This window comes from Ascidiella aspersa, chromosome 2, assembly GCF_963924565.1.
Source record: "Ascidiella aspersa chromosome 2, kaAscAspe10.2, whole genome shotgun sequence".
Taxonomy (NCBI): Eukaryota; Metazoa; Chordata; class Ascidiacea; order Phlebobranchia; family Ascidiidae; genus Ascidiella; species Ascidiella aspersa.
Window position 1 is genome coordinate 9,074,632 of NC_139448.1, and position 121,777 is coordinate 9,196,408.

The window sequence follows — 121,777 nt, forward strand, 5'->3', positions numbered from 1 at the left end:
AAATTTAATTTAAACACAGTTCATTTAAAGAGAAGGCGCCAACGTTTTTTTATAATTATACTCCTTTGTTTGATAACATTTATTCCATGTTTTTAAGTATGCCATTACACTAAGATTTCACATGGCTTTCATAGAGCCCCTAAAACTAGTTTGTGTACCTCCGAGGAATCAACATATTATAGTTTACCCTGTTTTTTGAGAATTGTGAAAATATGTCCCGTTTTAGGAAGTAAGTGCATGAGATAAAAACACGAAATATTTCACGCCATTTTATATACCAAATATGTGTTTAGTTTGTTTAAAAGGTAGCCTTTAACGTTGGGTAAAATATCTACACATTTGAAAAAAGATAAAATTCATAAAAGCGGTAATACAAACAGTCGGACATTTATGTGGATTTGCTGTTGTTAACTATGTGTTGCGATAACAAGAAATACATTTTAACAATTAAACACTTGACAAAAAAAACAGTTTAAAACAAATTTAAAAATATATTGTAAAATAAACGCTCTTTTTGTCGGCTATATGACAAAATAAATGCTGTTAAAAACTTGATGGCCGTGTTTAGTTTATTTTGCAATAGCTAAAGCACACCTGTCTGCTAAGATCGGTAGCTTTCGGTAAATGCCCTTCAGCGAAACGTCCACTTGTGTTTATAACCGCGAGCAATTTGTTCTTGATATTGATGCAGGCTATATAACGAATTAAGTTGTAAAGCAGTTTTTTTCACCACATATAGATTATAAGAAAATAAAATCGTTACTAAACAAAAACCAGGGAGTCGAACCGTTTAACCATTCCAGTTCAGGTTCGGTTCGGGTTCAAGGATATTTTTTAAATCCGGTTTAGTTTCGGTTTCGGCTGAGGCAATTTAAAATTTCCGTTTTGACTTCAGTTCGATTAAACTTGTTTTCAAAACCGGGTTATAAAGTTCCGGTTCGGATACAATAAGAATGGAGAATAATAAATTTGTAGCTCAAATTCAATCTAAGTTTTATGACGTAGGTCTATTAAAACAAGTAGATCCAAACATAACTGAAAAATAAAAAGGAACGTTTAATATATACAAATTCGAACATGACATAACTTGACTCTGTAAAATTGGTAATACCCTTATTTGAAAAGTTAGCATATTTTAAAATAATTAATAAAGGAAAAAAACTTATTTCTATGATTCAAAATCATTTAGGCCTAAACCCATTCCTTTTTGCTTTAAAGCCTTTTGCTTTAAAACGGTATTAAAATTTAAACACTTAGTGGCGGAAAAGATCCATGCTTTGCCAATTAATTTCATGCGAAGGTACCTTTTTCTACATTTTAATTGTTTATTTGTCTGTTTTTTTTCAATTATGACAGCGTATGGATGAATTATGACAGCGTATGGATTGCTGCATATGTTATTTATTTGTAAAAGTACGGTAGCCTACATATTCTCAACGAGTTTGCGCGATGGACAGAAATGCAGGCATAAAGTTTTCGTATTACCTGTAAAATCTTAAGATTCCAATGCAGAAACCCACATAAACAAATATTTAGTGTTAAGAGGACTTTAATATTATTGCATTAGGCGACTTAAGAATGGCAACACAAAAAATATCACACATAAACGACAGCTTATAAATGTTGTCATGGCGGTGGTTATAAACATTTGTTCTTTAAACAAACTCTTGCCCATTTGCAATGCTTGTAGAATATGATTTCGATTTCACTATCAAATTTTTCAAGCCTTGTGAGGTGCTATTGTAGTTGTCACCAAATATGGACTCGATATGCAATGAACCGACCGTAAGTTATTACCGGATCAATCTGTTTAAAATTTACGTTTGTTTAGTTTCATTAGTAAGCAAACTAAAAAGTGTTGACCCATTCGATATAGACCATCTCACTTTCTGTGTTAATTTTATTTGAAAGCAATGCCTGCAGGGCAGGATTATGGCTAAGTTGACATCCATTGTAAAATGTCTTTTTCAGGCAGTGTTATAATTGCCCATATGACTTTTACTTAACTCATTTGTCACGTATCTCAGTATCACATTAGGCTAATTAAGTGTTTTTCATTAAAAAATATTTTAAATTTGGATAGTTTAACGATTTGTTTTTTTCATTATTTTACTTTTATGCCTATTTTAAGACTTGACATTTAAAAAAGACTTGCTCTCATAATGACTTGAGCAACCAATGATTTGACCTGTAGCTTTTCGCATTGAAATCATCGAGGCGTGATAAGAGTAAGTCAAGCGTAACCAGTTTTTCTTATATAAAGACACCGCTTTCACAGCTGTCCTGTGATGTCAGTCTCTCGTTCTCGATAGGTGAGCGCCGAGTGGTTCTACTTTTCTAACTTGGTTCACGATCCTTCAGTCTTTATTGGTATGTTGAAATGTTATGCACTCTGAGGACAGTATAATATTGCATTTTTTAGTTTGTGTGTAGTGCTTTAGGTAATGTTTCTGTTTCTCGACCTATCGCCTTCGACTACAGTAGTTCACATCGCTAAATTTATTAAGACAGGTGCATGCAGTCTGCAGAGCAAAATTTCTATTAAATTTGACAAACTGTTGGAAAAATGCAAAGACTTGGCTGGGCCGCCACCTATGCGCTGTTTGACCGATATATTTTTTGCTTAGCATTGGGTTTGCTGCTAAAAAATATTGAGAATCACTGTTTTAAGTGTACTGTGTATGAGACATCAAATAAATATGGTTTGTGTATAACAGGTAGTTGCCAGATTGGAAACTGTTGATATTGCATGGGGAAGATATTTATGTAGCCTATAATTACGCTGCTGTAATAAAGTTAGAATTAAAATTTTCATCACTTTATGCACAGATGTTGAGTGTGCAGTGTCAAGTTTTGAGGTGTGCAATCAAGTATTTAACACCTGTTGAAGTTTAACATCATATCACAATTCAACATTTTCTAAATTTTAAATGTGCAATGTGCTAATTTAAGTGTGCACACTAATTGCTTTTTAAAAAATATTGGATGTGCACCTGTCACAAAATTCTGACTGGCCTTGTGTTAGGATTATTTTTTCATGATCAACATTAAAACAAAATTAAAGCCATAACAGACGAAATGATGCCATGCTAATTGCAAACACAGTTTGTTTAATATCAAAAACTAGTTAAACAATTGAGTTATCGCACCTTATCACCTATGAAGAATAACCAGGAGAACCTTTTTTTACACTAAAATTAAGAACAGAATACAATTTAAAGTAATCTAAAAAATCTACAAAAACTTTTTTATTGATTTATGCTGTTTAAATTGATTTATATGCCATAAAGTTGCCACTCTAGGTAGTTTGTTGCCCTTGTGCCACATAACTTTGTAACCACATTTAAAAAAAAATCAACTGATACATAACAAATAATTTGTATGTTTATTAAATATTTTTTTGTGTTTTAACTTATGTTAGGTGTTTCAGTAATTGTACCACCTGTAAATATGCTCAGAATGTTTGCTCGACAAGCTTTTGCGACTTTTGTTTTGTTGTCATTACTGCAAGCTTCGTTTGCTATTGACGATACTGGATGTGGAACAACAAAAAACTGTGTGCGATACCCGGAAAACTGTGTGCTTACGGATAGCACATGCATGTTCTTCTCCTTCATACTGGTATGTATAGAAAATAGACACTGTGTTTACCTTTATGATTGATTGTTGTGGGAGTTATATTATACTTGGATTACTAATATAGACAAAATATGAATAGCAAAGCGAAATAGGTAAAAAATAGCTTGCATATGAATGACAAAGCCAAAAAGTTAAAAAAATAGCGTAAATATTAATAGCAAAGCCAAATAGAATAAATCTTAAGGAAGATATCAGTTAAGTGTTTTTTTCTTCCTAATGAATAATAACTTTTTTTGTGCAGAATCTATGTTAACAACCTAGTTTACACATTCAAACTGTACTGCTCTCACCTGGTTTAGTGATTTTGTTAGGACAGGGTTTTAACTAAACCTTACATGTAACAGAAATTAATCCAAATGTTGTAAGTGTGTGTTAGATAAAAAAGATTTATTTGTACATATTTTAATTATATATTTGATCAGTATAACCCTACATTACATTATTCATCTGTTTTTGCGTTAATTGAGTACTATAATATATATATATAGTACTTTTTACAACATCTTTTGTGTTGTTGTATGTTTAATGCCATGTTTGTTAAAATATTTGTACAGAAACTGATTTATAAAAAATTCGCAAGGTCTCCTTCATCGCTTGAAAGCTATAAAAAGGCACTTGAGGGTCAGACAAAGTTTGCTGACTTACATAACGTTCGCAACATTAAATGCGACCTTAGCAAGACACTAAGCTATTTGTGGTACCTTTTCCTATCAACAAATTGTTCCCTGACCATAGAGTTAAAACATTTCTCCGTTCAGCACTTTGCGCAATCACATATCATTCATCACGTCAGGTTTTGCCTATAGTAGTAGTGCGAAATGTAGTTCGATTTCCCTCTAATAATATACCAGCCAGTCCGTGCTCCCAAGCTTGACTCACGGCAGACCAACGCCCAGATTACAGCAAAGTCTGGCCACATTCGTGCGCCAGGCAGACTTTTTTTAGGCACAACTGACCGACGCTCTGCGCTGAGCCCTGTAACTGTGACTTGGCAGAAATGGATTGGTCGTCAGGCGTACTACCCCCGCGCCCATTCACCCTTCGTTCAAAGAACAATGCTAGGTTGACGTCGCCCTTCGCTGCTTCGCGTTACCATTGTTCGCAGGGGTTCGTTCTGTGTTATTTGTCCGCTTCATGAAACGTACGCGCAAACATACCAACCGTTGGTGATAATTCATCACCGACATTTGCGTTTCCGTTGAAAAAAATTGCCAGTCGAAAGCGGTTTGTTCGCGTTTGTATTGTTTCGTTTTGCGTGTGCGCGTCTTCCTGTGTTGAATGCCCACGGCAAACTTAACGACTAGCTGTTTTTAATGTAGCGCAGCATTTCTACTTGACTGGTTCTCTCCCTCGTTTCAGGTCCATTAATATTCATGTCCTTTTAGTTTTCCCGCTGACGCGAAATTGTTCAGTCACTGCATAAACAATGTGTGCGTTAGCAACCGAAAAATATTAATACTTAGTAATTAACAGGACAACCATTTTAAGTGGAATAATGCTTTTCTAAAACATCTTCTATATGCCGTTGTTTTTTACCTGATATGAATGTTCGTATCTTTTGATGTTGAATTACATAAACAACCCTAACGTTAGATAACTTTCTAAATTATTGTCGGATTTTAGATACGATTATAGCGTTCCGTGTACAATGCTCCATGCGAAACTGAAGGCTGCAGTACAACTTATGTCATGACGATGCAGATTTATTTCATTTTAACTTAGAAAAGTAAAAAAAGTAGAGTAATTACACAACAGGACGGGCGAAAACCTTTTCAATCGAGATATCCCTTGAAACAAAAAGGTTTAGAGAAATATTCGAGAAATGCTGACAAGAAAGGGCGTATAAGTTAAAACTTTAAACATGTGCTTTACGATTCTTAATTAACGGTAGAAAATGTCAACGAAAGAGGTGAAAAGCTGAAAAAAGCAAATAATAGGAAGACGCGATTTAAACGATAAACTATAATTTTTTCCGAACAAAACACCTAAAGCAGAGCTGTGGAGTCGGTTAAAAAAAAGTATGGCATTGCACCTTCCCGATTTACGGATTGCGGCATTACCGGGGTTTGGCACGTCGAAATTGCACGTATAGGACTCGGGAGTTTAGACTCGAATATTCCCATGTAGTCTAGTCTTAGGTCCTAAATCAGACTCAAACAAAATAAACCCGTCTAGTCCTGAGTCGTACTCTGACTCAGCAGCCCCGTAAAATTCAGACAAACCCGTCTATGTACATCAGGGCCCACCACGAACGAAGTCAAATCAATACCTTTATTTTAGAACCCGAGCACCAGCATGTTCACGATGGAGTTGAGAGGGAGTACCGGCGGTGGAACCAACTACGTGGCCGTGGCCTTCGCCCCTGCCAGCCAGATGGCCAACGCCGAGCTCTATTACTGCACCGGTTCCACTCTGGGCTCGGGCTCTATAAACGGACGATTCGGCCAGCCCAGTCAAGACGGCAGCCTTGTGGTGAGTAATCTTGACATTTTCGAATATTTTTTCAATCTTTTAAGGCGGATAGGGACGGTTGCTTGTTTCCTATACGTTGCGGCGTTGCTATAAAGCAGTGGTTCTTGACAGGCATGCCGCGGCGCCCTGGTGAAGTGCCGATAAGTATTTACGAATTTTTAAGAATCTGATTCTTACTTAATAGGTAAGCTTCTTTTTACAACTGTTTGTGTACCATTAAAGATTATTAATTATTATAAAAAAAGCAAAAAAATCGAAAAATTTGACATAAAATTGCTGTTAATCCCAAAGATTTCGCTTTGTTGCGGAATTTAGTTTAGGCTGTGCATAGCTCCATTTAGGTTGCACATAAAAGTTAAAACACCATACAAAGATCAATTTTAAAAACAAAATAAAACGAACCAAATTCGAAATGCAAAGTAGCTTCTTCATTGTTTTTAAGCTGTCACAGTTTGGGCATAATTATAATTGTTATTGTCGTAATGAACCATAAATAACGTAAAAACAAGTATTTTTAAAACCTTGTCGCATCCTGGTGGTATCCATGTTTGTTTTGCTTGGCAATCTCCCCATAGCTACCTGCTGCCGATTCGAATACATGGGCTACGACTACATCATTCTCGAACAAAAGTCACAATATGCCATCATTTCTCTTCGTTTAAAATAGACTGTATTCTTTGTTTGCCTCGCTCCGTGGTTCCCAACCTGTATTGCACGTTCCATTCGTGTGCGATAGCTTTTCAGGTTAATCCAGCTTTAATACGAAGTTTCAAAAAATAAAGAATAAGCAACTATTAATAAAATTAAACGCAATGATGATAATATATTTTGCGACTGCAGGAAATTATATTATCTGTTTACCGCATAACGTCGACGTTATTATCTAAAATTGCCGGATATTGCAGGGCAAATAATTTTTTTTCAATTTGTTGGTTTGGATGGGCATACTTAAATTTGGGTTAATAGTTGTATATTTTTTTAAGCAAGGGGGCCGCAGCAACAGTTAAAGCCACTACTGTGGTACGCGGCAAAAAAGCGAACGACTCGTTTGGCTGAGCCATAGAATCGCGTGGATTTTTTTTCGTTTTCGCATCGGTCCTGCTTAACTGCAACACATGTTTTGTTTTCACTGAACAGAAATGCCCCTACTTTTGTGACAACTACTTCTAATACAGGGGTTGCCACCAAGTCTTGGATGGATTTGCGCACTAAAAAGCCTTAAACTATATGTTTTTCCGAAAGTCCAAAAATAAGCTTTGAATTAATTTTGTGTGCAGCTTGAGTTATGAGTTTAGAAAAAGTGCCATTGCAAAACTATTTAAATATATTTGTTATTAATTGGGCCATGGCGTTGATATTGGACTATAAAAAAATGTATTTAAAACATGTCCAGTGATACAATTTCAGGTACAGGCTTCGAATGTCCTAAACCTATTTTATAAAAAATGTGGCAACCCTGCAATACAGTCGGCAGTAGTTAGCAGTAGTTAGCAGTTTAACTGGCGAAGTGTATTTTGTTGCGGCTGATACGCAGTGACAATTAAAAAAAACTAGGTGTAACGCGGCAAGAAAAAAGCAAAACAGGTGAATGAATTGTATACCCAATCAGCTAGTATTTTTCGGCGTTTACACGTGAATCCAGAAAAACGGCAACAACGCATCAGCGTATTTCTGACTACTCCACTAAATTACAATATACGTACAATTATTCACCATTACAGACGGGCGTTGCGAGCACTTTAACTGAAACAAACGGAGGCGTGGCCGAATGCACCTTCACCAGAACACTGATCATCACGAGGGACGTGAACAGCGCATCTACCACTTTTAACATGGACACCACGGAGTACTTTATCCTGCTAGCCCACGGGGCCTTTACAGGTAAAAGACCAGCGGTTTGGCTGCGAGATTTTTGTGGGTTAAATTTTTGCGTCGTGATTTCTGATGTGCGGTATGTTGTGGTGTGAATTTTCTTCATTTTGTTAATAACTCGCTTTGACTCTGGGTTAACGTTTTTGAAACTGAGGCTTGCGCAGTTTTAGGGTTCGCTAATTGACCCACGTCAAATGTAAACATCTGTTCCATTCATATCTATAAATTGTATTTTTCTTATGTAAATTTTAAATTTAACATGAACACAATAAATTTAACGTAAAAAACGAATTTCACATTACTTAAAAAGTATAGGTCGAAGCAGAAAACGAAAAATGCCCTGTGTGTGATGGCAAACGTAAAAAGTGACCCGAGCATTTTAATCAATTTAAAGAGGTTGCAGACTTAGGTTTGCGATGATCTGTTCGAGTCCAAGTGATGTTTATTTTTCGGTTATAGCTCGCAAAAAGTACCCCGACATAGTCTACTACATTCGTTAACATCTCCTAAAGCAGTGTTTCTTAACCTGTTTAGCGCTCGTACCATTTGAGATTTCTTGAAATTTTCTCGTACCCCTGCCTACAATGGCCGACGGAAGAAAAAATTGTAATAATAGAAATCAAAATTAAAATCAATGTATTTACAACTTATGTGTTGAATGCATGCGTTAAATACAGTATTTTGAAGAATATTTACAAAACACAAACAATCGGTCATTTTACTAGTGGCTTTTTGTTGTTGCTTTTGGTAAATTACTTTTGTTAGAAGGTAATTTATAACACTGCCTATAACACTGGTCAACAGCAAATTTATTGCTGTACTATTATTATTAATATAGGCAAATTGCCCATTGTGACATAATCCAACTATAATGTGACTCACACACAATTCTAACTGTTTATTTACTGATATCTCTTAAAAAGCAATATATATAGGAAACATCGTTTATCAACGATTGTTGCAATTCATGAGTTAGTTTTCAGATGTCCGAGCTGAGTAAACATGCTGCTTAACAAAGTTCTCGCAGCACTACAGAAGAAAAAAAAATGAATAAATGTTTTGTAATCCTAGATTTTAATCAGTAATGTTGTTACATATCTTTTTTCAAATTTGAGTGACCAACGACAAGCAATGAATCACTTCAGATATCCTTAAGTTGGATAATTTTACTAAGCAAAACAAAAAGTTCAAAACCACTTCTGTTTTTTCAGACAGATTTAAACAGCCCTACTAGAGATGCGTCTCTTTAAAAAAAAGTCAAAACTGCTTGTATTAGGATTAAAATAAAACAACTTGGATGAGATTTATGTGGTAATAAGACATAATGGAAATAAAACTGAGACAACCTACAGTAGATGGTCCTTTTTGCTACAACTGCCGTGCTACCAACTGCATTACTAAGCGAAAAGAAGCCTATAATAGAGCCATAAGTCGCTTATATCACAAATGTTACAGCCTACGCCTTTGGAATTTTTTTTTGCTCGAGGAATGGAGTTCTATGTTTAGCATTTCTCTACAAAAAATTTCACTACTAAGCTAAGCAAAACAAATGGAATCTTACTGGAACAAAATATTAGTAAAATTCTAAAGGATACCCATTGTAAAATGGTGGAATTACGCGCTTGGCTGGCATTTAGCGACTGCGTGCTAATTTTAAAAAAATGCAAATTGCATTATTTTCCGTTCGGTGTTCATTATCTGCTTAGCTTAGCATATATAGATAAGTTATGTATGTTACTCAAAAGTCCATTTTCTGCACACCTATTTCCAAAAAATCTTGGTTCAGTTAGTGACAGAAAAAAAAGACATTTTAAGCAATAAGACCCGTCACCAAGGATTTTAGAAGGGGGTAATAGTTTAAGGTTTTATTATAAAAGTTCTATCGTGATGACTTGAGTTATGTGTATAAAAGAGTTTTATGTCAGACGTTTTTACGGGCAATGTATTACAGTTGTGTGTTGTTTTTAATGCGTTTTTTTTTAATTTAAATTTGTCAATATTTTAAAAATGTGATGTGCTAGAGAAAAACTAAAGGTATATTCAAAATCAGCGCGAAAAATACATCTAAGATGAAATACTCATATTCTCGTTTAGAAAAAAAAGTGAAAATTTGTTGACCAGTGTAATGGTCGACCTCAGTAAATAAAATGTAATAATTATAGTGATTAAACTAAGTGTATTTATAAATTTCGTTATGAATGCATGCATTAAAAATAGCTTTGTAAGTTTAACAATATTTACAACACACAAACAATCAGTTAATTTACTACTGGCTTTTTGTTGTTGTTTTTCGTGAACTACGCATTCTTCACAAATATGCCTAAATAGCGCCTAATCTCACAGTGCATGTCGTACCCCCTGCTTTGGTGCTTTGTACCATCGAGGGGTACATGTACCCCTGGTAAAGAACCCCTGTCCTAAAAGGTTTAGTTGGCCCTTTAGATTTTATCGTGTGAGCCTTATGTTGTGATACGTGTGTCACATTTGCCACTCTGATTCACTGGAGGTGCAAAACCAAATGTTGTCTTATTTCGACGCCGGTCCGCTAACTGCTTAGTGACCTCACATAATGCGCCGAGCTATGTTTTGTTACAGATGTTGTTGTTGCTGTTGTTTTCAATAGTCACGCCGCCTTCCGCATACAGTTTGTAACGCTTTTGACGCGTCAGATTGTTTCTTAGCAATACAAAAGTGGTGCACGGTAATAGGGGCGCTTTTAAACGGAGTCTTTTGAAATAGATTTTGTACAAAAGGTGTTTGAGTGAATAGTTGCGTGTCCCTTGCTACAACATGAAACATTTTCGCTTTTTCACAAACTGTCGGAAAACTAGCACAACTAGACAAAAATGGCGTTGTCCAGGAGGTTAAATTGGATACTAACAGTTTTATTAGTATTTTGGCTTGAAACATACTTTAAAAAATTGACCTTCTATAGAGTTGCCCCGGCGATAAAAAGTAATATAAAAAAAACCTTGCAACAACGCCATATTTTGCCCATTGTACACAACTTTCCATGAACGTTAATGTTGAAATTAGGATTGACTGTAAGAAGTGTTCTACCTAAAAAGTTAAAAAGATAAATAGTTTAAAATTGCCGAAAGGATTTCCTCGTAAAAGTCGTAGATAACTAAGAGTGATTAAAGCTGCGACGCCCCGTAAAAGTAGCTAACACTACAAACATAATTTTACAAAAACACCACCTGTGTGAAAAAATGGACTGGCCAATCTACTTTAAGTGAACATCTTTAGTTCTACCACCATTAGGCCACAAGTGAAAAAGGCTTGTTGCCCGATTTTCGGTGCGTTTTTGCAGACCATAATATGACTTTTACTTTTCACTTACAGCCGGCAACCTTGTACAACATGGCGGGCTTCCAGCCCGATTCAACTTCCCCACACAGACCAACTTCAAATTCCAGCCATCCTCCACTGCTACAACGACCACCGTCGCGTGAGTTCGCCGTTTTGTCTTATTTTCTGCTAATTTATTTTCCTGCGTAAACACATTTCAACTCTCATATATACTATATGTTTTTTTTTCGTTTCGACCACAAAACGTCGAATGACGATTATCCAAAGGTAAATAAAATATTTTTATTTAAAATTGATCAAAAAATAACTTTTGTCCCCTTGCTGCTTTGTTTCCATGTAATCTTGCTGTGCCAAGCGATTGGGTTCATTGTATGGGCAGAAAAGCAGTAAACGCGATTTCGTAATGCAATTTAAAGTCTCCCGGCACCTAGCATAGCATTGGCGACTTTAAATGGTACGTTACGCAGATAGCGATCCCTCTAATGACAGGGGCCAACCAAGTCGGTGATCGGCGCTAATGCCGAGTTTCTTTTGTGCACAAAGATAGCACCCAAAACCGATTCTTTCACTTTCATCGGTGATTACTGTATCGTAAGAGTGAAAGTGGTTGATCTGTAGGCCAGAAACATACCTAAAACTGACTGATTCTGCCTGGTGCGGTTTCAAATATAGCGCGCTTTGCTGACATACTTTCTTTTTATTGCATTTTTGTGTTTTCGGCGAATACAAAAATTTCTTTTTTTTTGCCCAACCGATGACAGTCAAAGGCAATTAGTGCTAGTGCTTTTGGTTTTCGAATGTAGACTGATGATAAAATTTAGTAAAAACGATCATAAAAAAGCATATAAGCGTTTACTTCTTTTGTTCTATGGCTTTATCTCCCACATGATTCTAGCGATCGACTTTGCATGGTGAAGGAACTTTAACCCTTGAAGGGTTTTAGGGATTCGCGCAACTCTTTTAATTTATTAACTTATATGTAGAAAATATTATTGCCATTAGGTTTTAATGATAATAAATATACTTCGAAAACTCACAGTCAGGAATACTTTTGCATGGTCATTTGTTTATACATGATTTTTACATTTTTTTAAACTATTGTTTTAAAGATCGATTGGGCCTCGCCGCCCTCCATTATGTGTAAAAGGCAAAAGGGGGCCCAAGTAAAATAATGAGTACCCCTGAAAAAAAAATATAGGCTATTTATAATTATACACAATTTTTGCATTTTTTTGTGCTTTAAGAAACGATGGGGGTCTCTATTACGCGTAAAAAGACAAAGAGTTCTAGGTAAAAAATACGAAGTACCCCCGAAACCCACTGTTTTAAAAACCAGCAAAACAATTGTTTTTCAATATTTTTTCTTCTGTTAATCAGAACAACCACCACGCCAGCCACGACAACTGTAGCGGGCAGCGGGAACGACTTCTTGTCGGGCTGCGCGACCACAAAGACGTGCTTTCGTCACCCGTCCACCTGCACCCCTGGAAATAGCGACTGCATGTTCGCCTCGTGGACTTACGTGAGTCGCATTAGCTCTGTTGTATTTTGGCATTTGATGAAACAATTTTCGAGGCGACGCATGTTGCGGGGCTTTTTTATATGGGACTGCCCTTTGTTGTTGTCTCGTATTTTTGCGACTTGTTTTTGAAGTCGTTGTTGAACTTGTGTTTGATGTGGCTAGTTTTCTGTAAAATTCACATTTTTGCCGTGTTTTAACGTATCTCGGTTTAGTCGTTCAATTTTATTCTCAGCGCTCGTAAGAATCCCTATTTTTTATAGTCCATATGTGTTAAATAAAATACGTTATACTGAATAGTGGATAAAATCATGTTTATATGTGAAATTTACGCCCTTCATAAGAACAAAAAAGTTTTGTTAAGACAATAAAGCAGCAACTTTAAAAAACACAGAAAATTACGCTTAGTTTATTCGCGTGTTGAGTGATTCGCATGGCAAAAAGCGTTTTTTTGTGTAGACAGGCGTGAAATGTTTATGACCCGCGATTATGTGGACGGGCGTCATGCCATTTTTAAAATCGTGCGAATGGGCAAGTTTTTTTTACCGTAAATGGTCTTTGCCCGCCTTTCAACGTTAACAGTAGCCAACAATCACCATTAATCATTCAATGGGAAAACTTATTCTAGTGTTTCGGGGCTTTCCGTTTTAGCCGAAAGACGCATCAGAAATACAATTCTCGTCACTCGTCCAATAAATTTAACACTAAATATTATGTAACACGTTGACGCACGAGCTTTTAAATTGCGGATTTTAATCGCTTACCAAACAGCGTTTATAATATATACACTATTTGGTGGATTATCTGTACCGAATTTGCCGGATATTTTTATCTACAAAATTTAGGCTATTTACTGAAATAATCTTTGTTTTAAACACTGAATAGGTTATAGCCGTACACCATCAGGTAGGTTAACATACGTTTTTGCCGGAAGATTATAAAGGTATTAAACTAAGGCATTTTTGAACAAACATCTTTTCCCTAAAGAAAAATTGTGAAAAAAAATTACTGCAGAAGTTGGCCGACAAACGTGTCCTTTTCGACCAAAAAAAGCACCCTGTCCCTAGTTTAACCCGCTTCTACAGCGTTTCTCAAAGAACGTCTTTGATGAAAAACACTCGCTTAAAACGCTGCATCACTGTGACTGTGAGCCAAAAGCTAGCGTTGAGGAATTCCGAACGAATTGTGGCAAAAACAGGTTTCCCACTTACGCCCACAAAACTTGCGCACAGTAGAGGGGGAAAAACACCAATATGTTTTTTTCCCGAACTTTCGTCACCGCGAAGCCATTTTGCGGTCTTTGTGACGTTGAGTGTATTTAGTCGAGTCAGTGGTCCCGAACAGTCATCAGTCACGCGCTAATTTACGCTGTTTTCTCAAAGTTGGCTCGCTTTTTTCGGTCTGAACCTTTCCGCAGAAGCTGTGCGGTAAACAAACTAAACGCTACGCCTAAGCTTTGCCGTCCATCGAGTTCGTTTCACCAGAACGGTGGCGTGTTACACCAATTTAGCGAAGCCATACTTAACCACCTGTCGGAAATTCTTTAAACATGTATTTAATATGTACAAGACGTCAATAGAAGACGTAAAACAATAAGAAGCGGTGAATGTCAACTAGATAGTAAGTGCCTACAGAAAACGTGATAATATAAGAAATAAAACGTGATAGGGGCGGTAAAGAATTAAAAAGCAATACTTGTTGTAAACGTGAGTAAGAAAGAAAGATTGAAAAGAACAACAGACGTACAAACGATAAAATACTGAAACAATTCAGCAACGCACACACAAATGACAAAATATATAATCCGTGCAACATTATGACCATAGATGTTTTTACTTCCCCTTTTTTTGTGTTTTTTTAGGTTTTAAAACTATGTCATCGACGTGTTTTGGATTGTCGCTGTAATTATCTCGACTTCTTCGCATTCGTTATAATTTCAAAAAGTTAATGCCTTCGCGAAATACCATTTTGTGGCTAGAAGTACACGATTCTTGGAATAGTCTGACATAGAATGTAAGGTTTCTTGCGTGATGTCATTAATCCTCGAATTTAACTAATAGTTCGCAAGTTGGGCACGATTTATTCTCTAACAATGCATTTAAGAAACTTTTTTCTCTTATTGCCGACGTTTGTCGCAAGCTAAACGGCAAACACTAAGTCGTACCCTCAGTTTTGAACACAGGTGACCAACGAAAGCCTCTATTCAGCAAAGTCCATTTAGATGGCAGCCCTGGTACAAGACAAAATTGAACATTTCACGTCGTTTCCCGGCAAATCAATTGCTGTAGAATCTCTATGCTCGCCCATACGGTTTTAAAACCGGAAAAAAGCCTAAACTGACGCCGAATACCGGGAATGTTAGATTTAAAGTTAAACAGACTTTTTCATTTTCGTTTTCCTACTTCTCACGTCTTAGGTGCATAATATGGTCGCCTATGTCAATGCTCGGCAAACATTTTCACTTGCGGCACACCTTAAAAAAAACTCAGCGGAAGTTCTGCACAAAGCCACCGAAATCGACAAAAGACACGTGGAAAGTATTCGAGGCCCTTGAGACAAAAGTTAACTGACCGTTGAATGCGCAAAAGGCGTACAATATTTGACGTTTTCTACCCCTATTCTTCCAAATTTCTTTTTTAACTTCAAGTCATGTCATTGACAAAAAAAGTCAACTTCAAGTCATGGCATTGACATCAAAATAAAACTTTAAAGTATTAAAATTGAAAAAATCGTTCGATTATAAGCAAGAACTCAACGAAAAATAACCAAAACACTATATTTGCAGCCAATTGTTTTACGTACAAAAATTGAGACCAACAACTCATTGTTCAAAAATATTGAATGAAAACACTTAACTTCAACCCAACGTATTGGACAAAACGACTTAAGTCAAGTCAAGTCATTTTGGTCACAGGACTTATATTGAGTCAAGTCATTTTGGTTACAGGACATCAGTTCAGTCAAGCCATTTGACAACAGTGACTTAAATGGACCTTAATCATGTCATTGATTTAAGAAAGTCATTACAGCTCTGCCATATACCATACGTCCCTTAAAGAACTCTAGTTAATGTCGTGCGTAGATACTTTGTTTTCCGTCCTCTGGTCTCTCTTCGCCGCAGGTGATAGTGAGCGTTCAACCGCGCAATTGTACTCGAGTAAACAGCAAAGGCTCTGTGGTCGCGTGACTACGACGCAATGCTCTTATGCTTCTCGCGGTCGGTCGTCTTTCAACGCCTCTGTTTGGAGTGACTTTTGCGTGCGAGCAAAATGATTTTTGCGAGTAAATTGACGCTTTTGCCGCCGAATTGCCTGTTGTTCCGTTAATTCGGGGTCGACCCTTGGATCGCAATTCGCCTGAAACGGTAAACCCTTTTGTGGCCGGAGTTATTTTAAGTCTCGCAACCTCGCTGAACTATTTACCAATTTGTTTTCCTATTTTGTTGGGAGTTGCACCGTTTTTTATCGCACGTACGGACGTCCAGTAGGTTTTGATACGTTGTTATGGCAGAATAATAGCATTTGAAAACGCGTGAATTTCAGATCCCACTGTGTTTTGTTATTATACCTAAACCAGAAAAACGAAAGTAGTTATAAAAACTGTTTCACACACAATTTCAAGGATATGAGAATACTATTTAAAACGTTTTTAAGTTTAAACGTTTTAAATTTAAAACGTTTAGTATCCAATTTTCTAAACAATTTTTTTAACGTTGAGGACTTTGGCCTTTCTCTTCGACTTTGTGTATGTGGTCCGGCAACAAATTTAGAGAGTCATCGTAATGCAACTGAAGCAGTGTAACCATTGTTGTACCATTAATGCAACATTTTCCCATAATTCGATTGGTCATTAAATCTAGAACTTTTCAATAAGCTTTGCCCCCTGTAGGTTATTACCAACATGTCTATCTTAATTCAGTATGCTACGCAGGGAAAATATTTGTACAAACCAATCGATAGTTTTGCTGATGCTGTATTTACTTGACTAGCAAAGTTTGCGTTCCAAGTCAGCGCTGGAAAAGAATGTCGGAACTTTAAGCTTGAGGTCAGCCTTTATGCGCAAACGCACACCCGGCTATCGGCTGAGAAAAATTTGCCTCAGCCAATGGGGCAAAAACGCTAAATAAAGGTATACAGTTAGTACGCTGTTGCTACCAGGTATAGTATTCTAAAAAGAAGGTCTTTCCAGTACCCTTTCCATTAAAACTAACGGCATGCTCACCCTGACAAAGGCAATTTATACAGTTGCTGAAACGTTGGTTAAAAATTATACATACCAGATGAGCTGGTTTGCATTAATATTTCTATGCCTGGTAGCAACAGTTTATATATTTATTAAACACGTCTTAGTAAGAATGTACAGCCTAATCAACAACACATGCCGCTCTTTCGTTCAGGTTCCGGCCAGCAACACGTACAGGTTCGAACTGGTTGGAGGCGGAGCTGGCAAGTACATGGCGATCGCTTTCTCAGTGGACCAGGTCATGCAAGACGACGACCTGTACTACTGCACCGACAGCACATTCGCCTCTGGCACCATCGTGACTTTCCACGCCCTACCCAACACTCTTTCCAGCTTGGTAGGTTGCTTTTAGGATTATCTTATAATATCGGTTTGAAGCCGATACCTGTTGCCAAGTGGGAGCATCGGTACTCGTTCGATACTAGGGCGGTATCGGTGCCGGCAAATTATTATTATTGGAGTTTCACCCATAATTTGCGATCACCCGCATACATTTTAATGCAACTTGAGTTTTGCTAATTTTAACACTGAACCTAATTTTGGCGTAATATCCTGGTAAAATTACCTTAAACCTTTTAATTTTATCTTTTTTTTTAACAGCGTTCTAACCAAAGCATAATTCCCTTCATAAGTTATTTTACGGAATCTTGGCATTTGACGAGCAGGCGTTTAAGTTTGTATTGTATCATAGTGAATGGTTAATTTAATTACAAAAAGATACTGTTTTTTCTACCAAAAAAGAGTTTGGTGTTGTAAATTAGTGTGGTACAAAAAATTACGTAAAATACTTTTTAACAAAAGTTTACCAACCATATACATCTCTAATCCAAATCTATTTTTAGATTAGCATATACTTTCCATAGAAAATCTGGCCAAATGAGTTGTACGCCAAAACATTGTATAGGGAAAATATGTTTTGCCAATACACGATCGTGATTGTTACGCCTGCGTAACTTGGTAACACGGCCATATTTCTAACCTAGTGGTTTCCAACCTTTTATCTTGCGGCACCACCAAAAAACTGATGTATTGCGGCACGCATACTAGAACTTGCGTTAAGTGGTTTACTGTAATAATTTCCCAATAAACGAAACTGTAACGATACAAATCAACTTCAAACTATGAAGTAAAATATATTTTGATTTGTTGTACTCTAATTTTACACAAAGAGTTGTATCAAAAGGCTCTCCAATATTATCAAAAATGATTCCTCAAGATCCCCAAAATCCCGCGGCACCCTTTTTAGCATTAGAAATGACACCCCGTTTTGGAACCACTGCTTTAACCCCTTCCCCCATATCAGGAGGGTGCTTCGGATACCAGTCAGACGCTTGACGGTGGCGTGTTGAGTTGTACCTTCACCCGACAAGCAAGTGTCACCAAAACGATTGGAAGCGGTTCCTTTAACTTCAACTTCACTTCACACCAGTACTTCGTCTTTGTGGCCACCGGAGATTTTTCAGGTGAGCATCGTGTTAGGATTTTTTTTATTTGTATCGATATAGCGGTATCGGTAAATGTGGACCGATACTTTTAAAGATATCTTAGTACGAAAATATAATATATTTTTTTTTAAATAATATATAAATATATTTTTTTTTTAGATTTTTTTTTCATTAAAGTCAAATTTTGACCCTATCTCCGTTAATAAAAAAAATCGGTATCGGGTATCGGTGGACAAAAATGTAAAAAAAAACGGGTATTGTTACTGTGTATTGGTCCCAAAAAATGATATCCAGCGAATTTTCGCTTCGTTTTTGCGCCTTTATTTTCTAAAAAAAGTGAATTTGACAAATGAGAAAAAACAGTCAAACTATTTTAACTTGGATAGTATTAAACTTAATTAGTATTTAAAAGAAAGCATAAAAATATAGTCTCATGAGCTTCACATATTGTTCTTCAAATTTCACCAAAACTTGGTTTTGATGTGCACACGACAATCCTGGCAAATTTATTTTCTTCATCTTGGCAATATTCTGCGGGGCGGAAGAATTAAGCCCTAAGGTTATTGTTTGTGAACCCCGTCTCGAAAAACGAACCTTATGCAAACGTACGCAGGTGGCATGAGCTACCACGGGGTAAACCGCGCCTTCTCGCAACTGGCCAACAACTTCAGCGAGCTAAGTGACGTCACAGGAAGCGGCAGCTCTCCCGCCAAACGCAACATGGTCAAGGCTCACGCGTAAGTATTCGACGAATATTTGCCTATAAAAAAAAATAAATAAATGTTAAATAGCACTGAAAACTGGAGAATCGCGCTTCAATTTAGATTTCTGTCTTACAAACTGAATTTTTGGTCCGTGGTAAAGAAAGTGCAGAACTTAATTTAATCTTTATCGTTGATTTGCAACCGGAGTTGTTTTTCCCCATTCGGATTCAGGTAGATTCTGAGATTCTGTTATTTGAAAGGTAATTCTGATTTTTAATCCGTCAAAATAAAAAAGCTCTTGAGGTTTCAACTTTAGCTTGTTCGTTTTTTTAGTATAAAGATTGGCTATATAAAGTGAGAAAACATGCCTGCACTCAGCTTTGCTGCTAGCGACAATTTGATTTTACGTGTTTTTTTTTTGGTTTTTTTTTCGTGTTTTTTTTTGGTTTTTTCTCCGTTATATAACGAAATAATAGAACAATATATTGTGCTTTAACTAAAAAGTAATGTGTACAGTCTATGCGTGCTGATCTTCTGCTAACATTTTTTATATTTTTAATAAAATATTGATTTACATACTATAATTTTGGAATACGCTATTACTGAAACGTTGATAAACAGCCAAATGAGTATTTCACAAATTTTATGCTTTCCCTAATAACTCTCCTATAGTTTGTCGTATTTTAAAAAAAATGGGCCAAACCGCGTTATGTCAACATGTTAGCAATGCGCCTAAACATACATATGTACACACATGTCTTGTGTTTTTACCGCTACGTAAGTGTGACTTTTGGGTCACTTGTCTTTGTCTGTCGTTCGTTTTGCAAGTCGGGTTTTGTATGACGCAGGTATTTAACGAAGTGCTTTGTCATTGTGACGCATTCCACAAAGGCAATACGGCGAAACGACAAATATTGTCACCGGTTGACTTTGTAGCCTTTTCTGTTAACTTAACGGCGATAATTAAAGCACCGTGGCCGTGATTCAGCATTGCCAAGGTGAAAAGCATTTTTGGGGGGATAACCACGCTTAGGCTTTGGATACAACGTAAAACTTTTTTCGACTTAGTTGACAAACAGAACAGAGCGTACGTTTTTTGCTTAACATTCAGATGTCGTCGATTCATATTTTTCTTACAACAGGGGTTTCTTGGCTGTAAGAGGCATTCAGCTACATATTTTATGGCCCATATGACAATTGCTTTTTATGGATACATTCTTACGCATTAAATTAATGTTTTATTGTACACAAGAAAAGACAATGCCGTTTTCTTCCAAAAACTTGGTTCTTCTTTTGCGTCAGCCTCAGCCTGAAAATGTTATAATGTAGTGTTTTTTGATCTTTTGACACTGCCGGACCGGTGGTTAAGAACCACTGTTATAAGGTACCAGTAGTCACATGACACTGTTTAACTGTGCGGTTTGGCCTTGACGAGATTTAACTGCACCATTAAGTCGTTATTCCAACGTATAGAGTCGCGTGATCCAATCCTAAATCATTTCCGCTATCATGAAGCTCCTTGCCATCCCCAAACGTAAACGTATACAAACAAACCTATGCGTATTATCGACTTGTTGTCATACCCTAACGCTGTATGTATGGTTACCCTGGCGGGTTGCTCTACTTCTAACTGGGCATATGATTACATAGCGTGCTCGTATGTGCTTTTTCGGGTTGGGCGCCTTTGTGGAACTTTACGCACAACAGGTCACTTTAACCGCGCCTATTTGCAGTTGCATTGCTGGTAAACCAGCGATGCCCATATCTCACGGTTAACCGTCGGTTTGTTTACCCCTGACGCGTGGTTACCCGCAAAAAGGGAGCAATTTTTTCTGAAAATCGTGTTATGTAACGATAAATAGCGCGTTTTCCCGTTAAAAAACGTATAGGGCACGAATTTCGGCGTCATTTTTGGCACCACAATTGTATAGTAAAGGCACGACCTAAAGTAAAACGCTCGACTGGCTCTCGTGTTGTTTCCTGACGTTTCACTTGTTCCCAGAAATTAGTAAGCATTAGAGTTATTGTCCTCGTCCTCAACCCGTTTGGTGAGAAACATCACTGGTTCGTTGTTCAACAGCAATTTTTTATATATTTTTTTTTTCGTTCATTACACGGGCATATAATTTCACGACAAAACACGTTTTAAAGAAGTTTTACGCTTTTCCGGTGTGATACGTTTTAGTGATAAAACGACTGTCGAGAAAACGTTTTTAAACTTGTGTTTATTTTTTTTTCTTGGTTTATCTTATTGTGTTTTTCTTTTTCTCCTCTTGCCTCTTTTTATTGTTATAGCATTCAAATTTCTGTGGACGTCCGTTGTGATTAGCCTAATATAAAAACAATTGAAAATTGTCTCTTTTCAAAAACATTTAAACGTATTACCTTGAACAATGAATAAGTAAAACTCAAATTGCCAAAAAAACTAAATTGCACTATTATACGCTTAGTTAAAAGAAACACATATTTCACAACATGAAGAATTTGTTCAGTTTCTAGAAAAGTGCCTGGTATATAATCTATGCCCGAGGTTTTTGAATCTCTCTGCAATTCAAAGCAGTTACCTGATCATTTGGAAAAAACGTTTTCTTGATCTGAAAGAACCTTTTCCTCGTGTCAACCTTGCCGCCCAGCAGATACAACAACAACCCATCAAACCGCTATTTTCCACAGGTCCCTTATGCTGCTTGTCTTACTGACTTGCACCAGCATCGGTGTAATGTTGGCATGATCATAGTTTAAAAAAAAAACAGGTAAAAACCCTAAAATCGATAAAATCGACATTTTGCTGTTTACAAACGTTTTGGCAAATACACCCCATTGTTCTATTGAGATTACTTAAAATCTTAAAATACCCGTATATTGCTATCATCGGTTCTTCAAGACTTATTTATTCAACAAAGTGCACGCTTAAACGTATGTAACTGGATCATTTCTTGTGGTCAACGAACCTTTCCCCCGTGTTAACCTTACCGCCAAGCAAATACAACATCAACCCATCTAACCGCCCTTTTCGCTATTCCACAGGTCCCTTATGCTGCTCGCCTGGTTGACCTGCGCCAGCATCGGTGTTATGATCGCTCGTCACTTCAAGCCCCTCTGGCACAACGACACTTGTTTCGGCGGAAAGATATGGTTCCAGGTAAGCCTATAACTGCGACGCTTCCGCCGATTCAAACGCGATATCTTGTTTCTTGTCGGCCGTGAGACAATCGTTCGCAGCCAACAGACATATGCTGGGATTTTTTAGATTCCCATTTTTTTTTAGATTCCACAAAAAAAAATTGAGTTAAATTGGACACATTGAAACATTCATCTGAATCGGTATTTACACTTATATGTTGGACTTTTTAGATTCCACAAAAAAAAAATATGTTGAACTGTCCGATTTAAAGATTCAAATAAATCGGTTTTATACAGTCTCATTTAAAAGTTGTCCGTTACAAAAGTGTGTCGGGTATTTTCACCAGACTTCACATCGAGTAGTATCAACCATGGTTATTACACCAGTTTCAGCTGTTTGTTAAAATTAATAACAGCGAGAAAAAAAGTCAGTGCGCATAATCTCAATATACCTGGCCAATAAGTTGATTGTATAAAAGTGATAAATTTGCACACATTACCGTAACAGTTAACGAAGGTAAAACGCTAATTTACCACGTAAGCTAAATGGACACCTTTCTAAATCAATTATTCATCCAGTTTGCGTAAGCCTCGATTTGTTGTGAAACAAACTGACTGCTGTGGTCGCAACTTGCAAATAAACCAACAAATCAATTGATTTTCACGCCATTAGTGCCACATTCGTTTTTTATACGGTATTGCATATTCTTGGGTCAAACTTGCATAAACATGAATCTTTTTCATATCGAGTTTATTGATAGTAAAGTTTTATATTTCAGAGTTGAAATAAGATAAATTGTAAGGTGTTTCTGTGCTGTATTCGAGTTTGACATCACATATTTAGTTTAGTTTTTGGAGTATTACAGCTCTGTTTTATTCCTTGTTTTAGTATACATTCTTAAATTCCCAAAGTTGCTGTTTAGCTTAATAAAGATTCTCATTCTGCAAATTATTAACATAGGGTATATATTTTCGGTGCCGGATTTCAATACATAAAGCAGTATATAGTTTATCATTGGGGAAATAATATTCTATTATTTAATGTTTGCTTGAATCTGTTTTTACCCCCTTGGTAACTAAAGCAATAAAACGGTAGAAAACAAACGCACCGTTTCCAGTTCCGACTGTTTTTTCTAAGTTGAACTGAACGGGAATCCGAATTGCCGGTGATCGCATTAACAACACAGGACATGCCAGGCCACGCTCGGCTGACGTTGAAAAACTAGCCTCGATTGATTGGGATACTCTCTGTCACGGGATAGAAAAATGGGCGCAAGTTGTTTTCTGAGCTGACGCGTTTTTGCGACTATTCAGTTGAAATAGAACTTGCAGTAATGGAACTTAAAAGAAAAAGTTTTATTACTGCAAGAAATAATGTCACCCGTCCCTAGTTTCACTAACAATGTAATAACGTTGGTTAGGTACAATAATCGTGCAATATGTAAAGCTACCCCCAAGTGCATCTTTAATGATTTCGAACACCATTTCCACCATTTCCTGTATTACAAAGCACCGAAAGCACGTGTTGACTTCGCACACGAAACTATGTCTGTAGAAGTGCAATGCATATATAGATTGGTTGTTGGACAAGCAGCAGTCTGACATATTGCTTTTTATTTCAATAGGTATACCATCAGTTAACCCGGATAAAATTGTCAATTTTGTTACAAATTAAAATTTGTCGAAAAGGGGAATTTAATTCAGTCTCTGTAGTTAAATTGTACTTCTTATAAGAAACTAAGGATAATATCAACGTTGTATACCGGTTAGCATCTTTACCTCAACGCGTTCAGAATTTTGAACATACGATATATTTCCACACATCGTATTCGTATTCATTGATTTAACTACAGCTTAATGTTACCCACAGCTTCATCGTTCATTGATGATCTCTGCAGTGGTGGCAACTATTCTCGCATTCATTCTCATCTTTTCAAGCGTCGAAGGATACAGCGCCGTGAGTACATTATTTGTCTGTTTGGGGTTTATGTTCACACTTTTTTTTAATGTGTTTGCCGACTTGCTGAGTTGTCATATGAAACAATAAAACCTTATAAAGCGAAATCTGTTCCGTTTGACTCCACCTTTTTTGCAAGTTGGGCAAGAGGCCGTTCCGTATATTTTTCGTCGTTTTAACTACTCAAATATGAAAAAAAAATCTTAATTACACTTACACATCTTGTATGTTTGCGTTTTAATGGTATCTTTTCAGCCTAAAGGCGCAAAAACCTGAAAACTATACCAGCAAACGAAGTTTAACCAGTTGATATATCTGAATGCATTTTATTGTGGTGCGCACTATAGTTGTTTAAAAATGTGTATCGAGTGTTTAACGGTCCTATTCAAATTACATCATAAACTAGAAGATTAACGATTAAATTTGTCTCGTTTTTCTAAAGTATTTTTATTACACCTTTTTATTGTGATCATGGATGACGCTGTGCTGACTCCAATTTTTACCCAAACAAAGCATGTAATTCCTTTAATGTAGGCCGACCAGACAAATTTTTAAATGCAATAAACCCTAGGTCCACTTCTTATTAACAGTTGTTATAAATTATAAAATGCATAAAACTCCATGTTTTAACAAAACAATAACACTTGCAATTCATCACATCTCTCAAAGACCTTTCTAAATTTGCGGGTTATAGGCTCGCGACTAGGAAAAGGTTGCTGACCCCAGGTTTAAATGCTGATTTTTGCCGTATTTAACCCTCTTACCTACAAACGTGTTTTTATTATGTTTGGGTTTTAATCGCCAACTATTTTAAATTTTATGCTAAAAGCGTAGAAAACCCGACTTGTTAGAATTGCCTAACAATTGTCCATTTAGGTAAATTTCGATTTAATTGATGCCCCATCGGTTATTTATTTCGCAAAAAAGCTTACTCCTTCATTTAAAAAATGCATATTTTTTTCACTTGATGTAAGGTTGTTTCTTAATATTAAGCATCAAGTATTGCGCGTAAGGCAGGTCAGATCTCACTCACCAAAGTGTCAATAATTTTATAAACAAGTTATTTATATATATATATCATATCCTGTTGTTTAAATGCTCACAAATTGCCAAAACAAACTTAGCAAACTGTTTCAACGTGCTTTTATTTATTCAAGGACGCCGGAGCCCATCCGATCATCGGGATCATCGTGACCTGTCTGGCCATCCTGAACCCCATCATGGCCATCTTCAGGCCCCACCCCGGAACCCCCAACCGCTACCTATTCAACTGGGGCCATTGGTTTGTCGGATCGGCTGCCAGAATTCTCGGCATTGCAGCCATTTTTCTTGGTAATTTTTGTTGTTTTTGGTGCCTTGAGAGTTTGGCTTGTTTGTTTCCATAAACTAATCAATTACCAATAATGCTGTGTTAAAAAATCAGTTTCCAATGCTAGAAAGGTGGGTTCTTTGGGATTATCATTTTTTGCTCTATTGGTAGCAATTTTTTGTTCTATTTGTTTTCCTCGATTGTTTTCCAGGTCTCTCTATATATTTTTCACCTAAAGTTGCATTAATCTTGCTCTAAATAAGACTGCCCAAGTAGGTGGTCGAATCGTTTGAACTTAATGACAATTTTACCGAAATGAATCAAAAATATATATGATAACATTAATGGTGTTTCAATAAACAAAATGCAATTCGCAATTTATGTGAAGGGTCTCACAATTTGTGTATCTTATTTTAGATTCGGGATACTGTAATTTAAAATTGTTGGAAACCACTGATTTAAAATATAATTATAATAATAGCTCTGAAGGTTTCTCAGGACCCTCAAAGTTCGACGTATTAGTGACCGATTAGACCTCAAACATGTACCGTGAAAGTCAACAATGATTAGTTTCGAGTCTCGATTTTTAACACAACCTCTTCTCTTCCATAACAGGTGTGGACCTGGCTGCTCTCGACCTACCTGAATGGGACACCTGGGCTCTGGTCGGCTTCGTCTGCTTCCACGTCCTAGTTGAGATTTTGCTCGAAATCCTGTCCGCTTACTACGGCCATATCGACAGTGAGTTGACGATTTTCCTGTTGTTTTAAGGCCTCCTTGAACCGCCTTAGTGTGTACAGCGCGGTCTTACGTGTGTACTTGGGCCAAGAGGCAGAACTTGTTTTGCGTTGGTGTTGGAAGTCGTACCCAAAGCCAAGCAAAATGTTTGACTTTCAAGGAAAAGTTGTTAGCCATGACGTGTGCTTTTCTATTTTTTGCGATTTTCCAGCTTGTTTCAAAGGTGACATCATGTTTAATGTATTTAATGGCAGCGTTTTACAGTCCATAACGACGGATCTCTTAAAGAATCTTTTTTACAAGTTTTTTGAAACACACCAATTTTTTGAATTAATTAAATGCATGAAACATACTTGTAATTAGCAAACTTACAATAACTATTTTTTTTTGGGGGGGGCTGGCGCTGTCCAAGTTTCAAATGTTGTACATGTTGTTTGTCCAAGACAAAATTATTCCTATATGTCGTAAAATACAGTTTTATTAACTACAAACCTTGTGGGTCTCTTTTTATTAGCTTTTTTATCTTTATAAGTGGAAAAACTTAACAACATTTTTTGGACGTTTGCATACAACCTGTGCATCGGTTAAACACGGTCCACAAAAAATGTACCGATATATTTTTGTAAGCCGTATATTCGACACTCGTTTTTACCTTCGTATTGTCCAGGTTACAAGAGAAAAAAGACTGAGGAAAACATACCCATGGGTGACGACAACTTGGTGGGAAAGGATCGGCCTCCCAAGGTAAGAAAGCGATTTTGAGCAGAAGATCACACTTCATTTCCAGCATAAAAAACGGAAAAAAGTTTAAGTCAAAAAATCGAACTTTGATCGAATCAGTAACCCAGCGAACGCGTTGTTTGCTGCTATAGTTAATTTAACTGGAATGCCTCGCAGCTCCGCGCCTGCAATTGCTATCGTTAACGATTAACTTGAAACGGTGCGTTATTGGCAGACCCTAAAACGTTGTGAGGTAGCATCTATAGGAAAACGCACGAATTCCGCATTGTGTGTGGGTTCCCGAACCTTTATGTGACTGTTTTCTTTCAGTACGTGCTATTAGCACTTTGTGTTGTCTTAAGGCGGAGGCGTAGCCGCCTTTGAAAGAACCCTACTGCACAAAATGCCGGTCACTAACTAGATCAGGGGTAGCAAAAAACGGGCCCTTGGGTTCAATGTTCGTTTAACATATTAAATTTTCTTAGATTTGATAATAGTGTTTATATAGGATTTTTGCAAATGTGTGTCAAACGAAGATTGTACGTGGATTAGAAGGGCTTTACTAAAATCAACAATGTTCCTCGGTTTACAGGAAATGTCATAGATTCCAGTATATGTCGTTTTGGGATTTTCAATTCGAAAATGCCACTGACTCTTTTAGTTTAGTTTTCGTTTGTGACAGTGTCAGTAACCCTAAGAAAGGCGATATGCCTGGCAGTAACATATATGCAAATTTTAGCCGTATTTCGATCTTTAAAAATTTTTTTAATTTACAAGATAACAAAAAACACACACGGAAATCATTTAAATGTAGAGGCGAAGTTTCACCCCGTAAAGAAAATAAAATATTTACCGATAAGTGAATAACACGTTCCGTTGTATTTCAGGGCGCCGGGGTCAAGTACTTTATCCTGGTGGTTTATTCCATCGGCAACCTGGCCTTTGTATTCACCTTCATCGCATTCATTTCAATGCAAGATTAACAAAGTACATTCGATTGCTTGATGCCTATGCTGAAGCTGACAATCCCACAAATATAGGACTCTGTCGCTTATCACGATTGTACGAAGGAGTACCATGTACTCGGCCCTTTAAGGATTGCAGTATGACGCCATACACGGACGTGTTTTGCTTTCTAGGTTTGCATGTAGGCAGATCGCTAATTTTTTTAACCGCAAGTAAAGGTTTTATTTACAACTAACCTGTTTACCCCTAATCCTACTTTGGCTACAGTATTATCGTTTTACACTCGTTTTAACCAGTTACTCGAGCGAGTAAGAAAAGTACTCACAACTCGGTCGAACTCGAGTACATGGATTATCTTGTAGCGTTTCTGTTATATATTTTATGCATTGTACATAGTTCCGCCGCTAAACTATTAGTTAACGATTGAATTTTAGTTACTGCGTTTTCAGAAATCGTTTTTTCTGCGTAATTTCTAGTATGTGTATTTTATCTACAGTTATAATCGGTTGAATTCTTTTTAGTTACGGTTGAATTTCTTTAAGCTATGCTCGATCTTTTTAATATTTATACATGTTGGATTTTAATGCCGCTTTTAAACTTTGGGACTCCCGCTACACAGCGCCACCATCTGGGTAGAAAAATAAATAAACAAACGTTGCCGCTAGATTCGCAAACGCCCATTAACCCACCGAGTGTCATTGGGTTTAATCTAGAATATAGATAAGGCATACCTGACAAAAGTAAATGCGAAGTTGTAGGAAATTGTACAAGTTTAAAAACTATATATAAATATAATTGTAACTTTAATGTTTTTTTCTTGTTTCAAGTAGTTTTAATTTCTTTGCTGTTCATTGTTACTGAAACGATCTTTACAGCTTATAGTTTTTTTTATAGATTTCCATTATCGTTGTTCAATACCCCGTTAAACGTAACAACCAAATTATATATCATTTTAGCCTTTTTTCGATTTTGATGTGTGGGGAAAAGCCTTCACTATTTTTCTCGATACTTAGCAATGTATACACCATATATATACTATTGGCTTATTTAGAGTATTTGTTTGGCGATTTGCATGGCCCGCGGATTATGCAAAAAGTTTTTTTTCGTCCAAGATTCTTTATCAAGTTGTTTGGACATATAGATATGAAGCCATGGCTTATATACGCTCATTATTCGTATTGCATTATGTGAGTAATATATTTGTACGATTTACACTTTTTGTACAGTCACTAATTCAAGCGAAATAAATTCTATGAAGAGAAGGGGGTTGTCTTGTTTAGTTTTGTAGATATAAGACTAGCTCTACTTTGCAATATTTCGAACTGCAGGATTTGTCTCAACTAAAGATACCTTATTCCACATAGTGAGTATTAATAATAGGCAAAATCTTTGTGGACTGGTTGTTCAAAAAAACACTTTTTTGTCAAATTTCAGTGGGGACCCCCTGGAATTGTTAGGTTGCATCTAAAAACTCCACAAACCAAATGTGAGCACTTTTATTTCAGTATTGACCGTGCTACGTCAATTTGAAAATTCAGATTTGGGCTAAAATTTTTGAAAAAATAAATTGTCCTTCCCCTAAAAAAATTTTTTTTTGCATCTTTTTTTGCATTGCTTTGCAATTGAATAGCCATAAATAAACCTGTTTTGCAGTGAAAAAGTGAGTAGTCATGGTACAAATGTCACATTTCAACAACATTTGTTAGGCTGTTTTGTACGAAAAATGGCTTTTTACCACATTGTTTTGAACTTTAGATAAGTAATTGATATAATTGTGTGAAGACTAAATGCACTATTTTATTAATTTGATGTCATGTGTGCTGCATCTACTTTATTTTAAATTTTTAAGCCATTTTTCATACAAAATAGCCTAACAAATGTTTGTTGATTAAGTGAGTCTCTAGTTCCTCACGGCCTGAAAAAAAAACCGTTCCTCACGGCCACTTATGTTGGCCAAAATTCACAACAGGTATTAATAGGCTTCCCGGTTATGCGAAGCTCACATAAATCCCATATCGATAACAATAAAGTTAGGTATCTCATACATTTTTTACTTTTAGTCCCAAATCCGCTTACTCTGTTACCCAACAAGCCTGGCTAAATTTTTCAGGTCGTGACAGACATTAGTTCTGTTGTGAAGTGATTAGGTAGGTTGGTGAGTAAAATCATTGCATTACTTAATTTCAGTATTATAACAAGTCATTATAGCTACCTTAACATACGCCAGGTGTTGCAATGGCGTGCAAAATTAGACAGCCTAATCCGGAGTATAGAGCAAGCAAACCAAGGCTAAAAAAAACTAGCCAATCGTGAGGATCGAATTCACAACCTCCTGCCATACCGGGACCTATACCTTATCATGCATGAATTTACTAACGCAGTGTCTCTACTGAAGAAACAGCCCCACGTTAATGTAGAAAAAATCAAATATAACTGATCTATTTTCAACTCTAACCTCTTATTATGATGAAAAATTACTCTAAAATCTAAAAGAAATACGATTTGCTTACATTAAAGTACACCGGAACGATCCGAAACTTGTTAGCGAAAACACGACTTTTTTTCAGATTCAATCTGGGTAAAAATTTTTTTAGTCTAACGATGGCAAAAATAGGATTTTCCATCAGGTCCTTAGTCCGCCACCAAATGTACTAGGCTACATGTATTACATCTATTTAAGTAACCAAAAAGGGTGAATATACAGAAATCCACCCTAAGACGGGGTCGTAGGCCTATAACTCATCCGTGGCAAACCATACGGGGGTTGGAAATATATACCACCATATGATATTTCACCATTACAATTTGTACTTTGCGGGCTTATATGTTTCAAATAATTTGTTACTGCCAATGAGCACGTCGGACTCGTACTCGGAAAGCAAACTTACTCGAGTCCTGAGTCGGACTCCAGCGAAATAAATCGACCCTTTCGAATCCTGAGTCCGACTCGACTCCGCAACCTTGTTTTACAGTCTTATCTTTGATTTTTTAACAGTAATCAGGAAGTTTACATTTAATCTCAAGTCTTACTTGTCACTGCCAGAAACAAACCAACCCTTCGATATAAATGAGCTGCAGTAAGCCGTTTTTAGCGTTTGTTAAATCATATTGCTGTCGTCTCGCCACCACCCACCAAATACTTGTACCAGGCCGCAGGCCTGAACACACGTGACTCGCGAGCGCCACATGCAGCTTTTTATGTAGGTCTTATAATGGACACAGCGCCCTACAACTTAGCTAAGCCATCGCCAATTGGATGTGTAGCCCAGTGCTCTTCAACCATTTTTGGTTTGGTGAACCCTTAAAGTTGTTGTAACAAACTCAAAAGGTAAACTGAGGTAAAAAGCGATATGCAAAATCATTATGCATATCAATTTCATCATGTCAATTAAACCGAGCGGAGATGCCGCATAAACATTAAAAAAAAATACAGGGGTTCATTATACATCAGGTGAAACCACATATTTTTTCTAATATCCTGAATGTCAAATATTGATGGTTAAGTAAAAGTTTGTAATGCACCCTTGTATACAGTTTCGTACTGGTGCACCCCATGCGTATCTTGTTGCACCCTAGGGTGCACCGTGCACACCGAGCACTCGTGCAGCCTACTGTGTGGCTCTTGATTGTTACAAAGTAGCCTAGGCTACGTTTCACTAGAAAAATGGGCCTTTGGCCTCTTAGTGTATGGTTGCCAGATTGTAAGCATAAAACTGTAGTTTATACGCTATGTTTTTTTTAAACGTCAAAATTTTGAAAATGCCTTCTCCTGTGGATTTGGCGCCCCAAAAATCAAGAAAAAATTCAAAACAACCCCTCGAAGTCTTAAAAGCCCACAAGGACCGTCCACGTTGGGAAACTTTGATCTATATTGTACAATCATTTATCGAGAATGGAACTTCGATTACAGTAGCACTTAAAAAATGATTTCTATGATTTTATTTTGAATATTTTATTAAATTTTAATCACTAGTGGCGCTACTGTGCAATGAAACTGTCAACATCGCTTGTGACGTAATAGTTTCTTTATAAAGTTTAGTTGATTGTGCACCAAGTGCAAGAAATAAACAATTTGTTGCATAAAATCCTGAATTCGATGCAACTTTATTAACATTACACTATCTAAGTAATAGTGCTGTTGTGTTTTTTGAGATATTTACATAACCATATAGTATATTTATAGCGTAAATCTTGTCAGGATAGCCAGTCTGTATAATTTTAGGCAGCAGGACTTTTAAATTTTTAAAACTTTTGACGTAACCTATTATATTTGGTAATCTCGTATGTTAATATGGGTCTTTATTTGGCATCTTGGTTGTGAAAATGGGTCAATGCTTCTCCATCATAAAACGTACAGTAATCACTTTAAACAGTCATTAAATTTGGAATAACACACTTAGATAAAGTATAGTCAGTTAAATCATTAAACAAAAGTATGGATTTTAAAATCAAGCATATTATGATTTGTTGGTCTAGAATTGGTCTAGAATCTTGCCACAGCGTTTAAACAATTATTAAATCAACACATATTATTTGGGTTAGCATATAGCGTCTGATTTTGGGTGTGTCAAGCATTATTATTTTGATAATACTTGACTCACCCACACCCAAACGTTAACCTGCTCACTAACCCAATTAATATACGCTGTGCTAGTATTTGTAGACCAGCCCAAAGAAGTCTGCATTCTGTAGCAGGTAAATAGCAAAATTTTCGGTACTGGTCTAGAATCCTGCCACATTTTCGTCAGGGGGTTACAAATATTTTGGGTTACTGTGCTAGTGGGCTTTGGGTTTGGTTGGGTCAAGTATTATTATTATATTTATTCTTACATATGTATGCCTTCTTTGCAATTTCAACTTTGACAACTCGTTTCGTTTGTTTAAAAGTATATGTGGTAGGATTCCAGACCAGCGCCAGATTTTCTCAGAGGTGTGTTTGTCCACCTGAATAACTAAACTGCATCTATATGCTTTGGAAATTTTTACTGGAATAAACCAAGGGTTTATGTTTGGTAGGATTCCAAACCTTAAAATGTTTGTAAAACAGTAATTGCAAACCTCAATAATTTGGTGCTGCATTTCCAAGATTTTTAGGAAAAAAAGTGCCATGAAATTCAAACTGGTGGCCTTAGTTTCAAAGAAATACCAAAAATGTTAGCGTGCTGCTTAACCTTGCCACTATTAAATTTAAAAGCAATGTTAACGTTGGCTTTGTCCAGAATAAAAGTAAATCCGAATTGTAGTATTTGGTTAAAAAAGCTTGCCTAATTTTTGTTTAAAATAATGCCTAATAGTTTCTTGTGTACTCCAGATTATCTGTTTTTGTAAGAGACAACTAAGAACTTGGTCTGTTGCCGGACCTTTGTACATTTGACTCTTGTAGAATGTACGGCAAGGGAAAGAGCAGTAATGTGCCTTCCGATGCACAAGCTCGGGAGAAGTAAGTTGCATGCAAAATAGGCTCTATAAGTGATGATATGACAGAATCTGAATGGCTGGATAGGTTTTCTATTTGAACAAAATATACTATTTTACCGTAGCCTTATTATAAAAAGTGTAATGTTTTGTTATTTTCATGTATTCAATTTCCATAAGAAAACTTATACACTGTTTAATTTTGTTACGAGTAAAGAGGCTTCTTACTTTGAAAGAATTTACAAAAAAGTAAAATCTCAAGGTATATCACTAGCAGTTGAGAATAACAGATGTCGACTATATATATACAGCCAGGAAACAAATAATTTATTGTTAACTTATTTCAACTAAAAATATATATAAATGTAAAATTTGTGAAACATCCAATTTGCCAAAAAATTAACTCCAATAATGGCCGAACTTTAACCACTAATCTGGCAATTTTGTTTGCAGACTTGCCATGTATGTTTATGAATATTTGCTGCATGTCGGTGCAGGAAAGGCAGCCCACACATTCCTGCAAGAAGTAAGTGAAGCTTTGTTGTTTAGTGACTACAGCCGAATATAACTTTGGTTCTATTTAATAAGTTCCCAAATGTTTTTTTGCACTAAGGTCGCTTTTTCACTGATCCATTGCGCTCTAGTGTACAAAAAACTTAAAGAATAAGATGCTCAACCTGTGTAAAATGATAAAATAAAAATTGAAAGATTAAATCGGGTTGGCAGACTTGCTTCGCTTTAATCAATTCAAATATTTACTAGTAAAGTTGTAAAAGGTTCTCCTACCCAACTTTTGAAATCATTGGTTGAGGCACATAGAGTTGTTATCAATGATCCATGACCTAAATAATTTTAAACCTTTAACAATTAGGCAACATGATTAGAAATAAAATCTTGGTTTAGGTTATATATTAAAACATACCAGCCCACTATAAAAGTGTATTTAAAAAAATCCTTAAAGTAAGTCTATTTTTCCCAGACCTAATAGACATCATTTTCTACTGGATGCTTTTTTGTTGACCATGTTATTAAAAAAAAAAATATTATTCCACATTGTGTTAATATGTCACCATGATTATAAATTTATTTGCCAGCAATCTGACACATATATAAATTTTAAATATGGTGCAATGTAAGTTTCTACTTTTATATTGTTCTTTCCAGATTGGCTGGGAAAAGAATATATCGTTAGGCGAGTCACCAGGATTTTTGCATTCATGGTGGTGGTAAGTTTATATTTCTATTTTTTTTTTGTCTTTCAATGTGTGTTTTTCATGGTTTCTATTTTTAAGTATTTTTGATTTGCCCGCTAAAATAAGATGGTCACTTACAGCATTTTTGGCATAATGTTGTCCCATTTCTGTTAATTATTTTTGTTAAGTAACACAATTTTTTTATGAATGACTGCAAGTTTGCGTTTATTTAAATATTGTAGTGACTTGTGCTTGATTTGAATATTCTTTGCTTGAAGGCGTGACATCATTCTAGCAGTTTTTCTTCCATGCATCTATATAATCTTTACTTTTACTGGTTTTTGAGCTTTTACTAAACTTTAGCAAGTTCATTGGTTATTGTATTAAGACCATTTTGACTACATTTGTCAAATGTAAATAAATATTTTTGGCAGAGTAGTCACTCTCTCGAAAATGTTTCAGGTAAATGCAGCATAGTCCTATTGATCCTATTTCTGTCTGAATGTGGTCTTCTTACTTGCAAGGTGCTGCACACAAAGCCTGGGGCTATGTTGAGACTGGCATCATTATCATCACTGTTTCTTTTTAAGACGCGCTTGGTATTTCTATAGTTAACTTGGTCGCCTTAAAATAGAAACTTTAGACTAGAAAAATCGCGTCTTCTATGATCTCATTAAGGGTTATGGCATACGAAGAAACGACAGTTTTAGAGGTTATATTTTTGTAACTTTGGCCTACTTTGAATATAAACTTTGCTTGTTACGATTATCTATGCGCAAACTGTTGAACAAAAATAGCTTTTTTTGTGACGAAAATCATTTTTCGTGCAAGCTTTTTTCATATTGGCCTTCTGAAATTCCTAAAAGCACATTAAAACCATTGTTCAATAATCAATTTTTGCCCCAATCTGGACTAGTTGGCTATACGATCCCAAAATACATTTGAGGTTCGACGGAGCCCCTCATAAAAAGCTGGCTCGGTGCGCGCCCTTACAGCGCTGTATTATGCTTATTGTTGAAGTCCGGGCGACCACGGCTTGTTTCCTTGCCTTGTTGGTGTGAAACACCGGATCAATTCTCGCGCCGCTCTCTCGTTGATCCAACGCGCCTCGCACACATACGCGCGTTCTGTCAAACGACGTCGACCTAGCGTCGTAATTGTGGCACCCCAAATCCCCCTACCCCCACCCACAACATGCCCAATCATCGCAAAAGGCCATTGACGCCGCCGCCAACCCCAATTTGCAGAAGCGTTCGTGATGCGTAGTGGCGGAATACGTAGAAAAAGAAAGAGAATGCTCGGAGAAAGTGCACGACTGTCGAAGGCAGTTAGCTGTAGCTCTTTTCCATGGGGCGTCGTGCGTGTGTGTGCGTCGGTGCGATGCGCGTGCCAAAGTCGCGCCTTCCATAGCGCTCCCTTTTTCTCTTTTTTCTCTCTCTCACTTCGCAAACTCGCCCGTAACGATTGCCTGGCGCGTCAGCGTCGATACAGTCTCCGCCACTGCTGCTACTTTAGCTAGCTGCTGTTGGTTTGTTAGAGAGTGAGAATGCCACAAGGTCTATCGAACGTCCTTGCCATTGCTGTGCTATTCTCCCAGCAGTTTACATTGCAACTTTTGAAAGCCTCGAACTCCCAAATACAACCCCATATACGTTTTTTTACCGTTTTCAACCCATTTTTTGGCTTGCGACTCCCATTTTGTTCACGGTTGTTTTGTCTTTGGCGGTGCGAAATGGTATGAAAACCATCCGAAAAAAAAGAGAGCCTGCTTTTTGCGAGAGTGGTCTTATAAACTGGCTTGTTGTTTCATTCTTGGTGGTTTGCTTGTTTTAAACAATTAAAATAGTGGCACAAGTAATTTGCTTTCTTAATACGCCGTTTCGGTTGTCTTTTACCCATCGCGTTGTCCAAGCGTACTTCGATTTTTTTGTAAATAGTAAATTGTGACGTACATGGCAGGTGTAAATGTCGATTAGCGGCTCTCAGGTCACGTGTTACCGTCTAAAAAAATCCAGCACCAACAATACCCGATCGATAAGCTCGAAAGATATATGTCGTCGTACTCTGCGAATGCTATTTCATTTTCAATTACATATTTAAAAAAACACGCATTGACTCCAACTTTGTTATTTTTACGATTATCTCACGAGGCTTCCGCTGGACGCGAGACTGGTCAGTCGTCAATTAGCCGCTTTTGACACACCAAATCAATTAGCGCGCGAAATTTAAACCGGTACAAAAACAGCCAGTGCCACCACGCAACTATTACACGACGCTAACATTATCGCGCGCCCTTGCACCAATTTGAGCGCGATTTTTAGCTTTACCGTTTTTCTCTTTATTCAAGTAACGTTCATCAGATAAAAAATGCCATTCGCAGACGTTAATTACAACAAATCACTATATTGTTAAGTTACAAGTAGGTTCAACAACTAGTGGTACGCCAATTTTTTTTAGCGTGGTGTGCGGCCAGCTTTCGAATATTAAATGGGGTTAGGTGGGCTTGGGAAAATAATGTTACTGCACAAGGTATATTCTTGATTTGCCGCAGTGGGTCGACCTATAATGCAAAATGCGCGATTAGCGCTGGGTGCCATTTATATTTTATTTCGTTTTTTTTAATTTTATTTGGAAAAGCATTCAAAGAGGAAATTTTGTTGGGAACGCAGCGACAGTGAAATCCTACTATAGTAAAGGTTCGCGTTCAGAAAAAGTTGAAATTCACTGAGTTAACCTTAAGCTTAACAGCGGTCATCTTAAGCTTAACCACAACTGGTCAAACGTTCAAAACGCCTTGTGACGAAATAAACAAGTTCGCCGTTTCGCTTTGAGCGCAACTACAGGGCCGCCACTCCGGTCACGTGACCGCTGTCACTCTCGAAATGTGTCCAACTCGGGACAAGGCCGTAGCGCGCGTGCCGCACACACACGCGCAACCCGACGCCTTCATATTCCTTGTTTCTCTTTGGCTTCGATTCCACGGCGACCCGCCGCTACCTTGCCTGTTTGCCGCCCCAGCGTAGCACCTGTGCGAAGCGTGTCGCTGTCGGCGCCCGATCGCGAGGAAAGCGAAAGAAAGCCTTGCCAGGTTTTAAGCGCGCACCGTTTACTGTACATACAGCGTCGTGAAGCACGCCGATTTAACTTTTAAATTTTGAGCGTTGGGCTGTGGTCAATTTGTCACCCATCTTCTACATATATTTCGATCACTCGCTGTTTTTAAGATATTATAGCTTTGGTAACCGCTAAGAAATTTAAGAAACTGCAACTTTTTTTTTAAATATGTAAATTAAAATGCTTATTCTCTGCTGTAAGCACAAGAGTAGGCTTTGTTATAAGTGGCGGTTGAAGAAATTGGAGAAACCGCTTCGATAACTCAAAACACCTTTATACGTGTAATACCTTGTGCTCAATATACTATTTCGCGGTAAAAACACCCCATACAAAATCCCGCCGTTCGACGAACGCATTACCCGCTACAAAAGACCGATCATTTTGGTCTATATATTTAAAAATGTATCTTTTCATATTTTTTTTGCAGCGTCTTCTGGGATTTGTACTGCGCGTCGCCGGAACGAAGGGACACCTGCGAACACAGCTCCGAAGCGAAGGCCTTCCACGACTACGTAATACTCCCTAACGCGCTAACCGCTTGCTGACTGGCTAATCTTTGTTTAGTCTATGAAAGAATCTGATCCAGTGGCGTGATATTTTTTTAAACCGAATTTTTCGTAGAACTCGGATTTGAGGTTTTTTTGCATTCAACTATTTAGTTACTGTGTCTTTGGTGCTCCTTTTGTTACACAGACAAATCCCAAACAGCACGTACGTTTATTAATGCTTGTTTGTACAGAGCTGCGAGTTTAATACGATGGCCAAGCGTCCTGCTGATAAGCCGTATAAGCTTTCATGGCAATATTAATACTTTGATTAATGCTGTAACGAATCTATCACATGTGCAAACATATGACTTAAAAAGCGCAACTCAGCAAAGGTTAAGTGTGCACAACTGCGCTATTCCGAGTTTAAAAAAGGCTTACATATTGTATCTTAATAACGTTTTAACAATATACGTAAAACACATAACGCTTGCAAAAGTTAAACACACAAATGTTTTTGCAGAGCGCAGCAACAGCCCCATCACCCCTCAACTCAATGCCCCCTGATGCCATGGGTCAGCCGGGAGTTCCTCCTGGATATTTTCCGGTAAGTTTTGCAGGTTTTTTGCACCTTCAAAGAAAAACAACATCATGTATTTATGTTCCAAATACTGGATTGTGTAATTGCATGTGGTTTTACATGGAGCGTCTCATTATCTTTATTTAGATCTGTGTTTCTCAGAACCCACATTTGTTTCCAAAACAATGCCAGGTCCAACCAGAACTATTACATTAGTGGTATCTTGAATAAATGTAGCATTTAAGACTGTAACTGATTGCTGATGCACTGGTAGTAAATGATTTTCATGTAATCTTTTAAATTTCCATGTCCCACATAAGTTGTTTTCCTCAGTTGAACAGTTTACATTCTCTTTAAGTTATATAATAAAAATTTGCTGATATGTTTAGTTTAAAGATATGACTTAAGCTAAAAGGAAAATCCACTGTTCAGCATAGCACTAACATGCTCACTGGACGCTGTTAAAAGTAATAAGAATGCAGCTTATAGCATACTTGATTTATATTGCAGCACTTAGCCTGAGGTTTTTAATGCAGCACAGTTTAGCAAGCTAGCCACTGATTACAGGGTAGCATGTCCATTGACATGAAGCATGTTAAAACCTGGCATCACAATATTTTGGTTGGTAGCAAGTCAAATAACTCTGTTCAGACAACAATGAGGGATAAGGAACAGCAAAAAATAAAGGGTTTAAGTTACTATATATTTTGTCAGGAAACCCAAATACGAAAATATCTGATGGTTGAAATTTGTGAGTTTAGCTTTGTTACACAGATCCTGCTTTATAGATATTTAGTGACTTTCTCTCCAGTTTAGATAAGTTAAAGTTAAACAGCAGTTGTGTTGAATTATGTTACAATACAGCAGCAGCAGAATATGTTGATGAGGACAGTGAAAAGACAACAAGATTATCCATTTCTGACAAGAAGCAGAAAAACATTTCAGATCAGGAAAAAATGATTTACTGTAAGGTGAGAGGTCAAGTTTTAAACATACCTGCTATCAAACTGTACATTTAATATGTATCAAAAAAAATTACCTTTGAACATTTTATCAAGTCTTCATTAGTATTAGAGTTGGACTGAGACTTTGATAGGAGTGAGAATGCAATTATGCACAGGCAAATATGATAAAAAAAACTTTAGGACATATTTTTCCGTTTTAACAAGCTCAATTTTCTTTCTTTTATGAAAGGTGAATCAGGAGAGTTCAACAGTTTTATGAAACATTATTTGTAACAAAAAACAGAGAATTGATTAACTTTTAATAGCCAATTAGTTTTACTGAACTGGGTCTACTGGTCACTTTTACAGTTTGTTGAAAGTTGTTCTCATTTAATTATTTTATTGTTTTACCACTCACTTATAAAACAATATTATGTCGAGTTAGAACCCGACAGCCGACAACCAGTTTGACATCATTTTTTGCAACAAACATCAAAAACTGTTGTTTTATTTGCAGCCGGGGTCAGCTGCATCACCCTCACCCCACCATAACCCCAACAACCCCATGATGAGACAGCAGGTAAATCTTAAAAAGGTTTTTATCTAATGTGCAAGGAAGCGTGAAATGGTAGACCTGCACTATGAAGGGTGTATAGTGCCAACTAGCGGTCAACCAATTTGATATGTTCATTTCAGTGGTGGCGCTGTCGAGCTGTACCACACAAAATGCGCACGACCTGCTTGACAGTTTTAGCCTTTTTAGTAATCCAGCGTTTGAATTTAACAAAACTTAAAACGTGTATGTTCATTGTTTGGGGTAAGGAAGGTCAGTTGTAAGCAGGGCTGGGGAGCCGGAGCTGGAGCCCGGAGCCCGGAGCTAAGCATTTTCTCTGGAGCCGGAGCCCTTTTTATTATTTTTGTGGAGCTGGAGCCATTTTTCAATTTGTGGTGCTAAAGCTAAGAAATTATATTTTGTTTCATCTCCAACGTTAGTAGCCAAAAGCAATTTTTAAAACTTGCCATTGGATAAGTGACTGGTGGCACCGGAGCTTGAGCCGGAGTCATTGGGTGTGTATTTGATGGCTCCGGAGCTGGAGCCGGAGCCAAAGTATATGAGTTTTACTACTCCGGAGCTGTAGCCGGAGCCAAAGGATTGAGTTTTACGACTCCGGAGCTGGAGCCGGAGCCATTTAATAATCGCCTGATGGCTCCGGAGCTGGAGCCGGAGCTGGAGCCGGAGCTAATGCTATTTTACGGTGGCTCCCCAGCCCTGGTTGTAAGATTTGGTTAAAGTAAAAAAAAAACACTTTCGCCGAACAAAAATTACATAGGCGTAATATATTTGCATTTTTAATAATGTTGTTGTTTTTTTAGTCTTACATGTCACCGAGATACCCGCCTGGTGGCCCACGACCAGGAATGCAAGTAAGTCAACTGAGTGTGCTAGGATTATAACATGAACAGCTCTCAAAAAGCAAAATAATACAGTAGTTTACTATACCAAGGTCTTTTAGCATTGCACTGGCCCAAAAAACAGTTGACATAAATGCATTACACGCATTCGGTTAGCCCTTTTAATGGCTTTCAATTGTGTAACAGTTTCTTATTTACCATGGTAAACGTAAACTATATATTTAGAATTTCAGGGTTGCCCCACAATAGCTTGGTTTATTTATTGTTTTTCGCATTGCTTATGACTTGCTATTTAGATGGCACCTGTTTAGGTTTGCTGTTTTAATAACAAATTACTTTTTAGGGTCCAGGTCCACAACCCTTGTTGCCAGGAATGGAGCGTCAAGGTAATTTGGTTTAAAAGCAGTCTGCTAGTGATGTGCTTTATTTTTGTACATCAGTAGTTAAAACAACATATTTTTACCGCAATAACTTTTTTTTCAGTATAGTGGTTAATAAAGTGCTATCAAATTTCCGTCCAATTGTTAGCTATCAACTTTTCAGTATGAGAAGCTTTACAATCAACAGTGGTGTAACACGAAAAATCAATTGAAAAAACATGAACTATTCAATTAGGTGAGATTATGTCGTAACGTTTTAGGTCTTAATAAATCGCTGGCAGGATTTTTCTCATTAAATCCGCAGGATTGACCTAACAAATATTTGCTTAATAGCAGCTGAATGGTTATTCAACGAGGGCAATTTTTGTAGGAAGACTGCCTTTAAGGGCAAGGCCAATCAACATGGCATACAAGACCATGTTTGTTCGTTAAATGTTCTCTTGTGTACACGGTTCGCTTGTTCCCCTAATTGACAAAGAGTTTTATTCTTAAGAGTTTTCCGTGGTGTAAAACTAGACAGAAAAGTTTTCACAAGGGAGTTTATTAATTTCCTTTCTTTCGGATACAAAGAAGCAAGATAGCCGACCACAGTATTTTTTCATTAATCTTGCTTGGCTTTGCCGAATTATCCGCTCTGCATTATAAGGGCTGTCATATTATAGCCCTATAAGCGGGTCGGCAGTTACAAAAAAAAATAGAAAGAAAGATGAGATTTGTCACTTTTTAAAGTGTTAATCTGAAAATTTAAGAGGTTTCCAAAAAAGGTTGTGATAAATCGATTTTTTTTTTTCTTTCTCAAAACAAAATAACCTTTAAAAATATTGTACCAAGTTTCTCAAAACAAAATTACCTTGAAAGAAATCGTAGCAAGTTTTTCAAAACAAATCACCTTTTAAAAAATCGTACAAAGTTTCCCCAAACAAATTTCTCAACATAAATTCATCTTTCAAAAAAATCGTACCAAGTTTCTCAAAATAAAATTACCTTTTACCACACGCTTGCTGATGCTATTCCACTTTGAAGACAGTCGAAATACTCTGTGTCGTTTTGCTTGATCGATTCATGTCGCCCGACTTGATCGCCGAAGATGTAAAGCCTTCTATCTGTTCGCACAAATACAAAGTTGTGTTTGCTTAGCCCGTCCAATGGATCACTGACTGATTGATGACTCGCGATTGGATTGTTGGGACTTCATTAGTTTAGGCTTGAGATATGAGTGCAGAGCTTAGAGGCGTAAGTATGCGATTTGTAAAATTATGGGGAACTTATTGTTAAATATATCAAAGTCAGACAGTTTAACAGCCAGCATTGTAAGAATATTACCGTACAACCGTGCTTTATCATCAGTCAAAGACGAAATGACAAAAAAGCAGAACATTATACTTCGTTTCTGTCAATTTTTTAGTTTTCAATTCTAATTTAACTTTGCCCGGATGAAGCACGGTTGCGCGAAAGCTTATTAAGATTTTAATACAATTGGTCGTTAAGAGTGTTGTATGATTTGCAGATTTTTTTTAAGTTGTGTCGCTTTTTTACTAGATTTACAGAACAAATGCAAAATGAAGTTTTGCAAAAAATACGTACTCAGGCCCACTAATATACCATCTACCGTTTAACATGACCGACAAACGTCGATTCGCTTTTAGGCTTGTAAACGCACAATAAGAGACAAGGAACGCCCGTCAATTAACTCGTTATTGATCTGTCCGATTATGAAACCAACCGCAAACGCAATCGTCCTCGGCCCGTTAATCTTCCCGTCTCAATAAGAGGCCGCCGTCGCATCTCATTTGCTTTCGCTTTTGATCGAGGCAAAAAAACGCCGGGCGGCGACGCTGGTGGCATTTCGCGGTCGACAATCGTTCCAGGCTAGGTGGTTTATTACCGGACCCCTTTTCGCCAATTCAACGGCTTTGTTTCCCGTTTTTAACCCTGTTTTTTAAGCCACCGGCGACGGTTATGTGCTGTAGCCCGTAGGTCAGTTTGTGCTGTGGTAAACGACTACTGCCTCTACAGTATTTTAACCTGTCTTTTGAGCCCTTTTCAATCTAGGCGACCTCTGTAACGGCAAAAAATTGTATTCCTTTGAAGCAGCAGCTGATTGATTAAACTTGTGCTAGAGCATAGGTGCCCAAACTGCGGCTCGCGAGCCGCATGCATCTCTTAAACCTGTTTGATGCGGCTCTTACGTTCAAGTTGTAAAGTATTTTTTAGGATCTCGGTGTCAATTCCCGTGTGCTTAAACTCAAAAACTTTCTAATATGTCTTAGCCCGTGTTAAGCAAATCTTGCCACGATAAACACACCTATTATAACTACTAGACTGTAGAAGTTTTTGCTCTAAACTCGTTAACTTTCCAATATGTTTTAGCCCATGTTAAGGTAATTTTGCCAGCCGTCACTCAAAATAGCAGTCATTAGATCGACCGCGAAGACTTTGCAAATCAGTTAAAATTCGACAACGCCGTGTCATTAAAAAATGGGCTTTAAAATACGAAGCCGTCTTTTTTTTTACAAGGGCCACGCATTTTCACTCGTCAAGCCACCAGGCTCAATTTAGCTCCAAAGTTTTTGGAGTGCCATGTGAAGGGGCCTCGACGACGGATCGGGTTCGAAAGGCCAAAAACGAGCGTAAATGATTTATACGCGCTCGCCAGCCACTGTCAGAGTGCCCGGAGCGTGGGAACATCGGGCGTTGAGCTGCTGCGCGTGATTCTTTGGGGACTTGGGACGAGTGCGCTTTTCCTTGCACTTTAACGGACCGTGAAGTCTTAACTTAAACCGGTCAACGGTGATAGGCGAAAAATTGTCGCGTGGAAATTTGAGATGCGACTTCTGCTTTTTCCGTGTAATATACCATTACGCTTTCGTAGTATGCCAAGTTTAACCCCAAATACGGCGATTAAGCAAAATTGCACAGCTTATTGGTTCAGCTAAGCAGTCATGAAATCCGGTGTGGTTTTACTTAGATGAAAGCTACGTGTTTAAATTTAAAATTCGAAAAAAAATTCTTATTTCCGCGACACTTTACAACAAGATCCAAAGCGAACAAAACTTGGACGTAACTACCAACGACATTATTAGAAAAACAGCTTAAAATGTACCTTGACTAAACGTAAATGTTTTGTTGAAGGAGTCAATTTTCAGTCATATCAGTTTTTCAAGACGTGTCTTTCGAAGCTCAAAATGCGTAGTGCCCTGCCAACAAACCTCAAAACCGCTTGAATAGTTTAGTCAAAAAGTGTCCCATCCCAACCAGAGAAGCGGCAACAACTCGCCAGGTAGAAACTTTGACTACCAGCACCGCCACAAGGCGCCTCACGACATCCAGCCAAATTTGCGCCGTGTTTTCCTACGTCGCGACCCTTGTTTTTGCGAGCGGGGGGCGCTTGACAAAACAACGCCAAGGCTAAGAACTCTCGGCGCGGGAAACGAAGACGACCTTTCCCGCCGAAGTCTGACGACGCGCGCCTAATTGCAAAGCTGTGTTGCATCTGTCGGGCCTGCCTTGTCATAACTTGGGCAGCGGTGTGCGCGCGCAATTACCAACGCCGTGTCGCCTGTCGACTCTAATCGCCGAATCTCCGTGACGAATCAAACCCCAGACCCCACCCCTTGTACTGGAGAGCTTGCCTTAGTTGCATTTACTGCCGGTTGCTTTACGTTTGAAGTTCTCAGCAATTTCTCGCGATTCGATATTTTACATAACACACGCAACCATACAACATATAAGAAAACAATAGGGTATATTACTTTGTAATACGGAACCAACATATGAAATTTAAGTGTTTTACATTAATTTGCAAATTTGATTTTCTTTTGTAATAGTAATAAAGTAATAGAGTTGCCAATTTGTTGAAAAAAAGTTTGGGAATTTTACAGTTTAATTTCGAATATTAGTATTTTCATTTTTCTTTTAAATCCCCAGATATATATTAATTTTTAAACGAATTTACCCAAACGTTGGTTTCGTTCAGCCTCCAAGCAATCCGTGCGTTCAACACTGAACCGCAATCTCGCGTTTTTTTCACGCTTAACCGTATTGACGCGCGGTTGCTTTTCAGTCTTCAGCTAACTCAAAAAACCTGTTGTAGAATAGAGCTTTTTTATCTAAATGTTCGATTCCACGAAGGTTGTTCGCGCTTGAAAGGTGCGTATGCCACATGTTTGTTGGCAAACCTAGGAAACCCGAGCCCTTACTTCCACGTTCCTACACCTAAACCAAGTCTACAGCAGCAGTTGACTAGTATGGCCGATTTAAAAAGTCCTACCTTCGTCGAGATCGTACCGATTTTAAGGAGCTGTACAAGTGCAGTCTTGACCTTATTCATCCCTACTGACGTTGTTGCGTTTGGCCCTTGTCCCATGGTGTTTCAAAGTGTACCGGGCGGGAAACGCACGGGGCACCAATAACACGACTCTTTTCAACGGTAAACTTTACACCAGGGGTGTCCAACAAGCTGCACGCGTGCGAAATGTGGCACGCGACCTAATAAAAAATGGCACGCAAGCCCTCCCCAAAAAATACTAAAATTGTTATTTAGCCAATTGCCAAAAAAGCTCAATTTGTTATTCAGGAAATTGTCAGAAAATACTAAGTTTGTTATACAGCCAATTGCCATTGTTTGTTCACAATATAAAACAATCGCGGCAATCACGACAACCAACAATTACTTTTGATATTATAACATTATACTGTAGTGGAGGCTAGCATTCACATAATATTATATAGCTTGGTGTGAAGAAGACACTTTGATGTAGTGATGCGCATTTCTACTAGACAGTTTTTTTTCAAATTTAAATAAACGTTCTTATTTTTGGTAAAAAGGCGCTTTTATGATTAAAAAGAATTGGTTCGGTTACGAAACTTTGGCACGGGAAGAAGTTATAAGATAAAAATTGGCACGCCGGCATGATTGAGTTGGACACCCCTGCTTTACACTATCTTTGAACCATATCAGGCGCTGCCAAACCAGTAGATCAGGGCGAACAGCTTATCTTTAATGCAAACACCGACTATCTTTAGTTATTTGTTGACATACGCTAAAAAACAAATTGACAACCCCGTGGCTGAAGACTCACAGTACAATGACATCCACACCAACAGTACAATGACATCCACCAAATGTTCTCGTTTGCGCTATAGGCTGCATAAGGAATATTTGGAAGTTGACAAACCTTTTGTAGCATCCATCACCTTCGGTCTTCCATCCATCCACCGTTGCTCTTCGTTGAAAATACTACAAAAAGGCAAAGAGTTGTGAATCGTGTTCCCAAAACAAATCTGCAGTCTACAGCCTATATTGACAAAAAAACGAAAGTAAAACTGGTCGTGCGCAATAAAAGCGGCGGCCTAAAAAAAATATCCCTTGCTCGCCGGGCAATACCGAGATATGGAGAACATAAAGCAATCCCAGGCTCGTCTTGTTCCCGCCGTAAAGCCCACGGTTACAATAGCCCGATGAATGATCGCCGTTGCGGCCGCGTTGTGACCCTGACAGCCTTATCTCCGCAGGCATTGACCGCGCGGGGCCTAAGACACCCCCCATTCTTTAGTCGAGTGCTTGCACTTGAGCTATATGACAGCCTCGCGCCGCACACACTTACACGTACGCACCAAAAAACGCGCCTTCGCAAGGAATCTGGACAGTCAATGAAGACCTGTTTGCTGCCTTTGTTTTGAGCCCGACGTTTGATTCATGTCAGTTTACAAGAAAAATTGCGTAAGAAATCGGCCTGGAAACAGTTGAGCGAAGAGTCCTATAGATAATCCTTTGCTTACACACACGTGCGCGTAAATACCCAGCTAGATTTTGAGGCTGCTTAGTAAGCCACCCATTGTTCATTTTTTGGCGGATCCCAACCATTCTTTATGCAGTGGAATCGACTTCACGCTTTCACATGAACCGGCAGGGTGCAAAAATTGCACTCCAATAGAGTCATAAAAAGGAGCTGGCATTATATATAATAACCAGCCAGATTTTCTGATCAACCAGGCCAAGCATTTTCTCTACTAATGTTAAGACATTTACTTGAGCTGCGGTTAAATCTGTTGACCACTTATCACCCGTTTAGGCTGGAAAAACTGTGAAAATATTTCACCCAACAAAGAGAGTCATATATTTCTAAAATCGGGCCGCGTTTGCCTTGCTTTTGTGTGAGTCAGATTTTAAGACCAACAAGACAGCATTTTCCCTCTTAACGTTGAAACTTTGAACTAAACTGCGGTTGAATCTGTTGGCCACTTACGCAGCACCCGTTTAGGCTAAAAAAAAAGCTTAAAAAATTACGCCCAACAAAGAGAGTCATATATTTCTAAAATCGGGCCGCGCTTGCCTCGTTTGCCTCGCTTGTGTATGTGTAGTGCGCGGTCTGGTAAGAAATGAGGACAGCCGAGGCCAAAAGCGATACTTAGGCACGTACGATCGGCCGATTAAATTACATTAAGCCACTCGTAACGACGCTGAATCACGCGCGTTGCATGTGCGCGCGCGCTCGTGCATGTGCGCTCGTGTGTGCGTGTGTGCCACCGCTTCCCGGCCATTAAGCTAACCCAATATTGACCCTTGCAACGCGTTTAAACTTTACCGCCGCCATTGTGCGACAAGGGCGCTTTTACAAGTTGTTTGGCAAGCCCGTGCTCGTTACGTTGTGCTGGTCATGACGGCGGCTGTTGTTAAGCTCGCTTTACCCTGTGCCTTTATGAGAGTCGAGTTTTCGGGAATTTTTCTTCGTCGTTATTTGACGGGTGTGGCCTTTTGTTGCCAGGGGAAGGAAACGTAGTTGGTTTTTGTTGCGAATTCGCCAAAGATTAACAGAAGAAAGTCCGCGATTTGAACGGCGTTTGGCGCCATAACTATTTCCGCCATCATAAAACCTAACCCTTAACGATTTACATGTGACATTTATTGTTTTAAAGCTCTTTATCTGCCACTAATCAAAATAACAAGAAACGCATATCGACTGGATTGGCATCGAGTTATTTCAGTGCAAAACAACAGCCCTTGTATAAGGCCCGACCACAATGTACTGAAATAACAAGAGGCAATGTTTATTCACTAAATATACCTTCGGGTGCACAGGCCTTTCGTCGCCGTGCAAAGCACACTTCGCCCTCCAAGTACTTTTGTAAAACGACCCAAAAGCGCCAACTAATAATAAAGACCCAAAACGTGAACGATGGACAATTTTTAAGTTTCGGGGGCAAGTCTAGACTTACAAACCTCTTCCTATTTCGTATCCAGAAAAGTTTGCAGAAAATAAACCAATGGTGAGGCAACATTATTGTATTAATAGGCTACAACTTTTTCGTTCCTTGAAATCGATTTGTAAGACTGCTCCGTTTCAAAATCGCAACTTTGTATTTAGATAAAAAAGAACGCTCACTACCAAAAGCTCCTTAAAGGTAAAACGCTTTTTCCCTTACGCCTATATACCCGAGCCTCCCATGCTCTTTCGAGTCGCATCCATCCGTCACTCCATCGCGATCCTGTCTTTGAGCGATCGGCCAATCTGCGTTAACCTGGGCTCGCCAAGCTTGCTTTGACGTGGATCGGCATCAACAGACAGCAGCGCGAATGGCTTCGTAAGCTTCGTCGGTGGCAAACGACAAGAGTGATTGGCCGGTCGATAGTCGCCTCTAGTCCGCTTAAACCGCGACTTCACATCTCCCAATGACGAACCTAATTTCAACCGACAGCGTATACCATTGCGGATTTGCAAAGAGGAAAGCCTCGGGACCTATTTTTAATTTAAGGACAAGATAGCTGCGGTTTCATTTTCGCTGCCGTTTCGCCTTGAGGTGTAGAGTCTGCCAGTGTGATCCGCTTCCAACCATAAACCTATAGGCGCAATTTGAACCCTCGAAGATCCAATAAAAGATTTTAAACTCGCGCTCTAAAGTCAGGCGTGTTTAGGCAGCACATCACTCACGACGTCAACGTTTGATTCGAAAATGTTGCAACAGCTGTTGTGTACAAAGGGAAGCCGCGTTTTCAATTACCGACACGAAATCGAGTTAATTCAATTGCAACGCCACTTTAATGATTTCGTTCGCTTGTAAAACTTCGTTATAAACCGATCCCCAATTTCGACTTGCCTTAAAGATTAAAGGTAGAACTGTCCCAGAGGGGAACCAAAAGTTAATCGGGACCCACTGCATTCCAGTCCCATTCTGGCTAAGACATTGGCGGGCAATGTTTACCATAAAACCCGCCAGTGACGTAATCTGTCGTAGCTTCCCGCCATTATGGCGACATTGACAGCTGCTGGCGGACGTACCACAAAATTTGAGTTTTTTTCAGAAAAATTTGGCTAAAATCATGCACAAAAGGTATGGATTGCAGATGGGGTCCGCCAGTTTTTCGGAGTTTTTAGCCTTCTTACCTGCTCGCCAAGAACAACGGCTGCATGCTTGGGCGCTTCACATGTATTCTATCCTCTTTGTTGGTTACACCAGCGGTTCACAGAAGCAGCAACAGCAGCAGCACCAGCGGTAGTCATTAGCCAGGGCGAGTTCATGCACGACTCATCCTCTACAAACAAACAATAATCCGATTAGAGCGCTGTGAAAGCCGCCTATAGCGCAACGCTAGTCGCTGTATTTTGCCGTGTTCCGCCTGTTTTTTCCGCGTCGAAAATACACAAGGCCGCCTCGCCGCTCAGCCGCTCATTAGCTACGCAAACACGCGCCGCTCGAAACTTTTCACTCTGCCAACGCGGAATTTCTGTTGTTTTCAGGCGAGAGCCCCAAAACTGTAAGTTTCTTTTCTACTGTGTATACGGGCAACATCTCGCTCAGCCATATTTCTTGCAATCTGCCGTTTTCGTTTGGTACAAAGATGGTTTGCCGCCTTTGAACCTTAGCTGCGAATTATTGTCAAAGGTTTACTGTATATCCCAGCATTTTCTTTTCAATTGAAAAATGTTATGAAATTGGACAAATACAATTCAAACTTTTGTCCCACCCGAAATTTGAAAAGTTTTTACAATTTTGGGTCCCATAAGGGCATAAACCTCTCAGGTTCTTTTCCTTTTCCTAGATAGAGTTTTGTAAGCGTTTTTTCTTTTAAGTTCTTTAGCTTTGCCAAAGCCGCCTATTTTGACAAATTTTCAGCCGTTTTTGAATGTTAAACAAATCTCTATCTTTAGCATCACAAAAAAATCGCGTCAAGCCTTGCGAAAACAAACGATAGATACAGCTCATCGCAATCTCAGCCTCAAATCTCCGCAAACCTTTTGTAGCGGCCGCGTAATTAGTCACTGCGACGTGTCACAGCTGTCCGCCTGTCGCCCACCTGACACACGCCGCTTCTGGCAAACAAACAAACAAACAATACCTGACTAATTTACGCAGAGCTTCAATGAGCTTAAACCGGCTAAACCGAAATAAACCAGACATTGGGAGCCGACTGCATTTAGGCGGTCATAAGTTGGTTATACTGTTAAACCGTGCAGTGCGATGTTTGCCGCCGCTAAAATGGAGGCTTTTATTGTTGGCGATTCAAGAATTACCCTTAGGATTTCGGTTGGTTACAAAACTCTATTTCAAAATTGGTTACAAAAATTATTTCAAATTGGTCAATTTGTTGGTAAAGTACACTCAGAGCTGGTAAAATACTGGAGTCCGGCGCTTATCCGAGGTAGGTGGCCGCTTAAATGGATGCTTTTTTGTTGGCGATTCAACAATTACACATTCGGTCGGTTACAAAACTAAAAGTTGATTTAAATTGGGCAAAATTTTAATGAAATACACCCAGTGGCGGTAAAATACTGTAGTCCGGCGTTTAATCGAGGTAGGTGGCCGCTTAACGTTATCTCATCCGCTAAGTGCCTGTCCAGCTGAACACACCGAAGCAAATCGGCCAAAGTGTGTCGACATCGACGCCCCCTTTGATGCTGACGCCAATTAGGCGACGCAGCGTGCATGCAAAAAGCGCCAGCGATTCACCCCTGGTCTCCCCAATTGGGCCTTCAGCCGTACCAGCTTCTTGTATATCGGCAAACGCCGCTAATGACCCTCGGGCCCGCTCGCAATACCAACAAGCGACGAAGATCGGCTCGAGTGTGTTTGCCTCCGCCGCTCGACCAATTATGCGACGGCGGCGAGTTGAAAGACCCCGGCACCGGCTATAAGCTAAACACGAGGCTGCCGAAAGCGAAAGTGCAGCGAAACCGGCGTCTTCTCGCGCACTTGAGAGGCGTCACAAGAGCCCGAAAACCGGAACAGCCCTAAAGAAACAATTCGGCCTTCTACGGTGTCTCACCTTATTCTGGTCGCCCAAAACGTCTTACAAAATTTTGGTTGCCCAAAACGTCTCACCATATTCTGGTTGCCCAAAAGACTAGTGCGATGTTTGTATATTCTCAGATAACGTTATCCGAGACTAAACGTTAATCGGAATTCATATCTGGTGCCGTCAAAGATTCCCGCTTAAAAAAAATCCTACGCCAAACTTATGCGATTTATTCTTAAAAAAGGAATTTTTCATTGCAACAAGGCGATATTTTACGCCAAATGACGTCACGACTGTGGTTTTGGGCCACATTTCACGGCAAAGATATTTAGCGTGAAGACACTGGAATGCAATTGGGTATCGGATTAACCGACACGCCCTTACAAAACGGCCCACTGAATGGGGAAAATAGGCTAAAAAGTGTCTGTAACACAATAATAACAATGGCGCCGATAGTTTTCTTGAAGCAAACCGCGGTCTAACTTGTTTTTTTGCTTTTCTACGCATTCTTTTGCGAGATACTTGTAGATTTGACTCAGCGATAAGTCGTCTATCCCACAAGCACAGCCGTGTGTTGACCACATTAACTTGATCCCCAAAGAAATAAGCTCAGAAAACGAGCCTTTTGTGACTGTTTTTGGTGTCTATATTCCACCCATCTTAACCGCTTCAGGCCAGAGTTCGCCAAGGGTTTTTACCAATCCGCGTTAAATCGTCTACCTTACAAGCACAGCCGTGTGACCACCACATTACATTGTCTCAACATCGTCGAGGTAAAATGCTAACTAAAAACAAACCTTCTGTGACTGTTTTTGGTATATATAATATATTCCGTCGATCGTAAGCCAGAGTTCGCTAAGGGTTGTTACCAAACCCGTTTGGTCGTCAATTCCACAAGCTAAGCCGTCACCCATTGTATCGATGTCGTCGAGGTAAAAAGGCTTAGAAAAACGACCCTTTCGTGAATGCTTTTGCATCTATATTCCGCCGATGATAACCGCTTCAGGCCAGAGTTCGCCAAGGGATATTACCAACCAACAGCAGTCGCCAGAAGAGCGCGTTCTTGACTTTCAAGCCGCTCGTGCCGCAAACGATCCACTGCGGAAGTCGATAATGTAATTGGAACTGCCAGGTTGCGGTTGTCCGTACACGTACATTGCTACAAGCGCAAGCTCGCTTCGTCCACCTCGGCCTAAAAGCTATGCACTGCACGAACCGCACGAACACGACCTTTTTGGTAAGCAGGACGACTACAAATGCAAGCGGTTACCTTTGACCCTGATTTCGTGCCGTTTTCCTTTTTGCATGGCAACTATAACATCAAACACTTTCTCGTATTACCAACGGGTTTTGCCATATTTTCTTGAATTTTTGCCTAGTTTTTATATGTATATACTTAAAATTAGCCTGCCGCTTTTCTGTATTTTGTCAAGTTTTTCATTGACACAATAAAATCCAGGCTTGGTTTATATCCTAGCTGTACTTTGGGAGTTATCGTGCTATTTCCGCCCAATCTAAGCTGTTTTAAAGCCCAGTTGCTCACATGACCACTTCCAAATCAACCAGCTCACTTTTCCGAGACCGGTATCCATGGCTTTTGACAAAATGTAGCATTTGAAACGGCCCGGCAAACTGCCTAAGCACCGCATAAGCAAGGTGTTTGCGCTTTAGGCTCTAATTGCCAAAGCGGTCGCGTAAAGCGGGCATTTATTGCCTCCTAATGACCGCTTTGCCGAGCGTCGAGTCGCCGTTTCCGCGTCAATAAACCTGCCATAAACCAATCGTAATGCCAACCACGGAGCCGTCAAGCATCTTTCCCGGCCTGAGACATCAACGGCGCGCACGCGTGTGTGCACAGATGTCAGGTCGGACGGCGCATCACACACACACTTCCCAGCCTGGACACTTAGCAGTAGGCCTGGGCCCCTTTCGTGTACCGTCGATTTAATTAAATGGGCGTTCCGCGCAAAATGCCCAGCAAACACAAGCGCTACTGAGTGTCAGTTTAAGCCGCCCAAGCAAGCCAGCAGGCTGCGATCAATAGCCACCGTCAGGCAACTCAATAAACGCTTTCTGGCATCCATGGTGCAGCCTGTAGCCCCGCAATCGCGCCCTGCCATCTACGGGCGGCGGCTTAGCCTCGACGTTACGGTGTTACGCCACCGCTACTCCGCTTACAAAACAAACAAATTGCCAAGCGAGATAATTGGTAGCAGCAAGGCCCCGCCGCACGCATTAGCCCGAACGAACGACTTTCGAATCGCCACTTTTCCTTGAAATTGCATTCTAGCCCTTAAATGTATAGCTTCCTGCGATACCGCAAATGACCACTTTTAGCCCGGACTTGGGATGTTAAGTACCTTTTCTGGTCCTAAATAAAGGGACTTTGCCCGAAAGGACCGTGTAGCTTGTAATCAAGCTGACCTTTCTACTTTTGGTCCCACCCGCAACGCGTTAAACGCAGACGAAACAGTTGTAATTCGCGTTACTTACATTCACAAGTGTGTACATGTATTTCGGCCAACCCAGCACTGATAGCACTGCATCACAACAAACTAACACCGCTTATTCGCTAAGTTCGACACACAGCGCTCAGCCTGCTTGATTTCCAGGTTCTTAAACTTGTAAAACTCCCTCGATAAATCGGACTGAGACAGAATCGCCTGGTGCTTAGCGCAGATTTAACTTGGGCTGAAATTAGATCCGAATGACGCATGGCAAAGGTACACCGCGCCAGCCTTGCCCATAACACCAGTTGTACAGGCTGTAATCTAAGATCAGCACAGCCGCCGCATGTACTACCTACTCGTGTATCGACGTGTAGGCTTGCCTAACCCTAGCCTTATGGGCAAAACAAAGTTTACTGGCAACGAAACCAGTGTAAGTATTATGGCTTAAAGTGATACAATAACATAACCTGATCAATCACCTCTTTGACAAACTACGTACAACTTAACCTGTTTTCTTACTTAAACAGTGATAAATTGCTCGTATATCTAAGCGTAGGGCTGAGAAAAATATCATGAACCATTCTGCTCTGAACACAATCCACTTGTTCTCAATTACTTACCGCGTTAAAATTCCGCTTTACATCCCTTATTCCTTTTATTCACTGTTTCAAAACCGACTCATGTTATTCCATTTTTAGCGGCACTTGCGAAGCCGAAATCCCGCAGAAATAAACTAAACTTTGTCCAACCCACTACGCCGGCGCATCGCCTGAACGCCGTCCAGCCAATGCCTGTTGACGGCCGCGCAATTTGCTCAGTTGCCGTTCGCCCCGCTTTAGCCTTTCTTTCCTCGGCCGTACACAGACGAACGGCAGGCCGTGGTCGTGTCATGGCTTGCGGCCGCCTGAGCTCTGTCTGACCGATTTTAACTGTGATTGGACACAAAACTAGATGATGGGTTTATTATTTTGACCGTTTTTATTAAAACGATTCGGGATTTATCAATGTGGAAACAAATTAATATAACACTGGGTCTTTGCTGTTCTACAATACATTACAACGCGTTTCGCGTTTAGTTTTATTATGGATTTGTTCCTCTTTCTGGCTTTCATCAGTAACACGAAAGATTTCTTTGAATGAAAACTGTCGTTTGTTGTCCCCGGGGTTTTATGCGATAAAAACGAAGATTGTTGATAGATGTAGTCGGTTAGTGTGGTCAAATGCTCCAGCTCGTCTTTTGCCCGCAATTTTGTGCCTATTTTACACCACTTAATTTGTTTTCATGCTCAGGGCAATCTGTAGTACTTCCCACAAACCAAGGCTTAAAATTATCTTTGAAGTGAACACAAACTTATCATGCGGCGGCCAATGGAAAGGATGCAATAGTACGCGACCCCAACCAAGCAACTATCAAAATGAGATGGCAGTGTTGCGCGTGATATACAGTTCTGTCAGCCTATAGGGTGGGGTTGGTATAGGTGCAGAATCTTCGGTTTCGCCCTTGGTCTCGTACTATACATCGTCTTCATTAATATTTCACCCCGTTTGCGCGCTCGCAAAGAAGGGCATTGGCGCATTCAAAGTGTGGCACTGTTATCAAGCCATCTCGCGGGCTTATTAATCCACGCCACCCGTCTTAAACGCAATAACACCTCGGCGAAGGAGAAACTGCACGTTTGTACTTTTCTCTTTTTAGACAGGCAACTTTTTATTTCATTCATTGTTTCTATTCGGCATGCCAGGCAGAGTATTTTAGCACATAATCGCCTAAAATATTGACTGATTTCAGTTGTGGAATTTAGCAAGCGGGATCTTTTCAGATCTAAGTAAAACCATAAACTTTGCTATGTTGTAAGACACATAACCATGTATTCTGTTTGGCAGCGACTAATTCTAACAGGAAATACTCTATAACCATGTAAAACGTATTGCTGGGTGGCTGTGGTCTTCATTTTCTTATCCGCCCCTACTGTGTTTACACTGTTCTTGAAATACACTTCCATCTTTCTCATCCTCGGGCTACATTCATTGCCATCAGCCCTTGAATCGCCCATTGTCGCGTCACCGTTGCCCCTGTGACGCGACAATTGAAGGTGTTCTCTGGAACGAGCCCTTTGTGTTACAGATCACTTTAACAGACCGCTCTTTTGCACAGGGCTGTTATTTTAGCACCTCTATCGCAAGATATTGGGCCGCAGATTGGCGGTTTTGTCGTTTTTATTGTGGTCGTCGACATGTTTTCCCGGTGTAGAATAATTTGCTCTATATATTGCTTTGTAAATCTGTCATTCGGATGTTTAAATAAACAGGCCCCGGAAAGTTTTTTCTGGTCGCAACAAGTGTGCTGGAAATTGCAACACTGCTTTACTCGACATGATCTTTATCCTTTTTGTCCAAAAATATTTTTTGTCTTTTATTTTAAATAATATTTTCCTGGTTATCCAATTGATTGTTTTGTTTTTTGTCTCTCCTGTTCACTTGTCAAGATTTACCTTTAAGGGGGACAGTCTTTCCCTAATAATTGAAAAGTTTCTAATACTAAGCGGATCATATAATAAAACAAACAGACAGACTTGATCAAAGTATATCGTTGCTTAAAGGTTCAGAAAATAATAACTGCTACAGCGACTGATTACAAGTACCCAGAGTCTGTAAAAAATAGTTTTAATCTCGGATTGAAAGGTACTCGCACCACACAAAACTAATGAAAAACTAATGACCCTTTTAAACGGCCGTCGTTACTCCTAATCCCTTTTCCAACCCGGAACAGACCGTTCGCCGTTGCTAGTCACGTAAAGCCAACATGGCAAGTGTTATCGTCAGCGCACGGTTCGGCGGCACGGGCATCGCAAATAGGCTTTGCGCAGCCCAAAAAACAAAGCTCAGCCCGGCGCCGAGAGCGCTTATTGCCGCCAGCTTAGGCGCCCGCCGCGTTTATCGCTACTTCGCTTCTATTTCTCGAGGGAAATATCCCAGAACTTGGGGATCAACGACGCAAGACGCCTCGTTTAGTCGACTGACGATTATTACGGGCAGAAGTGGCTTTGGAGTTGGACCCGTATCGCGCCGGATCCGGGCTTTTTAACTGGCACTTGAATGCGGGTTGTTTTTAGAGCGCTAAATGCTTTCAGAGCGGAAGTAAATAAATATTGTCGAGTGTCGCTTTCTACGCGTAATACTTTTCTGGTTAAATATTCTTGTTTAAATGCCCTTCTTTATATTATTATGGATTGCTTGAAACCATATTGTTCACAAAGCAATGCCAACTAAACTGACATGCTTGTTGTCGACTATGTACATAGCCATTAATCGAACCCGATGCAATCTTCTTAAGGCAGTACTGCTGTTCAAAATGGTTCAGCTAAAATAAAGATCTGCGAAATTAAAATAAAATCAAAAATTTACCTTACTAAAAAGATTCCACAGAGTTACAGAAGACCCCGTGCACTTTACACAGCAGCCTGGCTTCTATTACCAGATGTCGCCCTTCCGAAATGTCTGTGTTGCCATTACGCATCCCAAACCTTTCATGTGGAAACACTGCCACCAGCCCACCCCCCTGTTCGTAGTCCCACGCCAATACCAGGGCGAAATTAAATTATTCCGTCATTACGTCCTACTTTAAAGTTTTGGTCATTACGTCTTACTTTAAAGCCTTTTACACAGAGGATCCATTAACGCTCCTGTATCAATTCATATAAACCTCAATTTAGTGTCGACTGTTATTTTCTTGTCTGCGTTGAGAAACGCCTTAAACTAGCCAATTAGGAAAGCCACATAATATGGCCAAATGTTATCCGTTGACTCCCACAACAGAAACGTTGTAGAGCCATTAGATAACTAAATCCACTTGTGTGGCCTTAGGCACAGCACGCAGTGCGTGAAGTGATACGCCCAATTGCAAATATCCGTTCTAAAGGTTTTCCAGTTGCGTTCGCCTTAGATCCTAAACTGCTATGTCCTTGTTTTACACTATCAAGGTAACTAATCCTCATTCTTTCGTTGTTGTTGTTTTTTATTATTGGTGCTTTAACACCTAAATCATGTACCTCCGATGTCGTTTCTCAGTATCGCGTATTTAGCTTCGGGTTTTGCTAAAGTTACCGTACTTACCCGTAAACTGTTTTGTTGCAGGACCCCAGATGGTGCCGATGACCCGGATGGTTCACCCCAGGGGAATGCCCGGCGGACCCATGGGGCCAGGGTGGGGCGGATCGGACCAGTTTCCCCAGGTGAGTGTTTTTTTTTTTTTTTTTTTTTTTTTTAGTGATATCACGCATTCTAAATGTATGTAATTTAAAAAAAAATTCAAACATCTAAATTTAAGCAGCCCGACGGCAAGCTAAATGATTTATATTTGTAAAACTTGACAACTGTAAATTATACTTGGACAATTGCGTCTCAGCCGCAACAAAGTTTCTATAAATGTCACCTGGTGCGTTTTGTGTGATCTTTACATGTGTTTTGTTGCAGCATTTCCGAGGCATGCCAGCCAGCACAATACCTGGTCACAGCGGGATGCCGATGCCGATGTAAGTTCGCATTGTTTAACGTGATCCATGTCATTATTTTCATAGAATATGGCATGTTACTTTGAATCGTCGTATAGCTCTACCGTCGTACTCGTTTCAGAGTTTATAATGTGTTAAAAAAAACAATTACAAAAAAGTTATCAAACCTAGCCACGCCCGACCCTTCCATGTGTTTATCATCATGCTTTGAGCCTTTTTTTTCACCTTATGTTTAATTTACAATCTTAAGAACAGATCGCCTTAAAAATGGCATAAAAAATGGTAAAAAAGGATCTTCATAGCTATTAAAGCATAACTATTAAAATTCCTACTTTTGACTTAAATTTTATGTTTCATCTATTGTTATGACGATTTTTTTTTGCATGGCCAGTGGCCACACAAGCTAAGTCAACCAAAAGTTGAAACCAGGACCGCATTTATTTTTCATGTTGTTTGTGCCAATAAAGCATCGCTTGTACCTAACGCGAAACCATATGCAGTATCATTCCTTTTGTTTTGGCGTGCATTGATGGAGCTCAGCGCGCTAATTGTTGTGCGTTGTTTTGCAGGCACGCGCGCCCAGGGTGGCCCAACCCGTCCGGACCTGTCGTAAGTGAACTACTGTTGCTGTAAATACGATTAAAACGAAGTTGGCGGTAACCTTGCAGCTATATTGGGAAGCAATCGTGCAGCAAACTCGCCGTCTAACTCTAATCCTCAGATGATGTTGTATACGTTTACCTGTGCCTATTTCGCTATAAACAAGCATAAAATGTTAACGTTCGAGTTGTTTTTAAACGCATCTTACATTTTGTTTTGCATTTAGGGTCCACCCACAGGCGGCCCCCCAGGAAACCCGATTATGCGAAGCCCCCAAGGTAAAACCCACGTTTTCTGACTTTTAATTGTTTTATTACGCCATATTGTTTTCTAGTTCATTCATTGTCACATGGATGTTCTCACCTCACCGACATGCCTATGCTGGAATCACGATTTTGTCACTTTATTGCCTTAATATAATATATAAAAACGTTGGTTACGCTCTTTAAAGATTTTGTTTATCAGTCTATTTTCTAGATTGCGTTGATATCGTGTCAATCTGCTGAGATAAATTTTCTCAAAACAGTTTACTATCCCTAAGTTTTGCCTAAATGCTATCTATGCCAATTTTAGTCAAATTGGCGCTTGCTCTCTCGCTAAACTCTATTTTGTTTTTGGCACATTGGAGCATAGTGGTTGGAGGTTGTAGTAGGACGTAGTAAGAACGTCAAAGCCCATACAGAAATACATCTTACAAATGTTAAAAATAAATGTAAAGATATTCAAAACGTTCAAAATGCTATATTGTTTATATGGTGCTTGATATGCTTAATACGTTTTCTTTATATTGATTATCGCCGAGTATTATAGTTGCCAACCCTTAAAACCTATATTACAAATACCAACCCTTACAACCTATGCTGCAATATAGGCCCCAGGCCCCATATGCACCCCGGGCCCCATCCGAGCCGTTTCCCCCCACTGCCCCACGACCCAAAGAATCCAGGTGACCGAGCGATGTGAGCTGTGGGGATTTCTAACCCCTAATCCGTTGAGTAGCAGTCGAATCGAAGCATAGGGGGTTCTTAACCTGACACACAGTAATAATGCTTATATGCACTGCATTGCCAGTAAAATATCGTTAAATTGTCCTGTTTGAAGTAAGAAGACAAAAAAATATTTCCAAAACGCTTGATAGATCAAGAAACAAGAACATTTCATGTTTAGCGCCAGTACAAAATATTGTTGTATTCTTACAAAGACACAAAAAAATATCTACTCAAGGCATAATCGGATTTAACAAAAGATACAATTGTAACCTTTTTGGATGGCCGGTTGAGTGTTGTATTTCTGGAATCACAAAGATACTGTAATACCTCCCAAAACCATTCTTTGGTTAAAAAACGAAATATCGCCCAATTTTACAGTCACGAAATTTAGCATTGTGCTTCCTGCTGAGACATGAAAAAATACCCAATACATTAAAAATTAAAAATAACCCTTTGGCGCCAAACCTGTCAAAAATATCTACCCAGTGCATTTTCGGGTCAAAACGGTATTGTTGTTGTTCTTCACGGAGACACAAAAGCATCCAACATATGCATTCAAAATAAAAAAAGCATAACACTACGTCACTACAATTTAAATAAATTGCTTTCTTTTTACCAATTTCAATGCCAAGTGTGAAAAGGTTAAGAACCCCCGTCAGCAGAGCACCTCGTATAACACGCAACCGGCGTAAACGGGCTATGTGCTGTGTGGCATGCCAATCCTGCACGTATACTGGTTCTAACCCGGGGCCGAATCGACCAATCCATCGCTTGCTACATATTAATGCAGTGTTTCTCAACCCATGAGTCGCGATTCGAAATTTAGTCGCCGGCTACAAAATTTTTATATGGTTAGATTTGTTGTAATTGGTTCTGATAAAACGTTCGCCAATACTTCAAAAAAAATTGTGGATGTAATACGTAGACATTGCTCATAATGATTTGATTTGAATCATTTACGCCAATGTCCTATGTATTGTTCTCTTGCAAAAGTTTCAGTGAAAATAATTGGCTCAAAAAATAAGAAGGCATTTGTTGTTATAACTGCTCTTTGTACTTGGGTCGTTACAAAAAAAGGTTGAGAAACAGTGTATTAATGCAACGCGTGCAAGGTTTAACACGTGCGAAATGCTAAGGGGCATGCCGTGGCCCGCGAAACACTAATCGCAACCCTTTTTGTCGTAATTCTGCCCTAACCGGCTGCTGAAATGCATGAAGTAATATTAATAATATATTGTTAATTCCTGTGTTGTTATTTTCGATCGTGCATTTTCGTGTGTTTTACGGTTCAACTGCGGGCTAGTAATTTGCTGTAGTGATCATCGGTATAGTTAAAAAAAGTAATTTCTGTGCGTAATTTCAGCTTTTGCCTATAATTTATTTGTAATTTTTTAACCTTCAGCGTCACATTCTGTTAGGCCTCTCACCTTTAGCGAGTCAGTTGTCGTGATTTTTTTAAAGAAACGAAACTGGCATGGGTGTTTTTTTAAGTACTGTTCGTTTTGTCTCGTGCAGATCCGATGAATTCTGATTACATGGGAAAACCCCTTCCTCACCCGCAAATGTCACAATCGGTAAGCCCCGATCGTAATGTCAAGTTTGTTGAGTTTCAAGAAAAAGAAGCATTTATCACATTTTTATAATCGCGGCAATGATCAAACCGCTCACCAACTTAAAAAATACTAATTGTTTATTCTGGTATAATCTTTAACATTGTACGCTGTGCACACCTATGTTTTTTATCACAAAGTAGCTGACATTTAATGAGTGTTCAACTTTAATTGTTCATGTCATCGCCGCGTTTGTATTTAATTAAATGGCAATCGAATTTTCGAATTACGCCGCCTAAGAGCAATAATGTTGCTACCTGCCTCTGGAACATTTGTAATGCATCTCTCTTTGAATAAATCGCTCTTGGGGGCTACCCTGAAAGTTAGCATCTAATATTTTAAATTTTGGTTTAATCATTAGGAGCTTTGATTAGATTCGAATTTCCATCCGGAGAATCTACTAGCGCTTGTAACCAATGGGAGAAAGTTTGAATCTCGTTTGATTTTTGTGTTCAAGTAATTTTTATCAAAAAGTAAACTCCTCATTCGCAAATTGTATGATTTTTTGTGAGCGCTGTTCATATGATTAAAATTATGCTTTTTCAAACATGAATTTAAAATATCTTTAAACTTTTATACGATTTATCTGTCCCTTTCTTACTTGTTTTGTGTTTTTTTTGTGTTTTTTTACTATTAAGTAACTGAACAGAGGATACTTAAAGCTTTACCTTACTTTAAAAACATGTTTTGCGATATGCAGCAACCATAATGACGTAATTGTGTTTGTAGTACCCGGGGGGTCAAGATGGCCCCATCCCCCCGACCTCGATGCCGATTTCCGGGGGAGCCCCGATGTCGGTGTCGACCCCGAATATGGTGCAGCCCCTGAACGGAATGAACGGAACCGGCCCCGATACTTCCATGATGGACGGGATGCCCAAGGTTAGTTTGTTATTCTCTTTTGTAATCTGAAATAAATAGATCCAAAAGAGCCACAACGGTTAAAAATATCTACAACAACCTTATTGAAATGCAGGATACTGCGGCTACGCCAAAAACAGCATCATTATTTCTGCTAAAAAAACTAATTCGAAAGTATATGCTGTTTTTCCGAATATAAACAATAAAAATGATAGTTATAAGTAAAAAAAAATCGCGTTATTTTAAAATCGCCCTGAATTTTAGTTACATTTTTTAGTAAACCAGTGATTCCCAACCGGAGTTGGGAAATTCCGCGGCACCCTTTTGTATTGTTTATAAAACTCCAAGAGTGTCGCGTATATTTTAAATTGTTTTGTATTTAACTTTTGGCTTACTTCTTGTTTAAATTTTCTACACTTTCACAGTGCACCAAATCGGAAAGTTTTCCTGCATTGTGGGCATTTATGTGCTTTTCGATTTTTTTCAGTTTCGTTTGTTGTGAAATTGCATTAAACCACTTATCGAACGTGGTGATGCGCACCGTTTATACCAGGGGTTCTTAACCTTTTTTGTATGTTTTATAGGGTTGTAAAGGGGTGGAAAGTTTCCGGGAATTTGGGAAACTTTCCTGGAATTTTGAAGGACCCGGGAATAATGGGAATATTGGGAATTTTCAAATTTGGCATTTATGATGTTTAAAACATTTGTTAAATATTTTATCAACCAGAAAAAAATATTGAAAACCGATCTTAAGCATTTCTAGTTGAGTAGGAGGAGATGACAATGAAGTTACTAAGAGATAAGGATTTTGCCAATTAACTAAAATAGCTATCATCGCGAAAAATAATGTTATCGACACTAGATTATAAAGAATTAATAGGCTACTATAGGCTAACTTAGCAGTTAATCTGAACTAGGAAGGTAGGCCACCAATACCTACGGCTTGCACACTTTTTGTCCTGTCAGCTGATGTGAGGCTTTTGATTGATAGCTTATTTACCCCCTAAAACGAAAAAATTTACCCCAGGTTAAGAAAGGCTGGTTTATACTCTATTTATGGTGCCCTAAGGTTGAAAAGCTAAGACCTAAATTACCACGCGAGAACACTTAAACAGGTCAACATCACCATTTCTCCTACATTTCCAGAGTTCGCCCAGCAGCATGTCGATGAACAACATGGCGGGTCCCGCTCCGCCGCAGATGGGTCCACCTAGCGGACCGGGCGGCGCGCCTCACACGCCGCAAGAGGGCGACGACGGGGCGTTCGGCATGGTGCCCGGCTTCAGCGAGAACGTGAGTAGCAACCCGCAGATGGGATCGTACTGACGACGGCCGGACGCCGCGCGCCACACTCTGACGCGCTTCCTGCGCTCGTGACGTCATCATTGCGTGACGTAAAAGGCCTGCAAGCGAGGCGGTCGCCCTTCCCGAAAACGATCGAACGCCTGGTCCTCCCTGTTAAGGCGCCCGATCCTTTTTCGTTTCTTTCTGACACCGAGCCGCGTTTTGTAATGTTGTAAATACACCGAGCGTCCGAGCTCTACTCAAGGACATTTTGTAAAGCGTTAACAAATTAATTAACCAAATTTACCTTTAAATTGAGAGACTGTAGATGACTTTTCGGCGATTTTATTTATCAGTCGTAAAATGCTATAAAATGGCTGGCCTTATTTACGCCAGAAAGGTCTAAAAACAGGGGTGGACATTGGGCTTGGGCAACCTACAGCCCGCAGGCCAATAAAAAGCATCTGGCCCGCCATCTTATTTTCAAACCAAACATGAGCCCGTTCCTTATATTATTTGGCTATTTCGACTAAATAAATACTGAAATATTTCGACCATGCGCAAATATCGTGTTCATGCATCTAAGGTGTTTGTATTTTAAGGGCATCTTTTCAGGCTAAAAATTACACATTTTAGAATATAATTGTCAGTTAAAATTTAACGACCCGCGGAGACCTTTCTGGCTTTGGCCTAAGAATGAAACGTTTGCCCACCCCTGGTCTAAAGAGTATCTACAGAAACGTCTTCTGTGTGGTCGCATCGCACTGTTATGTCACGCGGAATGTATTACTAATTGGTGAATACATATAGAAAAATACGTAGCTGTTATTAACTGCCTTAACTCGATTGGTAAAACAGTTAGATTTCCTCTCGCCGGTCGCTTAAATTTTAACTTTGCTTCTTATGCTAATCACTCTGACGAATGGCAGATAAACACCACACATAATGCCGTCCAATAAAATAGCCCTGAATAGTGTCCAAAATAGTGATTTCTATTTTAATGGACACTCGGAAATCACGCACAGCTAATCTTGCGCCGTCGGGAGTGGCCTGTCTTCAATATTTATTCCCACGCTCGGTCGTCCTATATTTTGTACATAAGCCGTTGTGATCAGCGGCCCAACTTCTCGCTTTGGTTGCCGCTTTTTTTCTGAGACGCGTCTCTCGTCGTTTCGACTTGAATAAAACCCGATTTTCGTGAAAGTATTTTCTTCTTCTTCGATGTTGGAAGCCTTTGAGCGAAGATTCGACTCCGCGAAGTTTGAAAGAAGGCAGCTGCATGTGCATTTGCATCCGATATTGACATGTTTCGCTGTGTGTGCTTTTTTTGTACCTTACCTGTGTTAACCCCGCGATCCATTCGTGTCTATTTAAACAAAAATGACTAAAAAATAAATTAACGTTAGAGCCGCGAACAAATCGCGACTATTTTTACGAAACGAAGGAAGTATTTGTTTACCTCTTGCCTTAATTCCTGTCTCAGCTATTTTAATATTACTTAGGTCAACATACTGAAAAATATCAATTATGCTTTTCTATTTCTAACCTTTTGGCAATATCAATATTAACATAATAACATAAAAAGTCTTTTTTATTAAAATTACTACGATTGTGATCTGAAATCTCCCTAGCTGTTATAAGGACTAATACCAAATTTCGCTCAGGCAACGAAAGCAAGCTGTCTATTACATAGCGTGTGGTGTTCTTGCTCGGCTTTTACCATAACAAACATGTCGTCTTCGCCTAAAACTTGTGACTAAACATAAAACTTCAGTAACACGAGGCTGTATATTGTACATGGTCAAACCACTAACCCGGTGTTCCTTGTTGTTTTTTCCATGTCCCTCAATATGCATTGTGCCTCCTCTGCCTGTCGAATGCTCGCTTTCGTCGCTCAACTAACCAACCGTCGCATGCCCCCCGTGCCCTCCCTCATCATGACGTCGTGCGCACCTCGTGACGTCACGCCTGCTCTGACGTCACGTCCCGTCAGCAGACGCACAACGAGTCGGCGGCCATCTTGAAGATCAAAGAGACCATGCAACAGGAAGCCAAGAGGTTCGAGGCAAAAGACGGGGACGGAAATGGTACCGTCGGCGGGGAATTCCCTTTTATGTCGTGATCCGGCGCGGAACCAGACGCCCCTGGCGCCATGGCGCGTCGGGGCCCGCGAAGCCCCTTAAAAGACGCCACGGCGCCAACCCGCATAGTCAGCTCGCACACTTGGAATGAAAAGCCCTTTTCTCGCCTAGCCAAGAACCTGCGCGTTTTTTTAACGTAAAAACATATACTCACACGTAGCTTGAATGAGCTTCGCGAACAACCCGTTAATAACACTAAAATAGTTTGAGTTAAACTAATTAACCAGCGACCAGTTTTACAACATTCGTCTTTAATAATTGAGCTTTTTTGACAAAGACCTAAATCATTGCCGAACGTTGAACCATCAGAGCTTCAGTAGTAGTATACCTTTTAACCTGTTGCGGAATTTTAGAGCGACAAACTAAAAAGAATGATATCGCATGTAACATTTCAACGCTTTTTGGGACAAAACAAGACGCAAGTGTTATTTGTTTAACATCCTTAAAAAGACAGCCCTTGTCTGGCAAATGTACGATATTTCAAGTACATTTAAGTCGAGTTATGTCTGGTTCAAGAACGCTGTGTTGTACACTTAAAAAAAATATACCCAAAATAAAATGAAAAGATGTCCACTATTTACTTGACCTTGCCTTACTTACACTTCAAAGCATCGGAACAACCTAACTACCTTACTTTAGCAACTGAATGGCAGAAAACCTTTTTGTCACGTCCGCTTCATGTGCTGCAAGTTTGTAAACTCGCCCGCGTCTTCTCGCTATACCTTTACGCGCTTCGAACGTTGCCCTAAACTAAATTTACCGAAATACGCTAATTTTTTTTCTTAGGGGGCATTTGGTATATATACATGATCGGTATTGACATAAATACGTTGTATCGAGCATCCGTAATAAACACGCTAAACACAGCGTTTGAATTACGAGCGTTATGCAATTGAACAGGTTAGTGATACGGACGGGCTTATATTGTAGCCGCAAAAACATCGTATTTTTTTACTGCTGTACGCTGGGTTCGCTGCCCGTGTAAGCAACCCGACTTTTCGGTTTTACAGATCAAACGGCAAAACAGTTCCCTAACAATTGAGCATTTCCTAACACCGTTTCGTAACCCTTGAAACACCCGCGCGCTTTCGCAAGCACACTCACTCACACACACACAAGCACGCACAGTGTGGTCACTGTGATGCAACCTGTCGCTGTTTCGACTTATTTAATTCGACCGCGCGAGCATATACGTCTCTGCTTAACGCTTCTTGCGTTTTCTTGACCGGCCACGCATTTCTATCTACATATAACGTCGTGTCTTTTCGCTTTTTTGTACAGCGCTTTGTATATATTGTCGGAGCCGCCGACGGTTCTCTTTCGAGGTACGCACGTAGCTTAGAACTTCAGACGCAAAATTGTAGCCCCCATTTGTTCAACGTGTCGAAAAAGCTACTGATAGTTGGTAGTTCGAACTTTCGGATTTTGATTGCCCAGTAAAAACGGCCAATTCAGGAAGCAGCAGCCCCCCTACTAACGCCCTGTTTTGTGCCATATTTTAACTGGACTTTCAAACTGAACCCCCAAAAATGTAGGCTGGCCTTTGGTGTGTAAACAATCCGTTTTGGCCTATGACCTATACCTGTATTTTACAGTGTCCGTACAAGAATCGCTCTCTCATATATCGTTTTACTTTAAATCCGTTCATTCGATTTTTATGCTGATCTTTGCGTTGTATTCGCATTTAATGTCGTTTAAAATGTAAAACCACTTGGCTGAAGCGTTCGACGGAGTCAAATTTCCTTGTCAAAATCAATATAAAACCTAAATGGTAAACGATGAAACAACAGGGCATGTCATACAATGGTATATAGCAGTGGTTCTCAAATTTTTTGTCAAACGGACTAATTTTCTATTAGTAAAAGTGTTCGCAAAATCAAGTAATAGGGAAAAAATAGTTTTTTTCCGACACTGATCAGTAATTTAAAATTAAAAACTGTAATTTATGGACACAATTCCATTTATTTTTTAACATGTAATTTGCAGTTTTAACAAATAGTAGTCGATAAAAATGCAAGGTTAATGTGCCCATGAACTCCCATGGCCCTTGCACGGACTCCAATGAGACTACGGGTTGAGAAACACTGGTATATAGCGTGCGTTGTCCGAAAAATAGGATTGTATCTGTTAACGATTTAAGTGGAAATATACGTTCTGTCTTGTAGGCGTTTAGACCGGGGTAGTAAGTGATCAAAGACCGCGTTTTCGGCCTGGAAATAATCTTGGGCAGATATAAAAAATACCTAGACCACCACAATCTTTAAAAGACTTAACCGAGACGTTTTTATCCCAAAATTCCACGTTCGCTTTTAAACCTTTGTGAATTCAAATATGCCCAAAACGTTATTATTGTGTCGACTCGACCTATAAGCCCTATGCGTTCGTTAGGGATACCTTTGGTGGCTGTAACGTGGCCACAATGGCCACCACTCAGCCAACAGCAGGATTTGCAATTCGTCCGTTTTTCATCCACTTTTTCAAACAAGTATTACCGCAGTCTCTTCTTCATATAAACCGTTTTGTGTCCAAGATAAGAGATAACGACCATCACGTCGCCTTTATTACAAGGATCTTCTCTACTGTTTGGTGCTCATCCCCCTGTGTATGATATTCGATGGTATGTAACGCGAACGAACTCTTCTTTCCGACTTTTCTTTCGTTTTCGACTAGTTAATGCATTCGTTTCGCGCGGCAACGCCTCGACACACGAGTATTGTTCGTTTTTTCGTAGATCGTTTTCGCTTTTTCGCCGTTCGTCAGGCTTCACGGGGAATGTGTGTCCTCGCGCCATCCCTTGTAGCACTAAGGCTGCGGCCCTTTGGTCGGCCGCGTGTGACTCTCGACCTGTATCTAACGAAATAAACGAAACGCGTTTTGTGTACCACTAGTGACCGACCGGTCAATGCTGTTCCTGCAAAGTCAGTGAAGGAATTTGGTAATTAAAAAAAGGATTCAAAATTTCAAAATGTTTTGAAGAACTTTTTTAAAATTTAATTTAGTCACTTGTCTGTAAATCTTTGCACTTTCACAGTTGTATCATTAGGAATGTTTCATCGGTTTAATAATCGACGAACTTGATTTTTTCGAAGGATTATTTTGGTAACTTACAGCAACCAAGTAAAGGAAAAAATGACAGTTAACATTGTAGTTTTGGATATTTTTTGCTGAATGCTTTAAATACCAGCGAATGTATTTTCTCAAAAAAATCTTTGAAAAATTGGCTAGTGAATTCCTGCTATAGGTTGGTAATTAGGCGGGGTTCAAACCTATAAATGCTGTTCTCTGTCATTTTTTTTCGTTGTAAGCCGTATAGCAGTTTAAAGAACCGGAAAATGTCGATTCTGTAGCAAAACATCTTGATATAATTTTTGCAAGCAACCGGCTCGATAACCTGATTAGGCTGCTAAAATTAGCCGTCCGACGGACACCGGTTAGTATCCTCCGGCTTCGCATTGTCCCTACACTCTACAGAAGGGGAGAGTCCAGCCAAAGGTACACCCTCTGATCGAATTAAACCTTCAAAAATCCAGTCAACTCGAAGCAACAGGGCACCGTAAGCGCTCCTGTTGTCGGAAAAAATGTGTGTCGGATCCTATTCGCACGCCTTTGTCTGTCAAGTGCCGTCAGTCTCAAAAGGCGGACACGCGATCCGCGCATTGCCGCCAGGTGGCGCTACGCCTACATGACACCCGACACCGCTTACATGGGCCGGCGCTAAACCCGTAACCCGGGTTACCCGCTCTCTCCGAAGCGACACAATGCGCGAAAACACGGAACCCGGACAAGCATTTTTGGCAGGTACACGAGCAGCAACCGCACGGAAGCTGTTTGATCGCTCGACCTGGGCGAATTGCTGTGAAAGCGACAGAACAGCAAACACGACTTACCCGAGGCTTGTTTGCCGTGACTGGAGACTTCACCACTTTCGACTGCTTCTGTCATCATAGCTCGTGTGTGTCGCAGTCACAGGCTTTTGTTTCATGTGTACAAAGAACGCAATCGGTCCGCCTTTGTACGGGTCCTTTAACCGGCTTCGGCGATCCTGTTTGGGCAACAGTGTCGTTCTTTGCGTGCGCACTTGTCAGGCAGCTTGAGGTGACTCGGCCAGGCAAAGGGCGGAATGCAGAGTTACAAGTGTACCGAAACAGGTTGACGCGAGGCAGGCGCTTTTAGTGGCTGTATTGGCAGCATGTACGACAAGCAAGTGTATACAGGGTCATAATAGGCGAGATCCGGAAGTTGGATGATTAATAATTTAGCGAGACTTAACTCGTACAAATCTTATAAAAACATACACATACAAGGCATATGCTTTTAGGTTTGTGTCAGGCTGGTGTGGGTATATTTGTGCAAACACATACAGGTATCCTTATATGCTTCAGCAGAATCGGGTTTGAGGAGAGGATTCAATCTGTAACTTTACTCGATTCAGTTTTCCTTTCCTTGAAAGGGTTTAGGAAAGTTGCTTTTAGGCGTATACTAAAACTGTATTATACATTTTACCCAATGATATAAAAAGGGATGGTATATCAAATATTAAATTGTAAGCCCTGAAGTGCCTGACAATGTCTTTGAATGAAAACAGATGTGGTGGACTTATGTAGTGTTGTAAATAAATTATTTTGAAATGACTCATATTCCTGTGAAGTAATATTAAAAATTCGTTATGTCAAAGTCACGTCATTTAAAAAATAACTAATCAATTTCCAGGCATCATAACTAAAGCAAGTCAAGTCAATGATTTAAAAATAAAACATTAAACTATTAAAATTGGTAAATAGGAAAACCGAATATGAGAAAAGCTCAATTTAAAAATAACAAAACCCAGCATACAACAGATTAATAAAACTCAATTCCAACTTACCTTATTTGACTCTATGACTCAAGTCCACGTCAAGTCATTTGCCCGAAAGACTCAAGTTAAGTCAAGTCATTTTAAAACAGTGACATAAGTACAGTGAGGTCAACACAGGATTTATGTGAAACGTCAGCTGATTTTCCGACTTTGGAACAGTGTGCAAATGTGCATTCTTTAAAATTTGTGCATAATTACTTGAATGTTTGTCGGTCATTTAATTAGATCTAAAACACAAACGAACTACTGGTGTTCTCTGAATACGTGTGTGTTACTAGAAGATACTGTTTTACTCGAATGCTTTAACACGGATTAGATATGCCGAACTACAATACACCGGGGCACCCGTATTCATCGCAGAGCATTCACGTCACTTCAAGCCCGCTATACAAGAGCAAAGATGGAACGTAAGTCGTATGTTCATAAAACTAGTTTTTTGTCCTACCAACTTTATTCAGTCAAAATGCTTTGTGTGAAGACTGGCACAAGCTATCAATCATGTGGCACAGTTTAATTATTTCCAAACTAGGCGTTGCTGCTACACCTTGTGTATCACATATTTCCATTATTTGTTGGAATTCAAATATATTTTTAATTTTATTTCTTAACACACTAAAAATTTAACAATATCCCGCACCCTAAAAAATCACATAATAACATACCGCAGTTTTTTGTCGAGAAACTTGTAATGGGGATTTAACAGTTTTTAAAAAATGTTTCTACTCCGTTTTCTTCCATCGGTAAAGTGAAAAATAATATGCATGTCCGAAAACCAATTATTAATAGTTCGTACAAAACCAACATGTAGACGAAAACATTTTTTTTTGGAGGGAGGGACACATAACAAACCCGAGTAAGAGGGTGCAAGCGCATTAGTAGAATTTTAAACTAGTTTAAAATAGTGTTTAATACCCCAGCAGACGCTCTTTATGTTGAGATTGACTTTACCACTGATTGACATACCCTCCGTACATGTTTGCTTCTACGAACAAATTCAACACAAAGGTTCTTTATTAATTAGCCAAGCCAGAGCTTCACCTTCGCGGCTGGGAAACATGGGGTTTTACACATGACCACACCAATAAGGCCTCGCGAGCAACACAAAATGCGTGTCGTCGGATTGTTTTACAAATCGGCTTTCAATATCAATACAGGCGCCGTGGTTCGTGGGTAAGTAGCGCAAAGTACACACTTTAAGGTCGCAAGTTAATCCTTAACAACACTCCAGGGCAACTTGGACCATTGCTCGCGGGTCCCAGTTGATTGTCGTCGGTTTATTGGACGATGTTGCCAAGACGCTAATCCGGCGTCCCCGGGCCACAATGGGATGTCGTGCGAACGGATTAACTTCCCGGCCCTAAAGCAACATTCGGACCACTTGGGATGAGCTAAAATCATCTTCGTCGTTGGTTTTGGGGGCCGCCGAGTGTTTCACTAATCCTCGCCGACACACGGAACACTCAATGACGAAGCTAGGCTTGCTGATTGAGGCACACTTCTTTGATGTTTACTTTTGCTAGCGCCGAAAGCTCGGTAAATGCTTTTAGCGCGTTGTTTTGGAAGAGTGTGCGAGGAAAATTCTAGTGAAAAAATAAACACGCCCTCTTTAACTCTTCAGATTTAGGGCGCCGAAGCTCGTTAGGTTATTTTTACGATATTTGTAAGCTTTGGCGATCACGTACGCAATTTGTAAAAGCCCTCGCCTCTTTAAATATAGTTTATGAGTAGAATGTACCCGCTAATTACTTTGAGAGGATCACGCCTAGGGATTTTTCATGGTTTGTTTTTGGTGAACATAGAAATAAAGTATTTTGGCGAAAATAAACCTTAGATTTTACAACTTTTACGGTTGAATGATTTAAAGTAAAAAATACATAAAACAAATGCACATGCAGTACCAATAGGCCTTGAGTTTGAGGTATGTTCTTTGCTCGTGTCCGATTCTGTAAACAAGCATTTGAAGTATCATTCACATAGGTAAAATCCAAAGTTCGAAAGTCCGAGTAAGCAAACTCCTTTAAACCAGGGCTTATTAACTAAAGCAAATATGGGTGAAAGTAATACTCTTAGAGCTATACTCTACATACAAAATTTGAAAAGCAAAACAGTCCTTAACTACTATTTACTCCATTGGCAGCTGTAGTTAAAAGTCCTGCTTCAAACAAATGTCTCGTGGTTTCACTGGGGTTGTGTCTGTGATGCGAGCAACGGGGGAATGTAATTCCATTAGTTTAAAGCAGTGGTCCCCAACAGGGGTGCCGAGGCACTTCGGTACCATTTCTACTGACCAAGGATGTCGAGAGATATTTGGGATTTTTAGCAATCTTATTTTTTCCTATTGGTAGGCCTTTTGTTACAGATGTTTGTGTGAGATTAAAGCCCATTAATCAATCGGTATTTTTTTCGATTGTGTAGGGCAGTGATTCCCAAACTATGTGCCGCGGCACACTAGTGTGCCTCAAGAGATTTCCAAGTGTGCCGCGAATCTTTTTGTAATTTTGGAAATAAGTTAGTTTGTATTACCAACTGGCATACACGCATACATTTTAGACTTAAATGCGCACTATCCATTACAAATTAATCATATTAAGACATTTACACATAGTTTGCCGTGTATTAAGGACGGTTGTAAAATGACTCTATTGTTATTCTGATAAAAGTGTGCCGCGAAATATTTAAGATATTTTTAGTGTGCCGCGAGCCAAAATGTTTGGGAACCACTGGTGTAGGCCTAGAGTTGATTTCCTAATAATGAGGAGGGTTAGGCCAGAAAAGGTTGAGTAAGGAACCACTGGTTTAAAATTTTAATTTTTTTTTTTATCCAGGTACGACTATCCGCTCATGGGCAACGTGGACTTCACCGTCCGACCCGGCACGTCAGGGATAAACCGAGGAAGTCCCAGGGGGAGTCCCCGTAGCTCCTTGGGTTCCTCCCAGGAGTCATCCCCTCGCTCCCCAAGAGCCAAGACCGCTCCTCCCGGGTACAAAACCATGCCTCCGGTTAACAAGCACAAAAAGGTGGTTAATTATCATCACTATATTATTTCTGCAATGCGATCCTTGTTACGATGGCTTGTGGGGCTGGTCTTTAAAATTAAACAGCCTTAAAGGAATACCTAGCAGGAACACGGTTCGCTTCTATTTTATATTTGAGTCCGATTTTGCTGTTTTTTTGTCGCAATGTTTGACTAGTTTGATGGTGACCCAAATTTAGCGAAATATTTGGCCTTTGCCAACATAGACAACAAGTTTGGAAAATGAGTTTTTATAATCACCAAAACATTAGTGCCGCTCTTGATCGCGCAAACCGAGAGATGATTTGGAACAATCAACTTTTTCCAGTAAATTATTCGAGCAATGCCATAATCATTGTCGCTATATGGAAATTGTGGAATTGCTACTTCACATTAAATGAACCAGCCATGAAAAGACGCAAAAGTAAATATACAATCAGAAAAATAGCCAGCTGTAATATCAGTACAAGCTATTACTATTTGTTTTCAGCTAATAACTCTGAACTTCCGGCAACTGACCCCCTGGTGCCGCGATATGTACCGCTGGTTCACCCCGGACCCAAAGCAGGGCGTCTGGCACGACAAGGAGGACCTGGACCGATACAGGCAGCAAGTGTTCCGTGAGAGGTTGCCGGCCCAGCGCATCTACCACGTCGATAGGGGCCTCATCCCCAATTACTCTGGCTATGTTCCGGGTAAGTTGACTCGAAGCGAAAGAAATCCCTGTCTCGTAAACCTGGTCGTAAAGCTAAGATGCGTACTTTACGATAAGCCTATAGGCAAAGGGTGGGTACCTATACCAAGTGTTTGAGGTGTCTTGACCTTTAGACCAAGGTAGGTAAATATGTTGGTTTGGTATCCTACCATAGAGGGTCAGGATTATATGGAGTTGACAATAAAATAAGTTCAGAATATCATTACGGTCGGAATGTGACACACTTCAAAACAAGGTTAAAAATACTGATAGCTAATAGTCGAAATAAAGTCTAAACCTAACACCTCTAAATTTCTTTGACTTCGTTTCTTCGTCGGTCGCCGTAAAGGTGCTCGTTGCAAGAGAGAAAAATGATACAGTAAACGACATAACTCCATTGAAAAGAGCATATTTTCCATTTTTAAGAGCTCCGTCCAAGCGAGCATCGTCACGCTACTCTTAAATAGAAATGAAGTAACCTTATTAAGACAGACAAAAAACTATATCTATTTGAAATATTGCCCTCGCTTACAATGCGATTTGCTTTGGTAGTGTTACGTTATTTTCCCCAGACAGGAAAAATGACTCCCTTTTTATTCGAAAACTGCGCTCGCGCTTGAGACGCGATTTCCTTAGTATTTCACGCCAAAAGGTTTATATTTTGCTGATAATAGCTACCACGCCAGTTGATTACATACCGCTTCACCACATAAGTGTTACTCTCATTATGGGAAAGCATTTTGCTAGCATCAGCGCTTTTTGGCAATACAGTAAGGCTTTTTCAGATTAGAGCGAAATGCACAAAACGCATCACATGTTATAAAAATAGTATAGACCGAACGTGTAGCGTTAGTGTAACGTTTAGGCATAATTTAAAATGGCATGCCATTTAGGGAAAATTTCATTTTTCAGCCTCCTCACATAAATGTTACGCTTCCCCTAACATTATTCTTTGTTTACATGTTTATGTTTTGGCTGTAGAACGAGGCTAGCAAATTTACAAGGACATGTTACAACGTAATATGCAATAGGGATTTAGGAGATAAAGCATGTTGAATTCTTACGTTTTGTTCAAGCATGTAAAATCCAGATAGACTTATTCAGACAACGGTAAATTCGTAAGATACCTAGGACATCGACAGAACACCTTTACCAATTAGAAAACTGGTGAATATTCTATTTAAACTGGGCAATGCCGTGTATTTCGTTTAATAGCAAGACCTAAACCTGTCAGAACAAAACCTAAACCTTGGGAAATTATTTCTAAATAAGGTTGACGTAATGTTCTGGTAGCATCGGTTTAATTCTAAATAATATTTGCGTTTATCAGGTTAACCCGTTTTGACATAACCCATACTGCAGTAGAATTTACCACAACAGACGTTTTTTATCATACAATATTTCGTGTTGGTTAAATAAACCACGAAAACCTAATGTAATTCAAAGTTGTCTTACTATCACTTTTATAAGGCTCGTATTACAGTTTAACTTCATCCAGTCTAATCACAAGTTTAAAACATACAAACACGTCGACTGGTCGGGCTTAACACCATTGTTTATTTAACCGTATACTAAAATCCTATAAATTCGCTCCAATACTGTTATAATTATCAGGTCAAAAGTTTCGCTACGGTGGGACCTGGGCTCGTGAAACAGTCAACGCCAACACAATCGGTGTTCCAAGAAGATGGGAATCGACGTCATTCTTTGAAAATCGTCCGATCGGTGCTTAACCTTACATCGGTCTGCATTCAAAGCATTCATCGCAATTGCTTGTGTTTCTATTTTCTTCTTCTCTTTGTGCCAAAGACATTTTTTGGCATTTCAGAACTTTTCCAGTCGCATTTGTGCATTCTTTCGACTGCAAAATTCTCCAGCACTAATTACCGTAATTGTCCAGCTTTAATTGGAGTTCGATTTTTATTCTGAGATTTCCGAGCTTTGTAAAATAGGTTAAATTAAATGTGTTAGTGTCATATTATAATTTACACATATAAATATTAACATTTTACAAAACGTAAGAAAAAAAAAATATTAATCTGGTTTTAGTTGTCCCAATAGCAACCTTGGTGAAATGCGTACACTGCTCACATTTTGACTAAATAAACATAAATTAGATTATCTTTTTAGATTACTATTTTATTATTTTGAGTATTACTTCATGATTGAAAACAAGTTCGTTCGTTATTATTTACTGTTTAGAATTTTAAATGATTCGCTTTTGAAACTGTGACTTGAAAAATAAACTTATTATTTTGCCTCTAAATCTATTTCTTACAACAGATTTAGTTTAAAGTTCATCTCATAAGTTTTGTTTAACTGAACGATTATAATATAGTTTAATCTTTCAAACTTGACTTTGTATTTGTAGTTTTACCACGGTTTTACAGCTCCTTACAAATATTACGATAACATATTTTAAATGCGCTCTCATGGGATTTCAATCCCATTGCTCATTCGCCATTGGTTCAAAATTGTATGACGTCAGATAGCGGCAAGTTCGATTTTTACTTTGTTGAGATTGTTTAGGTTTTTACAATGGAAGTTAGTTCGTAAACGGTGGATATTTACGTGTTTTAACAACGTTTTAAGCAATTCTAATATTTAAAACGTAGCACAGGTATCTTAATTTAACGTTAGATCTAAAAATCTTAAGGAGGTAACAGACATAAATTTGGTTTTATTCTTGATATACCTTTTAGTGGCGCTGGTCTAGAATCCTACCACAACGAAACACCATTTGGGTTAGGGTGCGGGTTAGCGTTTGGGTTAAGGTGGGTCAAGTATTATTATTAAACTAAGAATATAATAATACTTGACCCACCCACACCCGAACGCTAACCCGCACCCTAACTCAAATTTTGTGCGTTGATTTTAGAACTGTGGTAGGATTCTAGACCAGCGCCCTTTTAGTTTCAAATACTAACTTGAGTGTATTTAGATGTATAAGGTACTTTAAAGCTACTTTATGTTTACCTACAGAAAATTATTCAGCTTACATCTTAGTTTTATTCTTGCCTTATCTTAGTTTGAAGTTTATTTAAATTTTATTTATTTTTAATAATTGCTTGATATTGAATAATTCAGCGCTTAGAATCCTATACCTGGCATTTAAATAACTATTAAATTAATGGATATTATTTGGGTTGAGGTGCAGGGTCAATTGTTATTAAATTTATTCACCCAGTTTGCAATTTCAATTTTGGCGATTGGTTGTGTTACTAAACCTATAAAAATAAAATGGTAGGATTCCAGACCATCACCAAAACTTCTATTGATTATTAGGTTGTCTTGCAAATAGTTTTGCAATAACCTTAGTTTTTCGCTTAGTCATAAACTGAATTGCCTATTGGAAGATCACAATGTCAAAAAGCCATGAAAAGATTCATGTGACCGTGCGATGCCGGTAGGTCATTCAATAATTTCGTACACAACTTCACTTGTTCAAAAAAATAAAAAAATCATATTTTGGTCTTAAAGGCCTATGACAGAGAATGAACGATCTCGGCGAGTAAAAAAGGTAGTGGAGTGTAACACCAGTGGGCAGGAAGTTAATGTAGTTACCACAACTGGAGGCTTGGCACTTAACAACTTCGGAAATGCACAACTTACAAAGACATACGGCTACGACAATGTAAGCTTTAATTTTGGTCAACTTGAATTTCATGTGCTGTTGTTTAAAATGTTATATTGCTTAGGTATTTGGTCCACACTCATCACAGTTGGATGTTTACAACAGTGTTGTGTCAGGCCAGTTGCAGGATGTGCTTTCCGGCTACAACTGTACAGTCCTTGCGTAAGTATTGTTCAACCATTCTTCAAAGCTTATTTTGTAAAATGTGATGTGTCAAGAGGTTAATCATTTTTATGAACAAAGGTCTAGGTTTAACTTTGAAGTGGTATATATAATATATTAGAGGAGTTTGAGAGGTATAATATATATACTATGAACTTTCATTTTGTCAATTTTTGTACCCCTGTTGCCCACTAATAGAAAACTAAACTTGTATGCCAAATGCACCCGCCATTTTTTTATCCACACACTAAACCTGTACCACCACAATATGAATATGTACCAGATTTTTCCATACGTTAGAAGTGTGGTGTACTTTTAACCTTAGTTGCACCTGATTACCCCAAATTTTTTATGCCGTGCACCCGCAAGATCTAACATACTTTCCATATGGGCCTATTTTGCCTATTGCCAACCTACGGAAAAGTGATGTAAGATGCATCTTATTCTGTAAACTGTCACTCTTTTCTTTTGAAATTCTAAAACTGAATGGTTTCTTTAAAGTGGCGTTGTATGACTTTGTAGCTATGGCCAGACTGGAACTGGAAAAACATTCACAATGGAAGGAGAACGAACAGTGGGTCAGGATTACAAGTGGGATTCTGATCCAAGAGCTGGGATTATTCCGCGTGCTTTAAGTCAACTGTTTGACGAGCTACAAGCAGTGAGTATACATGTGTTTGCTCATGTTTTACATTTCATTATATGTAGTGTTTGCAGCAGCATTGAAACTACTAGTTTTATATTAATAGAATATTTAATATATAAAAATTTGTTATTTGTTTGTCCGAAAGTAAGTCAGGGTTCATTTAAATTACTACAGAGTTTCTGTTTCATTGAGTAACATACAGAGAAAAGGTCTTTCACTTAAATTTAGTGTCTAATTTATGGTGAAATTTAAAATTTTATATAATATTTATTTATTTATTTAACTATTTCTGTTTTACCTAAATTTACAATTTTTATTTTCAGATGGGAAGTGAATTCAGTGTCAGAGTCTCACTGTTGGAAATTTATAATGAAGAGATCTATGACCTGTTGTCTCCCTCAAACGGAATGGTGAAAATGCGTATTTATGATGACAGCAGCAGGAAGGTTAGTAAACTTAGTATATATATATATTATACATAAATTTGATACCAAGCAGCTTGTATTAGAGTTAAAGTCTTTAACACAAATATACAAAAAATAATTTCAAACTTTTAAAATATAGGTTGAATTTTTCCTTCAATTTATCTTTTAATATTTTACAGGGTTCCGTCGTTGTTTCCGGATTAACGGAGATCTTGGTCCAGCAAAAGTCAGATGTTTATGACATTCTTCAGCAGGGGGCAGCAAAGCGTAGAACAGCGGCAACCAACCTTAATGAATTTTCAAGCAGGTGTGTAATACAAAATATTTACCCTATGGCTTGTCAGTAAGGTGTGATATTTACTTATCAATAATTTAATTGTAGATCACACAGTGTGTTTTCTGTGACTGTTCACACCAAAGATGTTACCACCAGTGAAATGGTTGAAGAGGAACTCATCAAGATTGGAAAACTAAATTTGGTACAAACAAAGTTTATCTTATATAATATTTTTTACTTAAAATAACTATAGCTGCTACTTTTTAATCTGATAGTGCTTTTTTAATCTCAATGTTTCCATGATTTATTTTCTAATAGACCCTTTTTGTGTCTTCATCACAACCTAAATTAGTATTAAGACTCATTATGGTATATTTAATTGTCAAACGACTTACTGTGAACTGTCAAACTATCAAAAAAAACTACCAAAAAAAAATGTGATATAAAACACTGAACTTATGCCCAGCGAAACCTTTGATATCCCTCACAGACCTCAATTTAAGCACCACTGTATCAATGTATGCCACTGCCAAACCTGGAATATAGCAAACGTAACTGCTTTTATTTGCGAAACTAACTCATTTTTTTCCTGTTCAACAGGTGGATTTGGCTGGAAGTGAAAACATTGGTCGTTCAGGTGCAAGTGACAAGCGAGCAAGGGAAGCCGGTAACATCAACACAAGCTTGCTCACACTTGGTCGTTGCATCACTGCACTGGTGGACAGGGCACCTCATATTCCATTCAGGTGTGGTAGAGTGTCAATGTTTTAGTAAAAAATAATATACTTTTATATACTTTTTTCTTAAGGCTATTTCTTGTATAACAAAAGGGGTGCAGTGTCTTTTTAACTTTATTTTTTTACTAATTTTCTTCAAAAGTTAAAAACTGAGGCCAGCTAAATGTTTGTGGAAAATGCAAATAAAGTGTTGCCAATTTTTCTCTGTAAATTTTAATACGAAAACCTATAGGTTATGTGTCAGTTAATATCCTAATTTAAGTTATAATCGTATTGCGATGATTTGAACAGGGAAAGTAAGCTGACTAGACTGTTACAAGACTCACTTGGGGGCGCCACCAAGACTTCCATCATCGCCACTATTTCGCCTGGAAGCGACAATCTTGAGGAGACTCTAAGCACCTTGGACTATGCGTCGAAAACTAAAAACATTCACAACAGACCACGAGTCAACCAGAAGATGACAAAGAGGGCTTTAATCAAGGTAGAACATATCACTAGACTTACGAAAGTAATTTATCCAAAGTAGGAATATATTATACTAGACTTTATATCCCGATAAAAATACCTGATGTTTCAGACAAAAAGTGTCGCGTTCCGATCTAATACCAAATGATTACTCATTACTATGGCCAACCGAGCATAATACATAATATTGATTATTGAAGCAGAGTATTGGGCTTCATTTTACTTTAATTTTAGGTCCTCCAGTTGTTAACCTATTATTTTTTGAGAAATATACCTTGCAAGATATAATACGTAAGTTTAATTTTTGCTGAGACTTTATAAAAATTTCGTATTGGATTGGCACCAGTGCCGCTCTGCTCTACTATCACACAAGTACTGATACCACCGCTTTGTATCGGTTCATGGCTCCGATCCGAGTCCGCCTCCCTGAAAGAGTGTGGTTTTAAAAAACTAGCCATTAAAACGCTATATTTTGCGGGATAATATACTCTGATTTTTGCAGTTTCATCAACTTAACAACTAAGCTAGCGAGTGACATATTGCAAAACCTATTATGTGTTCAATTATGCCAAATGCTTGTATTTGCAGGAATATGATGACGAAATCAGAAAGCTTCAAAGAGAAGTTCTGGCAGCGAGAGAGAAAAACGGAATTTATCTTGACCCAAAGCAATACCAGTAAGACAATTTGCTGCAAAGCACACTTATGTGTTAAGTTTCAACATCATAAATTTAGTTAATGCAGAGTTGAATAAAATACACACACACATATGTGTTTAATAACAACTGTGATCTAGCCCCTCGGAAATTATGCGGTACTGCTGTACTGTTGATCCCCTTCAATGTCAAGTTGTGTTTACTAACAGAATGTGGTAAGCATTGACCTATGGTTGTTTCCCGACTCGCTTCTCTCTAAGCCTGTGCAGCTCAGTTGGTGACAGTCCTGGTATGACCGGAGGTCGTGAGTTCGAACCTCACTGCAAGCTAGTTGTTTTTCTAGCCTACCTTGCTCGCAGTGATCAACAGAATCGGTAATGCAGGATTGTTACAATTGTTTTTATCGGGACACGTTACTTCGCAGGGAAATGCAGAACAAGATTGAGGAGCTAACAGCGACTTTGCAGCAACGTCAGGAAGACCTTCAGAAGTTCAAGGTCCTCTTCTCTGACACTTCTCGGGAATTAGAAGAAGCAACATCAAGGCTTAACATCCTTTCCGATGTAAGTATTTATTTAACGACCTATTTTTTGTTTTAGGGCAAGCCAATCAGCATTTAAAACAATGAAAAAGTAAAAAAAACATTAAGAGTTTTTGCCATCCCTCTTTAGATTTCAATCATAGTTTGCTGTTAAACTTGTGTCGCATAGAAAAAATAGCAATACCTTAAAAAGTTTACTCCAGTTTTGCGATCTTTTTAAGCAATCAAAGAGAAAACAAAATCTTTTTTTTAATTTCCTCGTAAAAATAACCTTATTTCATGTTGTTGTTTGCTTGAATCATCATTAAAACATCTCTTTTAATAGGATTTGAGTGAGACGAAAAGCAAACTTGCGGAACAATGCTTTATCAAGGAAGCGCATATCGAGCATGGAAACGAGGTCATCAGCAAAGCAAAGCAGGTGGAAATCTTTTTTTTTAAATATCGCAAATTAAACAAAGCGTGTGAAAGTCACGCGAAAAAGGGACAATAATTTAAATGTTCTGACAATTAGAATAATGAATTTGAAATGCTCTACACAGGCCATTATTCACTACCAGTCGCACTGATCGACCTTTTCCTAGAAAAAATTTAGCTTAAGCGTCTTTTAAAGCAGGAGTTCTTATGTTTTCACGTTTAAATGCCGCTGGGCTATACAGAAATCAACCAGAGCACCTGGTAAGCGGTAATAATATATGGACCAACGGTTATACACAACAAAAAATGTTATTTTAATGCCAAAACAGCAATACACTAAAACTTAACTGCCATTTAAGTCTTCCAGTAATACCTCGCCATGAACCCAACACTGCTTTAAAGTTACAACTTGCGCTTTTCAACCGGTAGTTCGCCAGTTCTTCACAGTTTACGTATTTTTTCCTCCAGCTCCTAGACACAGCCGACGTGGTGACGGATGACATCGAGAGGGTCCACGAGAAGGTTGATCGCGTGCAGAGCGCAAACGAGATCAACCTCCGCATCGCCGGATCGGTGTCCGAGAGAGTGAAAGAGGACGCTTCTCATCTGCGAAGTCAATCCACCACCATCCTACAGCAGAACGCCGCCTGCATGCGAGACCTGCTGCACGGTCTAGGTAAGTTAGGTTGCTTTTTTGTTGCCGCTGTGTGTTAAATTAAAAAAATCGGCTTGTCGGGTTGCTTTTTTCGGTGCTGTGCTTTGAATGAAAAAAAATCGGCTTTTGTGTTTTTTACGCTCGCCAGCTTCTTTGCTTTGTCGGATATTGTTCCATATATAGAACAGCACTTTCGATAGTCCACGCGAATATTTAGGCAACGTACTGCGAAAAAATTAAACTTTGAAACATTTAATATTGTAAGTAAAGTAGTCCTCAAGAGTTTTTAAAGTAAAACACTGTTGTTTTTTCAGAAACCATGAAAGATGAGCAGGATACGAGCATAAACAAGCTCTCCTCGCAGATAAACGGTTTCAGGATTTCCCTGCAAGAAATGCAGCAGGTAACGCATGTCCCGATGTGCAAATCGAACGAACTGAAGCCAATGACAACTATTTGTACAATTTATACATCTTTTTTAATTCGTGTTGCTTTCTTTAGGAACACTGCAAAACTATGACTTCGTTTTCGGAGAACCTGGTTTCGCTGGACGACCAACACGAGGCATCACTTAACAGTAACAAGGTGAGTGGCGTGTAACTTTTCTCCTTGAGTTATAAAAATCCACCATGCCAGGTTTCAAACCTAAAGCGTGACTAAAAAAAAAGATAAAAAGAGACTGAAAAGGTGTATTTAAATTGTAAAGCTGTTTGTTTTTATAAATTACCGCTCCAATAGTTGTAAATTTTTTGATTGTCATGATACTTTCTAAAGCAGGTTTTTTCTAAAGCCATTGTCATGATACTTTCTAAAGCAGGGGTTCTGAAACTTTATTTACCCCGGACCCCTAAATTGTTTTTTTGCTTCGCGTGGACCACGGTAAGCAAGAAATTTAAAAAATGACGTCATAATTTGACGTCGTAATACAAATAGACTGTAGCAATCTGCAGTTTTCAGTCCACAAAATGTAAAAAGGAGAATAGAAATAGATACATTCGGTGCAAAAACGTTTTATTTTTAATTAAACTCTTTCCTTAGAAAAATTTATTACTTCCTAAATATACACCAATATTTCAATTTGGCCTTCACGGACCCCCTAAAACTAGTTCACGGACCCCTAAGGGGTCTATGGACCCCAGTTTAAGAACCCCTGTTCTAAAGGTTTGCAAGTTAATCAACACTTGGGGCTTCAAATCTGTTTTTGCTTTTGCTTCTTTGCACGCAACAGTTTTATATGCGCCCTGGTCTTTGTTGAGTTCCCTATTTTGGCAATTTTTTTATTAGGTATGTGCGATACTTGGTATTTTATTTCTCTGTGTACGACAATCTGTATGAACAAATAAGCAGAAACAATTAAAACAAAAATCATTTAGAGACTTTTTGTAAGTTAGAAAACAAAAATTTGCCTTGTTGAAGCGCAAACCATGGCTAAACTTCTTATGTCTATTGGATATGTGATCGCCACCGATAACAACCTAGTATCCGGACGAGTAGCAAAACTACCACTAAATATTAGGTATTAGGTACCACATGATGTTACCGAACGTGCTTGGTTATCTGAAACATTTATAGCAATTGTGTATACAGGGTTTTATTTAGGGTTTGGTTTGGGTGACCGCTAAGTAGTTTTAAGAGACCGCAAGTGTTTCATTTAAATACCAAAAAGTCCAAAATTTGGGAAACCGCTGGAGAAATTTGGGGGACCGTTTCGCTTCCCCAAAAAACCTTAAAAAAAACACCGTGTGTATAACAACTGAGATCTCGCTCTTCAGAAGTCGTACTGCCAATGATAACGGCACACATATCACCTCAATAGGCGCCGAACTTGTAATTCCATGGCGTTTTTTTTCTCGGCGGTGCAGAATTGCTTATTAATTTAACCTAACAATAATTTAACTAAACGTAACAATAATTGAAAAAATGCATAACACATAACAAACATAGTTTGGGAATTCTATGGCATCGTGTCTATATGTTAATTCAGGGAAATTTTAAACACCTTTGATTTACTAAAACTAAAATATTTTGCACATTTATTAAAAACGTTTTGACGCCCTGCGAGAAATCCAGGGCGTCTAAGAGCGCTCTGCACGTTCGGCGCCTATGCCTCACTGCACGCTAGTTGTTTTTCTAGCCTGGCCTTGCTTGCACAAAATCCTTAATTGATCAACTGATTTTGGTTTCCCTCTAAACCAGGGATGTACGACCCGCATTGCGGCCCGCCTGGTGTTCATGTGCGGCCCACCACTTATTCTCACTTTCAGTAGCCTTTATTTAAAGCAATTGTTTCTACTTTCGACCATCATAAAACCGTGTAGAACACGTAGTATTTCATGAAGGTCTAATCTTATATGTATTGTGAGTCTATAATCGAGCCCAATGTCGCATTTCAACATCAGTCGAACACATGCGTACCCATTGTTGTTGTGTGTTTTTGCGGACCGGTTCAAGGAAATATATTAGCCGAAAAGGTGTCGTTTACAATGGCATAATACGGCATTTATAAACTCAATTTAAGGCGAAGTTGTTTTATGACGTCACGATATGACGTAACTTATGACGTCACCCATTTAATTTAATAGGTTTTGCCGCCTATCGAAGTGGTAATGCGACCCATTCGTCTAAAAGGTTGGACATCCCTGCCCTAAAGGCTCCCGGTTTGCTTAGTCATCAAACGGTCGAAGTTGTTATTAATCGTAAAAATAACATTAGCGATTTTTTGCAGGACAACATTCTTACTCAGCTGGCGATAACTGCGTCGAAGATGGAAGGCCTGCAGGTGATCTCTACCGACATGCAGGACCTAGTGCGATTCGTGCATCAGAACGCAGAACAACGCAGGAAAGAGGTAGAACAGTGTTTGTTGCTTATATACGAAAACACTATGCGGCACACAGTTTATGTTAGCGGTGTATTAGCTGTAGAAATGCCTGCAGTACACATATTGTGATCTTTCGATATAGTTTGTTTGCTGTTTGAACAAACGTCTAGTTATACAACAGATTCTTTCAGGGTGCGGTTAAAATCCACCTCTTAATCATTTTGATAAACGTTTAATTCACCTCGCTAACACAAAAAGATGAAAGCATATTCTATTGTCTACACTACAGAGTCTAGGACGCAAGTACACATGTGATATGAAACAGTTTATGTTTCCAAGGTTAATTACTGGCCAACTGGAATGAAAGGGATTTGGTAGTTCTTGTGCGACTGTTATTTATGTGGTCTTATTTTTCCTTAAATTAGATACAAACCCAAGTTGACTCTATCCTCGACCACCAGCGGGATATTGAAGATTTGCTGAAGGGGGTAAAACAAACCGACCAAGAAATGATCGGAAGCAGCAAGGTAAGCAATTTCGGGCACTTTAAAAATAAAGCTAACCAAGACCAAGTGACTAATTAATACTTTTGTATTATATACTTTTCATTCTTAACGAATAAAAATCTGTGTTTTACAGGCGGAAATGGAGAAAATGATGGCAATGGTGAGTATCTATAATTTTGTTGCATATTGTTGACTTTTTCCCACTTTTTTAAAAAGTCGAATAAAAAAAATATAATAAAAATGATTTTTTAATTTACTTTGAAATAAACTTAACATTGATATTTAAGGTATTTAGCACATTAGTAATATTTTATAAAGCCGGTCGGAGATAATAAAAAGAGTTAATCATCAATGCTTTCCCGCAGTCGCTATGCTTAAAAGAGCCTGTTTAAATCGCAAAAATTGATTAACCTTAATAAGAAAGCCTGAAAATAGAGTACGTTGTGCATGCAAAGTCGAAGAAGTACATACCGCTTTATCACACTGTTACCGATCCTAATCATACAACACAAACTCCACTTGTTCAAACTTAATAACTGATCCCGAATCTTCGACAACCCCTGACCTCTGACCTCACAGATGCAAGAGAGCGTGACGAGCATGTTCGCCAGTATGACGGAGCGCAACAGCAGCAGGGCGAGCTCGATCGATCGTGGCTTGTCGTCTGCAGCAGAAGCTCGTGAAAAACTTGTGGAGTCCAAGGAGCGACAACTGGAACACATCGATTCTCTGCAGGAACACGTAAGTCGGCTGTGTCCGCTGCTTTGTAGCGATGTGTTTTTTTGTGCGACTAAAGTGCATACAGAACTTTATGTGAAAACACCGATGCCCCACGAATTGAACTCGTTAAGACCTAAATCTGTGATTGTTTTTTGTCACGCGGACCCTAAAAAAAATTTTGGTTTGCGTGAACCGGGGACGTCATGAAGTTTTTCGAGGTGGCGGTAAAATATAAATTGACTTAAAAAAAACTGCTGTTTTCGGTCCTACTTATGAGAAAATATTAAACTTGAATCGAATCTAAACAGATCCAAGGAAGTGGAAAAGCGTTTTTTCTGTTATTATATTTTCTTTTGAAGAAATCAATCTTTTTTTAATTTTTAACTAAGATTTAATAAACTTGGAAAATTAGACGTACCACCAAGAGGTCTTTGGACCCCAGTTTAAGAATCACTGACCTAACAGAAGTAAGCGACCCCCCGCCCCCTCCAATATGTGTATAACTTTTCATTAAAAAATTATGATTTTAATGAATTTTGCAAGAACGCCGGTTTCCGGTGATCTGCAACGGCTTGCAGTTATTACCCTTTTAAGGTTGTGTGATGGCTATTTCATGTACCATACAATATAAAACTCAAAGTTGCAGTCAATCCTAAAAATTATTCCTGTGAAATAAATACCATTAGAACTGCAATTGTTGTCAAAATGTATTCAAAAAGAGAGTTGAGAAATGTATGTAATACTATAGAAGCTGAAATAACGCCATATTTTTAGCATTATTTTAGGGCACCAATGTTGGCCCCAACTAAAGTGACTATTTTTAAATTACCGGACTTCAAAATCTTTTGAGCGAAATAACTTGACTCGAACTTCATTTTTAAAAGTGATTTACAACATTTGTCTTATCGCTATTTCCAGTGCTCGGAAACTCTCGCATCCAGCGCAAAGCGGATTGGCGTGGTCCAGTCCTGCTTCGACCAATCAGCGCTCGACCTGCGCCGTGACGTAGCGGGCCTGACCGATGAGAGCCGCGCAATCTTCGCTCGGACGAAGAAGGCTTGTGATGCTTGTGTGGAACAGAGCAGCTCGACCCAGAAGGTAATTGATCGTCGCTCGGTATTATGCGCCAAGTTGTGAAAGTTTTCGGAAAGACATTAACAGTCTTTTGGAGAAAGCAAACTGTAGACTTTGAATAAAATGTCATCAGCCCTTGATTTCAACTCGATTTATTTCTATTCTTAACCGTATGAGGGTTATGTAAAAAAAGGTCATCAACGTTCAAACCTGGCCATTTTCATTTACTTAAATTGTTTTTGTACTGATTGAAAAGCAATAAAAACCCTCGGCATTATTTTTTTTTTTTGGCTGAAGTTAAGTTTTTAGCAAACTTACGATTTAACGAAAAACTGATGGCCAATATGGTATTACTTTGGCAGTAGAAACTCGATACGTGAAAATGTTGCGTGTTTGTCCCAGGTGGTTTAAAAAAAATTAGTTTAGGCCATCTTAAAATTCCTGTGAATTTCTCTAGGTCTTTATTGCTGTGCAATTGGATAACATTTTGCGGTTTCTGCTAGATTCTAATATAGCATTCTAGCTATTGTTCACTTTTTATTATTGGTAACAGCAATGCACCGTAAATATTTTCCGTTACTTGCTGCGCTTCATCAAAACTCTTCGTTAAATCTCCTAGAAAATTCCAGAAATACGAGAAAGCAAACACGTGCCTTATCAGGACCCGTGACCTCGTCCTAATCTATTTCCATCGAACAAGATTCCGTTTTATTAAACCCTTCCCTACTTCTTCAAGGCTTGTGCTTCGAGCGGCGTCGCTCTCGAGCGCCAGTGTGCTGATGTGGTGGCCCAGCTGGGTGACACGTCATCATGCCACCTGGAACGTCTTGTGGGGACAGTGCAGGAGGTGCAAGACAAAACGTCACTGGCCGAGGAGGCGATCAACTCGGCCACTAGATCCATCGTACAAGAGGTGGAAGACTTCTGTGCAAGCAAGATCGTGCGTGTGCTGCCCACAGGTTCGATCAGCTTTGATAGCGTTTATTTGGTTGGATTTTAGGATTGATTTAACTTAAATCATTTAAGTGTTTAGTCCAGGTGAAAGCACCAGCATCCCAGAAAAGATTTGCCATTTTAATTGCCGATTTTGTAAATTTAAGTGTGAAAATCTTAATGATATCCAATATGTTTAAATTCGACAAACATTTTTTTTGAATAAATATTCATTAGGAATTACGCGTTGTATAGCATATGTACAATAAGCGTATCAGTACTGAATGTTCGAGCAACCATTGTAGAGAGGTGTACAAAAATTCTTCGTTTAAAAATTTGCGGGGCTTAGTTTTATTTTAACGAGGCAAACGGGGGGGGGCGGGGTCGTTCCGCCGCCACGTAATAATTGTTAAATAGGTTATTTTTTTCGATTTTTTTCGAGCAACGCCCTAACGTTAATGTCATTAACAAGGTTGTTTGGTGGGCGGAAAATACGAACCGCCTCTCCGAATTCTCTAGACTTAGAAAACTTCTAGGTTAGCTGATCGCTTACCGTACTACAATTGCGTATCCGTATATAGTTTAATGAAAAACACGTATAAGTTTTTTCAATTGATGTGATCCTCTGGCGATATTCCTACCAAGCCACAGCCTCGTCGCATCGGCAGCCTGTACATCAGGGCTACTTAATTGGCGGACCGCTGTCCGAATGCGGACCTTTTCAGTGTGCAATGCGATTTGATGAGTTTTTTCTTGGCAAACAATTGCTGCTGTTCGTTGAAAACCTCTTTCTATAGTAACGGACATTACAGAATTCTCAGTTGAAGCGAAGGATATATGTAAATTATACCGTATTACATTTTGTGTGACTGTAAATTATTTCATGATAGTTATAACGGATCTACTTTTCTGACTGGATCTTTGCTGAAAATGGTTGAGTAGCACTGCTGTACTTTAATAAACGTAGAAACGGAACTGTTTGCTCCAACACAGGCGAAACTCCAGCAAGGAAGGAGTACAAGTACACCCGGCATATCCCCGCCGCTCCAGAGGAGGGGGATCTCTTGCGGAGGTTCCAGGAGCGGATGCAGGAGGCTGAGGATGAAGATGAGGGAGCGGACACGGAGGAGGAAGATCAAGAGCTCTGCTCCGAGCTGCAGGAGGAAATGGACTCGGCGGAGACGCTTTCTCTTCAGGTTCGCTTCCGACTTTGGTTACGTTGTGAAGTAGGTTTGTCCTAATATATCGAAACGGAGCCGATACCGGAAGCCATGTGGTACTTGTTTGGTATTAGTGTGGCATCGGTACCTATGCGATATCAAATTTATATGGCAATTTAAGACGTGATTTACCGTCCAACGTGCTGTTTCTATTTAAACAAAAAAATTATTTAAGGGAAAAGGTTAACAACTAACACTAAAGCAAATTTTGCCCAATAACATACACCAAGTTTAAGTTTCAATTATTTCGTTGTTTAAGCGAAGTAATAGCGTCACTTTTTTGTCCAAAAAATCGGAGATCGGTATCGGAATATATAAATAGTTAAATACCGAACATCCCTAGTTAATAGTTGTCTCATTTCCTGACTTCGGACGATTTCTTTTAGTTTAGGCGACTTTTTTTCTTTTGTATTTACAATATGTTTTAAACCTTGTGCTGTTGTTCGTTTGCAGAGCTCAAATTCGGACGATCTAAACCAAAGCATCACGATCCCAAGTGGAGGCGGTGGCATGCCATTCTTTACTGTAAGTTGTGCTTTTTTGCTTCACTTTTAGACAACAAGTCAGCTATTCTTATAACCAGGGCTGGGAAGCTACCGTAAAATAAATTAGCTCCGGCTCCAGCTCCGGAGCCATAAGGCAATTATTAAATGGCTCCGGCTCCAGCTCCGGAGTCGTAAAACTCAATCCTTTGGCTCCGGCTCCAGCTCCGGTGCCACCAGTCACTTATTCAATGGCAAGTTTTAAAAATTGCTTTTGGCTAACTAACGTTGGAGATGGAACAAAATATAATTTCTTAGCTTTAGCACCACAAATTGAAAAATGGCTCCAGCTCCACAAAAATAATAAAAAGGGCTTCGGCTCCGGCTCCAGCTCCACAAAAATAATATAAATGGCTCCGGCTCCGGCTCCAGCTCCACAAAAATAATAAAAAGGGCTCCGGCTTCGGCTCCAGCTCCACAAAAATAATAACAATGGCTCCGGCTCCGGCTCCGGCTCCGGCTCCGGCTCTGGCTCCCAGAGAAAATGCTTAGCTTGGGGCTCCGGGCTCCAGCTCCGGCTCCCCAGCCCTGCTTATAACCACCTCGAAAAGTGCAAAACGCTTGTTTTTTTTGATCGAAAATAACTAGTTGTGCCTAGATTTATCATAAATCAGCCCCTTAAGCGAAAATGTTAACCCATGGACTGAGGAACTACTCGTTTTGTTACATATAATGTATTTTTTCTCATTATCCCATTTTTTCTCGTTAATAAACTTCCAAACCATTGCGAAAAGCTAAATACAACATCTATAAACCCTCCGGCGATTATGTTATCCCCAGAACTAAGTATCTACTCGTTTTGTAGCATAGAAAGTATTTTTTTCTTAGTTATCCCCGCTCGCTAACAAGCTTCCAAACCCTTGCGTAAAGCTATTTACTCCGTTTATCCACAGAACCGCAAGGGATCCAGGTCGGCACGGACGGCAAAGACCCACTCCAGCAAGTTGGCCGCGCCCAAGAGCAAAATTCTGACGAGCCGTGTGCCCTTGCGCGCCACGCAAAACACTCCAAACTACTGATTTCCAAACGCTATCGCTCACTATAAAGAAGATTCAGCGTAGTGCGTTGTGTTGATATGGTCTGCTTTGTCGAAATTTCTAACACTATTGGTCAACTTCGTTTATATACATAATATTAATATATTTCATTTGGTCATGCCATGTAAAACGCTCTAGTTACTAACCCAACATGTGTACAATGTATGGTATACTGTACCTTTAACTGACCTGAAGTAAAATTCTGTTCAACTGCCTTCGTTATTTTTCTCTTACTGCCCTTTATTTCGAGTCTTTCAAATTTCTTCTGAATTTAAGTAGCTTCGTTCACCTTGTTTATCAGGTCAGTGTTTGCTTTCATTGCGCTTTACGCCCATTTGTCCTAAAATTAGTAGAAAACCTTGCGTTGCTGCCCCTCGAAATCATACTTTTATCGCCCAATTCGAATCTTAGCGGTTTTCAGCCTTTGCTTTCACTGCTTTCAATTGGTCATAGATTGTTATAAAATCTTGCGTTTGCTGCCCCCCGAACTCAAACTTTTATCGCCCAATTCGAATCTTAGCGGTTTTACATGCGCTCGTTTTATGCGCGATTTCTAGGTTTGCGGTTTTATGTTGTCCCGTGATTTGGGCATTATTCGTGTTTAGTTTTGTACATACCAAACTCAGTTCGATTTTAACAAGCAGAATGTATGCGCATACCGATGCTTCGTCTTACGCGCATAAGCCAGTATATTTGCTCTACAATGTCTGGTGGCTCTGCTTTCACTAAATGTGCATTTTTCTGCTTCTGTTTATACTGCAAATAAACGAGAAATGTCCTCATTGCAAATTCTGGGTAGGTTAAAAGAAACTCCTGTTTATCTTATGAGTGTAAATCCAAGACTGTTGTGCATATAACAAAGTTTGTCATGTATCCGAAAAAATATGTTGCGGTTATAGTCAAACCTGTATTTTATCACCACAAAAAAACGACAAAACTGGATATTTATATTTAAAATGTCTATGCTTGAAGCTCGAAGAAAACATAGAATACTTACGATAAAATGTTGTAAGATTTCTATGATACAGCATGTAGAGTGGAGTTTTAACTTTATCTGTGAACTGAAAGGTCGAAATATTTTCAAGTACAGTAACTAGCAAAGTAAGTAGAAAAGTAGCGTCATATAATAAGATAACTATATTACGATAATTCTTCGACCCATAACCTAATAACATGATATTTTATAATTAGTTTATTGAAGCGGGTTCGCTTTTGTCTTTTGTGGGTAATACTAATTTACAGAATGATGAATGGTCGGAACGCTCACTAATTTAAGTGTTACCCCGTTAAAACAATAATTAACCGCACAATATTTGAGTTAGGGTAAGGGTTAGCGTTTGGGTGAAGGTGGGTCAAGTGTTATTATATTTAATAATAAAACTGTGAGGGTTCCGACCATTCATTTTTCCGTAAATTAGTGTTACCCGTCTTTTGTGCACCGTAACTCTTGACTTTTTCAGTCTTGCACCACCAAGATCTGGTTAAGATGTGACGTATTTTTCAGGCGAGTTCATTAAGAACAAATATGGGCGCTGGTCGAGAATCCTTCCACAAACATTATTTGGGTTACGGAGAGTCAAGTAATATTGTTAAATAATAATACTTGAACCACCCTAACCCAAACACTAATCAAAAATAGTGTGTGTTGCTTTAATAATTGTTTTAACGAACTAGTAGGACTCTAGACCAGCGCCCAAACATTCCCTGAAATGTATAAATGAGGACAATTTAATTTTTTTCTATGAATTTTTAGGATGAGTGACAGTGGTGAGAGTTCAGATGATGAAATCCATGTGCCTAGATTACATGATGAAGAAGATGGAGATTCTGACAGAGAGGTTAATCTACAATAAATATTTAGTTTATGTGACTATTTGGCAAGATAGTATACAATGCACAACCGTGCAGTATTCAAAATAAACCGTCAAATTTAACAAAACCAGATTTAAAAAATTGTTTTGGAAAAAAAAACTCCTGGTACCTCTAATATGTAAAAGTCTAGTCAAACTTTTGGCTTGAAATTAAAAGTACCCAAATAATTAACTATAGAAATTAGTAAACCTATTTGAGCTTTATTTCTTCATAGAGTTTGACAAGGTTTTCAACAAGAGTTACCTATCACTTGTTTTACATACGCCCAGGTAGATCCTAATTTTAAATTTCACTTTCTGCAGTTGCAAATTGCATTTGAATCTGGACTACTGAAGCCAGGATTAGTTCATCCGATCACAGCACCACCACCTGCCATTAACAATTTGGTACGATTTTTTAAATGGTCTATCTGCTTGCCAAAGATTACCTGATGTTGCACAGATTCAAATAAACTGATATTTGAAATCTTACGAAAAATGATTTATATAATTGTTTGATCATTATACGTGTACTTGAATATTTTAACTATCCAAAGATTGTTATCTTTGTATATCTCCTTTAGCTAAACTGTATGATACCATGCAAAGGACCAAGTTATCTTGCAGAGTGTGCAGTGCCGGATTAACCCTATACCTAAGCACAAGATTGTGATACACCCAATATATCTGTCATTAAAAAATATTTAATGAGTAAAGACAAATTAAAAACAAAACTATATATAAAACTATATAGCATGTTAGCAACTATGAATATCTAAACAAATATGAATTTGTGCTTGTTTTGCGTTAAATACTTTTTCGTAAAAATGATTAGGGTAAAACAAATATAATATCAGACAATCATTGTTTTATGGTTCCCCCTTTCCCCGGACGCCCTAAGCACGTGCTTATATTGCTTAATGGTTAATCCCAGTTGTGATAATGTGTTTGGAGTAACATCTCATTTTTGTATTTTTTTCCTGAGAGCCAATTTGTAAAATGGTACAGATTTCTGCTTTATTAACTTTGTTTTTAATTTTTCAGGAAGGTTTGACACAAAAACTAGAAGAAATTCAGCAAACCAACCTAGATTGGGTGGAAAGACTGGATGTCACTGTAAACAGAACCGAACTACTTGAGAACGAAAATGACAATGGTGAGATCTTTTTTAGTAACTGGTCAATGCTAAACAGACTCAAAACTTATTTTAAACAAATACAAGCCTTTTTAACTTGCCACACGTCCTTTAATTTAACTAGCCATTAAGGTTTCAATATGTTTTTTTTAACCGTAGAGGAAAATGGTGACTCAGAGGTGCACAATGACTTCAAACGAGAAGTCGGTTTCTATGAGCAAGCAAAATCGTCGGTCATCATAGCAATGAAGCGATTACATGATGCGGGAATAAAGACCAAGCGACCAGAAGATTATTTTGCTGAAATGGCCAAAAAAGATGAACACATGAAACGCGTAAGTCAACCATTTGTTAGTGTCATTAAAGTTGTTGAAACCCTAGTCTGCTTTTAATGTACTAAAGCTGGAGACCATAGCTTCGGGGCCAAGCATTTTCTTTGAGGTTAGACCCTTTTGAAGTAAAGCCATTTTTTTATTTTGTGGGCTGGAAAATGCTATTAAACAGTTGCACCTCAGCCCTGCTTTTAACAGCTATCTCTATTTGTTATCTTTAGATACTGGAGGGTTGTAATTTTAAACATAAATCACATTTTTAGGGTTTTCAGTTTGGTATATATTTTTGTTTTAAGTTGCATCTTTATGGCCTGAGTTTACAGCAAAATACAAGATGTCCCTAAAACCATATAAATGGAAAATGTCACTTTTCATCTCGAGATTTCTGCCTAAAGATGCCATTTTGTAATTTTTGTTACCTTGCACTGTTAAACACTATAATGAAATATTCCACAGGTGAGGGAGAAACTGCTAGCATTACAACGACACAGGGAAACTGCCGAAAAAAACAGAACCAATTTCAAGCTACGCAAGTATGGCAAGCAAGTGCAACAAGCGGTCACAATGGAAAGACAACAAAGGAAAAAGGAGTTGTTGAAATCAGTAAAGAAATACCAAAAGGGTGATTAATAACTGCATAAACCCCTTTTATATAAACAATTTCTCTTTTTGTAACGCTTAGCATCTGTAATTGCTTAGTCCAGTAGTTCTTCACCCCATTTTCGTCCCATTTACCCCTCAACCGACATTCAAACTTAAATCCCCCTAGAAAAAACAGCACCTAAATAATTCGGTGCAAAATAGGGTGTAACCTCTTTAAAAGGACAAGCTTTTGAGTCGCTATATTAGGACCAAATAATTAGAAATCAACTTTGATAAATGATATTTTAATGAAACAAATTTGTATATGCTGTTGTAGAAAACAGCAAAACTACTTAAAGCTTAACATGACGTTATAATAGGTCACTTGCACAGTCATTGTTCTGTCTCGCTTGTGAAAGAAAGAACTGTACTGTTTGGAATTTGAAGTGGGCTCTGCTAATAACTTACTCTGGTCGTTTCTGTTTTTGTGCCAATATTGCAAACACTAAAAATAAAAAACACAAACATATGATTTCTTACAAAAATTACAAATCCCCCTTGGAACCCAAAAAATCAACCTCCCTCTGGTTGGAGAACCTCTGGCTTAGACCAATATATATTTTTTTCATGAAATCAAACTCGATGTTAGTTGTAACTCTATTTATTTTTCCAAATGTAAATATATCCTGTTTCTGTTTCATTTTTCAGGTCAGTCAAAGAACTTAGATTTTCTTGAAGAATCTGACAACCAAAGAGGTCCAGGGAAAAAACTTTCGCAATTACAAAAGCTGCAGCAACAAAAGTAAGGGAATTTAAGGCAATTTTAAAATGCACCTCTTGACACACTGTTTTTGAACTACAGGAAGCTAAATCCCAAGCGCGCGCAAAAGAACAAAAAATACGGTTTTGGTGGTAAAAAGCGTGGACAGAAACGAAATGACAATCAAAGTGCCAACAACGTATCTGGTTTTAAGAAGAACATCCACAGTAAAAAGGTTTGTGTTTTAGCTTACCTTCTATTTGCCTCAAATGTTGTATTTTTTTATTTTTTTGTCTTACAATTAAAAGACCAATTTTATATGCAATTGTTTTGTATGTATTTTCAGTTAATATATCCCTTTTTAAACTTAACAAACTTTATTGTAAATTAAACACATTGTCATTAGACCAATAATGGTTCACAAACTTACACAAAGGTAGTTTCAAGAGTCCAAGCAACACTGTTAAAATTAGTTTTATTAATAAGAATCATCTAGCCCTGCTTAAAATGTTAGAATTTAGTATGAGCTGTGTTTTTATAATATGTTTGTGTTAAAATTGATTGGGTCATTATTAGTATTCAAAGGAAGTAATTGGGTAGATAAAAATATAAGATCATTTTCTGCCTGTGATTTAAAGCTTATGATCATGTGATTAATCACTTAAAACTTTTGTGTTTTAGGCAACTAACAATCAACGTCCGGGGAAAAGCAAACGAATGAAAAACAAAAACAAGAGATGATTTCGTTGTTTTTCTTATTTTCTGCTCTTTACTAGCTAGCTCTCAAAAAAATACGCAGGCGCTCTCTTTTACCAATTTATTGAAATGCGTGTTGTATTTCACGACAATAACCTGGTAAAAGTTGTATTGCACTTGTCAACTGAGGGTCAATCGATTTTTTTTTTTCGGGGAAAAAATTTAAAATATGTACCAGAGCAAACAAGTTAGAAAAATACAGAAATTGGATTACATAGTAGTACGCTTGCTTCACTACCAGCGTTTTTGTGAGGTTTGTTACTTGTTTCCTTCACCCTGCGTGGACAATAAAAAGACAAAAAAAACAACAACAAAAAATGGCTATGATATAGCAAATACAGCATAGTGTTATATACTACTTAAAAAAAAGTGATAGTCCGGTCTAGGTCCATTAAACAAACTGGCAAGATCATTGCAAGTTCTCGGTCTGTTCTTTTAGCCTCCAGGCAGCATCCATGTACTTGGTTATTTCCGAATTCTGTCGAGGGAAGTTTAAACGACGGTCTTCCCGGCTGTGTTGAACCTGCAATAACCAGCACAAGTTAGAGAATATTACAACTCGTAGGCACATTTTAGCTAAGCATGTCCAAGTAATAGGTGAATACAGCAAATACCTGATACCAAATGGTTAGTATCGGTATCAAATTGATAAACATTTCAGCCATGATCTGCGATCCAACGCAGTGATTTATAGCTTTAAAGGCAAATTAATCAACAAATAGTAGATTCGCAACTAGATGTACACGAACTTGTTCAGGCTAACACAAATTTTGGCCTAATAACCTTGAGGAAAATACCTTTTACCTTCCAATTTTATCTGTTTTACTTATTTGGTAACAATAATGACGTAAATTGGTAACTAATCGGAATAAACTAGAAGGACCAGGCAACCATAATTCCAGCATCGAGCTACGGTGACTTTCACTCAGTTGTAACATGTAACTTTTACCACTTGCCTTGTCATCAATCGTCAATTTTAGGGCGTACAGTTCCCTGCTAGAGAAGCTTATGTGCCCACAGTCCCAGACTTACCAGAGGTTTGTGTATCCAGCCATACTCCTGGGCTTCGGTTTGTGGGTGCAGGTACTTGTGGACGGGCTCTTCAGACGCCCGGTGAATGATCTTCAAGAAGTTCTCTATAGCAAGACAAACTCGCGGTAATGGCTTTAATCGAAAAGGCACTTCACAAGTATGAGAATAATAACAAACCGTCTTCCTCGCCATCCGCTGAGTCGTGATACGAGTTCGGCTTGCCAGTTAGCGTGTACACTGCAAAGCAACAGCACGGCTGCTATTAGGCTTGGAAGTTTCAGCGGATTAACTTAATCACGGCAACTTACTTTTCTTAAACGGGTTAACGCTGTAGTTTGTGTAGAGCTTTTGGTTTCGGACTTCCTTCTTAATGGTTTCGCACAAGATTGCATTTTGATGAACAATGTTCACTGGCTCTTTTTCTCGCGGTTGCTTCGACATTACGAGGTTAGATAAAACTAGGGCGACCTGAGAAAGTAAACTTAATGGGTAGAAACTAAGAACGCGAAATGTACCTCTCTTAAAAGTGTTAACTGCCAGTAAAATAATTGTTTTACTTTATTGCAGTATAATTGCTACCGTGGATATGAAAGGTTTTGCAGTTACTCCGCCCATATCCCATGTAAGAATAGCGACAACTGTTCAACAAAAGCAAACGCGGACGTTTCTAAAGACGCTAATTACAGTTGCTAGAACTAATTGGCATGCAGTTACAACTTTTCTCTCTGCTGTCTTGCTGTCTCGGGAGCAATTTTAGCTTCCCAGGAAACGTTATAGGTAAAACTAGGGTCCTTTGTTAGCCGACAGCATATTTCACTCGAACGTCAAGCCCTCCAGTAGACAAATACAAGCTGAGGAGTTGCGAAAACAAATCCTTGAAGAATACCAAGGCGCATTTTACAGCTGACCCACGCTCACCTTGTTGCCAGGCGCTCCGTAGTTGGGAGCTTTCAAGCTCTCAGCCAATCAGAAAGCGGAACGGGGTTGTGTTGTTCTTTGTCTACGTCATAATGAAAGATAGAAGTTACAGTTGAATGGGCGCGTCGGAAACGCATCAGTGGGTAGTTAATTAAGGTCTTCACGGTCTCGGACATCTTGTTTTTCGCAGCCTAGTTAGGTTTTAGTTCGTCGCTAAATGTTTTTTATAGCAAAGTGTGGAAACTTGAACGAATGTTTGCGTAGCGATCGGGGTTTTTCGCACCTACAGACAACGCCGCCCAGTTTAGTTAGTTTATAGGGTGTTCGCTGTCCAACAGCCAGTAACCTGGGAAATGAACTGTCACGGTGTCATTGCGTAGTACAGGAACTTAGCAACAGCTGATGGGAGGGCAGCTGACGGTTTTTCAATAAATAGCTATAAATTACGAGATGATTTAGGCTCAACGTTCAGTTATACAGTTGGCGATATACCAGATTATATGGTGGACTAGTTTACCTGTATTTTTTGGAAGTCTTTATATTTTGGGGCACTGGTCTAGAATCCCTACCACAACAAACACTAATTGAGTTAGGGTGCGGATTAGCGTTAGGGTCTGAGTAGTTTGAGCCATATTATTAAATAATATTACTTGACCCACCCTCACCCAAACACTAACAGATACCCTAACCCAAATATTTTGTGTTGCTTTAATAATTGATTCAACGCCATGCTAGGATTCTAGATCAGCCGTCATTAAATATAAGTTATAGTTTCCATATTATAATACATAGTTTGTACAACAAGATGTTTTTAGAATATATGTTTTAAACATATCCCTCATTATTACTAAAATTGTTTATCATATTCCTTTATTTCATGTTAAATAAGGTAATATCTCAAACATAGTACACTGTTTCGGAATGAGTACATACAGTTATATTGGATAAACCTAAACTTCAACTATGGATCAAGACTTTGAAAAGCGTCTTTTGAAGCAGCAGAATGGACCTCCACCAATATCGCCATTATTATCGGTACAACTTGTTATCTACAAAATTTCACTCTAAACGTTTATTTGAATATTATGAGTGTAGGAGTTGTCCAGGTACTGAAGTCTGCTTTAGGATTATTGTGCAAGAAAGGCAAGCCCAAAAAAATCTAGCCTGTTATATCTCAGCAAAATGTCCCTCCACGGTTTGAGCTATTTCAATTGAAAAGTAATCAAATGCTCAAATGTTTTTATGGTTTTCGTAGTAATTGTTTACAAATATTAGCAGTTACTTATTATAGCTGTGCAATTTTCGGTTACATAACGATCCCCTTTAATTATTCACAGTTTTTAATCTTGGAGCTATGCAGTTGGCTCAATGAAAGGTGTTTGTGATTACCTATACTATTATGAGTGTATTTTTGTTGTTGTTGCAAACAACACTATTTGGGAAAAAACAGTTTAAGTTATAGGCAAAGCGGAGCAATTTTTAACAAACAACATGTTAATGGAATTCGCATAAACGAATATCATTTTTGTATAAAAAAATCAGCCAACAGATACAGCACAGTTTTTGCTTTAGATATATACAACGCTGCTGTTTTGTTAATCATTGATTAGGTTGGTATTGACCAGATGGCCTTTACCGTAGAACAGTGGTTGCTATACTTTTCGCCTAGCCGCCTCTCATGCTTTTTAAAAAATAGTGGGAACCCTGTCGATTTTTAAAACTACCAACTGTACATAGGCTGTCAAAAAAATATATACAAGATTAACATCACTGAGAAGAATGCTCTCCAGCCATAGGCGCCAAACTTTCAAAATTCCAGGGCCCTATTTTCTAGACTAGACAGTGCAAAATTGCTTATAATTAAATAAAAAAAATGTGAGCTCTCATAGATAACAACTGTTGCCTGTTATCACTGAGCAAACCATTTTGCCTTTTAAAACTTTCTTTTTGCAACTTTTTGGGCAGTACGCAACAATAATTAAAAGAACTATTTATTCCATATAACATAAAAAAACATAGTTTGGGTATTCTAATTATGGTCTTGTTTCCATGTGGTAATTCAGAAAAGTTGAATGTGCTACAGAAATTGTTTTGCACATTTATTGATAACTTGGTAAAATTCCAGGCTGTTTTGACGCGTTATAAGAAATCAGGGCATTTAAAAACCCTCTGCACACCCACGTCCTGCGCCTATGTCTCTAGCTTATATATTTCGGCCAATAAATTTGCAAGGACACCATGTAACTCATTCATAAACTACTGCTCTATCAGGTAATACTAAACCACCACAGCTAATTCCATTGTTTCTCCTCAGCCTGCCGCTTCACCATTTGCCAACCGACACCTGCCAAGGTCCCTGCCTCCTTCGCCCAGCACCCTGTCGCCAGTGAAGCCGGAGCGCTGTGGCGATCGCTTTATTCCGAGCCGGGCCGGCGCCAGGTGGCACATAGACTTTAACATGATCTCGGAAAAGGGAAATGGCCGACAAACCAGCAAAGTGTCGAACCAGCAAAACCAGCAGAACCAGCAGCAGCCTCAACAGCAATCATCGCAGCAGCAACAGCAGACCCAACAAACCGCAAGCCAAAATCGAAAAAACAAAGATGTGAATGAAAATGGCAAAGGTATAGCAATACTTGTTTTTGATTTCTGTTTTGTGTTTGAGTTCATAAAAGAATTTCTTAAAACGTTAGTGATTTAAGTATTAGTGTTTTTGGCTAAAAAGCATTTAAACCAGGAAATGGCACTTTTGAAATTTGGGCTGCCATTATAGTTTCTGTTATGATTGACTGCTAGTAGTTTTATGCAGTATTTTTTTGTTGTGACATTTAGTTTGGGACCATCTGCTCCATGTTTTGTATTGATAGCCAACTATCAACATGTCCTGTGTCTAAAAAAACTCTGTTTATAACTCACTTGTTGGATAGATTAAAACCAGAGTTTTCATTACAGATAATTATATGAAGATTATTTTGTGAGGAATTTGCTTGTAATAGAAACATAGTTAATTTATCAAGATGTTTAAACCAAATTCCTATGTGTAGAATAACACAATTTACACCACTTTGTAGTATTCCCTAAAATAATGATTTCGAGCTCCCAAAATTATAAAATGCAGGTCAAATAAACAAACTTCAAAATTGTTGCCAGATTGTACGTAGCAATAGTTGTAGGGTACTGATAGTTTGAAAATCATTCCTGTTCCATCTCATTTTCTTACTAAAAATGCTATTTAGCCTGTGTGATGTTGCCGGCATATGTTTGATGGTTTCACTGTGACATGTTTTGTCTCGCATTACATGTTTATATTTTTTCCCGCTACAGACAGTTTGACATACCTTTGCCTGTTGAGGAACGAACTGCTGGGGTCGGAAATCGACCGAATCAAAGACAGCCAATCAGAAGACAGGAGAGTTATGGGAAGTCCATGCTCAGAAAAAAAGAATCTTTTTAAAGTAAGCTACTTTATAATTTTGCAATGATCTTTTTGTATTTTTCTAAAGGCTATAGTGTTTTTCAGTCATGTGCACTGTAGATAAATTGTTTTGTCATCAATCAAAACTTAAGTCACCCCAACCTAGTAGTTTTTAACCCTTGAAGCTATTTTATGTGCTTGGAGTAATAAACCTAAATAAACCATAATATGCTATGTGTGTTTTGTTTTGTATTGTTTGTGTTTGGTCTGTTAGCAGTTCAAATTTGCCACCCAATGCAAGTCGTGCCCTGATCCTTTTGTTTGTTTGTATTTCCCCCTTGTCATTCTCACTAATCCCCAGTCGCCAACAGCTGGAAAGGCACTAAATGTAAATAATAAACACCAACTTGCCACCATTAGCAACTCTTGGGTAGCATATACGTCATGCAGATCATGTGGCATGTAGTTTGCCAAATCTTTTTAAAATATATTTTAGTATGAAATCTTTGAGACGACTATTTGGTAATCCTACTGGAAAATCAATATTCAAAGAGAAGACATTTCCATATGAAGTGTTATGGTAATGGTTTAGATGTCTGTAATGGTAAAGGTTTACCACATTAAAACCTATTCTTCCAATGCAATCTTTCTTAACATGGGCAATTCAACAACTCCAACGTCTGGTCTTAGAATTATTAAACCATTTAATGTTTGAAAGAAAATCGCAGTGTCATTCTAGTTTGTTTATCCATCAATTGATTGCAGCACATAACTTTTACTTTGTGCAAATGAGTAATTCCATGAAGTTCATAGCCGAACACTGAAAAAATTTAAAACCACCGCCCAAATTTCGTTGTTTATCAGCCAAATTTACGGTTTACGTAATATTTTTTCAGTATTCGCTACGAATGAAGCGAGTTGACTCCAACGAATCCACTTCACCTTATTCCTTGTCACCTATTGGCTGTAAAAGGTAAGCATTGCAGTGCATGAAAGGTTATATTTACTATCTGAAAAAGACAAAACACACTGTGATGTACATTGACAACAGATTATAGCTCCTTGTAGTTCATGTTTTGAGACAAACGTTTTGGCCAATTTCTAGGAAATATATTTGTTTATTATATGCTGGTTTCAAACACAATCATTCTACACAAATCTGCATATGTTTCTCCTGCAGCTCAGAACACTTTGGCCACTTTAATTTTAACCATTATATCCCCTTTGTCACATATTATGTATATAATTACATAGTGCATGCTAGACACTGAACAGTACAAGAAGTCTAATCAAAACAGGTTTTCATGTATTTGGCTTTAAATTATTCATGTATATCATCTGAATCAAATCACATTTCTGCCATCTTATTGACATTATGGTCATTTGACGAAATAATTGTTTAAAATAATATGTAGCTAGTTACTTTTTAGTGTGACATAATATTGCATAATTATGAACAAATGTATCTATATTTATCGCAGCTAAATGTGTGCAACCAGATTCTAATTCATGTGTTTACTTTCAACCCCTGTTTTATTTGTTAAAATAGAAACAAAATATAAATATAAGTAGGAGAAATAAACTTTCCCTTAATCATTGGTTAAGTCTTAATAGTTTTGTGATATATCCATCACCAATTCCTAAATGTGTTTAGCTGAGCAGTGATAGTTGCTTAGTAATTTTTTTTTCAGAATATTCTTTTTGCAATTGATACAGCTTGTATTTCTTACTAGTTAACTTAACTGAATTTTTTACTTTTACAATACTTACTAAACAGATCATTTTACTTTATTTTGGCCAGGAAGCACAGTTTCAGTGTGAGTAAATCTTTTTTGTTATTTTACAGCCAAAAACTTCTTCGTTCCCCCCGAAAACCTATGCGAAAGATTCCAAAAGTTCCATTCAAAGTTTTAGATGCGCCGGAATTGCAAGACGACTTTTACCTTAACCTGGTCGACTGGTCGTCGACAAATGTTCTCAGGTGAGCAAAAATAATTATCGGTGGTCATATTTTTTTTGCTTTATCTTATCATTTAAGGAATGGTTAGTTAGTCATCTAGAGTCCAGACTTTAACAACATTATTCGTTGTTATCTAGTTAAAAATAAGAGTAATATGCTAGCCTACAACTATTTGATTTACATTTTTTTAATATTTAACACACGGTGAATCAATTAAACGCACTTAAAGTTGTAGTTTACTTTCTAGTATTCGCGAATTCGATAATTAAATTTGACAAACAACAAAGGTTTAAATCACAATTAATTTGAAAGAGCTAGAAAAATATAGGTCTGTAGCCATCTGTTGCAAGCCGGTAGTGGTGTGCACCGGCCCCTTCGTAATCAGGATGTCGGCTCTGACGCAAGGCCTAATAGAAACAACCGGTGTAGAAATAGACGGGCGCTGCCGGCGAATCAGCTAATTGTACTGCCGCAATACCGGGACCCGATCACCGACCATAATATAATTGACGGTCCCACAACGCGGAAAAGTGGCAGCGATTGTAAATCTGCCCGCCGCCGCTGCTTTTACTGCCGCCGTTGGCATTTGCTTTTACAACGATTGCATCGGCAGGGTGCTGTGCCCGTCGTCATCGTTCAAGTCGCACGAATGTAGAACAACTAGGCCAGTTTCCCGTTTTTTACTGCCAATCTACGACCTTGGTGTTCCTTGTCACATGTGAAGCGAGCTACCCCTTTCCAGCCCGATTTTCGTTTTTTTATAAGAAGCAAATTAAACGGGAGCATTGCGATTAGGTTAAAGCAAATATTCTGTTGGTATGCTCCACAGTACTTGGTCAAGTTCATGCAAAGTTGGGATGTTAAATTAGAGTTGTATGAATAAATAGTCAGGAAAAGTGATTTTTTGTTCACATCTTGTTCAGTTAATTTAAATATTACCGTCCATATCCAATGTATATATATGAAAAAAAATCTGTATCAGAATTGGGTATAGGTTGTCAAATCCGTAATTAATAGCTTATCGCTCACGGTTCAAACAAGTAATTTTAGTCAACCTTTAGCAAAAACACCATGTCCTAAAGCAGGGCGTGATTTGCGCAATTGTGAGACCACAGAGGCCCCTTGAAAAATAATGCACATGTCCATGAAATGCGTTCAAACCTGGCCGGCGCCTGCATGTGAAGAACCTGTCGATAAGCGGCGCATTAGGGACAACACTCGCCACCGGAGCCCCGTATCTAGCTCGTGCCCGTTTCTCGTTGTTACACCGAAAGCCGCCGGCTGTTGTTCTCCCGGGAAATCTAGGCTGCGCGTGTCGCCGGCCGGGATTTTATCGATTTACGTCGAGGTGCACTGCTGCTGCTGCTACTGTTATTGACAACCGGTCTACCCTGAGCCCGGCTATTGGTATTGAATTCGAACGGGATTCGGCTTTTATGTGTTATCCTTGTGTAGCAGTTTACCGCCTTCACGAATCACTAAAACCAAACCGTCTTCTGGTCTTTATTTAAATCTCTTCGGTCGATATCGTTTATCTTAAAATACCGCTCTCCAGTTTAAAGCTTTACAATACTACTTCGCGCTTGGCTAGTTAACAACCTATTGAACTGTGTAAATAGTCACCTAAAAGTACTACCATACATTTTTTATGTGCAAAATGAAAAAAAAAAATCGCCGAAATGTATACCTTTTAAATTAACAATGGGAACTCGCTATATGATTAAAAAAAAATTTTAAAAAGTAGGCGGTGTAAATAATAAAGCCTTGTACGTTTTAAAAAGGGCTATAAAAATGGACTTGTGTGCCTTGTAACCCGGGGTTGTCACCTTGGCATACTGCAACGTTCTGTGGATCTAACGTCTAGTACAGCCTTTGGTACGCCACGCAATCACGCATATAGGCAAGGCACAACCGAGCGGCAAAACGACAACTTACACAATAAAACAAACGTAAAAAAAATCGCAGCGCTGTTGCAACCCGTCTTTCCTTTTCCACAGCGTGGGCCTGGGCGCGTGCGTCTACCTGTGGAGCGCCTGCACCAGTCAAGTCACGCGGCTCTGCGATCTCGTATCAGAAGGCGACTCCGTTACCTCAGTCAACTGGAGCGATCGGGTAAGTCCCTTAAACTTGTGAAAATCGCATCTGTCGTCGCCCGCTGCTCTTCATGGCCTTGTTTTGTTGCCTTGACCCTTTCGACTCTTTTTATATTGTGACACCTTTGCGCCGCGTGTCACATGCCTGCTGGGAGACCTAGAAAGCTGGATGGATGTGTCACCACCCAACGACCTCATTTACTTACTACGGCATATTACTATTAGCACTACTGTTGTGATGCATCATGAACTTTCGTTAGACCTTATAGTAGTATAGTGTATGACTCATCACAAAAAGGCGGTATTGAAAAAAAGTTCAAAAACGGTTTTAGTCCCCGACCTAATAACACTTTAAAAGCACACTGCCTTATACCGTACCAATTACACTAAAAACCTTGCACTATAGTTGTCTGCTACACACGTATTCAGTCTCTTCAGTTCGCCCCTAATGTATGAAAAAAACTAGTTTCCAACGAAAAAGTCATTGCTTTAAAACTAAAGTTACCAAGTATTTAGTTTTTAGAACAATCTCTCACCCTAAGCCATCATTTTTATTAAGTATGAGCTTAAATAATTTGTTTTTTTACTATGTGCAGCTAAAGCTAGAAGTTTAGAAGGTACTGTTGCAAAACAAATTTTTACAAGTATATATTTAGTCTTATGTTTACTAATGCCCATACCATTTATATTTTTTTCGAATTGTATTAAAAAAACATCGACCGATCTAATTTTAAATGTTTAAAATACTATGAATTGTCATTAGAAAGTTCTTAAATTCTTTTTAAATGTTTACTTAAAATTGTGTGGCAATTCTGAGCGTAGTAAACACTACCTTATGATTCCTTTATGTCAAAGAGTAAAAAAGACTATCCGCTATCGTTCGACTGCGGTTGCAAAAGTTATTTTCAGGGGCCCTTATAAGATACAAGAAGACCTTGATCTAAAAACTCCTTGAAAAACAATCTTTCCAAATCACCCAGAGCTATAAGCTAGCTTAACAGTCAACCTATTTTCCCAGGGCAACCTCGTAGCGGTCGGTACCCACAAAGGCTACGTGCAAGTTTGGGACGCCGCGGCCGGCAAGAGGGTCACCCAGCTGGAGGGCCACTCGGCCCGGGTCGGGGCCCTGGCCTGGAACGGCGACCAGTTGTCCTCGGGAAGCCGCGACCGCATGATCCTACAGCGTGACGTCAGATCTACGTCATCGGGCGCGCCCGGAGGTAGTGCCGATCGGAAACTGGCCGGGCACAAACAGGAGGTGGGTGGTTGTTTTTTTGCCTCTGATGTTTATGTTGTTGTTGTTTCGGTATAGTTTAGTGTAGTGCATTGGTTCTCGACCTTTCGTGGTTTGTGGGCCCCCTTTGTGTATTCATAACACTGGCCCGCTTCTTAGTTATCAATAAAAATGCCCATCAGTTTATACTGTATTTTCTCTTATAAAAATTCAAGGTTACTATACGAAGGTAAAATAGTAAATGCCATCAAATTTGATTAAGCAGACCACTTAAGCAGATCGTCGATTTACTTTATATTTGCCTAGAGTTATTACAATAAAACTGCAAATTAGAGGGGACCCGAGAGTACCGGGCCTCGCCGTTAAGAAAGGAGAAACTATGGTCTACTAGTTACGGCCTGGGTATACTACGGCCCGCCAAGCCATATACCCATTTAAAGCAAAATCAAGCAATTACGTTGTTTTATTGTTTTTAGAATACTAAATTGATTAAATTAAGCCCATCATTATTCATACTCATTACCACCTTGTCAAATCATGATCATTTAAAGTTACTTTTTCAACAAACTTTATATTATGTGTACTTCAGATCTCCTTTTAGACCCAGCCCTCCAAAACATCCCCGTACTAACTGTTTCGCCCAGTGGTTTATTAAAGGCCACGTTAACTAAATTGGAAGAACGCGTTTGAACTGTGCACACTGCACATTGTAGAAATTCCTTAGCCTAATGTCTTGTAGCACTCTCATGTTTAAAAAACATTTGTTTAAAAAGGGACAGAGTGAAAATTAAAAAGCGTATATACAAAATGTCTCTTGGCACCCTGGAGCATTAAAAACAGTGTCCCGGTTGGGAACGACTGGTGTAGATACACGCCTTGGCGGTGCGGTGCGGATATGTTCGCCTTTTGCGTCGTCTTTAGTTGGAATTAGAACTTGTTTGTTTGTGTAACGTTTCCTGCGTCAGGTAGCACACCGTTAACTACCATCTTGTCGTAAAGCCTAGTCGGTGTTTTCACACTAATTACAACCTAGACTGGAAAGACGCACCCTGTAGTACATTAAAATTATCTTGAATTTTCTACAAAATAAACCACTTATTTCCAATCCGGTACTGCACGTTGGATTTTAACTAAGACAACTGACTTTGTTTTAGGAACTTGCTTTCAAACAGAGTACGATAATGATTTACCATAGAACAATACGTAGGAAATCATGGAAATTTGTTGTGAAGGGTTTGCTTAGCTTGCTTATAGTAAAAACAAAGCTGATACAATGAAATTGCTCAGAAACTACGCTTTACACGACTCTGATATGTTCTTTAAAGTGTCCCTAAAAATAAAAAATATGTCTCTAGAAGCCAAAAAAGCCAAACAATTATTTGAATAAATCCCAAATGTGTAATGGCCAACTAGTTTAAATTAACCATGGAGCATTGTTCAGTTACGTTTTTACAATCGGCCACTATTTGGCAAAACAATCAACCCAGCTGTCAAATCATTTGTGTGCAGTTTGGCACTTGTCAAACGCATCAACCAGTGACACATGCCTTTTGTCACCATTTGCGGCTTAATTTTGAATCGCAACATCATTATGACGTCATAGTTGGTGTGCCCCGATTCGGCTGCGTGATTCAACTCATCGCGGAAAGCGTCGAATACCAGGGATTAGTTGATCGCTGATGTGATAAAGAGTTTCGGAATACCTTACTTGCATCATAAGCTCCGACATTTCCTTGTAAACAATATGCGCCATTGCAATAATTCAATTTCTCTGAATCTTACTCTTTACGCATTGGAAACTAAGTTTGCTCAAAGCTATTTTTAAATGCGGATGTTTTAAGGAGTCTGTTACTATTTTTGGAAAGCTTTATTAAAATCAATTATCTCTGTAATATTCTGATTTTTTAACTTCTACCGGGTATGGTTTTGCAACGTTCAGTGTTATTTTTTGGTCAACTCTAAAAATAAGATTACATTTTTAATAGTCCACAGTCTCCAACAATTACCCATCTTTGTACTTTGCCAAACTTAATATATTTCTCTACGCCCATTAGTTCAGCTTAAACACCATTATGTAGTTCATGCCTTATTTTTGTTAACATAATAACAAGGCAAGTCGTTTTCTTTGAAATCAACTGAGCCGTGATTGATTGACTGATTAATGGCGGTGGCTTTGCGCGTAAGCTTATGCACGATTATTTCCAAATTCGAGAAGCCTATTATTACCTATACGAGCAATTACCACTACGTTGTGACGCGGAGAATTACGTGGGCACTTAATGCCAATCGACCTAGAGCTCCAGACGTTAGTCGTCCCTACGAAAATACTACAGCTGTATTAAACCAATATTTTTTTTAACTTTAGCATTTTATATCCATGTTCTCCAGGAGCGCTGGTGTACCTTGAAATGATTTGTTTGTCCATATTTTGAGATACTGCTATCCATCAACTTTGCTATAAAACATAGAGAAGCTGGGAAACGATTTAATTTGAAATAGAAGTGTAAACTAGCTTGTTTTGTGTTCTCGCTCGGTCTATTCAAAATCAAACTCTGTATACTCAGAACATTAATATTTTTCAAAGAATGACTAGAGGAAAAAACTAATTGTTGAAACTATACTATCGATAAAAAAAAGTTTCGTTTAAACCGCAGACAGTATGTGTAGTGGCAGTCGTTTTTATCCAACCCTCATTCAACTTTATAATGTCGGTTCACGCAGCCTTTTAAAACGATTTCTTCATTGCTGACAAAATCGGTAAATTTAACACATTTAAAGTTCATATTTGTTAATAATTTATTTAAAAGTCACATGTTGCTTCGGTTGGATGATTAAGTTAAGTATCGAAATAGTTGGGTACTACAACATCGCACTCCGTTATTACCAGCCACAGGTTTTTTTTTAAGGTTTGGTTTGGGTGACCGCTAAGTAGTTTTAAGAGACCGCAAGTGTTTCATTTAAATACCAAAAAGTTGCAAGTCCAAAATTTGGGAAACCGCTGGGGAATTTGGGGGACCGTTTCGGTCCCCTAAAACACCTTAAAAAAACACTGAGACATCAAAGGTCGGTACTCGTCTGATAGTAGGGCGTTATAGGTGCCAATCAGATACCGAATTATAAGAGCAACTTCAGCAGAGATTTGCAACCAAATATAGCAAATTCTACCTCGAAAGGCAAACAGATCAAAAAACAGTAGGTTAACGACTGGAGTAACAAAAAAGTGTGCAAAATATCGCATATCGGTATCGAAATAAATGACAAGAATCTTACATCCCTACGGTCCTATACACACAATCGTAACCAACCTGTTTTCCACCCACAGGTCTGCGGCCTTAAGTGGTCCCCGGATCGCCAGCACTTGGCCTCGGGAGGCAACGACAACAAGCTGCTTGTGTGGAACGCCGCCACTTCGCACTCCTTCCAACAGCAGGCCGCCCAGACCTACTCGGACCACCTGGCCGCCGTCAAGGCCATCGCCTGGTCTCCCCACCAACATGGCCTGCTTGCGTCGGGCGGAGGCACAGCCGACAGGTAGATTTTTTTTTTGCTGATGTGTTGAATTTCGCGTTTGTGGTGTTAATTTTGGGCGCTTTGGTGCAGTTGTTTAATAAGAAGGCCGCTAGCTACCAATGTCTGAGGTTCGATTTCAGGCGGAGCTATAGTATGGGCCGAGAACCTGAAATCATGTCTGGTAAGACGTAATAAGAATAGCAAAGCACATAAACCATTCAGAAGTAGGTATACCTACTTCTATATGGGTTTGTTTATTTTTACTACGTCTTACTACAACTTCCAACCATTATGCTCCAAAATATTTAGTAAAATTTGAGGCTATCGCGAGTTGCGATTAAGCAAGTATCTCTTTAAACTTTAGAACCTGGTTCGAATCCCACTAAGGTGAAGCTCGGTGCCTGTGAGCAAAGCGCCTTAAAACTGCAGCTTTAAAATTACGCAAAAAGGTTGGGCCGTGATCATAACAAGCATCTCTGTAAACATCAGAACTCGGTTTGATTTCCGCTTGGATAATGTCCGTGTTTGTGGGCTAAACAGCTAAAAAATGTCCTAATTTGCTCAAAGAGGCTTTAGTTGCTATCACGTAGTCGTAATGGATTTCTGCAACTACAGCTCGCCTGCCATTTAAGCTAACCGACAATAAAAAAAGTTGTTTAATACTTATAAAAAGTTGTGTTCATGTGTAAACTTTTGACTCACATACGAATATAACAGTAATAATATTAATAATACGATTGATCTTGAATACATATTTCTTCATTTCCTATATTTTGCTCGATCCAGTTTAAAAACAGATTTAAAACGATGTTGCTCTGTTTTGTATATTTATGTAATAACTAGCCAATATGCCTGGTTAAAAGCATAGGACGGTTTGGTTCATGGTTGTATTGGTTTGCTATCATTAGGCGCTTAGTTTTATGAACTGTTGTAAAAAATTCCATCCGTTTTCTTGTTGCTCCTCTGAATTTCTCGAAATTGCAGTTGAAATGCTGTACCTGGTAGTAAATTGGCCAACGTTCGTCAATCAATTTACTCAGCGTTACTCATCCTGTAATAACAATAAAATCCGGCGTTGTTGGCCATAGTGGCTATAGTAGCACAGTGCATAGCTAACATTCCGGATATCCTTTGTTATCTGTTAGTTCGGGGATTCGCGAAAATGTCCACTCTCTATAAACAGTCAAAGGTCGTTTGGAGTCTGAAGCCCACTAATAGTCCGCTATTGTGTTATATCTCCATTTCTGCTATGAGCTTTAAAAAATCAAAATTATCCTATTGTGAGTTTACTATTTCCACCCAAAAAAAAACATTAAAAGTTACCCCTTGTGCATTGACTAACGTAAAAACAGAATTATTGATCTTTTTGAGTTAAGATACTTCCAAGCTGTTTCATTTTGTTCTTAATAAGTTTTGCGTTTACATTTTGAGGCCTGTACATTTTAAACGTTTTCTTATGCTTGCATCAATACGTAATTATGCATTGATTTAGGTTGGTTTCGGGCGCTTGGGTTTGGGTTCTAATTTAAATTCCCGAGTTTTGCATAACTTCCATGCATTATTCCTAATTCGAAGTAAATTACTTTATTAACCGTGTAAATGGCTTCAGGAAGTGCCGATAGGCTATTTTTTTTTCGGATCGCTCTTCTACGCTTGCCCTCGTTAGTGATAATATGTCGTTTTAAACTACATTGGTGTCCGGGTAAATAGCCTCAGGAAATTCCTATAGGCTATTTTCCCGGATCCCTATTTTACGCTTTCATCAATTAGTGATTAATGATTATTATGTGTCGTTTTGAACCACTTCAGTACCCGGGTAAACAGCCTTTCCGAAAAACGAAAAAACAAAACATAACCCCCTTATCGTTTCGCAGGTGCATTCGTTTCTGGAACACGCTCACCCAGCAGCCGCTTCAATGCGTGGACACCGGATCCCAAGTGTGCAACCTGGCCTGGTCGAAGCACGCCAGTGAGCTTGTATCGACGCACGGCTACAGCCAGAACCAGATCCTTCTGTGGAAGTATCCCTCGCTAACGCAGGTCGCCAAACTCACAGGACACTCCTACCGCGTGCTCTACTTGGTGAGTTAAACGAGTTTTTGTTGTTATCAAAACTTGGCTGGGTTGTTATTTTTGTCGCTGAAAAGTGAATAACCGGAGAAGAAAGACAAAAAAAAAAAGTGATACAAATTCCACTATTTATTTATTTTGTTTGATTCAATAACATGTTACTAAATAATACCCTATTCTGAATGCGTAAAAATTGACTTTTCCAATTAGCTGTACACTTTCATACTATTATATGTTTTTGATACAAGACCGTTTAGTTAACTTCACACCAACGCAGATAATAGTTTATTATATAACTTAAAATCAACCACGGTTCTTAACACGTACTTTGTCATCTAATTAAAAGGGCTAATTGCTAACAGGCGTTTCCTCTTTAATCTTCGCTTAAAAGGCAAGCCGTAAAAAACACTAAATTAACCCCGGGGCTAGCAAAGGTCCAAATCCCCTTCTCTCAAACTAACTATACGGCAATATAGTCGGACCAAAACAAAAGTGTCACTTCCCTCGTTTATCGCTCGACTTCGCACGCAATAAACCCGTTGTTTGGTCGCAACGACGTGCGGAGACGTCGGCCCTTCTGATCGTCAAAAAGCGATCGACGCCCTTCTCTAATTGCCAATCGTCGCTGGGCAATTTCCCCGGCTCCGTTTTAACCCGGCCATTTTTATCCTGCAGCAGTATAGTCTATGTTATAAGTAAATTTTAACTCTCAAAAATATGACTGAACGCAACATTTTTTTTGCCAAATCGTCGTTCAGCCAATTTCCCTGGCCAACTTACATGCGGTTGGCCTCATTTCAACTTTAACCCGCCTTATTATTTTTTTATCCTGCAGCAGTGGTCTATGTAAATCTTGAAGAAGACTTAAAAAGGGGGGTGGATGAAGGCGCGGTTGTAAATTCTTTCAAAAGCGACCGCGTGGCCAACAGTTACGACTGATATCTAATACTATTTTATTTAAGCCTATACAAAGGCAGGTAGCATTTTGAACGTTTAAAATATCTCTATTCATTTCCAACATGGAAAAACCTGGAAATGAATACCGAGATATTGGAAAGGTTTAAAATGCTGCCTATACATAAACTGTTGCTACCAGGCATGGTAATATAAATCAAAAACAACCCATCTGGTAATTTTAGTTCTATACCAACGTTTCGGTAACCTATGCAAGCCGCCTTCGGCAGGGTGAATGACACTAAACGCTCCTACAATAAATGGAAAACACAAAAGGAAAAAAGCAGAAATAAACGCTAGCAACGAAACGATAAGAAAATAATTAGTGACTGCCTCTAGTCCTTCAGCGGGTGCTTGTAGCATGCAGAGAGCATCACGTCAGTTTTGATGTACAGTATAAAAATAAAATTACCAGAGGATCTGTTTTTGATTCATATGCTACCTATACGTCTATATGGGCTTTGATATTCATACTGAGTCTAACTAAAACCTCAACCATTATGTTCCAAAAAATCACCCTTTGTATTCGACTAGGCAACTTCTCCGGACGGCGAGGCGATAGTTACAGGAGCCGGTGACGAGACGCTGCGCTTCTGGAACGTTTTCTCCAAGACTCCATCCAACAAGGAGTCCACCTCCGTGCTCAACCTCTTCACGCGCATCCGATGAAAACTGCCTCCCCTCCCCTCCCTTTCATACGCCGACCCCTCTAAAAATCGTCGTTATTTGCTTGATTAAAGGCAATAAACGCCAATGCCGCCAACCATGATGGTGACCGATCTGTTCAAAATCGCCGCTATTGTTCACGTTTGCGCGATCACTTTATTTTTAGGCAAGGTTCGTCCGCGTTGGTTTTGGTATAAAATCGTTTGCACGCGGAGAAATCGTTTTTCCTTTGCGCTAATCAATGTTAGAAACGCAACTTCCTTTTTAGTAAACCTGTCGACGAATGCGGCATGACAGGCTTGTCTGGTAATTTTTTTTTTCTGGTAATATCGACCCAAAACTTTTCTGGTAATATCAGCGAAATTCGTCGAGCATCCATTGCTCGTCCGTTGGCTTTGCTAGAACTCCTGTAATTCCAAGGTCTGTATTATACTTAACACAAAATTATTGTCAAGTAAATACGTTTTATTGTCAGTTTTCCATTTTAGAGCAAACACTAACCAAGAAAATGGCCTTTGACATATCCTGGTTCGATCCTCCATTAATGCAGTTATTTTGCACGAAACCCCGTTTTGCTCTCATATATATATATATGTGTTTGAAACAACCATTAAAAAAACGGACCCTATTTTCAGCTGTGTCCAGATTTTAGGCGGCGTTTTAACCAAAAAAAAGTTTCATCTTTTGTTTATGATTTCACACCTACACCGATTAACACGCAAAAAAACGTTGGAGACGTGATATTCTTATGTTGTATTTTATTTATTTTCCCGCCTAAAGCGCTCGCGTGTCGCGGATCGTAAGTACCTCTTTGGAAAAGTTTCCAATAATATTTTCCTCCTTGATTTTAGTAAAAAGTTTTTTTTTTCTTTTTTCTTTTAACGGCTTCGCGCGACTTCCCGAATCTGTTTTTTTTATTTCCTTTTTTATCGCTTTTCGCCAACCACGCGATTGTACGCTTGACTTTTGGGCGATATTTTTTCTTTTTTGCATTGATTAATGTCACAAAGGTAGCGGGTTTGACTTTTCTTTTTCATAAGAAAATAATTTCTTTTATAATGTAAAAATAACACGAATTGCGAAACAGTAAATCGCAAAAGAATTTCAACCGGCGCCCTGCTTAATTTTATTTTTGCACTGTGAAATAGAGCGCCACCCAACGGAAAATGTGCGAGCTGCACTAATCGCAAATGACAAGTTTTTGGGTGGATTTGGTTGAAACACCCGTTTATGCATGGCACATGCTGCTTTGTGATTTTTTTGTGAAAACGGCTTTCTTAGGACAAAATCGAAAATGTGAACTAAAATCTGATGTATTTAGAACTGTACCGTTAATAGCCCTTACTTGGTTAACAAACATCCTATAAAGACCTTTTATCAACACATAACCGTAAACTTTTTGTTTCGTTTTGTTATTGGTTCATTTAAAGTACCGCCGATGAATTTGCGTATCATCAATTCTTTAGAAACACACTTGTGTAAAAATAGGCGAAATCGGAATGTAATAATACCTAATTTACCACGTGCGTTTTATTTTTCCGCGCAAAAGTATTATTACCCCACCCATAGCTGCATATTATTAACCTAGGAACATTCAAGTTAAGTTCTTATATATTTTTTGTTGTTGTCTGCACGGCGCGGTTCGCTCTGCCTCGCAGCGAAATCTTACTTTATTAATATTATCATTATTACTCTTCTTCTTATTATTATTTTATTATTTATTGCCCGCGGTTAGGCAGGTACAATTCTATACCGGCGCCGTGAGACGCTAAAGACGCCCCGTTGAAATTTTATTGCCGTCGTCGTCATTGCTATTATCATTATCATCACCAGCGTTGATCGTCCTTCGTGTCCCAGTGATTGTGACTCTATACTTTTTCTCCGTTTTTTCCCGAGCGATGTTGCGCTTTCTCCGTTTCACAGCGTTATTCGTGATCGATCGAACGAACAAAGGGTGCGATGTAAAAAAGATGTCGCTTTAAGTTGAGCGGAAGGGATGGTAGTGAGTCGTATCCAATCGAGAAATAGGTATTATTCCTTGTTATTTTGATGCAGGCGTCAACGTTTGAAGTTTCTCTTCTCTTGTTGCGTCGTACAAAACAGGAAAGTTTATTGGTGAGGATAGGTTTTATTGAGTGTTGTTTCTGCTTTCAAAACTTTTGTTATATGGCAAAACTACCTTGTCTTTCTCATCTAAAGAATATTTTGACTTAAAGGAGGTATAGTGAGTCGTATCGAGTCGAGAAATAGATATCATTCCTTGTTATTTTGATACTGGCGATAGATAGATATGATTTTATTCGGAACATCAAAAAACCGACGAAATCAAAACGTTTTGCAATATTTGACGTTTCCAGGGGGAAGCGAAAGACCATTAAGTTCATTGAGTCAGCTTTCCCTTTAATCGCGCTATTTCCACCATATGAAAAGGAAAGTTTGTTCTTGGGGATAGGTATTTGACAGTTATTGCTGCTTAAAAAAAAAACAGGGTGTCCGCGCGAGGTTAATGAACAGATTATTAGTTAATAAGGCAGCAGTTCTTGGACGAGCAGTTGTTCGCCACTGGGTTACGATCAGTCTTTGGGGTTATGCAAGCTTGATAATTTTTTAAGAGGTTCGTCGCTGAAAAGTTGAAAACTTATTTAAGGCAATTGTCAAAAAAAGAAACGCAAACATGTTTTTCAGAATTGCATTTTGTTTTCGTAAATCTTATATTTTGTTGGTCAATGCGTGAAAAACTGTATCCATCTATCTTAAAACTCGCTGTCAAGGTCATACTAGGGCAGTATTAGAAGTGCTGTTTTCACAAATTACATCGTTTATCAGGCAAAAAAACAATTGCTACAAACACGTAAATCGATAAATCCAGGCTTGTTGACTGAAAGTTTATGAATGAATCACCCAAGTTCAAAATTTGCGGAAATGCATAGGTACCAGAGGCCTTGTAACAAAACAACAGTTGACGTAAAAACAAGGACGTTTTGTCGGCAATAACAAGTGTTATTGTGCAAACCTCTTTCTGTCGCAAGCTCAAAAGCCTTCCGGCCATAATATAACACAGGGAAATTACAGAACTGATATGAAAAAACATAGCCTACAACTACCATTAGTAGTTGAAAGGGCTTTTTTTAACGTTTTAAGTGCCACACCTGTGCCACGGGGAGAGCTTGAATGACTTTAATTACTTTTTTGAATTGCTTGAGCCTTATGATCTTTAATGAAATAATGAAAAACTTTTAAAATGACATAATAGTTACATTAAAAAAAAAACATTACAACAAATGAGTCAATTATATGACTAATGGTTAAATTAAAAACCCTTGATTTTAAGCCAAGAGTTATTTGACTCAATGATTGAAGTCCAAGTCATTTTTAAAACAGTGACTTGCGTTAAAACACTGCTCAAATCACCCTACTATTAGGAACCAGTGATATAAAAATAAGACAGATGAAAAACAAGGAGTCGCATTTCTTTCTAATAACGCAGAAATGTTTTTTTTTTCAGTTTAAACGCGGCGCACTTTCGCGCCTAACAAGCTAGTTTGGCTGGCGACAAGTGCCCTTGAAAGGCGAGCGTCCCCAGTTGACAGCAAGCTAGTATAGGTCGGACACGAGCCCCAAGCGATCGTTGGCAGATCGATAAGCGGAAAATGCGACAATCTATTGTGTCTTGTTAAGTTTACGTGATGCTTATCACCAGAGAACAGCGATAGTTGTCGGCTATAGCTAAGAAATTGTAAATCGATGTGCAAAAGCAGCGTTTCTTTGCAACCAAAAGTTAGATGATGTCAAATTGTACGTGTTTATTAAATTTATACATTCGAAATGCTGCCATTTGTACAAGGATGATGGTTAAATTACAAATCGAAGTATTTGTCCATTGAATAGGTCTACCAGACTATCTAAATTTGAATATTAAGTTTCTAGAATAAATAGGGTGGTTTTAATGTTACCGATCTTCGATTAAAATAAAAGTCAGCTCTAAGTTGAATCAAGTTTACTTTCCATAAGACATGTAACGTTTGGCCGTGGGGTAACATACCGCTTTATTGCTCAGAGTATTTGCGAAGAAACATAGGGTCGTAATATCACGTATTCGCTTTATTTTTCTGTAAGCGTTTTCACAACTCAACAAACGTCACTGTCAGATCAGGGCAAAGCAAGCAGTACGAAAGGTTCATTGCTAACAGCAGTTATACAAGTTTAGAATAAAAAGGAATAAGGAATGATTTTGTTGGCGAGTTAGACATTTTAATTGAGTATGAACTGTGTGATAAAAACGTTTGTTTGAAATGAAAATAAATTGTTTTCTGCAAATACAAGAATTAGGCAAGAAAATGACTTTTATGAGTATATATTTTCTCTTATAGTTATTTGTCTAGTTTTGTCGTGTTGTATATCTTGTCTAACTACAAAGATCTAGTAAAGTGCTCAGCGCTGTGGCACTTTTACTTGCGGAGTTATAGTTTCGAGACGCTTTGCTCACTCTATTTTTAACCGGAGCGCATCAGCAGAGAGTGTCAATCCGGATAATACGTTTCGCATGGCGTCGGCAGTAGTTTCGCTGACAAAGCTGAGGTCGTTACGGTTTCGCCTTGCGTCAGACCCAGTTAACGAGCGTGTCTTGTTGCGACTTTGACCTTTACGCAATCACCTGCGCGCCAGCGTCACGTCTCGACAATTGGGCCTTTCGGGCGTGGGAGAAAAGGTCATTTCGCAACGCCGATGGTGCCTTTGCACTGTTGATTCACCCCAAGGCAGGGTGAAGTGACTCGTATTTCGTCAGCCGCGATGTTTGCATGAGTTTTAGTGGCGCTTCACACCTTTGTTAAACTACCGCTCACGCCCGTATGAAGCAATACTTGCGCGACAGTGTAGTTGTACAGTAGGGTGATTCCTGACCGTAGTGGCAGCTCGATCATGTTAGTGAGAATATTCGGAGCTTAGGTTAAACCCAAAAAAATTGGCGAATGTATTATCAGGTCCTTTTTTTAGGTCGTTCACGGTTGCCTGGACTTAACTGTGATCACACTTTGGTTACATCAAAGCCAGCCTGTACGTAGTAATAGCGTGGTGGTTCAGGAAAGGGAAATTGGCCAGTTAAACTCACGACTTGTACGCTGCCTGTTCGGCTGAGAGATTCACTAGAGTCTACTCTATACGTTCCCAGACCGTTGTAATGTTTCCCTTGACTTAAATAAGATTTTACTTCTTTTGGAACGACTGCTAGCATTGATGGAGCAATAATTTATATTAAAGTTTCAGCAAAATAGTCTGTTAAAGCTAATATTTCAGGTCAGACACTTTATATAGATGTTAATATCACAAAAAAAATATCTTGCCTGAAGCATCATAACTTGCTCGACTTATCTGTTGTTACTGATTAGGAATTGAGGTCGACATTTATCTTGCAAAGGTCAAGGTGATTTCCAATATTACCTATTCCGTGCAACATAATTAAGTTAAGGAACATTTTCTCACTTTTGGCGGCAGGTAGTTCAAGTGTTACAGTAAGACAGCTTTTGCCAGTTAAAATGAGTGGTATTCGAGCTTACATTGGACTTCAAGCTTAACTCGGCACAATCTGAATTTAAGTATGCGGACGTCCGCTACACTAACCCCTGCATGTCACAATGTTGTGCACGAGATAGATCAGCACGTGCGTCTCCTCTGCAGACATAATCACCTCGGTCCCTTGTTATCAAACCGCATCCGCGAACATCGCTGGCAATTTGATGGCGAAAACCTCTGGGTTACAATTGGAAGCGGCGGAAGTGATCAGAGGCACAACGCGACACAAGAGAAAAAGTTGCGATGTTGCGCTGTTCTAGCGAAACGCGACAAGCCCAAGAGCTGTCGGGTTGCTGCTGTTGTTGTTCCTTAGGCCTGTGGCCATAGAGGCATATCAACTTGCACCAGGGTTGTTGCTTGACCTGGCCGACATTTTGGAACCTTTCTGTGGTTGTTTATCTTTACAGCAGCGGGTGTAAGCGGAAGGAGTTGGTGGCGAGACTGCAGCAAACGCGGGTTGCAATTTGCATATGTTCGTGTCATGGGCTGGGTAGAGTTGGCTGTATACCTAAAACGTGTACAAAGATTAGACATGTCTTTAAAGTGATCGAACATTGTGTAGCGTTATTTAAATTGAGTCAGATTTCCCTTCAAGTATGTTGGTCTTATTATGTTATTCCGCCTATGCTGAGCGCTATAATGTGAAGTAAATTGAGTCGATGGTTCTGCGGGCGGCGAAAGAC

The 121,777-nt window shown here is 38.8% G+C and overlaps 7 protein-coding genes and 1 long non-coding RNA gene across 12 annotated transcripts; 6 read left to right on the top strand and 2 right to left on the bottom strand.

Moving 5' to 3' along the window:
• The first annotated feature begins 3,425 nt into the window (after positions 1 to 3,425).
• Positions 3,426 to 28,117, top strand: LOC146163461 (ferric reductase 1-like). Its single transcript, XM_083380511.1, has 14 exons — positions 3,426 to 3,621; positions 5,920 to 6,111; positions 7,833 to 7,992; positions 11,329 to 11,434; positions 12,673 to 12,817; positions 17,211 to 17,393; positions 18,360 to 18,528; positions 19,115 to 19,238; positions 22,233 to 22,347; positions 24,199 to 24,285; positions 25,443 to 25,617; positions 26,210 to 26,335; positions 27,000 to 27,076; positions 27,940 to 28,117. The coding sequence occupies exons 1-14, from the start codon at positions 3,451 to 3,453 to the stop codon at positions 28,033 to 28,035; spliced, it is 1,926 nt and encodes a 641-aa protein (XP_083236637.1). The 5' UTR covers positions 3,426 to 3,450; the 3' UTR covers positions 28,036 to 28,117.
• Positions 28,118 to 33,327: 5,210 nt separating this feature from the next.
• LOC146163462 (uncharacterized) lies at positions 33,328 to 69,099 on the top strand. 4 transcript variants are annotated; one of them, XM_083381900.1, is made up of 17 exons: positions 33,328 to 33,458; positions 33,887 to 33,959; positions 34,598 to 34,659; positions 38,168 to 38,252; positions 38,749 to 38,832; positions 40,267 to 40,329; positions 41,124 to 41,174; positions 41,506 to 41,548; positions 58,361 to 58,458; positions 58,700 to 58,758; positions 59,307 to 59,346; positions 59,564 to 59,615; positions 60,209 to 60,283; positions 61,842 to 61,900; positions 62,666 to 62,818; positions 63,944 to 64,090; positions 66,075 to 69,099. In XM_083381900.1, the coding sequence occupies exons 1-17, from the start codon at positions 33,403 to 33,405 to the stop codon at positions 66,201 to 66,203; spliced, it is 1,329 nt and encodes a 442-aa protein (XP_083238026.1). In that variant the 5' UTR covers positions 33,328 to 33,402; the 3' UTR covers positions 66,204 to 69,099. The 4 variants fall into 4 exon arrangements, with proteins under 4 accessions (XP_083238026.1, XP_083238028.1, XP_083238029.1 ...); XM_083381902.1 differs by having other exon boundaries at positions 66,078 to 69,099; XM_083381903.1 differs by lacking the exon at positions 60,209 to 60,283.
• On the bottom strand, positions 38,448 to 54,999 carry LOC146163463 (uncharacterized). 2 transcript variants are annotated; one of them, XR_014494534.1, is made up of 5 exons: positions 54,847 to 54,999; positions 49,927 to 50,075; positions 46,720 to 46,781; positions 42,527 to 42,645; positions 38,448 to 38,856 (listed from the first exon to the last, which is right to left on the bottom strand). It is a non-coding gene; the product is annotated as an uncharacterized LOC146163463 (long non-coding RNA). The 2 variants fall into 2 exon arrangements; XR_014494535.1 differs by lacking the exon at positions 54,847 to 54,999 and adding an exon at positions 54,270 to 54,401.
• A 2,195-nt stretch (positions 69,100 to 71,294) lies between the features above and the next one.
• Positions 71,295 to 76,801, top strand: LOC146163464 (uncharacterized). The gene is made up of 4 exons (XM_083382517.1): positions 71,295 to 71,484; positions 73,903 to 74,095; positions 74,582 to 74,786; positions 76,400 to 76,801. Exons 1-4 carry the CDS (start codon positions 71,396 to 71,398, stop codon positions 76,516 to 76,518), a joined length of 606 nt encoding a protein of 201 aa, XP_083238643.1. The 5' UTR covers positions 71,295 to 71,395; the 3' UTR covers positions 76,519 to 76,801.
• A 1,267-nt stretch (positions 76,802 to 78,068) lies between these two features.
• LOC146163465 (kinesin-like protein Klp61F) lies at positions 78,069 to 92,973 on the top strand. Its single transcript, XM_083380512.1, has 25 exons — positions 78,069 to 78,191; positions 78,266 to 78,419; positions 78,484 to 78,581; positions 79,104 to 79,242; positions 79,551 to 79,673; positions 79,832 to 79,959; positions 80,035 to 80,131; positions 80,530 to 80,675; positions 80,958 to 81,150; positions 81,723 to 81,811; positions 82,215 to 82,353; positions 82,657 to 82,752; positions 83,217 to 83,424; positions 83,718 to 83,806; positions 83,905 to 83,988; positions 86,129 to 86,251; positions 86,650 to 86,751; positions 86,864 to 86,890; positions 87,310 to 87,471; positions 88,369 to 88,558; positions 89,078 to 89,190; positions 89,261 to 89,483; positions 90,451 to 90,653; positions 91,131 to 91,202; positions 92,113 to 92,973. Exons 1-25 carry the CDS (start codon positions 78,148 to 78,150, stop codon positions 92,236 to 92,238), a joined length of 3,168 nt encoding a protein of 1,055 aa, XP_083236638.1. The 5' UTR covers positions 78,069 to 78,147; the 3' UTR covers positions 92,239 to 92,973.
• Positions 92,974 to 93,295: 322 nt separating this feature from the next.
• Positions 93,296 to 97,995, top strand: LOC146163466 (putative rRNA-processing protein EBP2). The gene is made up of 9 exons (XM_083381739.1): positions 93,296 to 93,357; positions 94,010 to 94,094; positions 94,431 to 94,514; positions 95,151 to 95,262; positions 95,401 to 95,576; positions 96,030 to 96,195; positions 96,864 to 96,957; positions 97,018 to 97,150; positions 97,597 to 97,995. The coding sequence occupies exons 2-9, from the start codon at positions 94,011 to 94,013 to the stop codon at positions 97,654 to 97,656; spliced, it is 909 nt and encodes a 302-aa protein (XP_083237865.1). The 5' UTR covers positions 93,296 to 93,357; position 94,010; the 3' UTR covers positions 97,657 to 97,995.
• LOC146163467 (cilia- and flagella-associated protein 144-like) lies at positions 97,719 to 99,504 on the bottom strand. The gene is made up of 4 exons (XM_083381740.1): positions 99,012 to 99,504; positions 98,881 to 98,940; positions 98,704 to 98,807; positions 97,719 to 98,194 (listed from the first exon to the last, which is right to left on the bottom strand). The coding sequence occupies exons 1-4, from the start codon at positions 99,142 to 99,144 to the stop codon at positions 98,081 to 98,083; spliced, it is 411 nt and encodes a 136-aa protein (XP_083237866.1). The 5' UTR covers positions 99,145 to 99,504; the 3' UTR covers positions 97,719 to 98,080.
• Positions 99,505 to 100,516: 1,012 nt separating this feature from the next.
• On the top strand, positions 100,517 to 117,476 carry LOC146163468 (fizzy-related protein homolog). The gene is made up of 10 exons (XM_083381031.1): positions 100,517 to 100,656; positions 101,936 to 102,245; positions 102,946 to 103,076; positions 103,933 to 104,009; positions 104,883 to 105,017; positions 106,994 to 107,108; positions 108,108 to 108,347; positions 111,646 to 111,854; positions 113,708 to 113,915; positions 115,392 to 117,476. Exons 1-10 carry the CDS (start codon positions 100,585 to 100,587, stop codon positions 115,524 to 115,526), a joined length of 1,632 nt encoding a protein of 543 aa, XP_083237157.1. The 5' UTR covers positions 100,517 to 100,584; the 3' UTR covers positions 115,527 to 117,476.
• The last annotated feature ends 4,301 nt before the right edge of the window (positions 117,477 to 121,777 follow it).

Coding starts and splice junctions, on each gene's coding strand:
- LOC146163461 (XM_083380511.1), top strand. CDS start 3,451: ATGCTCAGAATGTTTGCTCGACAAGCTTTTGCGACTTTTGTTTTGTTG. Junction 19,239..22,232: donor AACATGGTCAAGGCTCACGC/GTAAGTATTCGA, acceptor GCTATTCCACAG/GTCCCTTATGCTGCTCGCCT. Junction 27,077..27,939: donor GAAAGGATCGGCCTCCCAAG/GTAAGAAAGCGA, acceptor GTTGTATTTCAG/GGCGCCGGGGTCAAGTACTT.
- LOC146163462 (XM_083381900.1), top strand. CDS start 33,403: ATGTACGGCAAGGGAAAGAGCAGTAATGTGCCTTCCGATGCACAAGCT. Junction 58,459..58,699: donor GATCGGACCAGTTTCCCCAG/GTGAGTGTTTTT, acceptor GTTTTGTTGCAG/CATTTCCGAGGCATGCCAGC. Junction 62,819..63,943: donor TGATGGACGGGATGCCCAAG/GTTAGTTTGTTA, acceptor CTACATTTCCAG/AGTTCGCCCAGCAGCATGTC.
- LOC146163464 (XM_083382517.1), top strand. CDS start 71,396: ATGCCGAACTACAATACACCGGGGCACCCGTATTCATCGCAGAGCATT. Junction 74,096..74,581: donor CGGTTAACAAGCACAAAAAG/GTGGTTAATTAT, acceptor ATTTGTTTTCAG/CTAATAACTCTGAACTTCCG. Junction 74,787..76,399: donor TTACTCTGGCTATGTTCCGG/GTAAGTTGACTC, acceptor TATAATTATCAG/GTCAAAAGTTTCGCTACGGT.
- LOC146163465 (XM_083380512.1), top strand. CDS start 78,148: ATGTCAAAAAGCCATGAAAAGATTCATGTGACCGTGCGATGCCG. Junction 81,151..81,722: donor CAAAGAGGGCTTTAATCAAG/GTAGAACATATC, acceptor TTGTATTTGCAG/GAATATGATGACGAAATCAG. Junction 89,484..90,450: donor CGTGCGTGTGCTGCCCACAG/GTTCGATCAGCT, acceptor GCTCCAACACAG/GCGAAACTCCAGCAAGGAAG.
- LOC146163466 (XM_083381739.1), top strand. CDS start 94,011: ATGAGTGACAGTGGTGAGAGTTCAGATGATGAAATCCATGTGCCTAGA. Junction 96,958..97,017: donor CAAAAGCTGCAGCAACAAAA/GTAAGGGAATTT, acceptor TTTGAACTACAG/GAAGCTAAATCCCAAGCGCG. Junction 97,151..97,596: donor AGAACATCCACAGTAAAAAG/GTTTGTGTTTTA, acceptor TTTGTGTTTTAG/GCAACTAACAATCAACGTCC.
- LOC146163467 (XM_083381740.1), bottom strand. CDS start 99,144: ATGTCGAAGCAACCGCGAGAAAAAGAGCCAGTGAACATTGTTCATCAA. Junction 98,941..99,011: donor CGTTAACCCGTTTAAGAAAA/GTAAGTTGCCGT, acceptor GTTGCTTTGCAG/TGTACACGCTAACTGGCAAG. Junction 98,195..98,703: donor GCTGGATACACAAACCTCTG/GTAAGTCTGGGA, acceptor TGGTTATTGCAG/GTTCAACACAGCCGGGAAGA.
- LOC146163468 (XM_083381031.1), top strand. CDS start 100,585: ATGGATCAAGACTTTGAAAAGCGTCTTTTGAAGCAGCAGAATGGACCT. Junction 105,018..106,993: donor TCGTCGACAAATGTTCTCAG/GTGAGCAAAAAT, acceptor CCTTTTCCACAG/CGTGGGCCTGGGCGCGTGCG. Junction 108,348..111,645: donor TGGCCGGGCACAAACAGGAG/GTGGGTGGTTGT, acceptor TTCCACCCACAG/GTCTGCGGCCTTAAGTGGTC.